The following is a 144,179-nucleotide window of genomic DNA, read 5'->3' as shown; positions in this document are numbered from 1 at the left end:
CATTTCACAGTGATTAAACCTGGCTGGTTTGTATGCTCAGAAGCCAGTTAATTGCATCCCGCTCAGAAGCCAGTTAATTGCATCCCACTTCAATCATGCCATCGTTGAGAAAGTTTGTTAGCCTAAGGAGCGTGTTGGTTGCAGTCAGCAACAGTGATCCAGAGAGATATTCTCCAGTGAACCCACTTCATTGTGCCAAGTGGTTCTGGCAACCAGTTAGTGTGGGAAAAGAGGGTTATGTTACACACCACAGAATGTTCATGAACATCATCAGTATGGCCTAGGTGCTATGGGGTGGGCAAGCATTATGCACACTGGCCAAACACCACTGCATATCCTCGCGCAAGGTACCGTTATAGCACAGCGGTACTGCAGAGAGGTTCTTCTGGATCATGTCCTTCTGTTTAGATGCATGGTAGGTCCCGACTTTCTGTTTATGGATGACAATGCCCACCACAAAGGACTATTGAGGTGTCAGAAACAGTGGAAAGTGGAGATATTGAAAACACATCTCCCCAAACCATGCAAGAACTCAAAACCATCTTGAGAGAGGAGTGGAACAATATACCCCAAGTAGTCCTTAACAGTTTAGTACCCAACACGAATTACGGATGCAAATTGTCCAGTAGTGCCTGAGGAGGGCATATTCCTTATTGAAAGTCTGATGTCGACCTTCATGCTGAGATTCTTACCTGTGCAAACATGAATATTATTTGAGTCTGTTATCCTGCTTTCCCATGTGTTGAAATCTGTACTATTTTTTGTTATAAATATACCACTCCATCTCTACTACGTATATAATGCATTTCATTTTGTCCATCATTGCCTGTGACTACTCCTGTCCAACATTATCTCTGTTCCATTACAATTGTATTGTAAGGCAGTGTACACTTGCCTCTGTGTGATCCTAACAAGAGTAGCCATTTTCATTTTACTGCCATCAAAGTAATGAACAGTGTTTCCCTAGTAATTTGTACACAGCATTTTGTCTGCTAAGTACCTGTCACGAGTACTAAACTGTTGGGGTTCTTATTTTTATTTTTTAAATAGAAAATTCAAATTGGTTTTACAGCACCGTTCGAATGTATGTAATCCAGCTGTTTTCTGACATGCTATGACTATAAATTATATGTTCAAAACAAGCATTTTTGAGAGATCATTCTTTGTGCTCACCCAGAAAAAAAGCAAAAATTTATGAACATCTTGAATTAAACCAAAAATGTCCCAGCAGCTAAGTGGTTGAACCAGAAGCATAAATATTGACATATCCTTAATGACGTACTTTGTCACTACTGCCGGCTTTTTTTTTTATTAAAAAAAACTGCACTTCATACACTCACCACTGTTAAAGTGTTAGTTTAGTCTAGATAAGAGAAATAGAGACATGAAAAAATTAGTTTACTTCCACAGTTGATGTTACAAGCTTATTAGAAGTAAGCTCAGTGAATTACTGTAGACTGCGTAAAATGTAAATTTGAAAGAAAGCTCAGGTGCTACAGTTTCACTTCATGCCCTCTATCACTGTTGTCAATCTTTACAATCTACAGTATGTGCTGTATTTGGTGCAAAGTAAATACATGAGTAGTGCATGTAGTTATTGCAAATGTATCATGTCAGATTTGAACATAAAAGTCTTTAAAATGTGCTATTGCAAAACCCTAGTTCTATTTGCATGTAACATCTCTGTCATAGCACATCACCTGCATGAAAAGTATATTTTCAGCACTTCACAAAATGTTTTTACCCCTACCTGCACTCCCGTCACTGAAGGGCCACTCTTCCTCACCACACATCCAGTAGGTGAGCTCATTTATGTGTGCTACTGTGGTGTGGTGGCTTCGCTGGTTATTGGGTGACGTAACAAGTTGTCAGTGAATAAGAGTTCACTCGCCGGAAATGTGCGACATTTCCTCGATTATGACCAAGCATATTCTTTGAGACTCAGTATTTGAATTTAAAAGGATGAAGATTGTTACTGTTGCTGAATACAGTACATCGGAAATACAAGCACAAAGATGAGACTGAGTTATAAGTGGCACAATGGAGGGTGTTGACTGGGCCCCTTAGTCACATATTGGCTCAGTCCAGAACACTTCACATCAACTGTCTTGTTGTTCTATCACTACTGCAACCTAGCAGTAGTTGTATCATAGCTGTGCGGTGAAGCTAAATGTTGCAAGTTGTGCTGGCAACACGATTGTGGATTACATCAGAATTACCTCTCTCACATCTACCCTCTCCACAATGGCCTAAAATATTCCCTTAATACCACCACCACCTCTGGTACAAACCATCTGTCTTTTGAGCCACTTATAACTTGTTCAGTCACATCACTTGTCAAAGGGAAGAAAACAGAGCAAAGTCAAGCGAGATATCAAATAAGAACAAAAAACTGAAGTAAACCTTACTAGGAAGAAATGTAAAATTGGGGAATTTTTAACATTGATCTTTATGTGTTTTCACAGGGGCTACGGATTTATGGTGTAGAATCGCGAAAAACGTAAAATTGGAGAATGTAAAATTGAAGTTTCACTGTATTACATTGATCACTACTGGCTAGCAATGGCCATTCAGTTCTCTGACTACAACCATAAAACTGTGATCTTAATGTAATTGAACTAGCTTGATGTCAACTGAAGCATTATGTAGGAACATACCAATGTGACATGTCACCCAAAAAACTGCAGGAACTTGTTCAGATAGGAATTCAAACAAATATGACCAGTCATATTTCTGTTGTCAAAAAGTCAAGTTAGAAGACTCTTATAGGTAAAGAGGTGGAATCATGGAAGATACGGTATATTAATGTGACATTAGTTAACACAAACATTACAGTGATAGTGGATGTATTGGTGATTTCCTTGATGCATTCAGACCTCTGTAAGCAAAATAAGTAGACATATGTTTGTAATTCAGACTGTAATAGTGGCACCAGTCAACATACCAAGCAGCCCCATCCCATTAAGGCTTGAGAAAAATGATATGAGCCCTACTGTTCTCGGATACATTGCTCTTTCTTATGGCAATACATAAACACCATATTATTGCTGAATAATTTACATGAAAAAAAATTCAGCATGTAATATTATCTGCTGTAACATATATTGGTTAAAAAAGTATCATTTATTGTAAAATCATATACACAAAATTCTATTTATAACAATTTATACCTACAAGAAGTTTTTTATCCCTTCTCATATAATGAAGATTAGTGTTATTTTTTATTAACATGTAACAAATTAATGGGAAGGTAAACACATCAAAAAAGATCCTTCATAATTAAGCATTTCGTATCCTGATATTCTGTCCATTTTAAACAAGATCTTTACCAATAATATTGTTCAGTACGCTACAAAATACAAGACTCCCAAAATACTGTTGCTAGTCCATCACAATTATTTATTTCCTTTTCTTTGCTGCATATTGTGTGTGTGTGTGTGTGTGTGTGTGTGTGTGTTTTCCTTGTGGTGCAGGGACAGGGAATGGAATATTTACGTAAATGAGCGTACAAAGGTACCAATAACGGTTAAAGTTCACTCTGTCCGTAACAGTTTTGAAAATTCAAACTAATAACAGTGTTTCCAGAATGAGATTTTCACTCTTCAGCGGAGTGTGCGCTGATATGAAACTTCCTGGCAGATTAAAACTGTGTGCCCGACCGAGACTCGAACTCGGGACCTTTGCCCGCGAAAGGCAAAGGTCCCGAGTTCGAGTCTCGGTCGGGCACACAGTTTTAGTCTGCCAGGAAGTTTTAATAACAGTGTTGTCTGTTTCATTGTTATTTCTTAATAAACAATACTAAGAAGTCATGTTTGTTATTCATAACAAAGTGAAACTACAAACCTTCTGCAGTCTAAGTTCTATGATGTCTTGAGACAGCCATCGCTCTGATCTACGCTCTAACTCCATCATTCCTCCAACAATTAGACCACTCCTTTTGTATAATGTCCCTTCAAGTGTCACAGCCTGAAATTATAATAATTTTGGTCAGTGTCAGATTACTTCTCCCGTCTTATTAACTAGATGCTACCAATACATGAAAGACACTGATTTATACAGTACACTAGGAAATAAACAAAACTTCTAATAAATATGAAGACACAATGAATCAATAGTTCCCAGTGAACATAGCTACCATTTTTTCAGACCAGAAGCATAACATCTGACAGCCTAAAATGTGAGGAACAACTCTGATACCAAAAGAAGCAAAAAAACTTAAAAATAAAAATAATATGCACTGGAGCAAACAAACAAAAAAGAATGTGTAGGGATGACAGCAAGAACAGTAAGGAGAGAAAACTATTATATGAACTGACTATTATAACTATTGTGCAAACTAATAAAAGTAACAATTAAAACAGGACATTAAATTCAGGAAGATAAAACAAAAGATGGGAGAGGAGCTGCTGATTGTATGAGCCAGGTGGAGAGTCAAAACTGGTACATTATTGGCGTACATAAAGTTCTGGAAGTATAGACCCAAATAATCTGATGTGTATAATGAAAGGAGCCAGCAGCATGCATGCTGTGATATGTTCAGACTCCAATTAAATGTATTGTGAATGATACTTGAAACAACTAATATCCTAAAGTGAACTACTTCTATTCAAGAATCTTTGAGCATATCTGTGAAGTACTTTCAGTGAGTGACATGTCACCTCCTTTTATCGTTACTTATAGATGGCATGCATTTTTGCAAAACAGATCTGGTAGACAATCATCTACAGCTGTCAGAAAAAAATCCTTTCCTGTGGCCACTGTCCCAGCCATACCGCCTCGAAACAAAGAAAAACAGACTATGTGCACTACTGGAAAACTATTTATCATAGCACATTAAGGCACAAGCTTTTTTTCAACCTTGAATTGTGTCATTAAACTGTGCCGAGTATCATCAAAATCAATCAACACAGTTACTACAGAACTGTTTAGACACAACTTGGAGGATGATCACCACTAACTGTACGTATCTGCAAAGTACACAAGTGTGCAGCATCAGTTTGGTTGCTGTATATGTCAAAACTCATAAATGGTATCTTCCAGCAGAGTCTAGGACATGACTTCTCTATAGGAAACTGTTCATTCACTGCCAATATGTTGGTGAATTTTACTGCAATTTGAATCTTTGTAAATATACTATCGTAGGTCACAAAATAGTGAAGCACTAACAAATCATGAAAAATAGTTCCTTAAGAAGGGGTGCAGCCTTGTCCTTTGTGTTAATGTAGTATTTCAACATAAACTTGAGTAACGAACAACAGGCACTCTGGTACTTATAGGCACTCTGGTACTTATAAACTACTCGGTTGAACTTAGAAGAATTTTAAGAATTTGTACTTCTTGCCCCAAGTTTCACCAGATTGTAGCTCGCAATGCAATTAGGTTAAATGCAACTTTCACAGTGGAAGTAGTCTACTTGGAACAAATTTTCATTAATATAGGCATTCATCAAAGTAAAACACAACTTGATAGCAACCAACAACCTTTAAACACTGCAAGACATTATGGGGTTGCTGGCATTTGTGTTCATTTCATTCTGAGGGTCCCATATATTGTGCAACCCTTACCTCAACTTTTTTCAAAAATGGACTTTGTTCAAATGGTCACCAAGTTTCAAACAGATCTACACAAACTTCAGCAACCCCTCTGTCGTGTCTCCTCCTTGGCTCACTACAAGTGAATAAAGCCATTTTTCCTGGCAGTCAAGACATACAGTATGACAGTACCATCATCCTAATGAGGCAAAACATATGGTACCAAAAATCCAATTACTTTTACTTAGTAGAGCCATCAAGTAGCAGAACAAAACAACTGCAAAACTGAAAAGGAGGTATCAGATATTACGTAAGTCACAAAATGTTCCGTACCTCTCTTGAGACCTGTTCACATTTGGTAATGGACCACAATATCTTATGGCCCTTATGGACCACCACTAAGAAAACCAGAGACAAGGCAACGGTCTGAGGTGTTTTTTTACGAAGTGATACATGAACACATTCACTTTCACACCACCAGTTAGTATTTAAATGGATGTGACTTCTCTCCTGTCAATGGACTCACCCTCGAATGTAAGTCAGCAGTAAATTGATGTATGTGTCTTAACGCTGTGAAGTGTTTTCCAACTGCAACATCAGAAGCGATGTATATCCCATGTCTGAATACTTCTCTCTACAAAGAATGGATTATTCTCTGCAAGACAGTTGGCTAAACCAAAAACATCCATTGTGTCAACAACTCTCATCTTGTTGAGTAAGAAATGAGATAACTGCAAAATAGTTCTTTCCCACTCCAAGCGCACTAACATCTTATACTAGCTACACAAATTCTCTGACACATGAAAAGCACAAAAATATAATTTGGTGCCACATTTAATGACCAAACATTAAAAAATAGTACACATCCACTGCATGAAAAAGAAGTTATAACCAACAGCTTTTCAAATTGTAGTTCAGCACATCACATCATGAATGTGGTACCACATTCATATCAAATTCAGGAAGTCATTCTTGTGTACCAGTGGCTGATATACTTCAAAATTGCACTTACATTGTTAACATAACATCCATTTCAGCAGAAGCAATGGTGACTGACTATAGGTGCTTCCTTGGTAGTACTTATAGAAGTTTAATGTTCACCTGACAGCAGTTTAATGTTCACATACAATGTGTTTCTGAACTTCTCTCAGTGCAACAGGATCATTTATTACATTTTAACATTGTTGCACTCCCAGCAAAATGGAGATGTCAAATAACTTTTCTGCAGTTTCAATCATGAAATGTATAAGATGATAACAGTTATGATATTAACATTGTTTTTCAGCACCCTACTCACAACATTAGTCAATGGTGACAATTGGAAGAAATTTTTTGCAGCCACCAGCACTGAAATGTCACTAAACTTTCTCTGCCCATCAATTGTGGACATGGCCCATCTGCTCACAGTGGATTATCAGCCAGTGTCTGTAGCCTGGACACAACAATTTTACAGCCATAGTGTTGGATACCTGACACTGTGGTTTACCAAAATGAGGTGACAGCAGATAAAGCAGTATGTAACTCTGCCACCAAATGGAAATTTCATGGGCACTTGACTGCTGTCCAGTCAGCTGCTGCAGTAGTTTTCAAACTGGCTAGCGACCTGCTCCTACTTTCACAGCCAGAAGCAAATGCCAGTGTCATATTACGGTGACAATCTGCGACCTCCAGAAAGCATAGACAGGAAAGGCCTCATCTCAGTGCCATTCCACCTCTGCAGAAAATTCATCAGTGTTCAGACATAAATGGGTTCACGCTGCTTCTCCCAGAACAAGAACCAACAACTACAGAAAGGCTGAGGCACTACGACTCCCATCGGGGGAGTGCACTCAGCACAAGCTACCTGTGCCATCTAGTGGTGCATAGGGTGGACTTAATGATGCAAAGAACAATGAACTGGTATGCGTTCCTCTTCAGTACTGAATAAACATGCCATATTGGGTTCACTATGACTTCATTCTTGTCTGACTTCATTCTTGTCTCAGCTACATCAACTGTTAATTGCCTATTGCAGTTAACATGGACATTTCTCAAGTGATTGCATTATCAACAGAAACTGTGTAATGAAGATTTTTTTTAAATATATAAAAACATGCCTGTTTATGATTTCACCACACAGTTATTCATCTTCTGACACATTTTTAGTTTAGCATTTGATATAAAATAAAGAACCAGCCACCCACTGACAAAAATACGTGTGCACATATGCTGAGAAAGAACAACCTATTGGACAACGAAAATTAACTAACTACAATTTGCTTTCCCTCGAACACTCAACAAAGGTAAGTATCTTATAGTATTATTGATTTTGAATAAAGACTGCACTGGGAGTGGCAGATATCAGTTGAAATCAACTGACTTTTTCTAACTGGTGAATGACAACATGCAAAATGCATCACATTCATTGATGGTATTTTATTAGTAAGCAAACAAAAAATCATTTTTCTATAACCTGGTAGAGGAAAAAGAATAACTGAATGCTTACATCACATCTGTTGTTTTCATTATAAGCAATACTTTGGGCCACACCGTCACTGGTGCACACCACCACATTCCCTGTTACTGTCACAATAGCTTTCCTCAGATTCTGATTGAAACACAGTAAATCAAGCAACACTGTAGCATAACCATCTCTGTAAAATACAAATAGACAGTTACTACACATTACAACATTATGGACCAGTACAGGAATCTTCATGGTACAACTTCTCTCTGCACATGCAATACAAATCCAGAAAGACAAGGGTGACTTTCTCAGATTTCATAAATAATAATTTAGTTTATTCAGAAGGTTTGGACTATTGATTATGGCAATGGGAGATCAAAAACAAGCAGTGCGAACTGAACACACATTTATGTAGCATCCATGTAAGACTGCAATAAGGTGTGTTTCATATTTTATAAATCTACCAATAAAGAGGAACCATCCCCAGCTTCGAGTCGTGTTAATTCCACACTCATACCATATACAAATAATATTGCTTACACAAAATTAACACAAAAACGACTGGGGAAGAAAATAACATACCCATTAGAATTCTGCTATTTCTATGACTGCCAACCTTTTATGGAGAAAATAAGGGATTGAAGAGGAAGGCTACAGAATATACATTTCAAACAGAGTTTTAAAAAGAATAGTACTATTAGGAATATATTTAAAATATGCAAGCCTGTTTTATTTTAAATTATTGCTTGTATTTATTTACAGACTTTGCTTCTGTTTGCAAAGATTTATTCATAAAGAATTCTCTACAATTAAAATTAAAATTCACTGCTACTTGCAGTTCCCCTTTTATAAGTTCCATGGTACATTTGTTGCATATCTCTGTCCCTTTATGGTTCATAGAGAAAAAATTCTTTCTGTTTCAGCACTTGAACCAGGAATGCTTAATACAAACCCAACTACTTTCATTAAATTGGGAACCTAAACATTATACCGGCTCTCAAGGAACAGAAAACATTAACCCACCTCCTGTTTTGCATTGCCTTCTCTGGAAATGGTTTGCTTCAAAATATCCTTTGCATTGCAAAATTCACAATTCACAAAATCTTCATCTACATCGTCTATCTGAAATGAGTCAAGTACTTCTTGAAGATGCTTAAATTGTATCTCAGACACAGGAGCATCAAAGACTCTACTGGCATCAGCAATTGATCTTCAAATTTGAAATTACTGACCCTTTATATTTACAATGAAATCAAACACTGGAATATCTAGGTAGAAATATCAACAATGTAAGCAAAGACAAATTGCTACTTGCCACACAGAAGACAAGTCAAGTTGCAAACAGGAACAATTAAAAAGACGCTTACATAAAGCTTTCAGCTACAGCCTTCATCAGTAAAAGAGAGACTCACACCATTCACATAAACATGCAAGCATACTTCACACATACATGACCACCAACTCCAGCATCTCAGGCCGGAATGCAAGCAGCAATCTGGAAATGGTGGGAAAGGAGAAGGGATAGTAGTGTATGGGTGGGGAGAGAGACGAACACTGTCTGGGGGAGTGTGCTGGGACCAGACTGCCAACAGGCGCAGCGTCAGGAGGGGAAAAAAGGAGAAAAAAAGGAGAGGAGTAGGTAAAGATGGATAGATGCGCTGGCAGATGATTGCAAATAAAAAGGGTGCAGATTGAGAATGGGGAGCAGACGACAGGACAAAAGGGGTGGAAACTGTTGGGTAGAGGGTGCGGGGACAGTATGTTACTGTAGGTCGTGGTCGGGATAATTATGGGGGGAGATAATGTGCTGTAAGCATAACTCCCATCTGCGCAGTTAAGAAAAGCTGGTTACAATGGCACATAACACACCGTAAGATTATCTTCTAATTTTGGAAGAAGTGAACGTACTAAAAACTTTATTTGTGCCACTACCGAAATATCTATCACTTACTCTTTGCTCAGTTTTGCTAATCACAGAGCATTGGCTGTCTCGAAAGTTTCCCTTATACTGATACTTGGGTGCTCTCAAAACTGAACAACCTAAAACAACTGCACCGACATCAGATATGCACAGTTAACACTCTTTAAGTGTCTTCAGAATCATTTAAAATGTCTTTAGAGCTTTGAGACAATCATCAAAACTTCTCATGAAACTTTTAATGGATTCCCAATTTGTAATGATTATGTGAACAGCTCATGTTAAATAAAGCTGTCTAGCTGGTACATGTTGGAGAATTTCACTCCATTTTCATCTAAAATTTAAAAAAAAAAGATTTTAAAACTTCCCTTTGCTTTGCAGAAACAGAGAAGAGACCATACAATTTTAAGACCAATTTTTCGAGATTAATATCTAGGGTACCACTTGCATGTTTCATCGCATTCTGCAAAATACGATATGAATAGCTGGGCTTGAAGATTTGTTTGTAAAGATCATTTAAGGCATTATCGGCACAAAATGCAATACAATTGTTATGCCAAACTGCAGAATTCCAAGGAACGTTTACACAAACTGTGGGTAGCCATCCCTGTTCCACTGCTCTCTTCTATAAAATCCAGAAGTTTATTTTAAATTTCGTTTTCAGAGTCAAAAATCTCAAAACAATCAGAAACACCTTCTTCTTTTTATGGTTTGAGGCATAACCTGCTTTACAGAAGAATCCCCTTGACTTCCTGGGATTGTTTAAAATCGTAACACTTTTTGTAATACTTTTTGGAGCTAAAACTTTTTTAACTACTGCTTTAGCTTTTGTGCCCCTGCAGTGCAATACTAGAATCACTGAATTCATCCTTTTCACTTTAACATTGCAGTCCAAGCTATTGTAAATGAGGTAATGTGTCACTGTGTGATACACAAATATCAATTCTACTGCAACGGCTCTGCTTAATCCACTTATAGTTAAGCCACCTTAGCAAAAAAGTAGCTGGAAATCTTGGAAGATTCCTTTACGTATTTCTCCTTGTTTGAATGACCTAACAAAATTAAAAATATTTATTACTAAATTTATGTTTGCATGATTTAAAATTGCACCAAACAAAACAAAATAATGGTACTATAAAATTAATTATAGTTTACCTGTAGTTTTTGAATGCTTAAAGCAGTACTGCTGCCATGTGCCACACTAAAATCCCATTTGCAGGTAGAACAGAAGGCTTTGAAACTATTAGCAATAAATTACAAACTCTGAATCCGAGCAGAAAAATGCTCGCATCCTCTAGCTTGGTGTAGTTTGGTGATTCCTCAAGTTTCTGGCTCACCAGCCAGCTGAGCAGATTTGTAACGTAAGCACTGTTGCTGTTTTACTTGTTCATCACAAGATCAGACATTGTGAGGAAAAATATGTGGCATGTCAAGGGAGATAAATTATTTTAACTACTATTGCAAACGTTAGAAAAATATGAGATGAATTTGAAATAATATGGGAAATGGGATTTCCCAGGAAATACGGCTTAGGTGGCAACCCTAGTTACCTCACTTTCTGTTCTAAGTAATAATACATTGTGAGAGATCACCACTTTTTAATTGTTTTTTTTTTTTCTCAGTGAGTTATTTGCTTTTGACATCCTTGTCTTCTATTTGGACTATTTTACAATTTTACAAACTTGTATTCAACGCAGTACTTATCACTTCTTTGTCATCATTTTTACATCAATCCTCAACGTGCAATTAAACATTGCTACTTGACATTAAATTTCCTCTGTGTGTATCTAATAAATATATCAACGTTCAATTAAACTCTGCTACTTTACATTAAATTTCCTCTGTGTGTATCTAATAAATATATCTACCTTACATAAAGTTCATGAACACTTTCTACTTCAACTAAATCACTTTATACACATGAGATATACACAATATCAAAGTGCTGACAGACATAAATAATAGTGCAAACATTATACCAGAATGTTTTGAGGCTGTTCCAACACTGTCCCAATGGACAAGGACACTCCTGGGCACCCCTCAGCTTGCTTGCGGTCAGGCCCAGGTAGTGTAGGCCACCCACCATGCTGCACAATCACATGTGTTCTTAATATGCACCAGACACTTCGTCGCGCCTGCCTGCAGGTGTACAGTTATGTAGGCTACAGCCTGGCTGGCAGGCTGCGCGTCAGCTGTTTCCCTTCCCCTGCCCACCTGCTGCCTGTGTGCGATGTCTACTTAATGTGGCGTCAAACCCTTGCAGTGCTGGCATTCAAGGGGCATGGGAGTCCAGGCTCCAACATCTTCTTTTGCTGGCGGTTAGTTCACAATTTAGTCATGGTATTTACCTCTGGATATGGCAAGGTGCAGGCACTGTCTACTGCCACTTTGTGAAATTGTGGCGAGATTCTGTCTATAAGGTCTCCTGCATGACATTGCATGAAACACGAAAATACTCATCCACAGCAGAAATCACCAGCTATGTAGAAGACATTAATACCACATATACTGATCATCATTTTTTTATTCAGAAACTCACTAAAAACGTAAAACGAGTCAAACAATGCATGAGGCAGAGAATAACTAACACTTTCACACAGTGTATTTAAACCTGGTTTACTGGTCATTAATTTCCACAATCTCATATGCCATCAATGAATGAAAATATACAAAATATGCTGCCTTACTGACTTCCATATTCCCAAAGTTGGCAGTTATTCTTATGAGAAAAGTTGTAGACTTAAACATTTTTGCAGGTCTGCTGTACAGTTTTTCCACCTTAAGTTTTCATCAGTATGCACACCTAAGAACTTAGAATCTTCTACACTGTTTCCTATTTTTTTGTTGGTTTACTAAGTTAAAAGGAGGTGCGATATTTTTGACAGAACAAAACTGGATGAACTGTGTTTCTTCAAAGTTTGGAGTTAATCCATTTATGCATAACCATTCAGAAACTTTCACAAAAACAACATTTACTATTTTCTCTGTTGATACTGTATTCCTTGGATTCACAACAATGCTTGTATCTGCAAACAAGACTAATACTGCCTCTCGATTTAAATAAAATGGCAGATCATCAGCATAAAGCAGAACAGTAGTGGGCCAATAAAAAAAAACTGTCAGGCTCCCTTTGGAATTCTTCTCTATGCAGATGATGTGGCATTCCTCTTTGTATTACTCAAACAGCCTAGGGTAACTTTCTGCATTCTGTTTCTTAAACACGAACTAAACCAGGCATTTGCTTAACTACGTATTACATAAAAACTTTACTTCTCTAGTACAATATTACGACTGACACAGTCAAATGCCTTTGAAAAGTGACAGATGATCCCGATCGGTGATGTTTTATCATTTAAAGATTTCATTAAGTGCTCAGTAAATGTTAAAGAGCTGTCTCGAAATCCAAGCTATGACTGGCTACGTGTTCCATTATTACACAGGTTACTTTCGCAAAAATTCTAGAAAAACTATGTAAGGATTGACACACGGTGGTAATTCTTCATTCACATCTGTGGAGTTGTCCTTTGTATATAGGAGCCTAACAATGACACATTTCAATCTTTCTAGGAATACATCCTCTGTTAAAATGCACTACATAACTTACTAGGAACATTACATTACATATTATAGGGCAAGTGTCTTACTGGAGATATTATCCACCCCACATGCACTTTTACTTTTTAGAATGGAGAGTTCTCTCCTTCTTGTAGCGATCTTCCTACTCATTTCGGAGGGATCTTGCCTTCCACCAGACTTTTCTAGTGAAATGACTACTATTACGAAGTAACAGATGCTGATACATTCACAAACAGGGTTTATTACCCCAATTCAAACTGGCTTAACTTCCAATTGATTATAAACTCACACAATTTTTAACATGAACACACTCCCCTTATCATTCTTGTCAAACTTGGTTATGTTTTATACATCGATCTTCTTAGTTACCAGTCCTACAAACATGGAATTTCACCACGGATGGAGCTCCATGGAATGCCATGCTCCTCAGCGACTCAGAGCCCTTACCTGCTCTGATGTCACGAGCAGCCGTCCAACATTCCTGAAATACCTCTTACATAAATCACAACGTAAATCCAAACAGAACCTCATTTTCTTTTACCTGTAACAATTATTACTTATACCTGGTTTTCCACCAATTCAACCCCTGGCTCTATATACATATTTCCGTGAACACCAACACGCACGATCTCGCTATCTCAATTCAGTAGTAAGGGTGCCTATCACAGACTCCCCCACTGGCCACCCACACATTTGCACCCTCACATGAGTAATTTCAGATGGAGATGTGAGATTAATTTTTATTTCAGTGTACTGTTTGTTTCCTCTTTTGAACTATTCGCAACAACTTTCTCATCTATTTTTAAAAAGTAAGTATTAAAAAATCTACTAAACATGAAATGTTTTTCACAATGCTCCCAGTCTCTTTAATGGAAATAAAGTTATCTTCCATGGGCCTTTTCCCTGTCTCTCTCTTAACAATATTCAATATTGATTTGGTTTTATTGTATGAGCTGTCAATTTCAATTTCAGACAAGATGTGCACACTCCTGGATATTTTTACAACTTTTCTTAATATTTTATCGTCGTGTTTGCAATAAGAAAGTACTTTTGGGTTATTATTTGTTCTGGCTATTTTGTACATACTCTTTTTTTTTGTTGCGGAGGTACTCTGATACCTTTAGTGATCTAAGGTTTCTTAAATGACATGTCATTATTGCACTGATCTTTTTAGGAAAATTACTGTCAAAAAAGGCTACAAACTCATTAAAAAAATATACTGAGTTTACTGCTTTATTCGAGTGTTTTCCAGCTGTACATGTAGCTATGTTGTATAAAGTGACTGACTGTGCATCATGATCTGACAATCTGCTTACCACCAGATAGCATCTGCCTCTTTAATTTCTGCTTGTGGGAAGAACACATTGACTATCAGGATGCCACAAGCTTGGGCAATTATGGTAGGGAAATTTATGACTTATACTGAATTCTGCGTGGTTCAAAGCACCTCCAGATTGCTTTACCTGTCACATTCCTTTAAGAAACTTACATTAAAATCTCCGCAAGTTAATGATCACTGCCTTCCATCTGACATAGCACAATAATTCATCACAATTTTTCATGAAAATTTCCCAGTTACCCAGTGGAGACCTATATACTGTAACACACACAAATAATACATTTCTCAATAATAACTCACTAGGATCCCCTACATCCTGATCTATAGAAAATTTACTTATTTCTTTGTTTTGACATTTATGTCCCTTTTCTGTGATTGTGAAACTCCTCTTTTATCTATGCTGAATCTACATGAATATGCAACTAACTTATAACCACTTACATTCAGATTTTCCATTCCTGTGCATATACTTATGGTGTTCAGAGAGTCAAATGACATTAATTTCTTTTCAACTGCTAATATCTTACAAGCAAATTAACAATGCATTAACTTTATATTTTATATATATAAATAACTTTATATGTGTCTACTTTATATTTCTGTTGCAGCAAGTTGATTTCACTTCTTCTTGCATTATGATACGATAAATTGGGGCCTCTGTCAGTTTAATTTCCTTTAATGCTGTCTGTTTTGTTTGACATAGTGTTGGTGTCTCACCTGACAACAATAACCACAGGGATTTGCCTTTGTGTGCTGATGACCCTCCGCCTCGCCTGCCTCAAGTTTTCTATAAATAGATATGCTAATTTGTCATTATCCTTCCTATTCAAGTGTGGGCAATAAGAAGTCTATCCCCATCTTCCTGTAGTGACTGCTGGAACAGCATCCATAAGAGATTTTGCATCTATCTGAAGTAGCCCTCTCAGTTCCATATTTAATTGCTTTACAGCGAAATTACCTCAGGCCTGGTCATGGTGCTGCAGAACCTCCACAAAACCCACATTTGTGTGTCTAGTAGCTGGCCCTATTAGTTCAGATCACCCATAACACTACATTTTTCGTTTTTTACCCAAGGTGTTTCCAGCTTCCCCAAATATGAACCCCTAATCTTCTTTCTTAAAATCCTCACACATTTGTTTTCTGTTACCTTCCAAGGACTAGCTCTTGGTGTCACAAAACTATTTGAAATTTAGGTTGAAATATGGTACTTGTCAGATTATTATAAGTGACAGATTTTGCTCTGTCTATTTCTTATTTTTATAAAGATTAATGTATGGTACAACAATGATGGCACTTTCTTGGGTAAAATATTCCAGGGGTAAAATAGTCTCCCATTCAGCTCTCCAGATGGGGACTACTTAGGAGGATGTTGTCATCAGGAGAAACAAAACTGGTTTTCTACGAATCGGAGTGAGGAACATTCGATACCTTACACAGGTGGGAAAATCAGGAAATTTAAAAAGGGAAATGGATAGGTGAAAATTAGATATAGTGGTAATTAGTGAAGTTTGGTGGCACGAGGAACAGGACTTCTGGTACAGTTAATACAGGGTTATAAATATAAAATCAAATAGGGGCAGTGCAGGAGTAGGTTTAATAACAAATAAGAAAATAGGAATGTGGGTAAGCTACTATGATCAGCACAGTGAACACAGTATTGTAGCCAAGACAGGGATGAAGCCAACACCCATCACAGTGGCACAAGTCTATGTGCAAACTAGCTCCACAGAAGATGAAGAGATTGAAGAAATGTATGATGAGGTAAAAGAAATTATTTGGATACCGGTAATTAGGGGATGAAAATTTAATAGTAATGGAGGACTATAATTCAATAGTAGGAAAAGGACGAGAAGCAGAAATAGAAGGTGAATATGGGCTGGGGGAAAGCAATGAAAGAGGGAGTCACCTGGAGCAGAGCATGATTTAATCATAGCTAATACTTGGTTTAAGAATCATGAAAGAAGGTTGTATACGTGGAAGAGGCCTGGAGACACCAGAAGGTTTCAGACTGATTGTGTATTGGTAAGGTAAAGATTTTGGAACCAGATTTTAAATTGTAAGACATTTCCAGGGCCAGGTGTGGACTCTTGACCACAATTTATTGGTTATGAACTGTAGATTAAAACTGAAGAAATTGCAAAAAGGTAGGAAATTAAGGAAATGGGACCTGGATAAGCTGAAAGAACGAAAGGTTGTTGAGAGTTTCAGAGGGAGCATTAGGCAATTACTGACAAGAACAGGGGAAAGGAATACAGTGGAATATCAAAGCATAGCTTTCAGAAATGAAATAGTGAAAGCAGGAGAGTATCAAATTGGTAAAAAGACATGATCTGGTAGAAATCCTTGGATAATACAGGTGATATTGAACTTAACTGATGAAAGCAGAAAGTTTAAAAATGCAGTAAATGAAGCAGGCAAAACAGAGTACCAATGTCTAAAGAATGAGACTGACAGGAAATAAAAAATGGCTATACAAGAATGGCCAGAGGACAAATGTAAAGATGAAGCATATAGGTGGAAGGACATCTATACAAGGGAGATGTACTTGATGGCACAATTCCAATTCCAAAGAGAGTAGGTGCTGACAGGTGAGAATATTACAAACTATCAGTGTAACAAGTCCTGGTTGCAAAATACCAACTCGTATTCTTTACAGAAGAATTGAAAAACTGGTACAGACCAACACTGGAAAAAATCAATTTGGTTTATACAGAAATGTAGGAACACGTAGGCAATACCGACCCTATGATTTCTCAAAGAAGATAGCTTAAGGAAAGGTAAGCCTATGTTCATAGCATTTGCATAATTAGAGAAAGCTTTCGACAATGCTGGCTCGAATATTGCCTTCGAAATTTTGAAGATAGCAGGGGTATAATACAGAGAGAGAAATGCTAATTACAACTCATACAAAACCAAAGAGCAGCAGTAAAAGTCAAGGGGAAGCAGTGGTTGAGAAGGAAGTGAGTCAGGGCAATGTTATTCAATCTGTACATTGAGCAGGCAGTAAAGGAAACAAAGAAAAATTTGGAGTAGGAATTAAAGTACAGAGAGAAAAAATAAAAACTTTGAGGTTTGTCAATGGCATTGTAATTCTCTCAGAGACAGCAAAGAACTTGGAAGAGCAGTTGAACAGAATGGATAGTCTTGGAATGAGGATACAACATAAACATCAACAAAAGCAAAATGAGGATAACAGAGTGTAGTCAAATTAAATCAGGTGTTGTTGTTGTTGTTGTTGTTGTTGTGGTCTTAAGTCCAGAGACTGATTTGATGCAGCTCTCCATGCTTCTCTATCCTGTGCAAGCTGTTCATGTCCCAGTACCTACTGCAACCTACATCCTTCTGAATCTGCTTAGTGTATTCATCTCTTGGTCTCCCTGTAGTGGAACAGACCCCTCCTCACTGACGCAAATGACGAAAAAGGAAAATGTTTATTATTTTTTTTTTATTCAACTGAAATTACACAATTAATTATTTAAATTATCATTTTTGTAAATTAATATTAAAATAAATAAATAAATTTTCTTGTAAACACGCTCTTTGGTCGGAAGCAGTGAAGACAAGGCATTGCTATCTCTGACCAAAGAGGTGCGGTAGTAGCGTTGATAGACGTCCACCAGTCGAGAGCGGCAGAGTTGCAATTAAGATACTGTGATAACACGTAGAGCAGTTCATAGGAATAGTGCAAGTGACTCATGTATTCTTGTAAATGATATAGACCAGTTTGAAGATACGATAATATCAGATTTCATTGCAACTCAATTTCGTATGGTCATAAATAAGTACAAGCAATAAATGAATATGAAAAACAGCAAGATCAAGAGTTAGAAAAAATCATTTCCATACCTACCTACTTCAAGAATCGGAGGGAGAAAATCAACAGAGACAATAGCCTGACCAGCAGCTATCAAGAGAAAATGAAGATCTACACAGCCTACTGTAAAATTAGGTAAAAAGGGATTCTAAAAGCAAATTCACTCTGTTGGCTCTCAAAAATTATCCAAGGTTGTTATTACTGTAGTAAATTGACCCATATTGTCCAATACGGTCGTGAAAAGTTACATTCTCAATACTGCATTAAAAACACTTTCTTTTGGCGACTTAGAAAACTTTAATAGAAATTTGTTCACATAGAAATAAATGTTCTTTTGGCAATTTTAGTTCGGATCGAAAATCAGGGGTAGTATCATTTACGAGTTCCTATCCCCCTAACCTTTAAAAAATAAACTACCTACCAAAAAACCAAATTTACTACAGAATTGGCTACCTTTTGACAGGACACGAATATGAGAATGTGTAAAATTTTATAAAAATTGTAGACTTAAAGAAAGTATTTATTGATTCTATCTTTGTCATTGTTAACATAACGTCAATTTCTGTTACATGTAACAACTTCAAAATTGAGTGCAACGTTTCTGGGTGAGCAATGCACATAATATAAAAGGAAAATTCGTAATATATTAAAAAAGGAGACGGAAAAAACGGTGAAAGAAGTACATAAGTGCATTCTTATCAGCAAACAATCAGAAGACACCAATGGTGAGTGATAAAATGCAAATTCATACTGCTTCTTTATGCAAGCCGTAACATCTTGTAGTTCATACTTTGCCGCCTCTATCTATCGCTTACGCTGCTATTGTGTGGTTGGAGAATGCGTGTGACGTAAGCCGAATTGTCAAAGAGCATTGTCTTTACGTACCCAGTGTTAGAGCACGCTTGGCGGAATACGCGAGTGCAGTGAAGTTTTGTAACACCTACATCAACATTTTTGACAAATTTTAAAGTGAAAAACATCATTTGTAGTGCAAAATTTGTGTATTCGTAAAAAATCTTAACATCAATAATGTCGCAATTGTCAAGTAACGATTCGGAAGCCATGTTGCGCACTACAGGTGACGTCACAGGCCACGTCAACGAACGTGTTGCTATGGACACAGCTGACCTACATGTAAACAACATGACAGACGCGACAGCCAATATTACTGATTTGGACATACAAAGTACGGAAGTGTGTAGTGTTGACAAAGATACGCAACAGATTAACACAGCTTCGGACACGTTAAGTTCTGGTAGTAGCCGTAATGGGCTTGGCCCAGAAACTTACAAAAGTCCCAGCACAATAAGGAAAATAATTTACATACTGAACAGAGATCAAACACAAACACAAATTTCGAGTGCATGTGAATTGCAGAACACACAACCTGTAACTTCACAACCCGACACAACACATTCTGCACAGCAATTAGGCGATGTAGCAGGAAATGGAGCGTTTGCGGCCTTGCTCACTTTCCTAGGAGACAGACTCGCACAGATCACACAAAAGATAGACAAATCGAGCAAGAAAACTAGGTATGACTTAACACAGAAAATGGATGAAACAAATAGGGACCTAACACGGTTAAATCAGAAGGTAGAAGAATCAAAGAGGGATATAACGCAGCAGATAAGAGGGGTAAAAGACGAAGTACAGAGCCTCACAGTGCAGTTAAAACACCTCACTGTGGAGCATAATGAATTTAAGAACCAATTAGGTACACTACATCAACAACAAGAACAATTACAGTCATCACAGAACAAACTGATTACTGACGTAGGAAACATGAAAACTTAAGTAAACAGTACACAGGAGAATTACGGAAACATTCCAACAGAGGTTACAAAACTGTCAGATCGAATAGGATCACCAGAATTAGAGCAAAAACAGATCAAGGAAGATCTAAGCTTAGTAAAGGAAAGTCTAGAAGACACTACAATGGCGCAAAAGGTGGTGCATGAATACGGCACATGCCTTACAGGTTTCGAAAGACATCTAGCTGAAAAGAAGACAGAAATAGTTGACAGAGTGACGAAACGGGTTAAGACTGCCCTAGAGCAAACCAAACAAACATCTGTAGAGACAAACACACAAACAGAAACACATAGAACCGTCACTACTGACACTGCTATAAGCAAACCACCAAGCATTGAATTTGGTAATGAAAAGAGTATTGTACGAGTACAAGATCAGGTACAGCAACGGTATACACCACAAGCGAAATATAGAACTTCACCAGCTGTTAGCTGTTTACACAACATGCCGTCAAGTAGCAATTATACACCGCATTGCTCATGTAGTCATTCATCAACACCACATGCAACTTTCATAGACAAAAGGTTACTGAAGTACAGGCAGTTCCAGGTATTTTCTGCGGACAATAAAAAAGTTCACCCTGTTGTCTTCCTCAAATCATTCAAAAACATTTTGCCACAGTATTGGAGTGAGGAGCAGAAAATACAGTATGTCATTGGGGACATTCAAGGAGAAGCTGCCCTATGGGCGAATGAAATTGCAGAATACTGCCACACCTATTCAGATTTCGAAAATGCATTCCTAGGCAAATTTTGGTCCCAGGGAATTCAGGAACGATTGCGGAAAGAGGTATTCCACCCTGAACCATTCAATCCAAAAAGCGACGGATTACGTAAATATTTCGAAAAATATCTAAATAAAACTCGATATTGGGATAAAGCCATATCTTATGTTGATGTTTTGGAAATTCTTAAAAAGAAGTTACCAATCTTGATCAGACAAAGACTTGCCACAGTACCGGCAGATAATGTTGACTATTTTCTATCAGTACTGGACACCTTTGACCTGATTCACGAGGACGGTCAAAGGCAGAACAGCAACAACAGCAATAACAGTAACCACAACGGCAATAACCGTAACGGTAATTACAATCACAATAATAATAATACACCCAGCGGGCAAACATAACAACCCGCCGGGGCAGAATGGTCAAACATATGGAAACAAACCGTGGAACCGCAGGGAAAACAGATACAATCCTGGGTATCAAAACGGCAGAAATAGGAACGGGGGCAGATTTCAGCCAAATCCACATTGGCAAAATAATAACACACAGAACAATAACAGAAACAACAACACTTTCGGAAGAAACAGGCGAGCCACATATCCAGCAATTGGCAATGCGTGGCAGGCGCAAACGCCAAGTGTAAATATTATTGAATTGAATGACAACAACATAGCCAGTACACCCGTACTAGCTAATGGCAGCGTTGCCAGCACTGTGGAAAACAGCACGCGACACTGCTCACCCACAGCAGTAGTCAACAGCGGAGTAGGGGGCAATAACACGAAAACAACAAACCTTATCAGATATGACATGGACACGGAGATGTGGGAAGATTTGTGTTTTGACGGAACAATTTCTACACATCGACAAGAATATGAGGTACAAGCGTTGATTGAAGGGACACTAGGAGGCGTACCTGTGAAAATTGTTATGGGCACAGGCGCATCCGTGAATGTAATGTCAACCAGCTTGTTCGAACAGATTAACAAGACAACAGTATTGCCTACCTTTCCAGTGCAGAATTGCAAAATATTAAGTGCTATGGGGAATAAGTCAAAGGGAGTTGAAATACAGACACTAGCACCTGTTACACTGGCGAACACAGAAATAAAATGCTCATTTTTAGTAGTTGAAAAGCTCACAGTAAACTGTATCCTAGGAACAGAATTTTTCAGACAACACCAAGTTACACTGGACATAGCCATAGGTAAATGCACATTTCAGTTTGAGGGAAAGGTATTTTCTGTGGACATGATAAGAACACCTGCAATGCATAGTAGATATTGTCATTTGGTTAATCTCGAGCTAACACTACCAAAAATTCTATTTACAAATCAACAGCAACACTATCCTGGGGGTGACACAGAACATGTGAGTACACAAGAAATTATAGAGAAGTTACATGAGTGCAACAGCTTAACACCTGAGCAACAACGTGAACTTTGTGATGTACTGTGTACACATAAACAAGTACGAGGGCGGTTCAGAAAGTAACCTCCGATTGGTCACAGTGCGGGTTGTGGGGGGAGTAGCGACGCCATCTGTGCGTTCACGCACTCAACAGGTCAGTCGGCATCAAGCCGTAGTCGAGTGAACGTCGTACCTGCGCTAGTTTAGTTTTTGTGGCAGTTTGAAATGTGTGCTGCAATAGAAAACCCCGCCAAATGTGAAGTGCGTGCTGTCATAAGGTTTTTTACAGCCAAAGGATATTCTGCAGCAGCTATTCATCGTGAGCTTTGTGCCGTGTACGGACCAAGAGTTATGAGTGAAGGAGTTGTCCGTGAATGGGTACGTTTATTTAAAAGTGGACGAGAAAACGTTCATGATGAAGAGAGGGGTGGTAGACCATCATTGGTGACTGACGAACTCGTTCCGACAGTTGATGCAAAAGTTCGTGAAAATCGACGTTTCTCAATGTCGGAGTTGTCTACTGGTTTTCCACAGATTTCTAAGACTCTCTTGTACGAGATAGTGACAGCAAGATTGGGTTACCGTAAGTTCTGTGCACGATGGGTGCCCAAAATTCTTACCGACCACCACAAAACTCAAAGAATGGCCTCTGCATTAGACTTTCTGTCACGTTATGAGGATGAAAGAGAACCATTGTTAAACAGAATCGTGACCAGTGACGAAACCTGGATTAAGTACGTGAACCCTGAGACAAAAGAACAATCAAAGATGTGGGCACATTCAAATTCGCCTACCAAACCAAGAAAAGCCTCGCAAGATTTTTCTGCCAGAAAACTGATGGCAACGGTGTTTTGGGATGCCAAAGGGGTGTTGTTGGTTGAATTCATGGAACGTGGTACGACCATTAATCAAGACGTGTACTGTGAAACAATAAAAAAGTTATGACGGGCTATACAGAACAAACGCCGTGGTATGCTGACTTCCGGTATCGTTTTTTTGCACGATAACGCCCGTCCTCACTCTGCTCGCAGAACTTGAGTCCTTCAAGTGGGACGTTATCAACCATCCACCTTACAGCCCAGACCTGGCGCCAAGTGATTATCACCTCTTCATGCATTTGAAGAAATGGCTCGGGTCACAGCGGTTTGATGACGACGAAAAGCTCAAAGATGCAGTCACAGGCTGGCTCCAGGCACAAGCGGGTGATTTTTATGCAGAAGGAATTTCAAAGCTTGTGAAGAGATACGATAAGTGCCTCAATCGCTATGGAGACTATGTAGAAAAATAGTGCAAAGATGTAGTTGTAAGATGTAAATATTAAAATATTTTTATTTAACTTGGTGTATTTTTTTAAATCAACCGGAGGTTACTTTCTGAACGGACCAGGAGTAGTGAAGGATTACGTGTACAGAATGGATGTTAAACCACATGAAACATTTTGCCATTCTTCTTACGCTATACCATGGGCCAAGAGGGAGGCAGTAAACAAAGAGATAGAACGAATGCTGAAATGGAAAATTATAGAGCCATCTCAGTCACCTTACTGCAGTCCCCTCTTGCCAGTTACCAAATCTGATGGTACAGTAAGACTTGTTTTGGATGCTAGAGCCATCAATAAAATTATTATCCCGGTAAGAACAAAACCAGGTAAGTTGGACGAGCAACTACTAATGCTTTATGGTGTAAAATTTCTATCAACTATCGATCTGAAAGCATCGTACTGGCAAATAGTAATGCATGTAGATAGCCGTAAATACACAGCATTTGTATGTGATGGGAGAAGCTATCAATTTTGTGTGGTACCTTTTGGCCTGAATGTCAGCGCAAGAGTATTTATAGCAGCCTTGGATCAAGTACTTGGCCCTGAATTATGTAGTTGTGTAACAGTATATGTAGACGATTTACTCATTGCTACAGCCACTTGGAGAGAACATTTAGATTTACTAAACAAAGTGTTAAAAAAATTTGCAGAGTATGGAGCTACTGTAAATCTTAAAAAGTCAAAATTTGCCAGGCAGAAAGTGAAATTTTTGGGCCACATCATTTCTGAGGAAGGAATAAGACCAGACACAAGTAAAATCGATGCAATCAGGAATTGTCCTACTCCTCAAACAAAGAAACAGCTTAAGGCATTTCTAGGATTAGCATCATTCTTTAGGAAGTTAATGCCACACCAAATTTTAAATAGTGAAGCTCTGTTAAACCTATTGAGAAAAAACAACACATGGATTTGGACACAGGAATGTCAGAAAGATTTTGATGCTATCAAACAAGCTTTAGTAAATGCAGACTTATTACATCACCCAGATATGACACAGGATTTCTGTTTAGCCACTGATGCAAGTTTTCAAGGCCTTGGTGCTACCTTGTTTCAGATACGTTTAGTGGACAACACGCCGAACTGTATGTATTATAAGCTTTGCTAGCAGGACATTAACTGAATGTGAAAGGTCATACTCAGTCACTGAATTAGAAGCATGATGTATGATGTTGTATGGACAATCAGGAAATTTAGATACTATCTGTGGGGTAATCACACTAAAGTCTTTTGTGACCACCAAGCTTTATCATTTCTATTGACATGCAGACTACTACATGCCAGGTTACCTCTTTGGTGTCTTTACCTGCAAGAATTTCAATTCCAAATAGTCCATATGGATGGAAAGCAAAACGTTATAGCTGATGCTTTGTCGAGGTTACCTCAAAATTTAACAGAATTTACAGAATGTACAGAACAGACAACAGACTTTTGAATCCTATTAATGTATGATGGTACTTACAGACCATATTATCTAAAACTTTGCAAAAATATGAAATTCCTGCAAGAGAAAGACCCACGATGGAAGTCAGTAAAAGAACAACTAATTAAGGGAGAGAACAACAAGATCTCTACACACTACAGTTTATCTGAAGGAGTTTTGTTTTATAGGCGTACACCCACTTCAAGGCATTGGTGTGTATGCCTACCTGAAGACTCTGTGGAGAACTTTATACAATACACTCATCGGGTTTGGGGGCACTATGGTGTTTCCAAATGCATGAGTAAGATATCCACTCATTGCTACTTTCCAAACATGAGTAGGCGCATTCAACAAGTACTTAGATATTGCACCATTTGTCAAAAGGTAACACGACAACAAGGACACAAGAACAGAGTAACATCCTATAATACCAGAGAGGCCTTTATCAATAGTAGCTTTAGATGCTGCAGGACCCTTACCCACATCAAAAGGAGGAACTAAATATGTGATTGCATTATGTGATGTATACACAAAATATTTGAAATTGTTTGCCACAAAAACTGTTACCTCACAACCCATCATTAAGAGAATCAAAGAAGGTTACATTACATGAGTGGGCAAACCACAGGCAATTCTTACTGATAACGCAACAACTTTCACGAGCCACAGATGGAAGAGTTTTATGACAGAACAAGACATAAGACACATACTCATTTCACGATTTCACCCAGAAGCAAATCCGGTGGAACGGGTATTCAAAGAATGGAACAGGTTCATCAGAACATACATCCCACATAAACAGACTAAATGGTTAGAATACCTTACACCATTCGAAGAAATTTTTAACAGTCTACCACACACATCTACAGGCTATACACCAGCTGAACTAATGTTTTCTCAACAGGAAAGAAATGAATGGATCAACCCTTTACCTAAGTTAACCAATCATGAAGTTACTTTGGAAGAAAAGATCAGAGAAGCACTGGTACACTGAAACAGGGTCAAAATAGAAAGAGAGCATTTGACAAAAGACATAGAAACAGAACAGAATACGAGGTAGGAGAGGACGTACTACTTAGGACAGACCCTAAGTCCACCAAGGTTAAGAAACTGAACAAAAATGGCAGATGCTTTATGCTGGTCCATTTAAAATTAGTAAAATTACATACCCTGGAGCATACTTGCTAAGCTACCCAAAAACTGGGAAAATAAAGGGATTATATCCACATAAAGATTTAAGGAAGTATTTAAGACACACAGAACCCAGTATGAGAGAGAAAGAATAATCTGATTTGGAAGCTATGACAATACCAGGTAAAAGACATGTGTAAATAGTAAACTTTACTTTAGGCAATAAGTTACATTTAAGTAAGAAAGTAGACTAAGTAAGGTATTGTAGAGAACAGGAGGAATAGTGGAGTGCTAGAGACACACACTACATGTTCTAAACACTTCATGTACATAACAAGTCAAGGTTAGACAATAAGTTCACACTATGTACAGCCAAAAATAGGAATAAGGAAAGCTATGTACAAAAGATGGATGACAAATTACAAGAGAAAGGAAAACCCACCACCATAACACTAAAGCTATAGCTATGAACATGATGTACAATATTTACAAAACCCACCTTAATTCTGTGTAAAAGGCAGACAGTAAGAGAAGGGAAAACACTTAACACTGAAAACAAATGTCATCTCAAGCTAACATTATACACAAACACTTGCAAGTAAAGCCTAGGCAAACTGAAACGATATTAAGCACAGATTACAGTAAATGAGAGGAAAAAGCAGGAACTATATAGTATACACTACTTTTCTTTCAGATGGAAGTGCCAAGCAAGTAAGGAACAATATAAAGACACGATAAATGCATATGGAAAGCACAAAAGGTAACATAAGTTGAAGTGTGAGCAAAAGGTAGTATTCTGAAAGCTGAATAACAAGGAGGAATATTTTGTTGTAAGGAAAACTTATGTCATACACATGGTAACTGTCAGGGAGAGATATGACTTGGATTTTTGTGAGAATTTTGTATGTGAGTGAACACTGAGGTAATCCTACAGGGAGCCTTAACTTAGTTTTAAGTATTAGAGGAAGGAGGAATTTACAGAGGGACCAGAGGATAAAGCCTGGCCCACATTAATGATGGTAGTATTGAGGAAAAGGAGGTGTTGGTACCCAATGAGAGGGCCACACAAATATTGTAGATTTAAGGTGAATGAGTGTGTAATGAGAATAGAATATGTATGAGAGTATGAAGCCATAGTGAACCTCTGACATGATCTAGAAACCATGTATGTTATGATAATAAGCAATGGAAAGTGTAAAGAATTTTCCAGCAGAAAAGCACAGAATACACCACAAATAACCACACTTATGTTGAGAATAGCTCAAATTTGAAGCCAACTCAGTAGGGACCACCTCAAGGCACAAAATAACACAAGAAGCAATATGCATTTTTGCAACATTTCTTAAGTGTATACACACAGTTATCTGTAGTTGAGAAAACAACAAATTAACATTCTGTAGCCTAGCTAACATCATAAGATAAGCTACATGAAACCTAAAGAACCACTAATATCTGAATAAGATTATTGCTCTTACTGTAAACTAGAAACTAACCTATGAAGTTAATAAGCAAACAATACCGCAGGAATGCTAAGAGAATGTATGACATATCTGCATTTCACAGGAAGAATATGCAAAAGCAATATTTAAGCAATATTAAGCTACAAATCCTTTTACACCCAAAACTACATACATGTACACACACACATTATAGTGGGAAGCACACATGAAGGACTTGTACATACCCATAGCAGAGAATATGACATGATTTTTGAAACATGCAATGGATAGCCATGCACAGCATGAAGCTCTGAAAATATACCTACTTAAATATTGTTTGTTAAGAGTGTACATTAATATATTAATAGAAGAAACATGGAGAGTAAAATTAAGGTAAGTTTCAAGCTTGTAACACGAAAAAATGTTGATACACAAACAACGATTAAAGTAAAACGCAGACCTCAGATATGCTGAGAGACGAATTTTGCACTAAGTTGACACAACTTGTAGAAATCACTGGTGTACAAGTGAGAAACAAAGAGTAAATGTGGAGTGAATGTAAATATTTATGGTTAAAAGTTCTTCTTTGTAGGTATTGTAGATTGGTAGTTTTTAGCATATTTCTTCACCTTCTACTTGTAGTGAAAAATAACATGACTTGCAGTAAGAAGTGGTGAAGACCCTTGTGAATAGCGAAGTAGCAATTGAACCTTGAGAATGGAACTTATGTACAACAGGAGTTCACCCTAAAAGAGAGAAAATATGAAAGAAAAATCAAAGGTTGAAAAAGTTCAGCTCTTCAGGATAAGATATTTAAATTTCATGTTAAAAATGCATGTGTAAACAAATCTATGTAACATGTATGTATTTAGTATTAAGGATAACTGATGCCACAAAAGGATAATGACAAAAGAATGAAGGATTTTTCATGTAAAACAAAAGTATATATGAACTGGAATTTCAGTTTTGCATATTTTCATGACAATGTATGTCATTAAAAAATGTTGGCATGGAAGAAGACAAAGTGAGCCTTGTGACAAGAGAAATGGAAAAAAACATATGTGAAAGGAAAAAGTCTTTAAGTGATTGTGAAAAATCATACCTCTCAAGGGAGGAAAGTGAAGAAAAAGGCGTGTGAGTGTTAGTGCTTGTGTTACGTACCTGTGAGGTGATACTGCGGGCTGGAAGTTCGCGCTTCGACCCTGGAGCACACCAAGGGGCGTCGTAGCGGGTACTTTGGGTACAGGCGCAACCAACGCGACTTCTAGTAGCATTTACCACCAGGAATCCAGCATTTTCACAGCCTCCACGTGAAGGGACAACGCGGTCATGCGCGAGGACAGGAACGACAGTGTGGGATAAGACAATGCGTGCCTTAGACGCACAAGCCAAACAATGGTCCCACGGAACAAAAGCCTGCTTACCACCAACCGTAAGGGAAACAATGGAAATCCAATCCCAACAGGACGAATCTGAGGACTCGCCAACGCGAGCAAAAGAGGTAAAAATGCAATTGTAAAACCAAAAAAATCTTTTTTGTATGTAATATATATATGTGTATATATGTATGAATTTATGTAACAAAAATTTTTTGTAGTAGTTAAGAATATCACCTAGTATAGCACTTCTTCAATTAGATTTAGAGCAGAGCTGAATTTTTTCTTAGAGATCTATATAGATATATGTAAAAGTGTAAAAGGTACTGTTCACTATCCGCATGAACCAAGGAAAGTGACCTCATGCATCAGTGAACAGTAGGGGGCGGTGTAGTGGAACAGACCCCTCCCCACTGACGCAAATGACGAAAAAGGAAGATGTTTATTTTTTTTTATTCAAATGAAATTATGCAATTAATTATTTAAATTATCATTTTTGTAAATTAATATTAAAATAAATAAATAAATTTTCTTGTAAACGCGCTCTTTGGTCGGAAGCAGCGAAGACAAGGCATTGCTATCTCTGACCAAAGAGGTGCGGTAGCGTTGATAGACGTCCGCCAGTCGAGAGCGGCAGCAGTTGCAATTAAGATCTCTTACTGTGATAACATGTAGAGCAGTTCATAGGAACAGTGCAAGTGACTCATGTATTCTTGTAAATGATACAGACCAGTTTGAAGATTCCATAATATCAGATTTCATTGCAACTCAATTTCGTATGGTCGTAAATAAGTACAAGCAATAAATGAATATGAAAAACAGTAAGATCAAGAGTTAGAAAAAAATCATTTCCATACCTACCTACTTCAAGAATCAGAGGGAGGAAATCAACAGAGACAATAGCCTGACCAGCAGCTATCAAGAGAAAATGAAGATCTACACAGCCTACTGTAAAATTAGGTAAAAAGGGATTCTAAAAGCAAATTCACTCTGTTGGCTCTCAAAAATTATCCAAGGTTGTTATTTCTGTAGTAAATTGACCCATAATGTCTGATACGGTCGTGAAATGTTACATTCTCAATACTGCATTAAAAACACTTTCTTTTGGCGACTTAGAAAACTTTAATAGAAATTTGTTCACATAGAAATAAATTTTCTTTTGGTAATTTTACTTTGGATCGAAAATCAAGGGTAGTCTCATTCACGAGTTCCTATCCCCCTAAACTTTAAAAAATAAACTACCTACCAAAAAAACAAATTTACTACATCCCTTTATAATTTTCACCCTCCAAGCTGCCCTCCGATACTAAATCAGTGATCCCTTGATGCCTAAGAACATGTCCTACCAACCAATCCCTTCTTCTAGTCAAGTTGTGCCACAAATCTCTGTTCTCCCCAATTCTATTCAGTACCTTGGCATTAATTTTGTGATCTACCCATCCTATCTTCAGCATTCTTCTGTAGCACCACATTTCAAAAGCTTCTATTCTCTTCTTGTCCAAACTATTTATTATCCATGTTTCACTTCCATACATGGCTACACTCCATACAAATACTTAGATTTCTCTTCTTCAGAAACGCTTTCCTTGCCATTGCCAGTCTACTCTTTATATCCTTTCTACTTCGACCATCATCATTTATTTTGCTCCCCAAATAGCAAAATTCATTTACTACTTTAAGTGTCTCATTTCCTAACATAATTCCCTCAGCATCACTTGATTTAATTTGACTACATTCCATTTCCTCATTTTGCTTTTGTTGCTGTTCATCTTATATCCTCCTTTCAAGACACTGTCCATTCCATTCAACTGCTTTTCCAGGTCCTTCGCTGTCTCTGACAGGTGATGCTGAGGGAAACAGATTAGTAAATGAGACACATAAAGCAAAAATGTGGGCTGGCGATGGCAAGCAAAGGGTTTCTGAAGAAGAGAAATTTGTTAACATAAAGTATTGATTTAAGTGTCAGGAAGTCTTTTCTGAAAGTATCTGTATAGTGTGTTGCCGTGTATGGAAGTGAAACACGAACGATTAACAGTCAGATAGGAAGATAATATAAGTTTCTGAAATGTGGTGCTACAGAGGAATGCTGAAGATTAGATGGGTAGATCATGTAAGTAATGAGGACGTACTGAACAGAATAGGGGACAAGAGGAATTTGTGGCACAACTTGACTGGAAGAATGGATCGGTTGGTAGGACACATTCTGAGGCATCAAGGGATCACCAGTTTAGTATTGGAGGTCAGCGTGGAGGGTAAAAATCATAGAGAGAGACCATGAGATGAATATGCTAAGCAGATTCAGAAGGATGTAGGTTGCAGTAGTTATTCTGAGATGAAGAAGTGTGCACAGGATAGAGTAGCATGAAGAGCTGTATCAAATCAATCTTTGGGAGGAAGACCACAGCAACAACAACTGTAAAGCATGAAGTGAAATACTATTATCAACAACATGAAAACACTAGTTATAATATTATAATAGCAGCATCAACAATAATAGTAGCTGAAGCAGTTACTTTTATTTTCTTTAGTACAATAATCGTTCAGCCAATAAACTGCACTGTATCAAAATAATAGGTATGATAAAGTCAAATAATGGAAAGTCCATGTTGGAATACCAACATTTACAAAAAGGACAGACTGCTACTCACCGTAAAGATGACAAGCTGAGTTGCAAACAGGCACAATAAAAAGACTGTTATACACCAAGCTTTTGGCCAAAACCTTCTTCAGAAAAGAAAGGAAAACACACACACATCCACACAAGCTGGCACACTCATGCACATATGACCGCTACCTCTGTCCACTGCAGTCAGACTGCAACTGTTGTGCGGACTGAAGGCAGCAATCAGGAGTTTGGCAGGGAAGGAAGAAGGATAGCAGGATATAGGCTGGGTGGAGAGAAGAGTGCTGTCTGACAGTGCATGCAGGGACCAGAGAAGACTGCTACAGAAGGCTTGGGTAGTGCCGAGTGGCTGGATATGGGGAAGGGAAGGGAAGGAGATCTGGGACTAGAAAAGGAGAGGAGCAAAGAGGTGAAAAGACTAGATGTGGGAACACCAGGTTATTGTACATCCAGCCCAGGATAATTTCAGAAGCAGAGAATACATTATAAGCATAACTCCCAACAGTGTAGTTAGAAAAGCTAGTGGTGGAGGGAAGGATCTAAATGGCCCGGGTTGCGCAGAACCCATTAAAATCAATCATGTTACGTTCAGCTTCATGGTGCCACAGAGTGGTCCACTTTTCTCTGGGCCTCTGTTTGGGGGAAGCCATTCGTCCTGTAAGCAGCTAGTTTGTAGACATACCAATACAAAAATATTGTGCCATGATTGCACTGGTATATGACTTGGCTACTTTCACATGTGGCCCAGCCTCTGTTGGGGTAAAAACCTGTGACAGGACTGGAACAGGAAGTGCTGAATGGGTGGATTGGGCAGGTCTTGCAGCTGGGTCTTCCACAGTGATATTGATGTCTGTGGCAAGGTGTTGGGTTGGGAATGGCATAGTGATGGACTAGGATGTTATGGAGGTTCAATGTGGTTCAGCTATTCCAATCTGGGGTGGCGATATTGGATGACTAAGGCTGTACTCCTTTGTAGCTGGTTTTTGGATGTGGTGGGAAGACCGGGGGTGTATGGGGATATAGCACGGAAAATCTGTTTTCGGACATGGTCTGGGGGCTAATGCTGTCTATGAAGGCCTTTGTGACACCTTCAGCATACTGGGCAAGTGAGTTCGTTCGTCACTGCAGATTGGAGACAGTGTATCTTCAGTGACAAGAACTCCTTTTGTCCAGTATGCTGAAGATCTCACAAAAGCCTTCACAGACCAACATTATACCCCAGACCTAGTCTACAAACAGGTTTCCCATGCCATATCCAAACATGCCAAGTCCCGCAACCAACCCCAAGAACCAGAGACGAATGAGCACCCCCTTTTGTCACCCAATACCACCACGGACTGGAACACCTGAACAACATCCTAACCTAGATCCTTCCCACCCCTCCTAAAGTGGTGTTCCATCACAATCCAACCTCCACAACATCTAATCCATCCCTACTCCATTACCAATCCCAGCCCCTTGCCACTGGCATCATATCCCTGTAGAAGACCTAGGTGCAAGCCTGCTCAATCCATCACATCAGCACTTCCTATTACAGTCCTGTCACAGGCTTGTCCTACCCCATCAGAGGTCGGGTCACCTGTGAAAGCAGCAATGTCATATACCAGCTCTCTGCAACCACTGCACAACTTTTTATATTGGTATGACTAGCAACCAACTGTCTACCAGGATGAATGACCATGCCAAGATCAAACCGGACCCCTCTGAACATAACATGCTTGATTTTAATGGCTGCTTCACAATCTGAGCCCTCTGGAGCATCTCCTCCACCACCACCTTCTCTGCACTGCGCGGATGGGAGTTATCCTTGCAACATATTCTCCATTCACAGAATTATTCCGGCCTCAACCTACAATAACCTACAGTCCCCACACCTCCATCCAAGAGTTTCTGCACCCTCTGTTCTGTAACCTCCTCTCAATTCAAGTCCCCTCAACGTCATTGCACTCGCTCTCCACCAAGCACCCACTAGTCTTCTCTCCTCTCTCCTCTTCTCTCCTCCACTGTTCGTTCCCTCCAACCTCTCCCCCCCCCCCCCCTCTCCCCCAACCTTCCAAAGCTGCCGACGACTTGTCCTACCGCCTTTATAGCAGTTCCTGCACACACTGCCAGACAGCACTTATCTCTCCCGCCACTCATACTGCGCTATCCCTTCTCTTTACCTGCCCCACTCCCGACTGCTGCATTCATCCAGTGCAACAGCTGCAATCTAGCAACAGTGGCTGGAGATAGTAGTTATGTATGCATTAAGTGTGCCTGCTTGTGTGAATGTGCTTGTTTTCCTTTCTTTTCTTAAGAAAGTTTAGCTGAAAGCTTAGGGCGTACAATTGTTTCATTATGCCTGTCTGCAACTCAATGTGCCTTCTTTATGGTGAGTTGCAACCTTTCCATTTCAAAATTGTTAATAAATATTTGACAAAGGCAATTTAATAAATAAATTTTATGTAATACAACTAAACTTGTGAAATACCCTGAGTACCTGCCTGATAAAAGGTTTGTTGTGAAGCAAATGATGGTAGTCCTTCGGATCAAGATTATCGAGTGGGAGAAATGTCTCGCGTAAACGCTGTTCTCTGAGGTAACCCACACACTGAATAGCAGTTCTTGCTGTAGCAACAACAATTGCATCCATTTTGTTACCTATGACTCTTGTCACTGCAATTTTATATTCATCATTAATGGGCGAACACAGGTCAACAACTCTCCCATACTGCAAAAACAAGTGGTATACTCAGATCAAAATGGTTACTTGCAGTAACTTTAGTAATTAAACATCCCAATTGTGCAAAAAGCAGATTAAATCAAATTCCACACACAGTAAATGAAAACAGTATGCAATATAAGACAATATACATTAAATCAAGAGATATTTAAAAGTTTCAAAGTGAAAGAAATCAAATACCATTGCATCGCGAAGCAATACCCTATAAAAATTTGTGCAACATCACAACTACAAATAATTCCTCTGGCTGTAAAATAAATGAATTATTAACGCTAATTTGAAAATGAAAAAATCAAATTTCAACAACTTTCAGACTTCAACCAACTTAATACGACTTAAGTTCTCAAGATGTGAAAGTGGTCCTTACATATTTTCAGTTTAATCACACTTTTTTCTTCAGAATTTCTGAAAGGATAAGAAACAAAGGATTTGTTAGACATGAAATAAAGGAAGCACGAGTCCAAAAGAAGATGTACTGCCAGGACACAAAAACATAAAGTTTGGGAATTTTCGGATTAATATCACAATATGTTATATGCTCAAGAGATATATGGCTGATAGCATGAACTTGCTTCACAAGGACACCCACATCTACTCAGCAAATGGGAAAGGAAAGAAGCAAATGGGAAAAGAAAGAACAATTTATTAGGATTAATAGGCTTTTAAAGTTGAACTCAGAGCTACTTTGTAAATTGTCATCAACTTTCAGTCTTAACAAAGAACAGCACTGTACATTTTGACAAAAACATCCTAGTCAGAGCTGTGATGTTGCACTATATAAATTTCAAAATGAATAACTGTATAGCTGCTGGTCCCTTGGGATTTGATGAGAAGAAATCATGGAGGGAAAAAAAGAAGTTCCCTGCACTATAGCTTTCACAGCCACACATTTAAAAAAATCTGAAAGAAATTATCATTTTACAGATGGAGAGGAATACACTTGACTATAGTATGTTAACAGAAAGGCAAATATAGTTTGTCGGCACTGTCACAACCAAAACAGTTACAAATTTGAACAGATGCTGGGCTGCAGATCTAGTTTATGAAAGGGGAATTGTAAGAAATGGAATGGAAGAGTTAGGGGACCGCAATGGGAAAACTAGTAACTAAGATGACAAATGACTCTGAACTATTAGGAATTAAGAACTGCATAAAACAAGGGCAAGATTTTTATTTTTGAAAAATGCCCCCCCCCCCCCCCAGGCGTATAGGAAAAGAGAGAGAAACCAGTGCCCATAACAAGTCTGTGGGGTGAAGGGTTATACTAAGAAGCTCATGTGGTGTGTGCCCTGCAGCAAAGCAAACTGTAGAGCCAGCTGTAGTGGAAATACCTTGGTCCTGTTACTAGTTACAGCCACTCTCCAGTTAAAGTAGAGTATATTCTTACTTTACAGTGCAAGCACAGAAAGTGATAGTGTACAATACTTCCATGGGCAGCCACAGTGGCTTGCTGTTAACATCATTAAATTGGAGGTCCGTGCATACAATTAAGGTGACAGAACTTGTAAGCAAATATTTAAGAGCTAAAGTTAAGCAAGTCGATGGGATGCACATTATACACTCCTGGAAACTGAAATAAGAACACCGTGAATTCATTGCCCCAGGAAGGGGAAACTTTATTGACACATTCCTGGGGTCAGATACATCACATGATCACACTGACAGAACCACAGGCACATAGACACAGGCAACAGAGCATGCACAATGTCGGCACTAGTACTGTGTATATCCACCTTTTGCAGCAATGCAGGCTGCTATTCTCCCATGGAGACGATCGTAGAGATGCTGGATGTAGTCCTGTGGAACGGCTTGCCATGCCATTTCCACCTGGCGCCTCAGTTGGACCAGCGTTCGTGCTGGACGTGCAGACCGCGTGAGACGACGCTTCATCCAGTCCCAAACATGCTCAATGGGGGACAGATCCGGAGATCTTGCTGGCCAGGGTAGTTGACTTACACCTTCTAGAGCACGTTGGGTGGCACGGGATACATGCGGACGTGCATTGTCCTGTTGGAACAGCAAGTTCCCTTGCCGGTCTAGGAATGATAGAACGATGGGTTCGATGACGGGTTGGATGTACCGTGCACTATTCAGTGTCCCCTCGACGATCACCAATGGTGTACGGCCAGTGTAGGAGATCGCTCCCCACACCATGATGCCAGGTGTTGGCCCTGTGTGCCTCGGTCGTATGCAGTCCTGATTGTGGCGCTCACCTGCACGGTGCCAAACACGCATACGACCATCATTGGCACCAAGGCAGAAGCGACTCTCATCGCTGAAGACAACACGTCTCCATTCGTCCCTCCATTCACGCCTGTTGCGACACCACTGGAGGCGGGCTGCACGATGTTGGGGCGTGAGCGGAAGACGGCCTAACGATGTGCGGGACCGTAGCCCAGCTTCATGGAGACGGTTGCGAATGGTCCTCGCCGATACCCGAGGAGCAACAGTGTCCCTAATTTGCTGGGAAGTGGCGGTGCGGTCCCCTACGGCACTGCGTAGGATCCTACGGTCTTGGCGTGCATCCGTGCGTCGCTGCGGTCCGGTCCCAGGTCGACGGGCACGTGCACCTTCCGCCGACCACTGGCGACAACATCGATGTACTGTGGAGACCTCACGCCCCACGTGTTGAGCAATTCGGCAGTACGTCCACCCGGCCTCCCGCATGCCCACTATACGCCCTCGCTCAAAGTCCGTCAACTGCACATACGGTTCACGTCCACACTGTCGCGGCATGCTACCAGTGTTAAAGACTGCGATGGAGCTCCGTATGCCACGGCAAACTGGCTGACACTGACGGCGGCGGTGCACAAATGCTGCGCAGCTAGCGCCATTCGACGGCCAACCCCGGGGTTCCTGGTGTGTCCGCTGTGCCGTGCGTGTGATCATTGCTTGTACAGCCCTCTCGCAGTGTCCGGAGCAAGTATGGTGGGTCTGACACACCGGTGTCAATGTGTTCTTATTTCCATTTCCAGGAGTGTATGACGAGGCACACAATGCAGCGAGTGGAGCAGGATTCAGCTTTGTGCCCCAAAGCAGAAAAAATTAAATGCTCACACTAAATATTTCATCTATGATACAGATAAATGGGTAATTTGGTAGCAATTTTTTTTTTCAATATTATGAATAATGTAAAGAAATACTATCTTTGCAAAAAGTTCAGAGCTTTTGTAACACAGATTTGGATTTCTAGGCTAGCAAAGGCATACGGAAAAATGAAGTACTGGAACTGAAGCATCTTGTGATTTATTTAGACTTACTGCAGCTTAATACATATTACACAGGTGTTAAATTTTGGTTAAGTGACAGTGTATCAAGAGTAATGCCAAACAAAAGTGCCAGTCAATGTTCCATTCCTGCGAATGTAGGCACTGATAGAATTTTTGTTTTGTGTTCACTTCTCCTACATAACTATCAGCAATACCTTCAGACCATCACACAGAAATGGACGGAAAAAATTTAAATAAAGAGCAAAGATAACCCAAACTTTTGGGATTAATTAAGGAAAGCAATCTTTCTCCTTTATTGCATGACCAAAATTTTGTGAGAACACCCCCCCTCCCCCCCCCCCCCCCACACACACACACCCCCTACTACTGTCAAATCATCAAGACCTAAATCCTATCTAATATTTAAAACAATAAGATCCATACTCATAATACTTTAAGCTTCTTGCTTTATAGCTAGAAAAAATAATGACTGATGCTTCTGCTGTTAATAAATAAATGTCATGTGTCACACAACCTGGCAGAAACCTTCAATGTGATGCCACTTCAGCGACCTGCGTATCAATTTGGGTGCTTTTGTGTTCCAGTATCTTTCCACATTTTATCTCACAAATCTGACTGGACCTCCTTCCAGACCATTCCATTAGAGAAAGATTTAAGGTGGTCACTTGGAGTCAAACCCAACCCAAAGGCCTAACCACTAGATCAAGGACTCAGTGTACTTTTGCTGCACTGGTATTATAGAGCCAGAAATGCTGTCTATCACACCAAAAAATGTGTGGTGACTTCTGGAGGAGAAATACTTTGATGGATGAGGAAACTAAAAATATAATAAAATCAGCTAGCAAAGATTCAAACAAGGAGTGGAACAGACAAAGACAGATCAAGGCACAGCCAAGGAAGATAGCAACATTAACTGGGTATGTACTTTCACAGATACTACAAGCAAAGTTTTGCAAGCAGGAAAGGTAATATCTCCTGTACACCCCATTTCCGTTCATGTTTTAAATGGGCACTTCATTCAGCACAGTGTGTGACATCACTCCAATTGTAAGAATACTGTAGTATACAACATTACTACCTTCTCCTCCTCCCCCCCCCCCCTTTCTTGGTCATTACCAGGCAGTATTGCAACCCTGGGCAGGTATTCAGTTCACTTTGGCATGTAATATCAATTCTCTGTCCTTCGGCAAGGCGAGCCACAGAAATGGGCTCCTGCCACTAAAAATAACAGGAAATCCAAGTATGCATGGTATGAAAGAAAGTAATTTAAGACATAATAAAGAAACAAGAAGACATGGGGGAAGGATTGAGGAAAGAAAAAAAAAAAAAAGAAGAAGAACGAAAGCAATGTTCAAAACAAGTAGCATACTCACAGTAATTAATATATCAAACTAATCTACATGAATAAAACTATAATATATAATTATGATGGGAGAGAACAACACAAGAGTTCCTCCACTTATTTCATGTAGTGAACACGTAAAGGTTAAGAATGTTCAAAATTTACGATGTTGATCACACCTGGCTAATACATACCTCTGGCAGGTAATGCTGAAACAAAAGGCTCTGAATATTCAGAAAGATAATCCACTTAGACTGTAAAAAAAACATATTAATTAAGAAGACAAAAGTAATAGCACTCACCACACCAGGAAAAAGTGACTGCAGTTTTCTTATCAAATCTCTCTTATTCTCGTCCTGTTTTCTGAAATTAACATCTAACAGTGCGGCATCAATTACAGCCAGTTTTTTCAGCAATTCCCTTTTTTTAAGCTCTTGAGTCTCCTCAGAAACAGTTTCTCTGAGTTTATTTTTCATAAATCCAATTCTTTCTTCAACTGACCTTCAACATAAAGACAGACGAATAAAACATGAATCGAATAAAACATGAATCAATTTTCAACTGACTGCAGTAAGAAATATCAACACACAGAAATTTTCATTCTGTGAGCATATAAAAAGATTATGAACTAATGTATGCTGCTAATTCTTGCCAGGAATGTAAGTAAACACAGTTTTCTCACAAATGAAATCATTCATTAGTTCTGACTGGTCTGCCACATGCGGGATTAGCTGAGCGGTCTAAGGCGCTGCAGTCATGGACTGTGCAGCTGGTCCTGGCAGAGGTTTGAGTCCTCCCTCGGGCATGGATGTGTTTGTCCTTAGGATAATTTAGGTTAAATAGTGTGTAAGCTTGGGGACTGATGACCTTAGCAGTTGAGTCCCATAAGATTTCAAACACATTTGAACATTTCTGACTGGTCTGCTTTCAGTTGTTCTACTAGTTGCCTCAAGCAGGCAGATGAACCTAATAAAACTACTCTTGGATGCAAAAGTTAACTCCTACAGAGAAAAACAATACAGTCAGAATGTTCTGTCATTATCCATGCTGACTTAATAAGTCATGCTAAAATAGACCCTCACTAATCAGTACATTTGAAACTCATAATCAATGTAGCAGTCTTGCACTGAGCTTCACAATGAGAACTATTGGAGTAGGAGGCACACTTGTGTTAAGCACAATATCCCCTGCATAACACATCTGCAGTTGATGCGTATGTATCAATTAACTACTGCAACAGAGAATCTAAGTAGTTTTTAAAACAAATATTGATGGTAGGGTGTCCAGAGTCAAATGATTTATTTTGCAGAATTTTCATCATGTTACAAAGTAATGAAATCTGGAAATACAGTTAATACCAAAAGATGTACATGTGGCCCATGACAGGCATTCAGTGTTGTTCATGGGCATTCGTCATATTTTCTTTGCATAAAGTAGGTTTGCTAAAGGTAATAATATGTTGGAATATGTACCCAGCATTGTAGGATTGGGAGGTGGCTTCATTTCTCAAATTTACGAAGCATAGATGGCGATTTCAACATATCTTCAGATTCAATATTGAAGATCTACAATGTTTAGATATAAAAAGAAATTGGCATTTTTAAATAATGAAACACAGACAATTTGGGCAGTCTGTATACTGCACGATAATTAGTTCGAGAGAGAATCTAGGTAGTTTTTAAAACAAAATAAAGGTAGGGTGTACACACACCCATCAGCACAATTACTGTTTACTACAAAACGCTTCAGTGATGGAATGGAGAGAATACCACTGGCTTACCTAACATGCATATTAATATGCAATATTGCTGCACAACATTATTTTAATTATGGGTTGCACAATTGGTCTTAGAGTGATGTTGCCCGCCTCTAAGTCGAATTATAGCTGAGGGAATCACTACACATAAAGCCAGATACGAAAGGATAGACACGAATCACATGACGTATGTTAGTATCTCAAACAGATATTCAGTCACAGGAAATGTTATTCTTTATAATCCTGAAGGTGTATGGTGGCAGAATACAAGAGTCTGAAAGGTACCACTTCATCATGCACACTGACTATGTAGGAATTTCTTTACCTGTCATTAGTTGTTCCCATTCAAAGTTGTTGGGAGCTAACAAAAAGAAGTTACATAGAGCTCACATATTTTTGGAATAATTCTATCTTTTCTATCTCTGCCTATGCTCCACTATCTGAGTTGAATACTTTTCTTGCTTTCTCCTTGTTGCGGCAAACTCAGTTCGTTAAATGCACAGTCTTTAAATATGCTCCAATTGCAACTGAATTATAACCATTTAAAACAGTAATTTCTTTGACAAACTACCTAGTGTTTAGTGTCCAACTGTGGCTGGCTGTTAGGTAGACAATAAATGAAACACTTCTACTTCTGCTGATAAGACCATCAATGTAGTTAATATTGCAACAATTGTGCATGATGTCAATTCTTCATTAGAACACAATAGAAACACATATACTGAAATGAAAGTATAATTTCACATGGAAAACATGAGTTTTTGATTTGATGCCAGCACTGACTTATTCAAAATCAACTCAGCAAAAGACTTTAATTATATGACAATCCATAATTTACTCTTTAACTCTGCCTTGCCTTTTCATGTTACATACGATACAAACATTGATGCTGATACTAAAGACTGAGAATAAATAAATCAAACATACTGATATAATACTATGATGAACAGTTCTTGGTGAGATATTAACAACTGAAGGGGTAAAAGAAACAACTTGCTGCATAACTGACACACTGTGCAATTAATGTTAAAAATGGTAAAATACTGGCTACTGAGAATAAATAAATCAAATGTTTCAATATAAATATGGTAATAGATAGCTCTTGGTGGGACATTAAAAATGAAAGGAGTAAAGGAAATGACTCACTGTATAGTTGAGATACTGAGCAAATGATACGCACATAAACAAGACTTAAAACACAGCTTAGCTTCAGACAATATCATTCTTGGGGGATTACTAGCATTTTTAGTCTTGTTTACTATCAACCACTCAACAATTCAACTACACGGTCAATTATTACATTAATCCTTCCAACATTTATTTTAGTCCAAAGCCTTTCTGTTAACATATTGAGATAGAAAATGTAAATGCTTGTGAGACTGATTTTGCAAAACTAAGCATCAAGAGAGAGCAAAAACTTAGAACTCGGCCTTTCTATCAGCCACCAGACACATCTCAAGATTCAACCTCAAATTTTACATAAGTTATCAACACACTAATACAAATTCTTTTCAAATACTGTATAGAATTTGCTCCTGAGTTAGCTTCCTACTGGTGTCCATCTGTTGCAGAACCCTATAACCTACTGGAAGTTCAAACACTTAAGGGATCTCAAACAGAATGATTTAAACATACAAATCAACTCTGACTGCAAATCCACAGATAATGTGAAATCCAATTACATTTTTCTCGTATGACATCTTTCAGGCAATGGATCATGGAAATCGGGTAGATGTAGTGGTTCTTGACTTCTGAAAAGCATTTGACTTTTATTAACAAAAGTATGACCATATGGAGTAGTAAATAAAATTTGTGGATGGGTTGAGGATTTCTTGGTAGGGAAGAGACAGCATGTTATCTTCAATGGAGAGTCACTGACAGAAGTAACTTCAAGCTTACTACAGGGAAAAGTTTTGGAAACCTTGCTGGTTAGTTGTATATTGATGGCCTGGTAAACAATATTAATAACAAGCTCAGACTTTTGCAGCTGATGAATTTACCAATAATTGAGGATTTCTTGGTAGGGAAGAGACAGCATGTTATCTTCAATGGAGAGTCACTGACAGAAGTAACTTGAAGCTTACTACAGGGAAAAGTTTTGGAAACCTTGCTAGTTAGTTGTATATTGATGGCCTGGTAAACAATATTAATAACAAGCTCAGACTTTTGCAGCTGATGAATTTATCAATAATGAAAAAAAGTTGCTTAATCTTTGGGCAGATCTTAATAAGATTTCGAACTGGTGCAAAGATTGATAAATTGCTTTAAACATACAGAAATGTAAAATTGCACAGCTGACAAAATGTACAAATGTAGAATGCTGTAACTACAAACTCAATCCTTCACAAGTGGAGTCAGTCAACTCATATTACCTTGCAGTAACAATTTGTGTGGATATGAACTGAAATGATCACACAGGCTCAGTCACAGGAAGATAAGATGGCAGACTTCAGTTCATTGGCAAGATACTGGAAAAATGAATTAAGCCAACAAAAGACATTGCTTACAAAACACTTGTGTGTTCTATCTTAGAACATTGCTAAAGTATGTGGGACTTATACAAATTGTAACTAACGGGGGATGTTGAATGTATTCAAAAACAGGAACCACAAATACTCACAGACTTGTGTGGTTCACTGGGCAGTGTCACAGAAACAATGAAAAACCGTTGGCAGATTCTTGAAGGTAGATGCTAATTATCCTGCAAAAGTCTTCTTTTAATGTTTCGAGAACAAGTATTAACTGAAGAATAGAGAAATATACTTCAGTCCCCTGTGTATTCTTCCCATAACACTCCAGAGACAAGTTTGGAGTAGTTATGGTGAATACAAAGACATTTACGACATCATTTTTCCTTACATTCCATACACAATTGGAACAAAAAGAAGCTCTAACCTGTAGTAAAATGCTTAGTACCCTCTGCAATGCATTTCAGAGTGGTCTGCTGAGTATGTACGTAGATTTATATTCATACTGTTATGTTTGATTTACTTATTAGCTATGCATTTCCAATAATTAGTTATCCCAACTACTACAACAATGATCAACTGATGTTCAGCAAGTTACTGTTAAATGTACAATTGTTAATGATTACTGAAGGAATACATCCTAAACACTTATTGGAAATACGTTTTATACTTCTGGTCTACAACCTCATATACCATCTCCAAAAAGAAACAAAAATATTACTCATCAAAGTTGCACTCTGAAAAGAATATCAGTATACATCCTGCTTCCTCCCAAAATACAGAAAATAATTTTCCATGTGCAAGAGGCCCTTGATAACAAATAAGTAAGGATATTAGAATATAAAGTTAGAAATAAGTCCCAATGACAATACCAAAGATCTCAGAAAATATCAGAGCTGACGATTATATACTCCCATTATAGTAGATATTTCTTCCTATGCTCCTCATCTGCTTCCCAATATACTTCACCTATAAGTAATGACAGATCCCACCATGGTTTAGAAACAATTTTCAGAAACTGTTGAGGAAGCAGAGACTGCTGCAGTCTTGGTTCAAAAAGAACGCGCAAATGACGACAGGAAGAGGTCGTAGAGATTTGTGTGTCTGTAAAAAGGTCATAAAGCAACTTCCACCATCATACCTTAGCAAAAGACCTTGACGAGAACCAAGAAAAATTCTGGTCCTACGTAAAATTGTCATGAGGGCTGAATGCTTTTACCCAGTCACTTGTTGACCATTCTAGTAAGTCAATAAAAGACAGCAAACAGGAAGCTGACAAATTTCATGTTAAAGGAATCATTCACACAACAGGTTCGTACTAACATAACACTGTCTGACTGCCTCACAAACTCCTCTATGAAGGATAGAGTGATAGGCATCCCTAGTGTAGACAAGTAACTCAAAGAATTGAAAATAAGTAAGTTGTAAGGCCTGGATGAAATCCCAATTCGGTTACACGGAGGGTACTCTACAGCATTAACCTCTTACTTAGTTTGCATTCATCATGATCCTCACTAAGTGCAAAGTCCCAAGAGACTTGAAAAAAAAGAGCATGTGACTCCTATATATAAGAAGGGTAAAAAGAACGGACATGCAAAATTACAGACCAAAACCCGTAACAGTGATTTGATGCATAATTCTTGAACATATTCTGAGTCTGAATATAACAAATTTCCTTGAAAAGGAAAAACTTCTGTCCACAAATAGATAGGATTTCGAAAGCATTGCTCAAGCGAAACTCAGCTTGCCCTTTACTCATATGATATCTTGCAAACCATGGATGAGGGTCAACAGGCAGATCCCATTCTTTTCTTTTCTTTTCTTTTCTTTATGTGAAATGAATGAGCTATAAACAAAAGACACTGCCAAAGGTGGATTAAGGAGTTGTTTTATGGCAAGGAAAATGTTTTGATACATTGTTAAACAAAGTAAGAAATACGCTCTTCAATTTATTAATTCAAGTATCTTCACTCTTTTGTTTTGGGAGGTGAAAACATATGGACGTATGCTTGGATCATTCACACCAGCATTGTTGAAAGTGTGTATTTTAACCAATCATTAAAAGTATTTTAAAAAGGTATTAGAAAAAAACACTTATTCACATGGTTATAAGTTCAAATCCTATCTGTTCATCATTTTACTCATCGCCGAGATCCTGCATCAAGAGGTTAAGTGCAGACAAAAATAATCCACACTGTATATGGAGGGAGTGTTCCTGCCTAATCACAATGGAATTAATGTGAAGGTAATGAGTCAGACTTGGTAGGCACTTACTGAACTTGGTTTACTTATACTAAAAATATTGTGCTTCGTGTGACAGGTCGACAATTTCAATGGTTGTGGTGATTATTTGGTACCACACACTACTGGAAGCAGCAGTACATAATGCAAATTATGTTTATTGAGCCTGATTTTAATGACATTAAAGGGCTGTTGATAATGATATCTGTTAAAGGTCACCCAAGATTGTGCACAGATTCATAACTTACCTTCAATTGTTTTAACTATTCGTTCCAATCAATTTTTCCAATCATTCAAGCAACTATTAATCCATTACCATTTCCACATCTCTACTAAATATGCAAGTGGCCTGAAGACTTCTTAATAGATCACAGTATGTTGTCCTCAAGAGTGAGTGTTCATCAGGGACAGGGGTATTGTCAGGAGTGCCCCAGGAAAGTGAATGGGCCACTCTTATTCTAGATATACATAAATAATCTGATGTGCAGGATGAGCAGCAATCATCGTCACTGAACTGCTGCCTTGTGCTGAGACAGGATAGTGTAACTGTTAAGTGACTATAGGAGGATACAAGATGACTTACACAAAATTTCTAGTTGATGTGATGTATGGCAGCTTGCTTTAAATTTAGAAGCATGTAAGTTAATGCAGAGGAGTAGGAAATATAATCACATAATGTTGGAATACGTCATCAGCGATGTGCTTGAGACAGTTCATCAATTAAATACCTAGACGCAATTTTTCAAAGTAATATGAAACAGAATAAACATGTGAGAATGATGATAGAAGTAGAGACAATGGTACCTTGGGAGAATTTTAGGAAAGTTTAGCTCATCTGTTCAGGACATCCTGTACAGAACATTAGTGTGACCAACCCTTAAGTGCTATTCGAGTGTTTGAAATCCCCACCCATCAGATTAAGTGTGGCAATATGGAGTGGGGCAGGGAATAGGGAGGGATAGCAGGGTTCAAGTGGGGCATGGGGGGAGAGAAGAGAACAGTCTGGCAGAGCATGGAGGGACTAGATAGAGGCATGAGAAGATTGCCCAGTGCACCAACAGGAGGCTGTGTGGCTGGGGCAGGAAGGTGGGGGTAGACTGGAATAGGGAAGGAGCAGGGAACGGAAAAGATGGTTGGGTTTGCTGGCAGAGGATGGCACGCATGAGGATGAGGGGACGTGAATAGGGAGGTGGAAACTGTAGCGTGGAGGGTGTAGGGACAGTAGGTTACCACAGGTGCAGCAGCCATTGAAATCAAGCTTGTTACGTTCAGCTGCAACTTGTGCAACCAGGTGCTCCACTTTGCTCTTGGCCATAGTTTGGCAGTGGCCACTCATCCTGATGGATAGCTAGCTGGTAATCATACCAATACAAAAAGCTGAGCAATGATAGCAGCAGAGCTAGTACACGACATGGCTGTTTTCACAGGTGGCCCGGCCCCTGATTGGTTAAGCAAAGCCTGTGACAGGACTGGAACATAAAGTGCAACTGGGTCTTCCAGAGGGATATGATTCCTGTGGCAAGGGGTTGGGATTGGGACTGACCTAGGGATAGGCTAGGATGATGAGGATGTTTGGTGGGCCACAGAACTTGTGTGTGTAAGGGGTTCTTGCTTGCTTTTGTGTGTGTGTGTGTGTGTGTGTGTGTGTGTGTGTGTGTGTGTGTGTGTTCTTTTCTGGAGAAAGCCTTGGCCAAAAGCTATATATGTAATAGTCTTAGTCTTTTTGTTGTGCCCATCAGCTACTGGACTTGTCATCTTGTAGTGTCACAGGCTGTTTTGTAGGAAATAGTGTATCACAGTCAAGGTTTAACATGGATAGAGTAATCCATGGAAGATGTATGTCTGGGGAATGGTATGGGTGTTAAAACCATTGCCACTTGCTATGATTTGGGGCTGCTTACTCCGTGTTGCTGCCACACCACAGATGAGTGCTGCAGACGACAATGTGTGACTGGCTTCTTCTCTGTTCAGGGATTTCAAAAGGTGTTCATATAGCACTCACATGATGATCATTCACACAGAGAACATTATCTGCTATCGCAATTGCAATATTAATCTACCACATGGTAGTACAACCTCCAGACCAGATGAGAGGAAATGCGGATCCCAGCAAACAGTGAGTAACTACTTATTTACATAAAAAAAGGCAATGTGATTTGTTTGACAATCTAAAAATAACAAAACTGTATCATTATAGATTCCACTGAAGATGCCTTAGAGTAAGAAAAGGGTGAAATGTGTCAGGGAAAATAATTTAAGTTGCAGCAAGAAATGGCAGTTTTATTTACGAAACAAGTATTTCTGTGCTTGCTGTGGAGGATGGCTGTGCAAACAATCTTGGCTGTTTTAAGTCTAATCTCTCATTTCTTTCCACTCTTCTGTTGTTACAGAAACCTACTAATCTGATGTATACCAAAAATAAATATTCTTTTGGTGATTTTCAGTAATGGCGAGCAACAAAATGTGGAAAACAGACAATATTCTGTAAAGTAATAGTCAACTAAAGAAAACATAATGTAATAATCATCATTTGCAAACTATTTAATAATAGAGCAGTTCCTGCTGCCCACATCATCTATTTATTTATTTCGCATTCCACTGATCCAGGTACCGAGAAAATCGCAAGGATATGGAATGTGTCAAATTGTACATATTTTGGGTATAACTTACATAAATACTATAAAAGATACAATGTAAATAAGATGACAAATAAGGAACATATATCCAGTTGACAGGATATTGTGGTACACTGAGGCAGGATCAGATAAAGGCTAATTTACATACAATAAAAAATACAATGTAGATAAGACATCAAATAAAGAACTTACATCCAATTAACAGAATATTCAGTTACACTTAGGAAGGATTCGCAATGTACAGAGGAAGCAAATGTAAGCTAAAAAGTACAATAAATGCATACATGAATACAGTAAACCAAATTATTATATAGCTATGATAGGTTAACAGTATTTGCAAAACAACTGTAAATTTAGTGGTGGTATTTATTTTCTCTCATAAATTCAATGACCATATAAAAATATTTCTCTATTGGGTACTCTTTCTGGATCTGTTTGAATTTTGGTAATTGTTTATGTAGACATTTGATGTGTGGTAACTGTGCATTAAACAGCTTAAAGCTGGAGTAATAAGCTCCTTTTTGTACCAGATTTTGACTTTTCAATTCAATGTGTAGACTATTTTTGGTTCTTGTGTTGTAGCCACGAGGTTCGCTGTTGATTTTTAATAGAGAAAAGTACAGATGAAGGTCAACAAAGAAAAAACACACTGCGAGGAGTTGACAAGGATCCCCATCTTTCACAAGTTTCTGCAAGACTGTCTATGATGGACACCACTCTTTATTCTGATAGAATAAAGGATATAATGGCATAATATATTATTGAATGAAAATAGGCAAAGTAGAAAGACTTAAATGTTACCCACTTCAGTCACAGAAGCAGTAATTCATAGTGCATATATTGTTGAGCTAAGTCTTTTATAGAGATGAAGGATGTGAGTAGACGAATTACATCTGCTGTCTATGTACATATCCAGGAATTTTGTATCCTAAATTTTTATATTGGTTAATTCTACACTTTGTGCTAATTTCTTCAAGATATATTTGTGGCATGTGGATCCTGTGTTGAGTGAGAGACCATTTGCAGAAAACCAATTTATTCAGAGAAAACTTTGTTTGTAGTTTGTCCAAGGCTGTTGCCAAATAATTCATCAACGAAAATTGATGTATAATCTGTAATAATAGTACAATTACTTTTTGTATTAGGACAAAGAAGATGGGCATTAATGAAAATAAGAAATAGCAGCAGACCTAAAACTGACCTTCAGGGCACACCACAACTTAGGGTACCCCACTCCAATGAGGAAGGTTCTCTGGAAAAGCCAGTCAGGATTAAGGTCTGCTTTCAGTCCTTTAGGTGTGACTGATGCCACAGACCAACAGTACCACTTAAACCAGGATATTCTGTCTTTTTCAAAAGAATTAGCTGGTTTGCACAATCAAAGGCATTCTAGTTTCCTATACTTGATTGTTAAAGGAGAATATCGCTTGTTCAGTACAAAAAGCAGCAGAAAACCCATATTGACTATTGCTGAAGATATTGTGGAAGCTGAGATGGTTGACGATCAATCTGTGTACAAGTTTTTCAAGATTTTTTGATAAGATAGTTAAAAGATAATTTGGACAAAGGTTTCCCTACGGTCAGTTTTAGTCTATCAGGGACAACTCCTTCTTGTGAAGAGGCAGTGAATTTATTGCATAAGACTGGACTTGTACATTTATAACAACATTCCAATACTTCGGTAGAAATATTGTCCACACCAACAGACTTTTTAATTTTTTAATGACTTGATTGGTCTTTCAATATCATTTAATGTAACCAGAGGTAAGGATATCTATGGGATTCTGTTGCAGATAGCTTTCTGCAGAAGAGCCACTGCTTCATCCACAGATCCTTTACAGCCTGCCTTGTCTGCTGTTGACACAAAATGTTCATTCAATATTTCTGCAACTATTTTGGTTTCATTATAATATTGTTACCGTCTTTAATTTCCATCTGTGTCCTGTTCCCTGTTCTTCTGCCAGTTTCTCTCTTTATAACATTCCAAATTGCTTTTGTTTTCTGATGTCTCAATTTTGGTTTTTATGTACATACTCTTTGATTTATTTATAACCTTCTTTAGAATGCTACAGTAAAGTTTGTAGAGTTGCTGTTTCTTTGGGTAGTTACACATTTTGAGAGAACTCTACAGCATCCTTTTTGTTCTGAAGGATGTTTTTATTCCTGCAGTGAGCCACATTTTCTTTGTCAGTGGCTACACGATTGCTTCTAATTATTTTTTTAAGAATGCTGGCTTCAAAGTGAGACATAAATTTGTTTAAAATATATTATACTTATTATTCACATCTGTTTCATTGAAAACTGGACTCCAGTCTACCTCCTGGAGGCCGCAGTTGAAATTTTTAAGGGACTCATCATTTATTATCCTACAGGACTTCCAAAAATGGTCAGACCTGTTGCACAGATTGACGTCAGTGAATGTAAGTAATTGACCATCACGATCAGAAAGGCCATTAACAGTTGGACATACACTAGTATTGTTGATTCTTGATTTATCTACAAATACATTGTCAATCAGAGTTTGACAGTTATTAGTAATCCTAGTTTATTAGTAAGCCTAGTCAGAAAATGTACTACTGTCATCAAGTTAATAGACTCTACTAGATGTTCTACACCTACTTTACTGTTGCTCTCATTTGCTCTCATTTAATAAATTGATATTAAAATTGGCTACAATTATTAAATTCTTGTACTTTGAAGACAGCTGGGATAAAAGAGACTCTAGATGCCACATGAACACATTCATGTTCCCTGCTGGAGCCCTGTAAAGTGCTAACACTACAACTGGCAAGTCATGTGTAACAGGCCCCATCTCTGCTCCACATGTTTCAATATCTTGTTCTATGCAGTGACTCTTTCAATTTAATGCTCAGTAAGATACAGGGCGACAATTATTGAACTATATGAAATAAAATCGTCATAACTTCTGAACGCTTTGTGTTAGGACGTTCAAACTGCACAGCTGGCTGCGGGGCATGATGGGATTTACTATGCATATGTGCATGCGCCTTGCTGTTGTCGGCCATTTGCATGTGAAAATGTCATGGTACAGTGTGCCTGAATGTATAGCGCTTGTGAAGGCTTACTATGTGAGCAATAACAGCCCAACTGCAGCTCAAAGGAAGTTTGCGACCAAGATCGAGCTGAAGACAACTGGTCCTAGCATGCTAACAATAAAGAATTTGATTTGCAAGCTTGAGAGAACGGGTAGTGTTCTTGATGACAGTGTTGGCAATGTCAGTCATCCAAGAAAGTGAAAACACCTGAAAACATCGAGTAGAGGTGTGCTGTGTTTCAAAACAGCCCCAGGAAGTCGATCAGACGAGCTACACAACGGATGGGAATCAACCGGAAGACATAGCAACAAATTATCGTTGCAAACCTATATCTCTTCCCATACATAATTCAAACCCATCAGCCATTAAAGCCCCAGGGCCAAGGAACAGCGGTTGTGTTTCACCAACACTACTGTCCACAGAATTGACGAACAGGACTTTGACGTGAATACGGTTTAGTTTAACAGCAAAGCTCACTTTCATTTGGATGGGTTTGTCAATAAGCAAAATTGGCACATTTGGATGCCTGACAATCTGCATTTCACAATCGAGAAGTCTCTTCACCCTCAACGGGTGACTGTGTGGTGTGCAATGTCCAGTCATGGAACAATCGGTGCAATATTCTTTGATGGCACGGTGACTACCGAAAGGTACTTGAAGGTTTTGGAAGATGATTTCATCCCCAAAAAGACCCTGATTTCGACAAGATGTGACTCACGTGAGACGGAGCTCGACCCCATCGAAGCAGGAGAGCGTTTGATGTCCTGGCGGAGCACATCATGGACTGGATTCTGGCTCTGGGGTACCCAGAGGCCACTGGCATGGGCCTCGATTGGCCACTATATTCTCCAGATCTGAACACATGTGATTCCTTTTTGTGGGGCTTTATTAAAGATAAGATGTACAGCAATAACCCCAAAACCATTTCTGAGCTGAAAATGGCCATTCAGGAGATCATCGATAGCATAAATGTTCTGACACTTCAGTGTGTCATGCAGAATTTCACTATTTGGTTGCGCCACACCATCACAAATGGTGGCAGGCATATCAAACATGTCATAACCTAAATCTGAATATTTGCAGTGACATTTACATATTTAATAAAGTGTGTGCACACCATAGTTTGTAACTAATTTACGTTTTTTTCTTTCGTATAGTCAATAATTGTCACCTTGCATGTCATTTTTTAGGTAAATTACGAACCATCTTCTTCCAATATAGATACAGAGTAATGTGTTGCTATACAGTAACCACTCACCTGCAACATTTCAGCATGTCTCATACGAAATTCACTAAAATATAGTATATCAACATCTTTAATTCCTGAGGATCCTCTAAGAAAAGAGAAATTTCATTTGCTTTACTTGTATGTCCTCTCATATTCCAGTTAAAAACTGTCATTGTTTTATTTGCTGAAACTACGTACCTCTGCATAAAAAAGTATCTGAGGGTTTTGAAATAACTATTTCTTCTTGTTACATTTCTCACTGTTGGCAGCAGGACATATAGGAAGCTGCCAGACAGTTTTATTTCTTGAAAGATGAACTTTAATTATATCACTTGTGTGATCACACACAAACAGTTTCCCTTTATAGTTCAAGTGCATTCCGTGTTTGGTGAACAGATTTCGATGCATCTTACTTATGTCTAGTACTTCCCATTTATCGTATTCTGAACACAGTTTCTTTATTTTAATGTTTGTCCTCTAAACTTCTTTGTTTACACATGAGCTGTTAATCAAATCACGCCTATGAGACACTGTGGCAACCATCGTGTTTCTAGAGTTATTAAAATCTAGAAATTTACAAAAGTTTTTACACAAACCTCTACTTCAGTTTTAACCACATGATTCAATCCCATTATACAAACAATAAAGTCACTAACTTGTGTTATTTTTGTCTGAAAATTAGTGTCTACAACACGTCTGGTTCCCGCTCCAGGTTTCACTACACCAATCACTGTTTTGTCACGATTTTTCTCTTGGAGTGCCCACTCAGTACTAACTGCAATGTTCTTCTTATTTCTCATGGATGACTATATTCGGCAGTATTCATTCATATATTAAACAAATTTTATGAGACTGGTACACTTCACAGTACTCACAATTGCAGTTAAAAATGCAGGTGAAATATAAGCCATTCTTGAGTTGGGACTAGCTACAGTTATTGGTAAGAATTATGGAGCTACAACACTAGGGATGTTATTCCAGCATAGAAAGAGCTCCTCCACATTATCCTTGCCATAACACATCTCATGAATTTAACAATCCAAAATATGGCCGCGAAGTTGAAAGTGTATAATGTGCCTCCACGAAAAAACGTAAATTTCGGTAGTAAAAGGAAAACGTGTGCAACTTGTAAGACTGAAATACAGAAGCTGAACGAACGGATATCCAGTCTACAGTTTACAATAGATGCTCAAAAGGTGGAAATAAGTAAACTACAATCTGAAAAACGTGAGACGCTAATGAAGAAAGAAGACTCAGTCTCAGGAAAATGGAAGAGAATCACTCAAGGAAGTTGTACTCATAAGGTAAAAGATGTGAAAGACAGTGAAAATTTAGTGCAAAAAAACTCTTTTGAAGTGCTTTATGCTGTGGATTCAGTGAACACGTCGGAAAGGATTGAAAAATTGAAAAACAAAGTAGGCAAACCGTTGCTCGTTGTTAGTAGGTCAAACAGTGAAAATACTGCGTCAGGAGATATTCTAAAAACTCCGAAAATAAGTGCGCCCACCTACACTACCACAGACTTCAATGCAACAAAGGAAACTACGTCAAAAAGTTATCTCCAGCGAAACTGCAAACTGAAGAATATTTAGAACACGTGTGGCAAAAAAACAACACTAGTCAGGTGAGAAGAAGAATCTTAAATCCTCCAGTTACAAAAAGTGCGAAACACAAAACAATCTGTGTGTTAGGTGATAGCCACGGCCGTGAAATTTCCGCAGTGTTGATGAGAACATGTAGTTTCAAGGCATCTGGTTTCATAAAGCCAGGGGCTCCATTGAGTGAAATAATGGACCTAACAACATCAACTGTCGTAGCTAGTTTGAATAAAGACGATTTCGCCGTGTTAATAGGAGGATCAAATGACGTCTATAGAAACGAGACACACAAGGTGATTACAGAAATGAGGAAATGTTCAAATAATTTAACCCACACAAATGTATTCATTGTGAATATCCCGCATCGTCATGATTTACCACCCTGATTGTGTGTGAACTGCGAAATAAATGTTGCAAACGAGTGTATCACTGAAATATGCACTAACTTTAAGAATGTCGATATTGTAGACATAAACAGATTGAATCGAAGGTTCCATACAGTCCATGGACTTCATTTAAATACGCCAGGAAAGAAATTACTAGCCGAAAAAATATGTACTCGCATTTCGAAGAAGAGTGAAGAAAAAAGTATAAGTGACAAACAAACGGAGATTAAGTGTTTTAGACGAGTTCCAAGCTGTGCCATCGGCCAAACGCGAATTACCAAGTGGTTCAAACCGATTAGGCAAAAAAACAATCAATCAAGTCGTCAGCGAAACGAAAATTACGAAATGGTTTAAACCGAAGAGGACAGATGTGGATGAAGCAAAACTTATACAAGCTCCAGAAGTTAACCCACCTGCTGATTGCCACCAGCGAACAGAAGCCACACACAAGAAACATACAGAAATTTTTTTAGGGTAAGTGCTGTAATAGAAATGCCATTAGATAAAGAATCAGAAACCATTTCAACTAAAGTTACTAAGTACCCAGATTTTGCTATACTACACCATAACGTTCAGTCACTCACAAATTAAATTTCCATGTTGGAAGCACTACTCGAGTATGCACTAAACATAGATATAATTTGCATTACTGAACATTGGCTACGAAATGACAAAGTAAAATTATCCTCAATCTCAGGATATAGATTAGCAAGTCATTTTTGCCGAGAGTTTTCCAAACATGGTGGCTCTGCTATCTTTGTGAAAGAACAAATAAAGTTCTGTGATGTCAGTAAAAGTTATATTGACTCAATTGAAAAAGACTTTGAGCTTTCCATTACCAAACTGCCAGAGCTTAATTTCATAGTTATTAACATATACAGAGCACCAAGTGGAAACCTGTCAGTCTTCATGAATAAACTAGAGGTTCTGTTGAACAAGATCAGTACACTAAATATGAAGATAGTACTTTGTGGGGATTTCAATATTGATTTTTCAAAAGACAGCAGCAGCAGAGATGCTTTGATAAATATGACTAACACATTCAATATGATCCCCACAATACACTGTCCAACAAGATTAACAGAATGCACAAATTCCATTATTGACCAAATATTCATCTCAGAAACAACTTACAGATTCACAAGCAGAGTACTGAGTGTGAGTTATAGTGGTCATGAGGCACAGCTCCTGTGTATAGAAATGCCAACAAGTATTATCAGTTCCGGAAAAGTAGTTGAGAAAATAACCTTTTCTGAAGATAACATTAGAATTTTTAATCTCTTACTGGCGAAGGAAAACTGGGAAAGCATCGCCACTCAGAACAATGTTGATAGCATGTACATGAGTTTTCAGAGCATCTTTGTTCACTATTTTAATGTAGCATTTCCAAAAGTAGTAAAAACAGTAAAACCTAACAATAATAAGCAATGGGTAACTAAAGGCATAAAAATTTTCAGTGAGAGAAACAGATTTCTGCAGTACTCTTGTAAGAAATATAGAGTAAACCAAGAATTCGCAGATTATTCAAAAGCCTACAAAAGAATCTATGGTAGAGTAGTCAAAGAGGCAAAAATTATGTGGAATGACAATTTGATAAGAAACTCATCTAACAAAATGAGATCCACATGGACAGTTATAAAGAAAGAAACTGGTAGTTCAGCGCCAAAGAAAAAGACTGTATCATTAACACTAGAAGGCTCAAAAGTCACAGACCCAAATTCAGTTGTGGAAAAATTCAATGAATACTTCACCTCACTAGCTGAAGACCTTATTCAAGTACACTGTCAAGGACCAGTCCCAAGTTTCTCCAGCAAGTCAGTGACCTTCAATACTTCTATGTATGTGTATGAAACAAACCCCAATGAAATTATAAGTAAAATTAAAGCATTAAGCAATAAAATGTCAAGTGGTCTTGATGAAGTACCTGATTTCATATTAAAAGCATGTGCTCACCACATAGCAAACCCGTTGGCAAAAATTTTCAACCTCTCTTTAAAAACTGGTGTATTCCCAGATATTTTTAAAATAGCAAAAGTTTCACCATTGCTAAAAAAAGGTTCTTCTGAAAAAATATCAAACTACCAACCCGTTTCACAGTTAAGTTCCTTCTCAAAAATTCTAGAAAAACTCTTCTATGACAGGCTTTTAAGTTTCATGAATAAATATGCACCTCCTACAGTACAACAACATGGTTTTAGAAAGTCTAAATCTACACAGACAGCAATTTTCGAATTCTTAGACTGCATTTTAAAATCCCTTGATCAACATAAATTAACTGCAGGTATTTTTCTAGATCTATCAAAACCCTTCGATGTCCTGGACCATAACGTTCTGCTCGAAAAATTAGAAAGACAAGGAGTAAGAGGTTTAGCACATAGCTGGTTGTGTTCATACCTAAAAAACCGCAGGCAGAAAGTATCACTTCAGTATGAATTCAACAAAATGAATAAAACAAGAAACAACTTCTTTCTTATTACCAATAAAATATGGTGTACCACAGGCCTCAATCCTAGGTCCACTACTCTTCTTGATTTATGTGGATGACTTCGTTGAATATACACTCCTGGAAATTGAAATAAGAACACCGTGAATTCATTGTCCCAGGAAGGGGAAACTTTATTGACACATTCCTGGGGTCAGATACATCACATGATCACACTGACAGAACCACAGGCACATAGACACAGGCAACAGAGCATGCACAATGTCGGCACTAGTACAGTGTATATCCACCTTTCGCAGCAATGCAGGCTGCTATTCTCCCATGGAGACGATCGTAGAGATGCTGGATGTAGTCCTGTGGAACGGCTTGCCATGCCATTTCCACCTGGCGCCTCAGTTGGACCAGCGTTCGTGCTGGACGTGCAGACCGCGTGAGACGACGCTTCATCCAGTCCCAAACATGCTCAATGGGGGACAGATCCGGAGATCTTGCTGGCCAGGGTAGTTGACTTACACCTTCTAGAGCACGTTGGGTGGCACGGGATACATGCGGACGTGCATTGTCCTGTTGGAACAGCAAGTTCCCTTGCCGGTCTAGGAATGGTAGAACGATGGGTTCGATGACGGTTTGGATGTACCGTGCACTATTCAGTGTCCCCTCGACGATCACCAGTGGTGTACGGCCAGTGTAGGAGATCGCTCCCCACACCATGATGCCGGGTGTTGGCCCTGTGTGCCTCGGTCGTATGCAGTCCTGATTGTGGCGCTCACCTGCACGGCGCCAAACACGCATACGACCATCATTGGCACCAAGTCAGAAGCGACTCTCATCGCTGAAGACGACACGTCTCCATTCGTCCCTCCATTCACGCCTGTCGCGACACCACTGGAGGCGGGCTGCACGATGTTGGGGCGTGAGCAGAAGACGGCCTAACGGTGTGCGGGACCGTAGCCCAGCTTCATGGAGACGGTTGCGAATGGTCCTCGCCGATACCCCAGGAGCAACAGTGTCCCTAATTTGCTGGGAAGTGGCGGTGCAGTCCCCTACGGCACTGCGTAGGATCCTACGGTCTTAGCGTGCATCCGTGCGTCGCTGCGGTCCGGTCCTAGGTCGACGGGCACGTGCACCTTCCGCCGACCACTGGCGACAACATCGATGTACTGTGGAGACCTCACGCCCCACGTGTTGAGCAATTCGGCGGTACGTCCACCCGGCCTCCCGCATGCCCACTATACGCCCTCGCTCAAAGTCCGTCAACTGCACATACGGTTCACGTCCACGCTGTCGCGGCATGCTACCAGTGTTAAAGACTGCGATGGAGCTCCGTATGCCACGGCAAACTGGCTGACACTGACAGCGGCGGTGCACAAATGCTGCGCAGCTAGCGCCATTCGACGGCCAACACCGCGGTTCCTGGTGTGTCCGCTGTGCCGTGCGTGTGATCATTGCTTGTACAGCCCTCTCGCAGTGTCCGGAGCAAGTATGGTGGGTCTGACACACCGGTGTCAATGTGTTCTTTTTTCCATTTCCAGGAGTGTATGAGTCCCACAAAAACTATCCTGTTTGCCGATGACACCAGCGTATTGCTCACTGGATCCAGTCCAGAAACTTTGTGGTCCACAGCAGAAAGTTCTATGAAAAGACTCTCTGAGTGGTTCACAAAAAACAAACTCATTATATATACCGAAAAAACTGTGTGTGTCGATTTTCATTTAATTCCTTCAACTATTCAAATGTCTATTCAAGCCCAATTAAAAAATGATCCCCTAGAAAATGTAAGTGTCACAAAATTCTTGGGTCTTTGGGTTCAGCAAGACAAAGTGGGACACACATATAAATAACTTGTGTAGAAAACTATCTTCTGTGTGCTATGGCCTAAGAATTTTAAAGGCTACAACAAGCAAAACAACAGTACTGCAGGCATACTATGCACAGTTCCACTCACTAATCCAATATGGGATCATTTTCTGGGGATACTCAACTCACAGTGTAAAGGTTTTTAGAATGCAAAAAAGAGCTTTAAGAATAATTTGTGGCCTTAAAAAGATGGAGTCCTGTAAATCCCATTTTACTGAGCTTGGTGTTGTAAATGTTCCAAGTTTATTCATTTATGAAACTATCTTGTTCACTAGGGACTACCTCCTGAAAACAGGCAAACTGCTACATAACAAAAGTGTACACAACTAAGTACCAGAAGGGAATCAAATATACATAAAAAATATCACAGAACAACCACCTATCAGAGGAGCATAATTAACATTGGTGTAATACTACACAATAAGATACCAGAGGAAATAAAAAATACTACTCATCCAATATTTAAAGCTAAACTAAAGGCATTTCTAATAAAGCACTGTTTCTATTCTGTCAGAGAATTTATGAATAAGTAACAAAATTAATTTTAGTAGGTACCTAATTTTAATTGCTAATACTATGTATTATTGTAACTTATCTTTGACCTGTCCAATATCAATTGTACAATTTGTGCTATATGATAAAACTGGACCAATAAAAAATCAAATCAAATCAAAGCTTCAAACAACACATTCAACAAGCACCAAGGCTACTGAATTTTAACGTATTTGATTTTTATCTCTGGGTATGGCAAAAATGAAACTTACAAGGGAGAAAGCAATTACAAGAAAATAAATAGATGATTGCAATATAAACAGAGCTAACCTGAAAAAATACAGAAAGAACTCCTCAAACAGCTACACGTAATTTTCAGAAAAGTGCTAAATAATATACTTACACCAGTGGTAGATTTTTAGATAAATTAACTTAATATGACAGAAATTACACTCAACATTCTAACAGCTGTACTTCTACACTCAGTAAAACAGGACATGGATTTGTATGAACATATTAACTCAAAATTTTCCATACTATTTCCTATAACACACACTATATGCATACTTGCTTCAACCAATCCTACACAATGAAGGCTTCAGTAATTTAAACCTTACCATAAATGTTCACTGAATTGTTGATGTCTATCCTCTAACTGTTTGCTTCGTAACACACATTCTTGAAGTTTCTTTTTTTCACGGTAAGAACTGCTGACTTCATCATCAGTTATCTTTTGATCTCTCGCTTGTTCATCCTCCAAGCTTCTCAACTTTGAAAAGTATTCTGCAGCTTGCACTTCCACTAAAGACTTAAGCCTGCAATATTCTTGTACCTGTGAAGATCATGTTCACTTGCTGTTACTAATTATTTTCTCAGAAGAATTGTTTGCTAAGATACATATAAATTTAATACAATACTGGACAAAGAATTTACAAAAGTATAAGAAAAGTATTGCAGCAAAACTTTTGAAAGAGTGGACCAAAGGTACGAGCAGATGTTACAAAAAGAAAATCAAAAGTAGGGAGGAAGAAGCAGCTGCTTGCAAAGTACCTGCCCCAAGCCTTCTACTACTGTTGTACAACATGTAGTGTTCCCATATAAAAATGGATAAGGTTCTTTTTTGTACAGCGTAGTGGAAGCTTATACTGTACTTTATAACTGGAATGACTGTGTGGTGAATGGCAGCACCCAGAAACAACATAAATTCCCACATTTCTCTCTTTCAAACAGTTTAATATCAATATTAAGATTTATATTTATAAGTATTTTGTTGCTGGTTTTCTACTCATGGCTCATGGCACTATCGATAACTTTTAGCTGGCGTCTCACCAGGGGGCGCAGATTACTCCCTTGTGTGGTTATCGCTTCCTCACTTAGTCTTCAAAAGTGGTTGTGAGAGTTGCGTCTAGGGGAAGATGCCTGCGAAGAGCACGGTGCCGGCAGTCAGGAATTTTAGCACACCGTGGAGCTAGGGCGCCAACAGCAGTGCTTCAAGCGACACACACATTCCGTGGAACAGCACAGCATCTTTTCCAGGTCATTTTTCACTCTTCTTCACAAGGACTGGGAAAAAGGGAAGGTCTGGTTCGCATATGTTGTGTGCAACTACTAGTTCAACTCTATGCACTGATTTCAGCTCTGCAAGCTCAGATGTTCGTATTTACATTTCATGCACTCGTTGTTACTTGACTCTGCGATTTTGTGAAGAGTGTATTGCCCTTCCGGGTCTGTGCGATTTTGAAGTAACTTGTCTTAATCTGCTGGCCAGAGTTCTCTCTCAAAAAAATTTTACCTTGGTTACTGTTGTTATGGTTATATACTGTGTCCAGTTGTCACGAAATGTGTATCTCTATGTGTTATTACTATCAGATGATATTTGTAAACAAAAAGCTGTAAAACTCGTATCCATTTGGGATAGACAGTAGTGCAAAAGATACAGACTGGTGCTGTTTGTAGTGTTACAGAATATTACCTGTAACACCAATGGCTTGCTGTCAGAGCAACGCCAAATGAATCTTTACAAGTTTGTTTTAGTGTATGTTATTAATTATATGTCAAGATATTAATAGAATTTGTGTGTCTTCTGTTTCATGTTGAGTGTACAAGTTCATGACAATAATGCGCTTTCCTGCAGATGCTTTTTGATTTCTCAGACATGACAGCAGTAGAATGTCTCAATAGGTGCTTTTAAACACTTCAACATATAAGAACTACTGCCTACATGAAATAAACGTGTAAAATTAAGAATTGGGATTTCTTAATAATTCACTCTATATGTAAACAAAAAGGACGTATGGGATGCAGTATTATTAATGAAAATGAAATGTCGTATGGCTAGGGCCTCCCGTTGGATAGGCAGGTCACCTGGTGCAGGTCTTTTTAGTTGACACCACTTCGGTGACTTACGCTTTGATGGGGATGCGATGATGATGGAGGATGATGATGATGAAGACAACACAACACACAGTCCCTGAGCTGAGAAACACTCCAACCCAGCTGGGCATCGAACTCAGGCCCATAGCGTGACATTCCGTCACACTGACCACTCAGCTATCTAAGACGGACAATATTATTAATAATAAACATATAATGGTAGGCTAGAACTGAATACAATGTGATTTATTGTGCAAAATAATAACATGCACACAAAATAAAATCTTCAACAGCAAAGTAAAATAACTGATGTAAACCTTTTCATCTGTCAGGTGATGAAGATCAGCTTCAGATGGTGTCCGCTCTTCTAGTTCTTGTAACTCTCTCATTAATTCATTAATAGCATCTTGTAAAGCACTAACTTGATACTGACATTTCTCATCTACATTTCTTGCTCTTTTCAGTTGTTTTCTGTTGTCACTGATTTTATCTTTCAACACTTCCAAATTCATTCTTACTTTGTCAATCTTAGAATGTAAATCTTTATATTCATTTTCCTGAAATGGCAATGAACATAATTACACAATGAATATTAATTCACACAATGTTAATTTCCATCAAATGTACTCCTTAACTTCAAATCAGTTATTATGGTTGTTTTCCTTTTATGGCTTGCACCATCTGAAAGTTCTAACATGAATTCATGCAACCATGAAAACAATGTTTCATCCAAAAAAGGTAGTTTGTCTTTTCATAAAACAATTGGAGGAACATTTTAACATAATTAATAATTAGGACACTTAACTTTCTACACAACAATCTTGTGTGTCCTAAAACTTAGGCTACCATGTTGCTAACATTGTAAAGAATTTCAGGTACTAAAATTCTATTGAACTTTTTCTCTTGTTGCCAATATCTGCTGTAATGTTGTTTGAATACATTATTTCACAGCAAGAAGTTGGCTGCACACAAAAGTTGGTACCATGACCTATCTGTATGAGTCAGACATCTGAGCCCAACACTATATTAAGTACCACACAGTAATATATTTCTCAAGGTAAAGTCTGCGGGGAACAAACATTTTCTGAACAGCCAGGAGCAAAAAAGATAGAACCATTTGTCCTCAATACCCTAATGCAGACATATATGCAATGGGGTTACCTTCCAATCTGTGCACAAATGACAGGTAAACATAAACAAAAAGCCACTTGTTCATTTGGTTTCTTCTGAAGCATAAATAAGCTTGCCCACTTTGTCTCATCGTATTCATGTTACAAAATTATATTTCTAGAAGTACAATGTTCTGTAAGAGTGAAATGGCTGCTTTTACAGGTGGCTAGGACTCTGATGAGATAGTATAAGCACACGACAGGACTGGAATAGGAAGTGCTGGTTGGATGGATTGGGCAGGTCCTGCACCAGGGTCTTCCGCAAGGATATCATCCCTATGTCAAGATGTTGGGTTGGGAGTGGCATAGGGATAGCCTAGGGTGTTGTGCAGGTTGGGTGGGCTACAGAAAACCACTTTAGGAGGGGTGGAAAGGATCTGGGTAGGATGTCCCTAATTTCAGGGCATGATAATGGATAATCCAAGCTCTGATGAAGGATGTAGTTCAGTTGATCCAGTCTGAGGTGGTACTGGGTGACTATGGATGTGCTCCTTTACAGCTAGTTCTTGAAGGTTGGAATATTGTTGTATGTGTGGATATGGCACAAAAACTCTGTTTGCTGACTAGGTCTGGGACATAGTGTTTGTCTATGAAGGTCTTTGTGAGACCTTCAGCATATTGGGCAAGAGAGTTCCCTTCACTGCAGATACAGAGTTGCCGGATTGCTAGGCAGTATGGGAGGGATTTTATAGTGTGAAAGGAATGACAGCTGCCGAAATGAAGGTACTGTTGATGGTTGGTCGGTTTACTGTGAACAGAGGTGTGGATGGAGCCATTAGAGAGGAGGAGGTCAATGTCCAAGATCGTGGCATGCTGGCTTGTGGAGGACCAATTGAAGTGAATGGGAGAGAAGGTGTTGAGGTTGTGAAGAAGTGAGTATAAGATGTCCTGGCCCTGGATCCATATCATGAAGATAACATCAATGAAAATGAACCAGACCAGAGGTTTGGGGTTTTGGTTTTGCAAAGCTAAGAAAGTTTCCTCTAGATGTCCCATGAACAGGTTGGCATAGAAGGGTGCCTTGCAGATACCCATGGCTGCTGAAGACCCAGGTGCAAGACCTACCCAACCCATCTGCCCAGCACCCAACCCATCTGCCCAGCACTTCCTATTGCAGTCCTATAATGGGGTAATCCGACCCCTTCATATGCCATGCCAACTGTGAAAGCAGCCATATTACATACAAACTGAGCTGCAATCATTGTTCAGCTTTTTATATTGGTATGACTACAGGAGAAGAGCAGGATGACCCAATCTGTGGCACAACATGCTTGATTTTCATGGCTGCTTCACAACCTGGGCCATCTGGATCCTCACCTCCATCACCACCTTTTCTGGAATGCACAGATGGGAGTTATCCTTACAACACATGCTCCACTCTCAAAGTCATCCTAGCCCCTATCTACAGTAACTATTGTTCCCACACCTCCACCCAACTGTTTCTGCCCCCGTGTCCTGTCACCTCCTCACAATTCATCTCCCCTTACCTTCATTGTGCACTGCTCCCTATCCACAGTAACCTACTGTACCCACACCATCCAACTGTTTCTGCCCTCTGTGTCCAGTCACCTATTCACAATTCGTCTCCCCTTACCCTCATTGTGCACTATTCTTTGCCACCACATTCACCAGTCTTTTCCCTTTCTCTGCTCCTCTCCATTCTGCTGCCTATTTTCCCCTTCTCTCACTCTCTCACAGTGTCCCGACACTGCACCTGCCAGCCCTGTCCTGCCACCTCTAGTTCCTGCATGCTACGCCACATAGCACTTTTTCCTCTTCCCCCACCCATACCCTGCTACCCCTCCATCTATCTTCCCCACCCCGCTCCCAACTGTTTCTTCCTTTCAACACAGTTCTGTTGTAATCCGGCCACAGTGGCCAGAGGTAGCGGTCATTTGTGTGTAAGGTGTGCCTGTTTTTGGGGTTGTGTGTGCATTTTTCTTTTCTGAAGAAGGCTTTGGCTGGAAGCTTATACATAACTGTCTTTTCATCATGTCTATCTGCAGCTCAACTTGTCATCTTCATGGTAAGTAGAAATCTATTTTTTCATAATATTTCTAATATGCCAACCTGGACTTCCTGTTCTTTTCAGTTAATAATAGCAAACACTTTGGTCAAAGATCCCAAGAAGAGGAAGTATAAACATGAAAAGGCCCAGTGACATGGGAAGATACCACCTGGAGTACTTCATGGTCGGACAGAGATTCGGAAATCAGTTATTGGATATTAAGTCATATATTCAGGTGCAGATATAGACTTCAATCACAATTTAGTAATGATGAAGGGTAGACTGAAGATTCTAGAGCATCATCCAGAAGAATCAAAGTGGAAAGAAGTAGGATGCTGAAGTACTGAGGGATGATGATCTGAAGTTCTCTAATGCTGCAGATACTATGATGATGAATACCACTGTAACCAATTCAGTTCAAAAGAAACAGACAACTCTAAAAAGAGCAATAACAGAAGTTGGGTAGACAAACATAAGTAACTGCAAAGAAATCTTCGGAAACAGAAGCAAAAACTTTAAATGAGTGACAAACTAAGTGCAAAAATAGTCAGAGAAAGAAGAAATATAGCAGTATATGTCATTTAGGGATGAAATAAACAGGAAGTGCACAGAATTCAAGGCAAAATGGCTGCAGGAAAAATGTGAAGAAATTGGAAACGAACTAGTTCTCAGAAGGACTGATTCAGAACATAGAAAAATCTAAACATCTTTCAGTGAAATTAAAAGCCAGGGTGACAACATTAAGAGCACAATGGGAACTCAACTGTTACAGTGGAGCAAGCAGACTACGTAGAGAGAGTACACTGAATGTCTCTAGAAGTGGGAAAAACTCGTCTGATGATGATGGGATAAAAGCAGAAATGAGTGTCAAGATGGAAAACATAGGGGATCCAGTTTAGTGTCAGAGTTTAACAGACATTTACAAGACCTGCCATCAAATAAGACAGAAGGGATAGATTCCTTCTTAATTTCTAAAATCACTGTAAGGGATTGCAATGAAATAACTATTAAACATGTTACGTATCCCAAGAAATACCAATTTAATGTTACTATTATTTATTTTACTACCAGTATTCATTAGATTACTGCAGTCACCCATGTGTAAGTTGCATTTGTGTGTGTGTGTGTGTGTGTGTGTGTGTGTGTGTGGCCTTTTCATAATATTGTTAAGCTATCCATTTGTATGTTATATGTATTATATATGATTATATATAATCATCCCATGTCCGAAAGAACAGACACCACACAGAATCCTCAGCTGTCATACATTATATGTAAATTAAAGGTGGTGAGCGGAAGAAACGAAAGGAAAGAGGGGGGATCATTGCAGTCAGCTACATTGGGACATTACGTGGAACCAGCAGTGATGAGTGAAAATGTGTACCAGACCAGGATTTGAAACCAGGTTCTCCTGCTTAGCAGGAAGGTGCACCATCCAGGATACAGTGTTATCACAACTGCATGGACTATGTCAGCACACCTCATGGCCAATCCACACTCCCTTGAATCCACAATCTTCAGTGTGGTTGCACACATAAGTCAAACCTCCCGTGGGAATCTCAGAGAGAGAACATGGAAGAAATGGAAAGTGGTTGCGGGTAGGTGGTGCTCGATGGGAGTGTGGATCGGCCATGAGGCGTGCTGCGATAGACCATGCATTTGCGATACAGCTGTATCTTGGATGGCGCAATGGTTACTGCATCTGCCTAGTAAGCAGGAGATCCCAGGTTCGAATCCCAGTTCGGTGCACATTTTCACTCATCATCATTGATTTCGCGTAATGTCCCAATGCAGCTGACAGCAATGATCCCCTCCCTTTCCTTTCCTTTCTTCCTCTTTCCACTTTCAGTTTACATACAATATACCTTTGTCTTTCCCACTTCTGTCAGTTGTAGCCAAAAACACCCACTGAAACTGAATAACGACTAGTTCCTTCAGTTTGTCCAGATCCCAACTTCTTAATTTTCCATCTTTCTGGAAGTTATTCTGTTTTAATCTGGAGTTCATAACCAACAAATAATAATCATCTGCCTTTGCAAATGGTTAGTAGTTTATAATTTGGTTTCAAAATCTGAATTGTGTGAGTGCATTATCATCATGATTTTCAGAAACAGTACTTTCCTCTTCATAGCTAACCTGGTTTATAGGAATGCTTTGTGCTCTCACTGGACCAGTAGAGCCACCCTAAACATTTATTATGTGGCTCACATATATTTCATGAAAGACACTTGGATTTAGAAACAAAACATGAACCACTGTTGCATTAGATGAATCTCATCCCATGCGGTAAGTCTCCCCCGACTCGTGGTTCTGGTGACTTTCCTGATATCCACCCCTTTTCCTAGACCTCTCCAGTCCTTTATCTACCCAATTAAATTGTTTTGTCAAAAACTGATTGTTTTCATTGTTTTTAATAAAGGATCATCATCTTGGTCACACACATGAGTGATGAGGAGTTGTCTGCTTTGACAAATAACACTGAAGAAGTTGAATCTGAAGATGTGATTGTGATACAAACAGACTACAGCAGGGAGCTCAGATGAATCAGATGGCAGCAATGAAGATTCTGGTGAATCTTCATGTGCACATAGCAATGTAAAAGGTAAGAAATAAGATGTTTCTGAGATCTTATATTCTGGTTTATTGATGAATTTGTTTTCAAATATATTCAAAACTTCACTGAAACTGAGGCACTAATAGCATTAAGAGGCGACAAATGGTCATTACCATTAGAAGAGCTTTGTATTGCTTGCTATTCTGTATGGTAGAGGGACCACTGAATCCAGAAGAATATGTGGATCTGCTCTGGTAAGAGAACTGAGGAATACAATATTACAAGTCTGTGGTGTCAGCAACCATCTCAGGAAATCATGAGATTCCTCAGTTTTAGTTTAGGGTCAACATGGTCAGAGCAATTAAAAATGAAAGTCTGCCCTTATGTCATACACATGGAAGAGAGTCATAGAAAGCTGAGAATGCATCTGCATTACTGGTCCATATATTTGGGTCAATGAGCAATCATTCCCTTCCAAGTGTAAATGTCAGTTCACTCATTTTATGTCTTAAAGGCCTAACAACTATAGACAGAAAATCTGGATAGCTGCCAATGAAGATATCAAGTATACATTAAATGCTTTCCCATATCTTGGTAATGATGAAAGTCATCCTGGTGGTGTACATCTAGTGACTTCGTAGTGAAGAAACTTACAGGGACATACCCAAATAAAAGAAGCTTTTTTATGTGTGACAAGTAGTTCATCTTTCACTACTATGAGATCTGAAAACAAACTGAACAAGCTTATTTGGTGCAATAAACAAAATTAGATGCGAAGTTCCTGAGTGCATGAAAAAAAATTCGCAAGAACATGTACAAGACTGCAGCTTTCAATAATGATGATATAATCCTCTGACTGTACCAAGAAAAGCAAGGAAAGATTGAAAATTTCTCAGTTTGTTGCATACACTGTAAAATTTCTCAGTTTGTAACATACAAGCGTATAAATTGGAAGCAACTCAAAGCTAAAGCCTGACACAATGACATGTTACAATGAAACTTCATAGGGGTAAATGATTTTGATCATATGGCCTGCAAATACTCAGTGAAAGCTGGGAGAAAAAGGTGGACTGTTCATGCTTTTTATAATACTCTAGATATAGCAGATATCAATGATTTGTTAATCTATAGGGAAGCAATAAGTATCTAAACAACAAAGCAAGATTTCCTTCTCAAACTAACAGAAGAGGTTGCCAAGGATTGTAAAGAAACTGAGTAAGCTTTAACTATGCACACTGAATTGTCAGGCATTGGTGGAAGTCACCTATCAGGTGTGAAAATCATGCAAAGAAGGAAAACATCAATTTCAATGTGTTTTATGTGACAAACAAGGCTGCTACAAATACAGGGTGATTCAAAAAGAATACCACAACTTTAAAAATGTGTATTTAATGAAAGAAACATAATATAACCTTCTGTTATACATCATTACAAAGAGTATTTAAAAAGGTTTTTTTTTTCACTCAAAAACAAGTTCAGAGATGTTCAATATGGCCCCCTCCAGATACTCGAGCAATATCAACCCGATATTCCAACTCGTTCCACACTCTCTGTAGCATATCAGGCGTAACAGTTTGGATAGCTGCTGTTATTTCTCGTTTCAAATCATCAATGGTGGCTGGGAGAGGTGGCCGAAACACCATATCCTTAACATACCCCCATAAGAAAAAATCGCAGGGGGTAAGATCAGGGCTTCTTGGAGGCCAGTGATGAAGCGCTCTGTCACGGGCTGCCTGGCGGCCGATCGATCGCCTCAGGTAGTTGACGTTCAGGTAGTTAAGGACAGATAAGTGCCAATGTGGTGGCGCTCCATCCTGCTGAAATATGAATTGTTGTGCTTCTTGTTCGAGCTGAGGGAACAGCCAATTCTCTAACATCTCCAGATACTGTAGTCCAGTTACAGTAGCACCTTCAAAGAAAAAGGGACCAAAAACTTTATTGGCTGAAATGGCACAGAAAACTTTCACCTTAGGCGAGTCACGTTCATACTGAGTTGTTTCCCGCGGATTCTCAGTGCCCCATATACAGACATTGTGACGGTTGACTTTCCCGTTAGTGTGGAAAGTTGCTTCATCACTAAACACAATCTTTGAAACGAAAGATTCATCTGTTTCCATTTGAGCAAGGATAAAATCACAGAAATCGATTCTTTTAATCTTATCAGCTGCAGACAGTGCTTGAACCAATTTCAGACGATAAGGTTTCATAACTAACCTTTTTCGTAGGACTCTCCATACAGTTGATTGTGGAATTTGCAGCTCTCTGCTAGCTCTGCGAGTCGATTTTCCTGGGCTGCGAACAAATGCTTGCTGGATGCGTGCTACATTTTCATCACTCGTTCTCGGCCGTCCAGAACTTTTCCCTTTGCACAAACACCCATCCTCTGTAAACTGTTTATACCAACGTTTAATACATCACCTATCAGGAGGTTTAACACCATACTTCATTCGAAATGCACGCTGAACAACTGTCGTCGATTCACTTCTGCCGTACTCAATAACACAAAAAGTTTTCTGTTGAGCGGTCGCCATCTTAGCATCAACTGACGCTGACGCCTAGTCAACAGCGCCTCAAGCGAACAAATGTACAACTAAATGAAACTTTATAGCTCCCTTAATTCGCCGACAGATAGTGCTTAGCTCTGCCTTTTGTCGTTGCAGAGTTTTAAATTCCTAAAGTTGTGGTATTCTTTTTGAATCACCCTGTATATTGTTACAGAGTCCTATATTTGTGCAAATTGTAAAGCTCAGCCTATAGATTACAATAATCTGTACGTATCTAACAGTAACACATTTACTTACACAGATGGTAAAGTTTGTATAAAATGTATCAAAGTGTAGACCTGGCTATGGAAATGTATCGATTTTGTCTTACTTTTTCTTGTTTACTAGCAAAAATATTATTTTGTACTGAAAACTTTTGACTTAGTTGCATTTTTATAAAAATACATAATTGATTCATGATATTACAAACTATTTTCAAGTATTTGCATAATTAAGTTGATTTGGACAAAAACTACAAAAATATTCAATGTTTGGAATTAAAACAAACTAACAGACAATTAGAGCGACTATTTGCTACAGGAAAACTCATCATTAAAATAAAAAATGACTAAAAACCTACTGTAAATGTATTGACGAGAGGTGGGACGTTCAAAAAATCTGGCGGTTCTAGTGTTAAACCTCACCCGGATATTTGACATAATACTAAGACTTAGCAGACATAGTGGGGAGGTCAGTGAATGTGGTGATTTCATTATTGATTTCATCTAGGATAGTACTGATAAAGGGAAGGATGCCTAGCTCCATACCAACAACAGAAAGATACAGTGCAACAGTGATTCGTAATTTATTTTGAAATGCAACTGTTTTTTGTGAAACGTGTGTCGCCCCATAACAAATGGTTTGGCTGACTGTGATGGTCAAATGGCAACACTGAAGCATCCCTATCAATAGGATTTAGCATCCCCATCATTAAGTCAGAAGCATTGCTTTCAAAAAATCATACGTGTAGACTCTGCCATGCTATCCAGAATGAATTTACTGGACAGAAAATGGTAAGAAGTTTATCAAGAGCGCAAAGTTAATGAGAAATTTAACGATTTCCTTAACATATTCATCCAACACTATAATCCAGTTCTGTTTACACTGGGTCAAGGACAATTACAGTGGAAGCTGAGAGTTTGAGTGCTTAAGATCTGCGATCAAGGTCACAAGACTTCAAGAACACAAAAAGAAAGTAGTAGTTAAGAGAAGAGAGAGGCAGGGTAAGAGAGGAATTTGGAAACAGAATTACAGTTCGGGGAAAAATAAATTTAAAAAAAAATCTTTGAGGTTTGCCAGCAACACTTTACTTTCATCAGAGATGGCAAAGTACTTGGAAGAGGAAATGAATGGAATGTATAGTGCCTGGAAAAGGGGGTATAAGATGAACTTCAACTAAAGCAAAACTAGGGTAATAGAATGTCAATGAGTTAAATCAGGTTAAGCTGAGGGAATTTGATTAGGATATAAGACACCACAATTAAGCCAAAGAAGAGACTCACATTATTGAGATAACTGTTTCTGAAAAGAAGAAATATTTTAATGTTTAAATTTAAAAGTTAGGAAGTGTAGTAACCAAAACCAACTGCGGGAACACCTTGGGCTGCAGATCGGAGCCGCCAGGCAGGGAAGCCGCCGGCAAAGGAGCACGCGCCACCAGGTGAACACAGGACGAGTCGGGCGACAGACCAACAACAACTGACAACAACCGACCACAACCGACTATGACTGACACAACAAAGAAGAGATAAACAACGGAGGCTTGTGGAAACCACAACACCAAACACCAACATTAAATCCACTCAGAAACAGAGCCAGGCAAATGTCAACAACGAGCAACGACCAGAACGCAGTACCGCCGAGATAGAAACGAAATCCAGAGCGAGTACCAGACTGACTGGACTAGGGCAGAGCAGGTCCCTATATATGAAACCGGAGGGAGCGGCTATTGGCCGCTGTCTGCACATTGCGTAGTGGTGGTGCCCTCGCTGGGCGGAATAGCCGCCGCGGAGGCGGAGCCCTCTATGGGCTGACCACGTCCATTTGTTCTGGTGCGTGTTCGACTCCCGCAGCGGAAGGTACTAGATCCCTCCCCCCCGGAATTGGTGCATAGGGGCGGAAATGCCCCAGACGATGCCGAGGCGGGCGGAACAAGGGCACGGGTTGTGAGACGTCCGGAAGGACCACTGGGGGAGTGGAGGGCAGACTGTCTGCGGCATCCATCAAGGTGTCACCAGAGGGCAGGGGGTCAGAGGGCGTCTCTATACCCCGGCGAGGCGGACGGGGTGTCTGCAGAGTCGGCGAGGAGATGGAGGTTGAAGGGAAGGGCTCCACCTCGAGGGACGTGTCCACACCAGGAAGCAGGGAAGACGGTGGGGGAGGAATCAAGGCAGGGGCCCGAGGGCGGAGTTGGTTATGGTGGCGACGCTCGAGCCCTCTGTGTGTCTGTACGGTCATCACTCACCGCCCATGAGCCGCCGCCACCGTAGCGGGCGTCCATGCATGTGTGCTGCCATAGGAGCAGGCCCACACGGCCATGCCCAGGGCGTAGCGCCGGGAGGGGCGAGAGCGGGGCCTAGAAGGGGATGGTGTCAGGAGGTGGAGGAGGGTCCGAGGTTGTTGCCCGTGAAGGAGTTCGGCAGGACTATGACCAGCCACCGGCGTAGTGCAGTAGATGCTGAGAAACAAGGTGAGGGCCGAGTTGGTGGCCGACGGCTCCACTGATTTCATCAGCTGCTGTTTGAAAGTGCGGACCAGGCGTTCCACCATGCCATTGAATGAAGGATGGAAGGGGGGAGAGCGAATTTGTTTGATACCGTTAGCGGAGCAGAAGGTCTGAAACGAGGACGCCGTGAGTTGGGGCCTGTTATCTGTGACCAACGTCTGAAGAAGGCCTTCAATGGCCGCCAACACCTGGGCCAAGGCAGTGAGGGTGGCGTCAGTGGTGGTGGACGCCATGCGGATCACATATGAGTATGTGGAATAGGCATCAATCATGAGGAGCCACATGGAGCCTAAGAAGGGGCCTGCAAAATCGAGATGGATCCGGTCCCAGGGTTGGCTGGGTGTTGGCCAGGGCGCGAAAGATCGTGGAGGACTAGCCTGATGACACGCACACACTGTGCAACCACGGACCAGGTGCTCAATGTCTCCATCGATCCCTTGCCAATAGACATGTCGTCGAGTCAACGTCTTCATGCGAGACATCCCCCAGTGTCCGCGGTGCAATAAGTGCAGGACGCGATGGCGTAAGTCCGGAGAGATGACCACCTGATGGGCGTCCGAGTCCGTGGACAACAGGAGGACATCCTCCATCACCGAAAGTCTGTGTGAGATGTGACGCACGGGCTGAAGTCAGTTTTCAAACGTCGGGTGAGGTAGGGAGGCCAACCATGGGTCACATAGCGGAGGACTTGCCGCAGAATGGGGTCCCTGCATGTGGAAGCGGCAATTTGCATATCTGCCAGAGGAAAACCATCGAGAGTCTCTCGGTGGGCAGAGTCGATGTGGAAGCACAGGACTTCCTGCTGGTCGAACGCCGGATCGGGTCCTGCTGGGAGACTTGACAAGGCATCTGCATTAGTGTGTTGGCTGGTGGGCTTATAGCGGATGGTGTAAGTGTAATTACACAAGAACAACGCCCAGTGCTGAAGACGCTGAGCCGTCCATTCTGGGAGGTGCGAATGGGGCCCAAAAAAAGACACTAAGGGCTCGTGATCCGTGAGGAGGGCGAACTGCACCCCAAACAGGTAAATGTGAAATTTCTGAGCTGCAAAAATAATGGCAAGAGCCTCCTTTTGGATCTGAGAGTAATTCCTTTGCACAGGGGTTAACGTCTTAGATGCATATGCCACAGGTTGTTCCGACCCATCCTCATTCCTGTGTGTCAGGACTGCCCCAATCCCGTACACTGAGGCATCGGCTGCCACCACCAAGGGACGATCCGGAGAGAAAGGCGTAAGGCAAGGGGCAGATTTAAGCATCATCTTCAGGCGGGTGAAAGCCTGATCGCAGGCTGAAGTCCATGTGTAAGGTACCCCTTTGCGACGCAGGCGATTTAGGGGATGCGCGACGTGGGCGGCTTGGGGTAAGAACTTTAAGTAATAAGTGACTTTCCCCAAAAATACGTGGAGTTCGGATAGGTTTTGTGGACGTGGAAGGGCATCGATGACTGCGACATTGCCGTCCGAAGGGCGAATGCCGTCTTTACTGAGCCAATGTCCTAAGTACTCCACTTCCGGTTGAAAAAAACTGCACTTCTCCAGCCGACAACATAAACCCGCAGCCTGCAGTGCGTGAAATAAGGTACTGAGGTTGCCCAGATGTTCCTGACGCGTGCGCCCCGTGACTAAGATATCATCGAGGTAATTGACACAAGCCGCTATTGGTTGCGTAAGTTGCTCGAGATACCGCAGGAAAATAGCAGGGGCAGAGGAAATGCCAAACAGAAGACACTTGTATTTATAGAGACCGAAAGGCGTGTTGATGACGACGATGGCATGCGATTCCGCATCCAACGGCAATTGGTGATAGGCTTCTGCCAGATCAATCTTAGAAAAGTACTCGCCACCTGCCAGTTTAGCGAGAAGGTCTTCCTGTCGAGGAATGGGATAAGTTTCGACCAAAGACTGAGCGTTGACCGTAGCCCCAAAATCCCCACAAAGGCGAAGCGATTCATTGGGTTTCTTGATGACCACTAAGGGCATTGCCCAGGCACTCGATTGTACTGGCTCGATAACCTCCGCAGACTGGAGCCGATCGAGTTCCTGCTTGACGGCCACACGCAAAGCTACCGGAATAGGCCGAGCCCGACAAAAGCGAGGCCGTGCGTTCGGCAGTAAAGTGATGTGTGCCTGGAAATCGGAAGCACAGCCCAGGTCTACCGAAAACAGGGAGCAAAAGCACGCGCACATGTCGTCTAGGTCCTGAAATGGAACCGTAGTTGAAACGAACTGCACTTTGTCTTGAATGGAAAAGCCAAACCGTGTAAACGCTTCTAGTTCAAAAATGTCACAAATAGGGTAAGGGGCCGGGGATCGTTTTTGTAGATGGCCATAACAGAAAACTGCCCACTGAGAGGGATGGAACCGTCGCCGTGGGCGACCAACCTCTGAGAGGGTGGGGACAATTCTGGAGACCCGAGACGTGCATACGTCATCAGATTGACCAAAGAAACTGTGGCCCCCGTATTGACCTGGAAACGGACGTCCTCGTTAAAGATGCGTAGGGTGAGGAATAAATTTTGAGCCAATGTGTCGGTCCGAGGGGCGACTGCGTGTAAAGCATGGACGGCTTCCTGTTGGCCTGCAGGGGCGGGGCGGGACGTTGGTGGGTGGGAGGGGGTGTGGGGGGGGGGGGGGGGCGGGGGGATCGAGCGGCTACGACAGACTGATCGAAGGTGGCCTTCTTTCTCACAGAGTGAAAAGGTCTTCCAGTGATGGGGACAGCCAGCTCGAGTGTGGGCCGATAAGCACTGGGGGCACGACGGGAGGGGGGCACGCGGCCGACATTGAGGGACGACCGGCGGTTCGGACACCATCGAGACGTCCGACAATGAGGAATCTCAACGGCGGTGTCCTCTGGAGACTGCGCGCCGTCGACGGCGGGTAGGAGTGGATCAGGAAGTGGACTCTACCGCTGCCACCTGGGGCCGTGCCATGAGACGTTTGTTCGCCACCTGAGCAATTTCGAAGGAATTGGCAATACGCAGAATGTCTTCCAACGAGGGGTTGTCCAACTTTAACACCGCAGTGCGGACCTCTCGATCGGGCGCCAGTTGAATGACCACATCCCGAATTAACGAATCTGCATATGACGCCTTGCACTGCTGATTGGTGCACATGAAGTTGCATTTGCGGCCGAGGCCTTGCAAATCCGTCACCCAGGAACGGTAGGACTGACCCGGCTGCTTGTGGGATTGATGGAATTCCAAGCGAGATGCAACCTCATGGTATCGCTGGGAATAATAGTTAGTTAGCAACACACAGATCTCGTGAAAGGAGAGAGCCACGGGGTCGGCCAACGGTTCCAACTTGCGGAGCAAGAAAAACGTGTCCGGTGAGGCCCAAGACAAGAATAATGACCGCTGCAGAGAGTCATCCAACACCTGAAAGGCCGTGAAATGTTGCTTCAGACGATGCAGGTACGTTACCCAATCCTCTTTTGCGTCGTTGAACGGTGGGGACGAAGGCAGACGTGGGAACGTGTCTGAAAGCGGGGCACTTGGGAGAAAAGGTGGGAGGGAATCCCACTTATTGACCCTGTCCGAGAGCAACTGCAGTGACGTCTGTTAAGACCTCCAACTGCTACTGCTGCTGTCGTATGAGCTGTTGCTGTTGCTCTAAGAGAGCGAGCAATTTCTCTACCATACTCCTATGTTCCGTTTACCTTGTCGCCAATGTAGTAACCAAAACCAACTGCGGGAACGCCTTGGGCTGCAGATCAGAGCCGCCGGGCGAGGAAGCTGCCGGCAGTGGAGCACGCACCACCGGGTAAACACAGGACGAGTCGGGCGACAGACCAACGACAACTGACAACAACCGACCACGACCGACTATGACCGACACAACAAGGAAGAGATAAACAATGGAGGCTTGTGGAAACCACAACACCAAACACCAACAGTAAATCCACTCAGAACCAGAGCCAGGCAAATGTCAACAACGAGCAACGACCAGAACGCAGTACCGCCGAGATAGAAACGAAATCCAGAGCGAGTACTAGACTGACTGGATTAGGGCAGAGCGGGTCCCTATATACGAAACCGGAGGGAGCGGCTATTGGCCACTGTCTGCACGTGGCGTAACGGTGGTGCCCTCGCTGCGCGAGAGCCGCTGCATGGAATAGCCTCTATGGGCTGACCACGTCCATTTGTTCTGGCGCATGTTCGACTTCCGCGGCGGAAGGTACTTGAGGAAGTCTCTTCAGAAAATAAATTTGTCCAAAGTGTAGCCTTACACAGAAGTGCGATGCGGATTAAAAAGGGGAAAAAATAAGCTTTTGAAATGTTCCACAGAAGAGTGCTTAAGATTACTCGGATAGATCGAATAATTAACAAGGAAGTTCTGAATTGAAGTGGGGAAGAAAGGAAGTCATGTCACAATATGAATGAAAGTGGAGATCGGTGAGTAGGATACATCCTGAAATATCGTGGAATCATCAGTTTGGTAATGGAGGGTAGTGTGAAGAGTTAAAATTGTAGAAATACGCCAAAGCTCAAATACAGTAAACAGGCTCAGAAGGATTTAGGTTGCATAAGTTATCCAGAGATGAAAAGAACTGTGCAAGATATACTAGCATGGAGAGTGGTATCAAACCACTCTCCAAACTGAAGACCACAACAACAACAAAAACAACAATAATAATGATGAGTGAATGTGAAAGTCCTGAAAGAATGAAATATCCAGTAATAATACCTATTTGTAAAAGTAGATATAAGAAAGTGACCAGTAATTATAATCTAATCCGATGAGCCAAAACACAATGACCACTGCCCACTGCAGGACTGGTGATGTGGGTACATGATGTGCTAAGGAAAGTATTTAAGTGGAGCAGTCAAGGTTGGAAACTTACCCGCTCTAAGGCAGATCCGATAACAGAGTACCACATGGTGCAGGCACAAGTGTTTCAGAACACACAGTTCACTGCACCTATATGAACACAGTGTATCACAACTGACAACTCTTACGCATTTACTTGATGACCTAATTGCATCATCATTAACAATTGCAGTAGGCACAGGATCATTGGATCAATGGAAACTTGTCACCTGGTCAGGTGAATCATTTTTCTTGTTACACCAAATCAAGTCATCCAGCAGAAAGGACGCTCAAAATGCGCATAACACCACAGACTCAGGCTGGTGGGGTAGTGTTATGCTATGGGTGACATTTGCCTGCAGTTGCTAAGTGGTTTGAGGAGCATGATAGTGAACTCACATTATGCCTTGGTCACCAAATTCGCCTGATGTGAAACTGTTGCAATTCATTTGGGACATCATCGGGCACCCATCTTCACACCCTCAGACAATCGACCAGCAATTTATGGATATTAAGTGTCCTGTGCATAAACATCTGGTGCCACATACTTGTCAAATACATGCAGTACAGATCACTGCTGTATTGTGTTCCAAAGGCGACCAGCACACTTTTAAGCAGGTGATCACAAACCCAAACTCAGTTTTGGTAGAATTCATTGTCATATATTAGAATAATCTTGACAAGGCCTTTGATATGTAGTTCATAAATTGTTGATGATAGAGAATACGACTAAATTTGGAGTGGGTAAACATTAAGTATGCTGTTCTCCAAAGTTTGGTACTTGGCCCTCTCTTATCCTTGACTAGACAATATTATTTACCAAAGGCACATTCCAATCCCAAAGAAAGCAGGTGTTGACAGATGTGAGAATTACCGAACAATCAGTTTAATAAGCCACAGCTGCAAAATACTAACGCGAATTCTTTACAGACAAATGGAAAAACTAGTAGAAGCCGACCTCGGGGAAGATCAGTTTGGATTCCGTAGAAATACTGGAACACGTGAGGCAATACTGACCTTACGACTTATCTTAGAAGAAAGATTAAGGAAAGGCAAACCTACGTTTCTAGCATTTGTAGACTTAGAGAAAGCTTTTGACAATGTTGACTGGAATACTCTCTTTCAAATTCTAAAGGTGGCAGGGGTAAAATACAGGGAGCGAAAGGCTATTTACAATTTGTACAGAAACCAGATGGCAGTTATAACAGTCGAGGGACATGAAAGGGAAGCAGTGGTTGGGAAGGGAGTGAGACAGGGTTGTAGCCTCTCCCCGATGTTATTCAATCTGTATATTGAGCAAGTAGTAAAGGAAACAAAAGAAAAATTCGGAGTAGGTATTAAAATCCATGGAGAAGAAATAAAAACTTTGAGGTTCGCCGATGACATTGTAATTCTGTCAGAGACAGCAAAGGACTTGGAAGAGCAGTTGAACGGAATGGATGGTGTCTTGAAAGGAGGATATAAGATGAACATCAACAAAGGCAAAACGAGGATAATGGAATGTAGTCGAATTAAGTCGGGTGATGTTGAGGGTATTAGATTAGGAAATGAGACACTTAAAGTATTAAAGGAGTTTTGCTATTTGGGGAGCAAAATAACTGATGATGGTCGAAGTAGAGAGGATATAAAATGTAGACTGACAATGGCAAGGAAAGCGTTTCTGAAGAAGAGAAATTTGTTAACATCGAGTATAGATTTAAGTGTGAGGAAGTCATTTCTGAAAGTATTTGTATGGAGTGTAGCCATGTATGGAAGTGAAACATGGACGGTAAATAGTTTGGACAAGAAGAGAATAGAAGCTTTCGAAATGTGGTGCTACAGAAGAATGCTGAAGATTAGATGGGTAGATCACATAACTAATGAGGAGGTACTGAATAGGATTGGGGAGAAGAGGAGTTTGTGGCACAACTTGACCAGAAGAAGGGATCGGTTGGTAGGACATGTTCTGAGGCATCAAGGGATCACCAATTTAGTATTGGAGGGCAGCGTGGAGGGTAAAAATCGTAGGGGGAGACCAAGAGATGAATACACTAAGCAGATTCAGAAGGATGTAGGTTGCAGTAGGTACTGGGAGATGAAGAAGCTTGCACAGGATAGAATAGCATGGAGAGCTGCATCAAACCAGTCTCAGGACTGAAGACCACAACAACAACAACACCACATGCAAACATTAAGTTTGTTGGCGACTCAACACCTCCTGTTTATGGTGAGTAGCAAGCTGTCCTTCCTATACCATCGTACTATATCATGTAAATATTGACTGTAGTGTATAAGAATTTACTCTTATTAGTTGGCACAAGTTTTCATATTGCTTGTAAACAACGGTAAGTGCAAAATATTTGAGATGTAGTAGGAAAGTTTACTTCTTGGATGCAATGCAGTTTACTAATACTAATACTACTACTATTATTATTACTATTAAATAAATAATTTGATAATTTGTGTTGTTGCCAATAAGACGTGTGAATTTAATTCATTACCAAATTAACTTCACATTCTCTTCCAATAGCTTATGAACACTGAAGCAATTAGATAATTTACTACATCCCTAAGTAATCTCTCTTCAAACACTGATAAATCATCATCATTTAGTATTCATGTGGCATAAATTGTCATCACAGTTACTCATGAGTTATCACATATTGCACATGTTCAACATGGCAGTATCATATTTTTTGCTATGAGAAATTCAAAATTTATTTGCTGAACTAAATGAACATATCTGAAACATACCTAAAACATGATAGACTGTGTGAAACAATTGCTGGCATCAGTAATAATCCAAAGGTTGTACAGAAAGTGATTTTGAAAATAAGTTTAACCGTAAATTAATTCATGTATGCATAACTTCATGGAGCAATTACTGCTAAAAGTTGTGGAAAATTTACAATCACCATTTGAAGATAAGGGTTTATGTAGTTATACTGGGCTGCTACAATGCTTGATGAATGTATGATTGGATTCTGAGAAAACCAGAGAGGTATATTCATTGTTATTACGTTGATTAGGGCAATTGAGAATTATGGCATCAGTAATTACTGGTGAATTATCAAGTAAGTGGTTAATTTAGGAATCAATGAAATGTTAGTTTGTTTCAACAAAAAATTACACATTTGGCACTGGCAATTAGTAAGCAAAACAATAAACCGTGAAGTCAAATTCAATTGTGAAGCATAAATTTCCAAGTTCATTGAAAGCTGTAAATTACAGAAAAATAATCATATGATTCATGAGTGTTGAAAGAAGAAAAAACTAGATAAATTTTTAAATTCTGAGAATGCTGTGAAAACAAAAATTCATTGAAGGTTCTTACTGCATCTGCATCTTCATGTCATGGTGATAGCTCATATGTACATTTCAGATGTACGCTGTAAGGGTACCATAATCGATACCATTATTAAAGATTGATATTAGCAGCTCCTTTCCAGTGGTTACAATATCAATGATGTTGTAGAAGATTCTGAAAGTTGCAGTTATGCACCTATGGTCAAGAAATACTTCGTGAACTGCATGTGCTTTCAGGATGTTGAAGAGTTACACATTTGGCACTGGCAATTAGTAAGCAAAACAATAAACCGTGAAGTCAAATTCAATTGTGAAGCATAAATTTCCAAGTTCATTGAAAGCTGTAAATTACAGAAAAATAATCATACTACTCAAGGCACAGTCAGTGGTTACTGATCAAGGGCAAACCACCAGCTGCAGCCCAGAACTACAGAAAAAGTTTAATATTGACTATAATCAATTTTAAAGTAACAAGGAGAAATAATTTTGTAAAGCTGTGAATAACTGGAAGTTTTGGGCAGTATGAAGCTCATGGAGTAATATGTGTGTATGATTGACGTAAGTAGCATATGACAAACAAATATCTTAATAGGCATCTATTTGTAAACAGCAGATAAATCTTGAACAATTTTAGGTGAAGTAATCAAATAATTGAAACATTCTTAATGCAAACTTGATGAAAGAGACTGACGTATGTGGCTAAACAGTATGAGTGGTGTGGGACTTCCACAGACTGGTGAGGGCCCACATACATGCTACAAGTGAAATAATAAACTATGTTTAATTTGAATGACTTTCATTATTTCAGAACAATCATTACAGTTCCTTATACATCTATGTTGCAATGCACAGATTGGTTTAGGCACACGGATCAATTCAACAGAAACCTGCATACCCAATGCAACCATCCTCTTCCACTTTTCTGCCTGCCACAAACTTTAGTGAACACATTTATGTTATCCAAAACAATATATAAGAATGGGGGGGGGCGGGGGCGGTGGGGAGGGGGGGGGGGGGGGAGGGTCTACAATGCAACACAATGAATAAAAGAGATCTGGTCAGCAATTACGAACTGACAACATTTACAAAAGGTACAACAGCCGATAATACTACTCAAGGCAATCGCAAAGGACAATGTTCATCATGAAGTTACTGATAACAATAGGAATGAATGCTGATGTTGCATTCAACACAGGTCTATAAGGGTGTATACATCACACAAAAGTGCCAGTAACATTTTTAATAATGACATAAATGTCTGATCCTCTAATGGTCGTTCTCAAAGAGTTGATTTTTAAATGAGAGTCAAACGCTCTGTGATTTAAGAAATTCATCGTACATTCTCACACATAGCTCATCTTGCGTAAAAGGAAATTCACTTTGAAAGTCAACTGCCACAGAGCATCAAATAACAGGCATCACCACACTTGCGCAGCTATGATGACACAGAAAGCCCATATGTTCATAGGTGTAAAACATTAAAAGATCTTACATTGTGTCATAAAAGAAACAATACATCAGAGGATACTCCAAGAGCATCAGAATTTTGTAAACCACACTAAAATGCGTAATTCGGGTTAAAGTGCACATTCTTATGTCCAGATCCAGATGTAAATTTTCTTGGCATACAATTACTGTATTATCTCATGTTTGTTTCTTTATTATGGCATAATGACATATGTGCTACAAGATGAAAACGTGCATTTGAAATGCAGCGAACAGTTGAAACAAAACAATAGTGTGGAATTAAACAATTTGTTTCAAATAAATGGACTGCCTCTCCGGAAGAGATTAACAAAAGCCTAATTTCTTTAGCAAACCGACAAAAATAACTTCATTGTTCTGCAAGACGATTAATGCTTGACTGTCAAAAACATGGAAATAAATTAAAATCTGAAACTAATAACTTATTTTAGCCTTCCATAATTATGTGAATGTATTTTAATTCACTTCATAGCTCCTGGCTACTGAAATCCATTTTGTTTTCATTTGACGTGAGAACAATAAACGAAGAGGAAATAGCAAAATCACTAAACGTAAACACGCATCACGTGGAGACTACCCACCTCTGCACTACAACTTTGGCTGATCTGTGTTTCAGTCCACGATATTTCCAAACTAGGGCAATACTAGATAGTGCCGCCACCCCCCCCCCCCCCCCCCCCTCCAGTGTTTGAGGTAGCACACCAAAAATTAAATCGACTTTTCAAAAAATGTTCATTTTGTAGTGCACATCTTTCTGAAGAGTCTGATACATAAAACATATGTCTTCAAGGAAATATAAGACATGTTATTTGGTCTTAACAGTGCCAAAGTGCAGTGCCAAGCCTCTTCACACAGCATTCTTCTATCGCACGTCACTGTATCTCGCTCTGTCGAATTCAAACATGTATATTTTGTAATGGATGCATTTAACTAGATTCAGGACAGTGGAAATTAAGATGTCCTGTGGTGCCTCTCCTGCTCCCAGTCGGCTGGTTTGACATCCTGCCCCTCTTTTTTTTAAAAAAAAAAAAAAAAAAAAAAAAAACCCTCACAATTAATACTTGATGGGACTATTTGTAACCAGGAGAACAAGAACTCTTCAGAAAATTTGTGCTCTTTATTGACTATTAGCTAACAACTCACTGTTTTGTGTGACACAAAATTAAATATACATTATATAAAACCATTAAAGACAAGAGACATGCAAGATAGTACACATTCCTTCAATCCTTTTAAGTCCTAGCATTTTTTCCTCTCTAATCTTGCTATGGCTTTACATGGTGTGCTTTCCTTTCTGCGAAAGACTCTATTACTTCATCAAAGTTTGTCAAACGTTCTGCTACATGAAAAAATGAAATGTCATTGTCTAATACTGAAAAAGCTACTAATACAAACAGTACCCAAGACTGGTGTGGTTTCTCGAGTTGATCATGTGTATTTTGTCACTGTCTGCAAGATAAAATGAAATAGGCCTGTCTAATACTGCAGTAACTGTAATACACACCAAATAAACAAGACTGTTTTGGAACAAATGGTCAGTTTTATGGCACAATAGAATATATTTCACGAAGTACCAATATCAAATGCCTATTCGGCCTACTACAAGCAAAAAGCTTTATGTTATGAAATAGTTTCACATTTCATTCATACGTTCCAGTTTCTCAAGCATGAGATCGAAAAGTAGTAGTACGAAATTTTTATATAAATTTGGAATCGTCATATTCTTCCATAATTTTTGTGATGTCCCCATTTCTTCTCCTTCCTCATTCTTACAAAAAATCTTGTCATCGCTAATTCTGTAACTATGGCTCCCAGTGTCAAAACTTATTCTCTGGTTAACTTCACTAAGACTGCCTCAATCACCGATTTAGTTATCCCTTGTTTATTCACTGGTTAGGCATTATAATGTGTTCGTACAATGCATTTTCCACGCTACTCCCAGAACAGAACTTAAGCGCCTAATAGCCGGGCACTGCACAGCTGGCCCTTACTAGTGTAGCAGTCTGGCCAAAAACTTTCTGTCAAAATTTCATTTTCTTGGATACACCGAGAGGATAACATGTAATCTTCCTTACCCCTTATTACTGTTAGAGGTGTATTTCCACTCTGGTAGTCTGAATCTATGGCTTTCACTATTAATTATAACAATGCTTATCATTCGCAAACTCAGTCAACCACATAAACAAACAGGGATTGGTATTCACCCGTTCAGCTTTATTTCGCTCCGCTCATATTGCCCCATCCCCTTTTTGTCTGCAGGAAAAGTTTATTTCTAGATGCAAAGGGGTTTATCCTTGCAGAGACATCACATACAGTATGCACACATTCAATAATCAACTTATGATTCATTCAGAAATCAACTTAGAATGTGTTTAAAAATGTTCAAAACCAACAGGGACGCGTTTCAAAATCATACGAATAATCGATAGATCAACGTGTGCTGGATGCTAGGTGCTTCATGAAACAAGGTTCTTCCCTCAAGAATTTGAATTTGCCCCCCCCCCCCCCCTCCCCTGAAATAGCCACCAGGGGCAGATACCCCAGTTTACCCCCACCCTCTAGACCCGGGCCTGTTGCACATGCATGAATCTGGCAGCTTGGGTGCACCAGTAAAATTTTTACGGGTAGCATCTGGCTGCTTGCTGCTACTGCTTATACAGCTAACAGCCACATTTCTGTAGCCAGAAGTGGGAGAAGTTACTACTCAAATGCGACTCAACTGCGCATGCGCATGAGCCCGCTTGCAACTGCTCAAACAAATCTAATGTAAACAATTGTGACGTCACACTCATCGGAGGAAATGTGTTGTTTTGAAGCATTGCGTAGTCTTCCTAAAGTCTTTGACACATTTTGCTGTTGGCAGACACTTGAATGAGAACTGTGTTTTGTTGTGGGTATATGGCGCATTCCCATTGCAACTTAAGTTTTATTTTTTTAATTTTTTTTCCCCCTTCCTCAGTCATGTTTTATTGCTGCAGTATTATTATGCAATACCGGTATACAGAAATATTCTTTGTTAGAATATTGGTTTTTAACAGCCAAAATTACAAAAATCTAACTGAAAACTAAACCAATGAAAAAGTCTCCTGGCATTCTGAAAAATTCCAAGGTTTTTCCCAATTTTCTCCCGGATGAAAAAATTCCTGCATTTTTCCTGGATCTCCCATTGTCCCAGGTCATATACACCCTACCTCGGATATAACTTGCTGTCTGCCAGTGAAATGACAAGACGGGAATTGTGTGTCTTGTTTTATGATGTAGAGCGTTGTGTATTCAGCGAGAATGATGCAATTGTCTCTGGAACCACAATAGCTACTGCAACTAAAGTGGATGGAATGTATCAAACAGATGAAGTTCGTCATGTACACAAGAATGTTTACTAAAGGGAAAAATGGTTAATGGACTGAATTGCTTGAACATTGATTTAGATCTATGTATTTCTTGGATAAAAAGAAAACAGTCTTGACAAATTTTACCAAAAGAAAAAATGAGAAGTAAAACAAAAGATCTATTTGATACAGTACATTTTGATATTTGTAGACCAATGAACATGGCTTTGTGGGAAGTAGCACGTTACATCAATTTCTATGGATGAAATGACAAGACACGTCATTTGACGAAGTGCTAAAATCAACTAAATAAGTCTGCCAATTCTTACACTGAGTCCAAAGCATGAGAAGAAATTGAAACTTCAAAAAATTAAAATACTTCAAACAAATAGTGGAACAGAATTTGTCAATCAGCATATGAAGATATTCTAAAAGGCAAACAGAATTCAACATGAAACAACAACTCTTTATACTCCAGAACCAAATGGAGTGGTGAATGCCTGAATCAGTTGATCAGTGAAAAGACGAAATTGATGCTGAGAGATACAAGAATATGCCTGAATCATTTACAAATTATTGGATATCATTAATTTGTACATCTGCTGAAAGAAAAATGAACAAAGTTAGAAGACAAATTCAAAAAGTCATCTTTATTAGAAATTGTTAAGGGTCTAAAGTGTACCACCCAATTTAATTCAAATTCACCAAAGACAACCATTAAGGCCCATGATGTACTATTGATTATCAATTCAAATGCAACTGTAAGAACATCATGAAGGGTAACACAAAATATAATAATCTTACAGGCAGAACTCAACCGATAACAGTAACTAACATATGTGAAAGAGCAGCAGGACCTGATGACAGAAATGCACTGTATGTTGAATCAGCACAAACTGACACTGAACAGACAGTGAATCGCAAGATTATTAGGGATACTTACGAACCACATAATACAGATCACACGCAGCCAGAAATTAATAAATTACCATGTTCAATAAATGTGAACCCCAAAATGATGTGAACCCCAAATATTTTAATGATGACTTTATTTGTTTTGCTACCATTTCTGAGTGAAATTCATACAAAGAATCAATGAAATGTGACGACTGTGAAAAATGGAAGAAAGAATTAAATGATGAATATTACCTTTTACTTGAAAAACATACTTAATAATGTGACTGATTAACTGCCAGGCAGCAAGGTAATCAATTCAAAATGGATATTCAAAGTCAAAGATTCAAAATGGGTATTCAAAGTAAAAAAAAAAAAAAAAAAAAAAAAAAAAAAAAAAAAAAAAAAAAAAAAAAAAAAAAAACAGTAGACGGTGAAACTGAATGTTATAAGGCTTCTTTTGTCACCAGTGTTATTACCAGATGCCAAGAGTGTACTTTGATGAAACATTCCAGCCTGTTATCCATCATTCTTCACTTTGTATCCTATTAGCTACAGCAGCTGAATGTTCAAACAGTGTCTCTGTGTGGTGATCATGATGGAGTTTATATTTATCACATCAAAGGTTACATGAAGGAGGTTCAAGAGATGAAGGTGTGCAAACTGAAGAAGGCAATTTTGGGTCCAACATAGGCTTCATACGTTTGGTCTCAAAAATTACATATAATATTGTGTAAAATGATGCATTTATTAAAGAAATGAGAAACAAAATGATGTATTCTGACCATTTATGTAGATAACTTGATCATCTTTGCAAATAGAAATAATAAGTGGAGGGAATAAGTGAAGTATCAATTAATTAATTAAAGGTAAGATATCTTAGTGAACTCAGCTGGTGTCTTGGCATGAGAATAAAATAAGACAGAAAAAAGCCACGATTATCATGAATAAAAGAAAATATACAATGAACATAGTCAAGGAAATTTGATACAGAAGATTGCAATCCAGTTGAACATCGACTTGAACTTGGCTTGAGGCTACAAAAATGTGAAGAAAACTTGACAGATGATAAGACCTTCTGTTACAGCACATTCCCGATCACTTAATCATTGGTTCATTCCTACATTCAGATCAAAGTACAAGACCAGGCAGTGTATAAGCTGAGGGGTTTGTAAGGCAATTCAAATCCAATTATATTGAAAAATCCACTGAAAAGCAGTCAAACAAATTACGAGATACATCAAAGGAACAGTCAGTGTAAGACTGACTTTCCAAAAGAGTGGAACACAAAATTTAGGGTTTCTGTAATGCCAATTATTCTTCAGATCTCAATCAAGAGTTATATTTTTAGGGAAATGTTGTGTCTCAGACAGGCACACCAAAAGGCTCCTGAACAAATGAGGCTTTGGCCAAAATACCTTCTTCTAAAGTAGGCAACACATACATATTCACGGAAGCATAACTGATCTCCTGTATGGAGAGTGCAGCTACACTCCTGGAAATGGAAAAAAGAACACATTGACACCGGTGTGTCAGACCCACCATACTTGCTCCGGACACTGCGAGAGGGCTGTACAAGCAATGATCACATGCACGGCACAGCGGACACATCAGGAACCGCGGTGTTGGCCGTCGAATGGCGCTAGCTGCGCAGCATTTGTGCACCGCCGCCGTCAGTGTCAGCCAGTTTGCCGTGGCATACGGAGCTCCATCACAGTCTTTAACACTGGTAGCATGCCGCGACAGCGTGGACGTGAACCGTATGTGCAGTTGACGGACTTTGAGCGAGGGCGTATAGTGGGCATGCGGGAGGCCGGGTGGACGTACCGCCGAATTGCTCAACACGTGGGGCGTGAGGTCTCCACAGTACATCGATGTTGTCGCCAGTGGTTGGCGGAAGGTGCACGTGCCCGTCGACCAGGGACCGGACCGCAGCGACGCACGGATGCACGCCAAGACCGTAGGATCCTACGCAGTGCCGTAGGGGACCGCACCGCGACTTCCCAGCAAATTAGGGACACTGTTGCTCCTGGGGTATCGACGAGGACCATTCGCAACCGTCTCCATGAAGCTGGGCTACGGTCCCGCACACCGTTAGGCCGTCTACCGCTCACGCCCCAACATCGTGCAGCCCGCCTCCAGTGGTGTCGCGACAGGCGTGAATGGAGGGACGAATGGAGACGTGTCGTCTTCAGCGATGAGAGTCGCTTCTGCCTTGGTGCCAATGATGGTCGTATGCATGTTTGGCGCCGTGCAGGTGAGCGCCACAATCAGGACTGCATACGACCGAGGCACACAGGGCCAACACCCGGCATCATGGTGTGGGGAGCGATCTCCTACACTGGCCGTACACCACTGGTGATCGTTGAGGGGACACTGAATAGTGCACGGTACATCCAAACCGTCATTGAACCCATCGTTCTACCATTCCTAGACCGGCAAGGGAACTTGCTGTTCCAACAGGACAATGCACGTCCGCATGTATCCCGTGCAACCCAACGTGCTCTAGAAGGTGTAAGTCAACTACCCTGGCCAGCAAGATCTCCGGATCTGTCCCCCATTGAGCATGTTTGGGACTGGATGAAGCGTCGTCTCACGCGGTCTGCACGTCCAGCACGAACGCTGGTCCAACTGAGGCGCCAGGTGGAAATGGCATGGCAAGCCGTTCCACAGGACTACATCCAGCATCTCTACGATCGTCTCCATGGGAGAATAGCAGCCTGCATTGCTGCGAAAGGTGGATATACACTGTACTAGTGCCGACATTGTGCATGCTCTGTTGCCTGTGTCTATGTGCCTGTGGTTCTGTCAGTGTGATCATGTGATGTATCTGACCCCAGGAATGTGTCAATAAAGTTTCCCCTTCCTGGGACAATGAATTCACAGTGTTCTTATTTCAATTTCCAGGAGTGTATTTATGCAAACATCAAATATTTCGAAATTCAGTTATTTAAACAAGCAACATTGAATATTCCAAACATTTCAAACATAAGATATTTCAAGAACTTTCCCAAAATGATACATTTTAAATAACAAAAAATCCTGGTGGTTGGGCTTAAACTGGTGACCCAAAGCCTGTGAGCCAGCAATGCTAACCACTTTACCACAATGCATGCACCACTGCTCATGACAATACTCTATTGAAAAGACAGACTGGAGTCAGTACCCAATACCTCTTCTCCTTCTTCCTTGCCTTTTCCCACTTCTCCATGGGATCTGCTTTCTTGTATGGGTTTAGGAGATGTTAGTGACAGCTGTTGGCCAGAAACCTTCTGATGTCACTGCCACTGCCTATAACATGTCACTGCAGCTTCTGTTCTTTATTCTTTCCTTGGGGTCTAAAAACGTAAAACTTTTAAGCGGTGCACTTGATACGTCCATCTTTTCCATCACAGAATTGCAAGATGCAATGTAATTCTTTTAGTTTTCTTTAGAGACCACACACCTTGTCATGTTCTTCCAGTTCACTAAGCTCTTCAGTTACTTGCCCACAAGCAACTAGTTGCTCAAGAGGAAGCAGAGTATCCTATGGAAAGAGTTCATCACGAAGAACTCGAGAAATAGTCTCAATTTTTCTCAAAGCAGAAACTTCACAATAGCATTGTAGGATTTGGACTGAACAATAGCAGAATTCTTTTTCAGATGTGTGTGCTTAAGAAAGTAATATTGAATACCACCCCATTCAAAAATCCTGTTGGCTGAAGGTTCTAAGTAAGCCACCTCACAGTTACATGCCTCAAAAACTTGTGATGCGGAATGTTAAACTTAGGTTTAATTCTACCCAACAAACTGGCCAACCATCAAAACAACAGTAAATACTGACCAGAAATTCAGATGCTTCTTCACAAAAAAACTCCAAAGCCTTTACATAAGCATTATGCAGTGTATGAATGTTGCAACTTCTGATGTTTGTAAGTTGTCTGCCCCAATTTTTCTGGACCTAATATCAGTATTGTTGGCAAATGTACCAAACTTGAAGGCTGTGTCTGATCTTAAAGTTCTGAAAGTAGCTGATATGATCCACATTTAATTTCAAAGTTACATTTGTATTTTGTTGAAACTGAATGGTTAAAAATTAAATGGAAACTTTTTGTCACAGAATTAACAGAGCAAGAACACATACTGCAAAATAGTTTTCAGTAACATTGTTCCCCATGCAGAGACTTTACTTTTCAAATGATCTGCCTTTTCAAGTTATCACTATGGAATTTGCATTTTCCCATTTCAAAATGTTTATTCTCAAAATTGTAAAGAGTATTACAGCAGTAGTTTTGTTGTTACAGTAGAATTAGAATCGGGAATAAAAATGGAAGCAACTGTAATACAGGAATACGCAATTTGAATAAGGAGTGGGGATAATGATTTCAGAAGCCCTTCAGGTTAGAGTTTCTCTCTTTTATCATTGGAGCATTCCAAAACGATAAATGAACATGACTACAGATACTTGAAAAAAAGCGGTAAATAACTTATTTTCTTCCTAAAATAGCAAAAGAGATTGAAAAAGGTGACAAAAACGTAAAAAGCTTACAAACAGTGACAACACAAAACAAAGGTGACTAAAGGTGAAACCGTGACTCACTCTTCACCTTCTTATCTTCATGAAGTTACATTAAATACTTACCTTCAATTGTTCCTCGTTCCGCAGCTCTATCAAATTTTCTGACAGGATCTGATGTTCATACTTCAATTTTCTTAATTCTTCAACGTCATTTGTATCTTCTTGTTCCAATCTGCTAAGCTGCTGAACTTTAAGATCTTGTTGGCTTATAAGTATGTTTTTATTCTTGCAGTTATAATACAACTTAAGTAACATTAATTTCAGTTTTTTCTCCTTCTGAAAAAAGCAAGCAGAGATTGAACAGGGTTGTTTTAAAAATATGCAAAAAATTGTAAGATAAGAACGAACGTTTCCAAATTCTGTGAGGAAAATAAATAAAAATAAGCTTCAGTATATCTAAGTTCCTTGAAAAAGAGCCATAATGAGAGAGAGTTCCTAAATTTGTATCACTGTTTTTACAAAATAATATATAATACGGAGAATAAACACTAAGTAGTCTGGAGTGCCACAAAATAACAGGCGAGAAGAGACAAACAGAAGCACCGTAACATGGCATTTCTCACGGAAGTATTACAGGCCCTCTGCTGTACCTAATCTACAGAAACGGTTCAGGAGATGATCTGAGCAGCCCTCTTAGGTTGTTTGCTGATGGATGCTGTCATTAACTGTCTAATAAAGTCATTAGAAGATCAATACCAATTACAAAATGACTTAGAAATGATTCTGTATGGTGCGAAAAGTGGCAACTGATTCTAAATATGGAAAAGTGCAAGGTCATTCTGTTATAACGTCAAGTTGAACACACATATTCAGAACGACACAACACATATAAGTCACAGAGTAAGTTGGCAAGCAAGACATGTGCACACGTTAACATTCGAATGAGCACTGAGTCCCAGTCTAGCGGCTGCTGCTCGGCTGGCTGCTTAGGTGGCGCAGCTGCTGCATGGCTGGCAGACAGCGCCGCATGTAGAGGGCGCGCGTAATTGCGCGGCGGCGCTTTGAATGATTGGCGAGTCACAACACTTTTCCCCCCTTTGAAATTGTTGCACTGGTCTTGATGGTGGTGTCCTGGAGATGGCTAACGTCCATAGGCGTTGTTTGACTCGCCGTAAAGTCTCGAGGAGGAGGCTTCCCGTATGGATGGAAGTGTCCCCAATGATAACAGGTCGAGATGACAGGAGACGTAGGGGTTGAATTTGCTGGGGCCCCCTGCACCAATCTGCCCGTTGCGGCAAGTCCAGTTGATATAACAGGAGACATGGGCGATGTGTCGGCGTCCGTTGGAGGAGGAGGCGAGTAGATTTGCTCTGACAGAGGATGGTCATCCGGTTCCTGCATGGCCACGTCTCCTGGTGGCGTCTGTTCTTGCACTGGCATCGCGATGACGGTGAGAGGGCTGCGTTGTGAGTATTGAGAGATGCCAAGATCCCGAATGTCAGGTAGGGCCAAAAGTGGTGTAACGGCATTCGGAACAGGCGTTGCTGGCACACGAGGCCAAAGCTGGTCCGAATGACGCACTGCAACACCCGTGTCCGTCTGGATTTCATACAGGCGTCCGCCACGGTGTCTTGAGATGCGGCCCGGGCTCCATTTTGGCCGCCTGCCATATCCCCGTACCCAGACGAGGTCGTCGGCAGTGAACCGGCCAAGTGAAGGCACCCGTGGCCGTGAGGTGGAAGGCCGCAGAAGATGAAGTAGCGTGCGGGGCTGTCGGCCATGTAAGAGCTCAGCCGGGCTGTGGTCGCCCATGGGGGTGAAACGGTAAGACGCCAGAAACTGGAGAAGCGCATCATCAGCAGCAGAAGAAGTCAGAAGTTTCCGCATCTGAGCCTTAAATGTGCGGACCAGTCGTTCAGCCTCACCGTTGGATTGTGGATGGAATGGTGGGGCCGTGACATGCATAACGCCGTGACGAGCACAAAAATCTGCAAATTCGGAAGAGGCAAATTGTGGACCATTATCAGTAACAAGAGTAGAGGGGAGGCCTTCCAAAGAAAAAATGCGGGCGAGAGCACTGGTGGTTGCCGCGGTGATAGACGACGTGCAACGGACAATGAAAGGAAAGTTAGAGTAGGTGTCAATTAAGAGTAGCCAATAAGTACCTAAAAAGGGTCCCGCAAAGCCAGCATGAATGTGCTCCCAGGGCTTCTCAGGCGAAGGCCACGGTGACAAAGATGACTTCAGGGCAGCGGCCTGTGACGCACAAGGGCCGCAGGCAGCGACCATGTGTGCTATTTCAGAGTCGATGCCAGGCCAGTACATATGACGGCGCGCCAGAGATTTTGTGCGAGACACACCCCAGTGCCCTTGGTGAAGGAGGCGCAAGACCGAAGCACGCAAAGACGCAGGTACCACAACACGCGGCGAAGCATTGTCAGTGGAGAGGAGGATAACACCATCCCTAGCTGTGAGGCGGTAGTGCAAAGTGTAGCAGGTCCGCAACGGATCAGAAGTCTTAGCGGACGGGCGATCTGGCCAACCGTTCAGAATACAGCGTAAAACCCGGGAGAGGGTAGGATCAGAACCTGTAGCAGTTGCCAGCCTGTCCCCAGTGATGGGGAACCCATCCACAACCCGTTGCTCGGCAACATCCAGGTGGAAACACAAAAGTTCGTCCCTATCGAATGCCTGATCAGGACCCATGGGAGGGCAAGACAGAGCATCAGTATTTGCATGTTGAGCCGTTGGCCGGAAATGAATCTCATAATTGAAACGAGACAAGTAAAGAGCCCAACGCTGGAGGCGGTGTGCAGCCTTGTCAGGAAGTGACGTCGATGGATGAAACAAGGAAACAAGTGGTTTGTGATCCGTAACAAGATGAAATTTTGAGCCATAGAGAAAAACACCAAACTTATGAAGAACATAAATAATGGCCAAAGCTTCTTTCTCAATTTGAGAATACTTTTGTTGGGCATCCATGAGCATTTTGGAGGCTTAAGCAATGGGTTGTTCCGAACCGTCAGAAAAACGGTGCGCAAGGACTGCACCGACCCCGTATTGAGAGGCGTCTGTGGCAAGAACAAGATGTTGGCCAGGTCGATAAGTAGCCAGGCACGGGGCCTGTTTCAGCATAGTCTTCAATTTCTGGAAAGCCGCTTCGCATGATGCGGACCAGTGAAAAAGCACGTTTTTATTCAACAGGCGATGCAACGGCTGAGCCACCGAAGCCGCAGACGGTAAAAACTTGTGATAGTATGCTATTTTCCCCAAGAAGGCCTGCACTTCCTTAACAGATGTAGGGCGAGGAAGGGCATCGATCGCAGTAACAGTTTGCTGAAGTGGACAAATACCATTCCGAGAGAGTTGAAACCCCAAGTACGTGAGAGATGCCTGAAAAAATTGTGATTTCTGAAGATTACACTTTAGACCGGCAGTCTGTAAGACATGAAAAAATGTGTGGAGATTTTGAAGATGTTCTTCAGTGGTGGAGCCAGTGACAACAATGTCGTCCATGTAATTGATACATCCAGGGACAGGGAGCAATAATTGTTCGAAGAAGCGCTGAAAGAGAGCAGGGGTGCTAGCAACCCCGAATGGAAAGCGTTGGTACTGATAGAGGCCGAAAGGCATGTTAAAGACCAGAAACGGCCGGGAAGCAGCGTCGAGAGGAAGTTGATGATAAGCTTCTGACAGGTCAATTTTAGAAAAATACTGGCCTCCAGCAAGTTTAGTGAACAGTTCTTCAGGACGGGGCATAGGGTAAGTGTTGATGAGGCACTGAGCATTTACAGTGGCTCTGAAATCGCCACAGAGACGAATATCACCATTTGGCTTAGCAACGACAACAGCAGGAGAGGACCACTCACTGGAAGTGACAGGAAGCAAGATCCCTGAAGTAGTGAGACGATCCAACTCCCATTTTACCCGATCACGAAGGACCACAGGAATGGGCCGAGCCCAAAAACGTTAGGCCGAGCAGTGGGTTTGAGCATGATATGAGCTTCAAAGTCATTTGCATGGTCTAACCCAGGAGAAAAAAGGGACAAAAATGTCGTCGATAAGGAATCTAGTTGAGCATAAGGAATAGCATCAGAGACAATATTGACAGAGTCATCTATGGAGAACCCAAAAACGCGAAAGGCATCGAAACCAAAAAGATTTTCTGCATTGCTCTGGTCGACCACAAATATGGGAAAAATGCGAACAACGGATTTGTAAGATACCTCAGCATTAAACTGTCCCAAGAGAGAAATCTTCTGTTTATTGTACGCCCGTAATTGCCGAGTGACAGGTGACAGGAGTGGAGAACCCAACAGAAGATACATCTGAGAATTAATTATAGTGGCAGCAGAACCGGTATCCACTTAAATGCGAACATCTCGACCAAGGATTTGGACAGTGAGGAATAACTTCCCTGAAAGGGAAGAAGTGCAATTGACAGACAACACAGAATCAGAATCAGCGTCATGTTCATGAACATCATGTATGCGGTCGGATCTGCAAACGGAAGATACACGACCTTTCTTTTTGCAATTGTGACACACAGCCCAACGTTGGGGACAATCCTCGCGTGAATGTTTCGTAAAACACCGTGGACACGAAGGAAGTTGCCGGGGGTTTTGCTGCAGTTTCTTAGCGCGTTGTTTACGGCTAGGCCGAGGCTGCGTGTGGGAGTGCACTGCGGCCACGTCGGCCGGCGGGGACGCGCCGCACGCGTCGTCAACAGCGCACAGAGGTTGTATTTCCCCAACATCATTCCACGCCTCTATTTGCGCCCCAGCGGCGCGAGAAATTTCAAAAGACTGCGCAATGGAAACAACTTCATATAGAGTCGGATTTGCCAACTGAAGGGCACGTTGCCGAACTTCTTTGTCGGGCACTGACCGGATAATAGCATCCCGTACCATGGAATCAGCATAGGATTCTTTGTGAACGTCAGTAACAAATTGACACTTTCGACTGAGGCCGTGAAGTTCAGCAGCCCCAGAGCGATAGGATTGATGAGGCTGTTTTTGACAACGATAAAAGGCAACACGAGAGGCTACCACATGTGTTTGCTTTTGAAACTAGACAGACAGAAGTGAGCACATTTCAACAAAGGACAAAGATGCAGGATCCTTCAAAGGAGCCAATTGCGACAACAACCAATACATTTGAGGTGAAATCCAGGAAAGGAACAGAGACTTACATGGTTGTTCATCCGTGACATGAAATGCCAAGAAGTGCTGTCGATGACATTTCTCATAATCAGACCAGTCTTCCGCCGTCTCGTCGTAAGGAGGAAAAGGAGGTATAGCCAACGACGAGAAATGCCCCGCATTTGACGCCGCGACGAAATCGCGAATCGCCGCCGTTAGAAGCGTTTGCTGTTCAAGGAGACTTTGCATTAGTTGCTCGATAGTAGCCATGGAAACCTGTGGTCAACGGTGAAATGGAAAAATCCCATCCTCGTCGCCAATTGTTATAACGTCAAGTTTAACACATATATCCAGAACGACACAACAAATATAAGTCACAGAGTAAGTTGACAAGCAAGACGTGCACACGTTAACATTCGAATGAGCACTGAGTCCCAGTCTAGCGGCCGCTGCTCGGCTGGCCGCTTAGGTGGCGCAGCTGCTGCACGGCTGGCAGACAGCGCCGCACGTAGAGGACACGCGTAATTGCGCAGCGGCGCTTTGAATGATCGGCGACTCACAACACATTCACATGAACATTAAAAGGAATCCATTAAATTTCAGTTACATAATAAATCACACAAATCTAATGACTGTAAATTCAACTAAATACCTAGGAATTACAAACACCTTAAATTGGAACAAGTTCATACATAATCTTGAGGTGAAGACAAGGCAAAAAATGCACTTTATTGGCAGACACTTAGAAGATGCAACTGCTCTGCTAAAGATCTTGTCTCCCCTTTTCTGGAGTATTGCTGCACAGTATGGGATCTGCATCGGATAGGACTAATGGAGAATATTGAAAAAGTTCAAAAATGGGCAGCTCATTTTCTATTGTTGCAAAATAGGGGAAAGAGTATCATGCTCTTCATGAAATCTCACTCATCAACTTTTTTCTCTGAATGTGAAAATATTTCATTGACATCAAACTACATGGATGGAAATTATCATCATAATAACACAAGAGAAATCAGAGCTCATGTAGAAAGATTTAAGTGTTCATTTATTCCACACACTGTTGTGGAACAGCGGAAATATAGTCTGAAGGTGGTTCGATGAACCCTTTGCCTGGCACTTAAATGTGACTCGAAAGTTGCTGTTTAGATGTAGATGAGAATATGCAGATGAAGGGTGACAATAAACTAACAATTCATCCACACAATACAGTAAGCTATGTCAGAGCTGTTTTTCAGCAGGCCTCGATGGAGCATCAAACTGAGTGTTGAAACAATGCATACAGAGCACATATGCTGCCTTAACAAACATAATAATTGAGTTAGTCCACATCATGGAAACTGTCCTATGACTAGATTGTGAGAAAGCTGGAATAAACCCTTGCGATGACTAATGAGTGGACTCACACAAACTGTTCCCAAAAACTGTATCACAAAATTTGAAGGAATGAACGGCTATTTTAGAACTTGTTGATAGTGAAGCAAAAGATTTTTGTGCATTTCTTAAAAAATATGGATGAAGTAATGGGGGTGGGGGGAAGAGAAGAATAAGATGATGAGGAAAAGACCATATGGCATTATTGGGGTAGTCCTTTCTATTTGAAGCCACTTGGGCCACTTGTGTATTGATGATGATAACATGAAAAGATTAGGACAACCCAAACACCCAGTCCCCAAGTGGAGAAAATCTCTGTCCCAGCCAGGAGGCAAACCTAGGACCCCATGGTCTACAGCCAACATTCTATGCACAGGATCACAAAATGTGGTTGAATATAAGAACACTTCAAGAAATTGAATATTCAAACAGAAAATCAACTAGTAAATACTAGAACAGTATCTGAAACAGGAAGTCAACTAGTAAATACTAGAACAGAATCTGAATTGATAATGGCTCAGATTCTGTTGCACAAATTGTCACAGTTTTGTGAATCCGAGGAATTTGGCATGAAGGAACACCTCAGCAAAATGGTATAGCTGAACATCTCGACAGAACATTAATGGATACCATTAGGTAACAGTGGCTAGGAAGCAGTTTAGCAAAGATTTCTTGGACTGATTTGATGTACGCTGCAGTATACATAATAAATCATGTTAAAAATAGCCACAGAAATGAAAAAAATGCCTTATGGGTTGTGGACAGGTAGGAAGCCAAAGTTGACAAGTAATAAGATGTGAAGTTTTCATTCACGTACCCAGACAAAGATGTTGTCCTAAATTATCCACAAGGACAGAAAAAGGCAATTTATGGATGCCATAGATATACAATCTGGATGCCAGAAACAAAACAGTTTGTAAATTCTAGACAGTATACTTGAAATATTTTTGTATGGCAAATGCTCAACTATAAACAGAGAACAGAAAGAGTTTATTGAATTTTTCGATAAAAGAACATAACCATTTCCATTTACCAAGGATGAAATCCAAAGTGAAAAAGAATATTTGAGCACTGAAAATGAATTTTATGGTTTCTCAGATCAGGGGTAAAATTTGGAACAATTGCCTTTATTAATTGAAGATAGTCAAGAACTTGCGTAACACATTGAAACTTCACAAAAATTATGCAGGCCAAGAAAGAATATAAGGAAGAATATGTCATCCAATGACACTTCGTTCCAAAGGGAAACTTTATACTGAAGAAATACCAGCAGCATTGTGCGAGGAAGGAACAAGAAAACACCTGCATGGTGTGATAATCAAGCAGTAATTGCACACTCCAAGAATAATATCGATAAATCAACAATAAAACATACAGCATGAAACAGCACTTCATCAGAAAATAAATAATGGGTGGAACAACTGACTTCTAATACATTTTGACCGATAAAAATTAAGCATAGTTGTTAACAAAGCCACTGAATCAGAACATTCGTGAATGTCATTATAAGAAACATCACAAAAAGAGATTAATTTGAATTACAGTTTAATTTGAGATATCATTTCGGGTAAATGAATGACAAGAGTTAAAAGTTAATCAAGGGATATTTCTTTCATTTGTTCCATTTTTTGTAATTGGATTATCTTCGACATTGCTGCTGTTTAGAAAGGCAATGGAGAGTGAAGAAGTCTTCGTTTTTGTAGAAAGTATAGTTATTTTGTCTCTTTTAATGGCTTACACCATTTTTCTTTAAATAAACATTAATGTGTGTAATACAACTGTTTACTGTACTCCAACAAAATATTTAAGTCGCCAGTCCGGATCGAATCCCAATTCGATTTTATGGAGAGTATTGTTTAATATCTGACTCGCATTTGGAAGGACAACGATTCAAATCTGGGTCCAGCCATCGAAATTTAGGCTTTCTGGGATTTATCTAAATTGATCCAAATAAATACTGAGATGGTTCTTTTCAAAGGGCACCACCAATTTCCCTCCCCATCCTTGACTGTTCTGTATTTGCCCCTTGCCTAGCTTGAACTTACTTTGAATCTGTCACCCAGAGCAAAGTACCAGATGACTGGAAAACCGCGAAGGTGACTGAAATATCTAAGGAAGGGAAAAATAATGGATCTGCAAAATTACAGACCAATATTTATTACATCGGTTTGCTGCAGGATTTTTGAGTGTATTCTAAATTCGAATCTAATACATTTCCTTGCACGATATCCTATAAACCATGAATTAAAGGCAACACAAGGACTCCACATTCCCACATTCCTGGAAAGTATTTGATACAGTGTCTCACTGCAGATTGTTAACGGAAGCCTAAGCATACAGAATAGATTCCTAGTGCTTTTGAACTTCTTAAGCAACAGAACTAAGTACATTTTCCTGGATGGTGTGTGTTTATCAGAAACAATCCACGGAAATATGATAGGATCACCCCTGTAACTGTTCATGTTTCTCAGTGATCTGTTGGCATCTTGAGGTGCTGCATGTTCCACTGGATATCTGTACAATATTTAGACAACATGACTCGTTGTCTCCACACCAAAGTGTCACACAGCATGGAAATATTGTACACTGACGACACAAATATCAGACAGAACAGATGACACCTCAGGACTGCCCTCGTTCACTATATACAAGGGGAGTTCAATAAGTAGTGCAACACTTTCTTTCTAGGCTGCTTTCAGTTGAAAAAGTGCAGATTTTGTGGTGGGTCATCATGGAATATTCCCACTTCAACCCCTACAGTTTCATAAAGTTCCAACAGGTGGTGGCGCTATATGTGGCCTTCGAAATGACATCTGTAACAAGTGTGTTTCAAACACAGACATGTACGAGGTGCATTCAAGTTCTAAGGCCTCAGATTTTTTTTCTCCGGACTGGAAAGAGATAGAAACATGCGCATTGTTTTAAAATGAGGCCGCGTTCATTGTCAATACGTCCCAGAGATGGCAGCACCGTATGGCAGATGGAATTTTGCCGCCAGCGGCGAGAATGAGAACTGTTTTCAATACTTAAAATGGCGACGTTTTCCTTACTTGAACAGCGTGCAATCATTCGTTTTCTGAATTTGCGTGGTGTGAAACCAATTGAAATTCATCGACAGTTGAAGGAGACATGTGGTGATGGAGTTATGGATGTATCGAAAGTGCGTTCGTGGGTGCGACAGTTTAATGAAGGCTGAACATCGTGTGACAACAAACCGAAACAACCTCGGGCTCGATGGTCTGACGACATGATCGAGAAAGTGGAGAGAATTGTTTTGGGGGATCGCCGAATGACTGTTGAACAGATCGCCTCCAGAGTTGGCATTTCTGTGGGTTCTGTGTATACAATCCTGCATGACGACCTTAAAATACGAAAAGTGTCATCCAGGTGGGTGCCACGAATGCTGACGGACGACCACATGGCTGCCCGTGTGGCATGTTGCCAAGCAATGTTGACGCGCAATGACAGCATGAATGGGACTTTCTTTTCGTCGGTTGTGACAATGGATGAGACGTGGATGCCAGTTTTCAATCCAGAAACAAAGCGCCAGTCAGCTCAATGGAAGCACAAAGATTCACCGCCACCAAAAAAATTTCGGGTAACCGCCAGTGCTGGAAAAATGATGGTGTCCATGTTCTGGGACAGCGAGGGCGTAATCCTTACCCATTGCGTTCCAAAGGGCACTACGGTAACAGGTGCATCCTATGAAAATGTTTTGAAGAACAAATTCCTTCCTGCACTTCAACAAAAACGTCCGGGAAGGGCTGCACGTGTGCTGTTTCACCAAGACAACGCACCCGCACATCGAGCTAACGTTACGCAACAGTTTCTTCGTGATAACAACTTTGAAGTGATTCCACATGCTCCCTACTCACCTGACCTGGCTCCTAGTGGCTTTTGGCTTTTTCCGTGGCCACACATTCACCAGCCGTGCTGCTATTGCCTCAGCGATTTTCCAGTGGTCAAAACAGACTCCTAAAGATGCCTTCGCCAGTGCCATGGAATCATGGCGTCAGCGTCGTGAAAAATGTGTACAACTGCAGGGCGATTACGTCGAGAAGTAACGCCAGTTTCATCGATTTCGGGTGAGTAGTTAATTAGAAAAAAAATCGGAGGCCTTAGAACTTGAATGCACCTCGTAATTGAGTTTCTTTTGATGGTAAGCCAGAGATATTTACAGGCACTTGCAGAATGTCTATGGAGACCTGGAAGTGAACAAAATCACAGTGAGTCACTAGGCAAACTGTGCTGTCGTCATTGCAACAAGCTTACACAAACCCATCCGATCTCCTGCTTGCTGGCCGGCTGCACACAGTTGTGACTCCTGCAATGTTGGAACATACGGACACTCTCATTTGAGGTGATCAACAGATCACAATCGAACACCTCGCTGCTCAGCCGGATGTCTCTTTTAGTAATGCTTACGCTCTCACCCACCAAAGATGTGTGCCCACTGGGTTCCTCGCCCACTGGTTTCCTCACCACCTAACAGATGACCATAAAGAGCAATGAAGGGCCATCTGTGTTGAATTGCTTGTACATTACAAAGCTTATTGTGACTGAACTGGAAACAAAATGGCAATCCATGGAGAAGCGCCACACCACCTCTCCTCCCAAAAAAAAGTTCGAAGCCACACACCGTAAGTTGGTAAAATTATGGCAACAGTCTTCTGGGACTCTGAAGAGGTTATTCTATGTGATGTTCTCCCTCACGGTGCTACATTCATCGCCACAAAAATTCCAACAAACCTCTCCCTGTAAATAGTCTTCATGGGTTTGCTGCCGGAACACTATTTATAACAAATCTGTCGGGAAAGCTTGAGAATCACAAACCTCGCCCTCTTAATGACAATGCAAGGACTTACACAAGTCTGCACACCTAAGAGGAACTCACAAAATAGCACTGGAGTGATCCTCCTTATCCACCCTACCACTGGGATCTTATACCTTCCAACTTCCATTTGTTTGGCCCAATGAAGGATGCACTCCATGGGAAACAGTATGTGGATGATGGGGAGGTTATTGATGCAGCAAGATGTTGGCTCCATGGTAGAGTGGTACTATATAGGCATACCTTCCCAGTAAGGTCGTGTAAGGCCATCATATTCGAGGGAGATTATGTTGAAAAATAGTGTTTTGTAGCGAAAGAAGAGGGGAATAATATGGTGCATTGGAATCATGAATAAAACCAACCTGCTTTCAGCAAACAAATATTTTGCCTTAATTACTCAACACCCCTTGTATGTACACATGTTGACAAATAGGGTGAGTAGCAATCTGTGACTGTTTGCTGATGATGCTAAGATGTACAGAAAAGTATCGTCATTGACTGTCTGTAGGAGGGTAATGTAGGAAAATTTAAGTTAATGGAGATCAGTAGGAAAAACAATCCTGTAACGTTCGAATACAGTATTTGAGGTGTGAAGCTTGACATGGTTATACTGATTAAATATCTAGGTGTAACGTTGCTAAGCAATGTGAAATAGAATGACCACATAATGTCAGTATTAAGGAAGGCATATGGTCAACTTATGTTTAATGAATGAATTCTAGGACAGTGTAGCTCATCCACGAAAGACATCACTTACAGAACACTAATGCAACCTATTCTTCAGTGCTTCAAGTGTTTGAAATCTCCAGGAGGTCAGATTACAGGATGAACAGAAACAAATTAGAGGTGTGCTGCTAGATTTGATATTGGTAGATTCAATCAACAAACAAGTATTACAGAAATGCTTTGTAAACTCAAATTGGAATCCCTGGAGGGAAGAAGACAACCTTCTTTTTGTGAAACACTATTAAGAAAATTTAGAGAGATGGTATTTTAAGCTGACTGCAGAATGGTTCTACTGGAATAAACTAACATTTCACGTAACGACCATGAAGGTACCATAAGAGAAAATGGGTTCATACATAGGCATACTGACAGTCATTTTTCCCTCGCACTATTTGCAAGTGACACAGGAAAGGGAATGACTAGTACTCTGTCATGCATTGTGCAGTGGTTTGCTAAATACGTAAGAAGATGTAGATGCAATCAGCATTTTATATCCCCTCTACTTGGTGCCATCATCAGTTATTTTGCTGTCCAATTAGCAAAACTAATCTACTGCTTCTAGTGCCCCATTTCCTAATCTAATTGATTCAGAATCACTTGATTTAGTTTGCCCTACATTCCATTCATTAGCTTTGCTTTACTTTTGTTGATGATCACCATATAATCTTGTTTCAAGACACTGTCTACTATGTTCATCTAATCTTCCATTTTTGTTCCTTCTCCCTGTAGTTCAATTCATTTTCCAAAATTCCTCTCATTTCTTTGAGTGTTTGTATACAATAAACTAAGCATTATCCTGCAGATTTTTACATTTTGCAAGAACCCAAACTGGCCTTCAATTCTGCCAGTTTTTCCATTCTTCTGTGCATAATTCAGATCGGTATTTTGCAACCTAGACTTATTACAGTGATAGTTCAATAGTATTCACATCTGTCTTCTTTCTAATTGAAATTATTACATTCGTCTTGCAGGCTGAGGGTACTTCACCTGCCTCACATATCTTTGACACCAGGTAGAATATTTATGTCATGGCTGACGGGCTCGCCCAAGAAACTCCGTAATGCTGAGGATATGTCGTCTAGAGCTGGGGCCTTATTTCTAATTAGGTCTTTCAATGTTCTGTCAAATACTTCTCAAAGTTATCTCCCATCTCATTTTCATTTACTTTATTCTATTTTGTGTTCAACTTCTATTTTTTCCTCTCTTCCTTTTCCAACTATTGAATCCAAGTCCCCCATTAAATTTTGGACTCCAGTAACTATCTAAATAATTTATGTATTTCATCACACAATCTTTCAATCTCTTCAACATCTGTGTAACTCATTGACCTGTACTACTGTGGCACGTATTGGCGTGATGTCTGTATATCAGTCGAAATTCAGACATTCCATAGAATAGAAACATTTCTATGGTCATCCATCCGACTACTGGAAATGCCTGTCTTATAGGGGTGAGATATAAAATAGTGTGCATCAAATAGATGATGAAATATCAGTTCCTGATAAGGTAGAACAAAATTATAATGTGGCAGTAACATCTCTCTCTGTTTATAAGGCATCTGCAAATATTTATTTAGAGCCAATAGCGAATGTCACAGCGTTCAGCAGTAAAAAAATGAAGCCTCTGTTTTGGAGTGACTTGTGTACAGTGGGAGCCATTACTGAATGGGTTTACTAGTATAAAAATTTGATTTTGATTTTTCACTTGATGTTCATCAGTGCCTTCTGCCTGACAGTAAGTTGCAGTGTCTCAGTCACGGATAGAACCACCCTGAAACTCACATGTTGAACCATCAGCAGCTAAACTCACGTGTTGCTGATGAGGTAACGCTACCGACCTGCGCGTCTAACGATCTGACCGACCAATAGGCCATTCAGTCCCGGCGGCTTCTCTAGGCCTGCCTGTTTATGGCATTAAACTTTCATGCATATAAAAATATGTTTTATTTATGGGTGCCTACAGCTTTCTCCTCCTGGTCAATCCAGACGCATTAACACTTGACTGAGGGCCATGCCATACACTACCAATGACGATGACTTTTATTTAACCCGAATCGATAGTGATGAGTATGATGGGCTTGAGAGGTGAAAGTGTAATAGCACTCTCTTTCCCAAGCCATCCAATTTAATGATAAGAATGTGACTACCAAAAGAAATTTCAGTGTGGCATGGAACCTTATCTTGAGTGGACAAAGCACACTTGATCCAAAAAGAATCGATTAACTGTAATTACAGAAACAGGAAATAATTTAGAGACAATTTTGTTCCTGCCATATCTCTAATTTCTTAGATGGAAAAGTTCACAAACGTACATTTCAATCAATAAAGCAGATAATGTTATACACAAAAAAAGCAATGTGATTTTCAATTACCATCATTACAAAAGATGTAGTTACATAGTTTCTCTGTGAAACTCCAAATTGTTTCCAAAGTTTCATTATTGCATAAAGCAAGCTATATTCGCCTATGGATTACAATGATGTTGCAATTAAACACTATCATCAAGGAATATATGTCTACAGCATAGCTAAATTCATCAGACTGTAGTTCCATCAGTGGCGGGTGTATGTCAGGAGCAACAACAGCCTGAAAACACACAAATCTACTACTAAAATGGTTGCAACAGCAGTGTGGCGAGCACCCACCCTCGACATGGTACCTTGTTTGATCTCAGCCTGCCCACTTCGAACATTCATACTTGAGTAAGCCATGCCCAAGCTTGTTGGTCTCAAGACAGTATGAGCAAGAAATCTGCCCTATTTGCAGACCTCTACACCAAACTTCACTAATTGCCACAATACATAACTTCAACATATCAATTTCACTTTTGAAACTCTCTAATCTGCCTACCCAATTAAAGATTCTAACAATCCATGCACAATGCCATTCCACACTTGGCCTTGCACAGAATGCCAGATTTGTTTCTCCTAATGATATCATACTCTTCAAAGTCCCTACCTGGAGATCCAAAGAGCCGGAGTTGGGAGAGGGGGATGTTTAACTTAAGAGAATACCATCATTAAGCCATACAGCAGAGCTGCGTCTCCTTGGGAAATATAATGGCTGAAGTTTTCCCCTCAATTTCATCCATTCACAATACCAGAAAGTAAGGGCATGTTGGCTAACGTTACAAGGTTGTAGCAGACAATGTCATACTTTTGGATCTACAACTATTAAAAATGCTGCTGCCCCTGTTAAGAAATCACAGGTTAGTTGGTCTCTCTGCCGATACCCCTTCATTATGGTCAGTCTACACAACAGGTATATGTATTACTGACACAAAAAAGGCACATCATCTCAGCAAAGCTCACAGTTCAATGACCATGCTGATAGTGAAACTTCTGTTTCCAATCAACTTGAGCATGTAAATATTGTGTATATTACTAAAACAAGATCAGATTTGTTCCATTATTATATGTGGCTATGCTCTAATACATATAAAGTCTCAATCAAGAAGGCCCTGTCGTCCATCTTGAGCTAGCTGATGAGAAAACTGTAGCTCCAAAGATAATAATTTGCTGTCCATATTTCTCTCATAATGTACTGTAAAAAATTTCTAATGATCTTTAAAATCCTGTAAGAAAATTACTCCCAGAAAACAGTTATGGTGCTCCAAGGTAATGTTCAAACATTAAATAAGATTAAAAAATCTACTGAATCTCATAACTATGTGTAGTCTAAAAGATGTGGCCTCGCCCATCCAGGATGTAAAAACAACTGAATCATTCTAGACCAGATTTTCATTCCAAGCACCTTCTACTCCTTAAATCCTATGAATACTGGTTATAATGGCCTTAGTACCAAAATCACTGGCCTATACAATATTCACTTACAATGAAAGAGTAAAAATATGACTTGGGTGAAAAACTACTATAGAGCAAACATAAAAAGTGTAAACAATCTTTTAACAGGAGAAAAAGTGACTGAAGTACTCTGCAAAATACTTCATATCAAATATATGAAAAGCATTTGCACTATCTCACCCACTCCTAGATATATACATAAAATAATACACTAAGCATCTCAAGGAATTTGTTTATGAACCCAAGTACGTGGATCATGATGTTTTTGTAACAGCCTCACAAGACAAAGATACAACGATTCATTTTCATCTGCTCCAATATTTAATATACTTCGAATTTATATCCAACTCCTCATTGTGATCTGGAATAAGTTTTCCTCTCCAGTTTTTCTAATGTTGTCAGTCAATAATGGATACAATGTTACAACACTGCACTGTGCCACCATCAGAAAACACCTAAGATCTATTGCAAGCTGTCTTGTAACAAGCCTAGCTATTTTTCCCTTTGGTGTGGCAGAGTCTTTGATCACATCAGCTATCATGGTATTTTCACAGATTCCCATATTGTGTATCATGAGCCAAATCCATAGGGGATGTATTGCCACTGACAGTTGCATGACTGCTGGCACTTGATTAAGTCAACAAAACTGCACTTTGAATGATGACTGGTAGTAAACATGTTGGATTACTTCTTAACTGTGTTAAACAAATACTAAGGTATTTGAGAATGAAAGTGTTCCAAATACTACAAATTATGACTCATTCTCCTTCTCATCTCTTTCCTTGATCTTTACAATAATATCTACTCCGTAAGCTATTGTACATAATATCTACTCCGTAAGCTATTGTACATCGTATTGGAGAGGGCACTACCACTTCTTAAATCAACTACTGGACTGTCTCCTAGAAGCCTTTAAAGAGGTAAGGTCAAAGCCATATGCATTAAGGTGGGGATAAGAAAAAAACCTACAGAGTATAAACTTGTTTTCATCAGTCTTGCCTAAGATAGTGGAAACTGTTGTGAAAGACAAAATACTGAATGATATATAAATGAGCCACAGTACGGGTTCAGAATGCGTCAAACCAACCAGCACGGTGATTTTTTTGCCGCCATGTATGACACACATTACACTTTAGTCCCCACTAACATCAGCTCTGTAGTTCCTCTGTTACTTTAACATGAATTTTTGTATAGATTTTTCCTCCATCTATCTGTGACATTTCACAACCTTCACAATCCTTCTCAAGAATTGTGCAGTAAACAGCTTGTCATGTGACAATGAAAGTACAATAGCCATGTATTCTTCACACAAAAATGCCAATTGTAGAGGGTGTTAGTGGTGCAAGTGCAGATGTTTCTACTGATGACTGAGGACAGTATACTGAACATTACATCAGTTTTTACTTCATTTGCAGACTAATAATTACAGCTGTTACAAGTAGTATGTTTTCAGGTAGATTAGTACTTCCAAGTACTAGTTGCAAAAGCCAGCCATTAATGTTTATTTTTCACTGGGCAGCATGTCAGGTATTGAAGAGCAGATGTGTGGATGCAAAATGATAGTCTATGTCGACAGGCATAGTCCACTTCCTAGCAAAGTTACGACCACGCAGAAAACATCACTTAGTGAATTATGTAATGTGTCTGTGGGAAGACTGTTGCACGGAGAGAAAAAACTACCACTCACTTTGAAATGGGTACATACTTAGATACCAATCATCACAATATCTGCACCTACACCCATAAAATCCTGTATATCTCAGTTCTGCCATTGTAATGTTCAGCAACAGAATTTCAGTTCCTCTCAGACTAAACAGGTATAATCATAACAGCCAGCTACAATCATTAACTTGTTCATAAATGTTACTATCTATCATCTGTATTCACATGCGGCACTGCCTTCTAACAAAGATATTGTACAAACATTTGCACTCTTGCCAGAAACAACAGATATTGCAATTTACAGTTCATAAAACAGGTATTGTCTTGACTGCCAACTCATTATGACAAATAATCATGAAAGAATTGTGGAACTCTGCAAGCATCTTGCATAAGCAAGATTAGCCTTTGTGTTAAACATAAATTCTTTCACTTGCAGTTCACAAATGTAACAGCAAACAGTTGTGCTGACACCATACACTTCATCCTATTAGGTCTATTAGGTGATGTGTTATACATGCATAGCTTACCAATGCAAGCTGGATCTCTTCAAGCTCTGCAGCATCATCTAATTTGCTCTTCAAATTTTTAAGTTCTGAATCAACAATTTTCTTCTGGGCTCGCAAGGAGCTTAATGTTTCCAAAGTGTCTTGTAACTGATTATTCAAGTTGTCATATTCCTCCTTGAATGACACAGACCTGTATAATGTGCACAAGAAAATTTGGATGAGAAATCTTACAAAAGATTGTATAATCCTTGACAAAGATATACACTCCAAAATTACTATGTAAAGTTCTTTGTTCCAAAAATAGAATCAATCTGCTTCCTTCTCAGACAAGAACATGTATGAAGATATTCTGCTATCCACAAAACAAAATAAATATTCAGATTATATACAGACACAGATTTAGGAGAAATCATTAAGCCTGATGCAGGGGAAAACGAAAGCCATCAGAGTAAGATTAAGGAAGATGTACTAAGAGCATTTTACTTAAGAAAAGATGCTTATGATAAAGAAATCATTGTCTAGGAATGCAAAAATGTATAACTGCAAGACAGCAATTCAGCCAGAATGCACAAATTCATCACAAGGACTAATTTTAGGATGATTAAAAGAAAATGAAGAAACCAGGATAAAGGAAAGATGGATTTTGAGGACAGTATTAGGAAATAAAACACTTTCCAGAACATTTACTACGTAACAACTTATCTCATCCAATCTGAATAATAGGTGTTCTTTGGGTGAAAATCAGGGAGGAAGCAGATGTAGAAAAGGGAGTGACAACGATTAATGCCAGGACCATCTTAGGCTAGAAGAATATACTGGAGCGACTCCAAAGCCATTGTTCATAAAAACTGGAAGAAAGAGGCAGGAAAGGGCTTGGGTGGTCTCTCTCTCTCTCTCTCTCTCTCTCTCTCTCTCTCTCTCTCTGTGTGTGTGTGTGTGTGTGTGTGTGTGTGTGTGTGTGTGTGTGTGTGTGTGTGTGTGTGTGAGATTGTGGGGGGGGAATGAGAGGGAGGAGCAAGAAGCTAATGGTATAAGTTGCAAACCAGTCACTGAAGCAACCCATGTTGTGTGTGTGTGTGTGCGCGCGCGCGCGCGCGCAGAGGGGGGGGGGGGGGGGGGGCAGGGGGCAGATGTAAATCGGTTACTGAAGTTATCCTTGTTGTGCTGAGTAACTGGTTGGTGTTTGGTTTGAACAATCGCTTGTGAATGAGACCCATCATGCATCAACACCATTCAAAATATGCATGGCTTTTCGTGTGACACATTCTCCAATCCATGAAGGGGCGTGACCAAACTGGGCGAGGGCAAGTTGACCACAAAGTGCCAGAACATGCTGCTGAGTACAATATGATCAACTTTAATAGTTGCTTTATTACCTGTTCCATCTACACCTAGAAATGAGGTAAATAATTTCTTGTTTGAAAATATGGACCAAAAATAAAATTTGAGCTATGTAGTGGCTTGGTGACCACTGCCATTATCAAATGTAATTTAATAACACTTCCTGCTAGCAATGACATCAAACTCATGAGATGCAATTTAATAACACTTTTTCATACCTCTTAATATCAATGAAAGTTAGTTGTAAATGAGGGCATATTGAATAACAGGACGAGATATGAGTAATAAGGACATTTTCAAGCTGTTGATATTGCTATGTGTTTGGTTATTACAACAGTATTTGAGATGATATGTAAATCAATGATACTATGAATAACCAAGAAATTGTATGACAACAATGTGTAGGCCTCCACCTATGGTAATTTCTTAACGCAATCAGCTCAGTAAATCGAGTCCAATCCTTGAATGTCAAAGACCATATTATTTCAAAAATTGAGGTTTCAGTAGATAAATGTCCATTTATCAAGTAAGACACCACTTATCAATGATTTCTGGTCTCTTATGAAACACTGATGTCAGTTATGAATGGCTATATGGATGGAGTGAAAGTGACTGTTTAGTTCTCTGCAATATCCATATATGTTCTGTTATTACTGTACATGTACTCGTTGGACAGGGAAAGGTGATCACAATAGCATATTATTTTCTTGTAATATGGCTCCACAGCACCTATAAATTCTTTGAAAGACATCATATTGCTTTTATTTGTTACTGTTTTTTTTTATTTCACTACCACAGTTTTGGTATTTGTGCCTTTTCAATAATTTAAAGAACATAATACAACATACTGAGAACAACATAGTATGGGATTAACAGTACATACAACCAATTTTGCAGTTTGCTGACATTCATATACTCACAAGATACTTGACATGCTGGTTGGTTTTGTTTTGGGGCTGGTGTGCCTCACAATTGTCCCTAATTTGTTCTTCATACGGAATCTGATTCACACATTAGTTTTACAAAAATTATAGGCTCTTCTACATGATGTATCACCACAATAAGGTAAAGCAATGCATTTCATTTTGTCTGGTTCTTCTTCTACGGTTAAAGTTATTTCTTCATCCACACTCTCGCTTTTGTTCTGTAACTTTGTAATACACCTTTTGTATATAGCCATTATATGTTGATATCCGTTTTTTGTACACATAACTCTTCAATAATTTCATTCTATTCTAAACGGAGGTTAATTACTATTTGGTCATGGAGTGAAAATATGATTTCTTGTGTACTGCTAGGTGGCACAAAGTGTTGTGGATTACGTTGTCAGTGCAGTTTGGCGTCCAAAATATTCCGACTTTCTGGGTGCTATCATCCTTCTTTATCATCAAATCTAAAAACTTAATGGCCTGGTGATTTTCTAGTTCCACAGCAAAAACAGTATATGGACGTACACTGTCAAATTGTGAAAGCATACTTTTGATTCAGCTATCGTGCCATTTAAGAGAACAGGAGTATTGTCTACATACCTTGTATAACATAAAATCTTGGTAGATGCATTAGTACATTTTCCAAAGAACTGGTTCTCTATATGGTCTACAAAAATATTTGGCAATATGCTGGCAATACAACGGCCAATGCCAACACCATGAAGCCAGATGAATTGTAGTAAATCGATAATTCCATCAGTGTCAGCTAGTCCCAATTTTTTTGGGTATGGTCTCTTTAGGGTTCCTTACCTAAGTCGAAAGAAGGCCCCGGGAGGAGACAACATTCCATTAGAACTACTGACAGCCTTGGGAGAGCCAGGCCTAACAAAACTCCACCATCTAGTGAGCAAGATGTATGAGACAGGCGAAATACCCTCAGACTTCAAGAAGAATATAATAATTCCAATCCCAAAGAAAGCAAGTGTTGACAGATGTGAAAATTACCGAACTGTCAGTTTAATAAGCCACGGCTGCAAAATACTAACACGAATTCTTTAAAGACGAATGAAAAAACTGGTAGAGGCCGACCTCGGGGAAGATCAGTTTGGATTCCGTAGAAATGTTGGAACACGTGAGGCAATAATGACCCTACGACTTATCTTAGAAAATAGATTAGGGAAAGGAAAATGTACGTTTCTAGCATTTGTAGACTTAGAGAAAGCTTTTGACAATGTTGACTGGAATACTCACTTTCAAATTCTGAAGGTGGCAGGGGTAAAATACAGGGAGCAAAGGGCTATTTACAATTTGTACAGAAACTAGATGGCAGTTATAAGAGTCGAAGGGCATGAAAGGGAAGCAGTGGTTGGGAAGTGAGTGAGACAGGGTTGTAGCCTATCCCCAATATTATTCAATCTTTATATTGAGCAAGCAGTGAAGGAAACAAAAGAAAAAGTATTTGTATGGAGTGTAGCCATGTATGGAAGTGAAACACGGATGATAAATAGTTTGGACAAAAAGAGAATAGAAGCTTTCGAAATGTGGTGCTACAGAAGAATGCTGAAGAGTAGATGGGTAGATCACATAAGTAATGAAGAGGTATTGAATAGAATTGGGGAGGAGTTTGTGGCACAACTTGACTAGAAGAAGGGATCGGTTGGTAGGACATGTTCTGAGGCATCAAGGGTTCACCAATTTAGTATTGGAGGACAGCGTGGAGGGTAGAAATTGTAGAGGGAGACCAAGAGATGAGTACACTAACCAGATTCAGAAGGATGTAGGTTGCAGTAGGTACTGGGAGATGAAGAAGCTCACACAGGATAGAGTAGCATGGAGAGCTGCATCAAACCAGTCTCAGGACTGAAGACCACAACAACAACAAACATTGATAGCTGTTATACCTGTAAGTTGTCAAGATCTTGCTGGCTCTGCAGTAATTTAAAAAAAAAAGTGTAGTTACAGAAAGAATCCCTGATACTCAATGAAATTCCCTGATATTTCCATGACATTTCCTGTGTACCTGAAATTCTCTGATGATCACCTATATTCCTTGTTTTCCCAGTCTGTGGCCACCCTAAGTATCATTTGTTGAAAAGTGGTTCTGGTAATTTATTCAAATTTAACAATACTGTATGTACCTCATAATTGTGACTCCAGATGTATACAACACAAAAGAGACACAAAACGTTTCAAAAGCTGACACAGTGTTATAGTGGGCACCCGCTTATTAAGGCTTTGGAAAAGTACAGTGTGTACAATAAATTAATCCTCAATTATTTCACAGAGATATTAATTAAGTAGGTCAGATTAAGTAGGCTGAATAGTATAGGGCCTGGATAGTCATGAGGCAGATACTCTAGTCTCTACTGTACAGTGTAACCTCGCATAGCAAGCCAAATTCATTCCAGACTCTTTCTCATAGTGCAAAACACTCGTTAAGTGAAACAATTTACCCCATATAAATTAATATAAAATACAATAAAGCATTCCGTGTAGAAAAAGTACTAAAAGTTTTCTTATCCGTGCCATTTATTCAAAGGAAATTATATATACAGTATTATGTACTTTATTATTCATGATACGTAACTAATTCTTCTTTACTAGGTATCTACCTATAGTCTTTTGTTCTGCCGACACTTCAACACAAATGCAACAGCATTAGCGTACAATAAATTTGTAGTATGTGTAGCCACTGCTTTATTGGGGTAATGATTTTCAATGTACGATGCAACCGATTCCCATGCTTTCAGCATTTCTTTCATTGCGCCAGATGATTGCTGTTCCGCCTCCTCCTCCTCCTCCTACTACTACTACTACTACTACTACAGGTTCCACAAGTACGGAATAAAATGTCTCAATGTCACGTTCGACAACACACTCCGGGCTAAGCTTCTTCTGAGCAAAAGTGAGTGTTCTCTTGGTAACCCTTCCCACACCTTTTTGATCATCTTGATGCAGGCAATGGCGTTCAAGTGATGTTTCCAAAACTCTCTCAGCATGAGATTGGTAGCTTCAATCAGCTCAAAGCAATGTTTGAAGAGTGCTGTTGTGTAGAGCTTCTTAAATTTAGAAATAATCTTCTGGTAACTGGAGTAACAGAATGGTGTTGGGAGGCAGAAATTGGATCTTGATTACTTAAAATTCTTCAAGGAAGCAGTCTTGTACACATTTTTAAATACCTTTGATGTGCAGCAACATGTACACTGCATATTTGAATTCCACCAAACACCGCATCTTACTTTCCGAAACTTTGGAATTGAGACTGTGATGTGCTTTTTTAAGACAGTCATAGCTCATGTCATGTGATCTCGCCAGCTGATGGCAGCATAGGACACGTGATGTAGTAAGCCAATAGCAAGATCACTTTTCAGTAGCGCGAAACACACACATAAGAAAAGTTAATGGTTTAAATTAATATAAATAGTATTCACATAATATTGGTCTCTAAGTTTAATAAGCTGGAACAGAAGCTAAGCTTCCACGTATACTGTTGATCTTTTTTGCGCGTGTTACACTTCAAGATACATCACACAAATGTGCCAGTAAAATTTTTAACAACGACGTAAATGTCTAATCTTCTGGGCTCGAAATTCTTCTAAATGGTCGTCCTCAAAGAGTTGATTTTTAAATGAGGGTCAAACGCTTTGTGATTTAAGAAATTCATTTTACATTCTCGCACATAGTTCATCTTGTGAAATATGCTTTGAATGTAACGCTTTTCAAATCACCATTCGCAATAATTTCCCGTGACTTGTTAGAAATCGGTTCATTTCAGCAGTTGCAAGAGAGCACCAGGTAACAGGCGTCACCGTGCTTGCGTAGGTACGACGACGCAGGAAGCCCCATATGTTCGTACATGTAAAACATTAAAAGATCTTACATATGTCATAAGAGAAACAGGACATCAGACGATACCTTAAGAGCATTGGAATTTCGTGAACCATATTAAAACGCAGAATTCGGCTTAAAATGCACATCCATGTGTAAATTTTCTTGGAGTACCAGTACTGTATTATCTCATGTTTGGTTCTTTATTATGGCATAACGCCATTGGTGCACTTGAAATGCAGCGAACAGTTGAAACTAGTCAATAGTGTGAAATTAAACACTTCGTTTCAAATAAATTGACCGCCTCAGCAGAAAAGATTAATTTTAAGCCAAATCTCTTTAGCAAACCAGCTAAAATAACTTCCTTGTTCTGTAAGGTGATTAATGCTTGACTGTCAGAAAGGTGGAAATAAAATCTGAAACTAATAACATATTTTAGCCTTCCGTAATTATGCGAACATATTTTAATTCATTTAATAGCTCCCGTCCACAAAAATCTGTTTTGTTATCATTTAACATGAGAACAATAAACAAAGAGGAAACAACAAAATCAATGAACGTAAACACTGGTCACGTGGAGACTCCCCACCTCAACTCAGACTGTTCTGTGCATCAGCCCCAGATTTACTATATTTCCGAACCGGGGCAATATTAAGAAGCGGTGCCCACCCACACTTCTATAACCAGAAGTGGGAGAAGGTATTAGTCATACATAACTCAACTGCGCATGCTCAAAAGAGTACCGCAACAGCTCAAACAAATCCAATTTAAACAGTTGTCACGTCACGCTCATCGGAGGCAATTTGTTGTTATAAAGCATTGCATAGTCTTCCTTAAGCCCTTGACACACTTTGCTGTTGGCAGACATGTATGAGCACTGTTTTGTTGTTGTATATGGCGCATTTACTTTGCAACTTAAGTTTTATTTGCGTTTTCTCATTCATGTTTTGTTGCTGCAGTATTATTCTGCAGTAGTGTGATACAGTAATATCCTTTGTTAGACTACTGGTTCTCACCAGTCAAAATCAGAAAAATTTAACTGAAAACTAAAACAATGAAAAATTCCCGGAATTCTAGAGAATTCCCGGGTTTTCCCGGTTTTCTCCCAGATGAAAAAATTCCCGGGTATTTCCTGGATCTCCCGGTTGTCCTAGGTTGTATACACCCTGGCATAACTTGTAGTCTGTGAAAAAACAATGAAAATTGGTCTTTTTTAGCGTGTGTTACTCTTTACGATATATCAAACACAAACAAGACAGTAAAATTTTACGTAATGGCATAAATGGCTGGTATTTTGGCCCCAAAATTTTTCTAAGTGGCTGGTCCTCAGTGTTAAGTTTTGAATGAGAGTCTAACGCTGTGTAATTTAAGAAATTCATCGCACATTCTCACAAGTAACATAATTCATCTAGCATAAAAGGAAACTTAAGTTTTAAGTAACGCTTCTCAAACCAAGTCGCAATATTTTCCCACGGTGTGTTAGAAATGTAAACAGTTGTGACATCACATTCATCAAGAGCAGTTTCTTGTACTACACAGTCTTCATCACGCTCATCGAAACGAGGTTCATCAGAAAGACGCATCGAAAGCAATTTGTTGTCACAAAATACTGCATACTCTTTAACACATTCTGCTGTCAGCAGAAGCTTGTGTGTGCACTGTGTTTTGTTGTTGTAAATAGAGCATTTTCTTTGCACCTGACATTTTATTTTGGTGTTATTCTCTAATTTATGTTTTATTGCTGCACTATTACTCTGAAGTAACGAGCTAAAGTAAAATTCTTTGTTAGAGTATCAGTTCTTACCAGTCAAAATTACAATAATTTAACTGAAAATTAAAATTCCTGGAATTCTAAAAAATTCCCGCATTTTTCCTGGATTCCTCCCGAATGAAAAAATTCCCAGGTTTTTCCCGAATTTCCCTGTTGTCCCAGGGCCTGCACACCCTGTTATATAATTATGCATGGATTCAAACCAATTCTAGAATCATTTTTCCACTCTGATGTTTGTACCTAAAAAATCATGATTTTGGAAGGATTCAATAGCTTCTCGAGGAGAGGAAAACTTTTTGTTTGACACAACAGAACATACGGCAGGCTCCAGGCAATAAATTGGGTTAATAAATAAATAAATATATGACATGTGACATTAATTTCATGTTTTTATCTTTCAAATAATCAATTATTTGACATGTTATGTGATATCTAACATTGTCATCATGAATAATGATGCGACACTACCAGTTGTTTTTCCTGAATTCATCAACAACAAACTGTTGTGTACCATTCAGCATTAACTACTCTTCAGTTTCCTGAAGCAATGGTAGCAACATCTCCAGGGTAATCAAAGAAAGAAGCAACTATTTTCTTGTTTTTTTACTCTTCAGTTTCCTGAAGCAATGGTAGCAACATCACCAGGGTAATCAAAGAAAGAAGCAACTATTTTCTTGTTAGTGATTCATAAATGAACCACTTTTGTTGGTTTTGGTTCACCTTGGAACAGCAAAATAATTGACCAATGCTCAGTTTCCGTTTGTATGAAGTATCCAAGTTTCGTCTCCCATTACAACACTGTGTAAGGATTTTGCATTTCCTTGCTACAGTTTTTTTGGGTATATCTTTGCTTCATTTGAAATGAGCCTGAAAAGATCTTTTATGCAGCAAAATGTTCATGCAAAATCAATGTACTGCAGTCTTCAACATGCCTAAGAATGCCTTTACCTCACATAAATCACAGACCAATCCTTCTCAATCATGCTGTGCAATGACAACCAATTTTGGTCAACCTTCAGGAAATTCACCACTGTTCGAAGCACAATCATGATGAAATTCTGCATGATCATGATGAACATGTTTCTTGAAGTTTTCCCAGCAAATAGAAAATTCTATCATCTTTTAGGCATGCAACTGGGACACAAAATAATTTTCTTCCAGGTATACAGCTGAAAGATGATGGAACATACTTGTAAATAGTCTTTTCTGAACATGACTGATTATCAAAAATAAACAAAGCTATCTGATGAATTGTTGTTAAGTTGCACCTTTAAAAAAATTGTAAAAAATCATCCACCGAAAACATTAATTCAAAATTTCCATTTCTTCATAACAGTTTCTTTAATCACTCACTGTAAACAAGTTTCTTTAATCACTCACTGTAAACAAACTACTAGGCCAATTTCTCATCTCCAATTATATTAACAATAACAAACAACAAATGTTAAAGCAATAGTAATTTAATCTCTCAACAGCACCATCTACTGGTCATTTGTAAAAACTTGAAAATGTAACCCTTATAATTCTTCCAGTATACTGAACATTCTCTCTATACATCTTGTATGCCAATTGCGAGAGCTCAAAAGATATTTAGTTTAAGCAGACAGTAAGTAAAACCTTGTGGCTGCTACTTCAGAAAATATGTAGAGGACGAGTTCAAACCATAACATCAGAAAACTGAAGTATAACAGTATGAATTGTATCCTCAATATTATGCAGCAAATTTGAAACTGGTTTACCAGAACCTGTCAAGGTGCTAAGGTATGTATGAGTGCCTGTAGTTTGTTTCCATGTGTTTAATTTGGACATAAACAACAGTGTCAAAACGCCACTGCAAGTCCAAAACTGTAATGAAAATAGTAATACCTACTTACCCACTAATCGCTTCCAATAAAGATGTATGTTCTTTTGGCTTTTTTGTGGCAAAATCTTGACTTGCACCTTGGAATATGAAAAAATATTCACTTATTCCAAGATCTTTCAACTGAGACAGATATTCTTCTTTTGTTACATCCTGAAAATATCACATAATTTTTTGTTGTAATCAAAATTTTACAAATTCTGAATTTTTTTAACTTGCAGTATTTGTCAAGTGATGAGGAAAAAAAAGCTGCAGCAGTGGAAGAAATAAACTAAATTCCTAATGGAGGAAACTTAAATTTAGATGTCAGTTGCTTCTAATAGCACCTTTGCATCAGGAGAGTTTACTTGAGCAAAATGGGCAGTTCAACAAGACTAGTTCCCCATTCTATTAGACTGTATAGTAATAGTGTTAAATGTTTGGGACTCAAACTCGACAACCATCTCCCGAAAGAAGTAGAAAGTGTTCAAGAATCAACAAACTTTAAAAACCTTAAGAGCACTCCTAAGAGCATTGCTTTTACAGCATACAAGACTTTCTTGAGTGTGATCTATCATAAATTAAATTATATATTTTTATTACATTTCAAAATCAAACTGTTTCATTACAAATAACCTATTGTCCATTAATGAACTTTTGCTGTTTGATTATAATCAGCACTATTATTTGAACTTATTCTCACTCTGGTATTATGATGAATACATATGTAATACATCTTCAGTGAGATGTAATTTATAAGAAACGCAGTGCTATGTCTATAAATGTTCTCATATCATCTGCTTGACTTGTTCCATATCTTGTTGTACATTTGTGCACTGAATGATTGGGCAGATCAATAAATATTCAAATACAAATGCAAGTACCTATATTTTCAGAGAAGAGGATGATTCACACACAAAAACTATTAAATTAGGGATTGAATCACTTGTACTTAGCTGTCCTATATTTTGGAACAATTAGTTCCTTATATGACAATAGTGCTGTTATTTGACTATGTATTTTTGGGCATGTCTGTACAATGTCTCATCATCAAAACATTACAGTTCATACTGGTATAGTTAAAACATAAGAACAAAGCATAAACAGGGGTACAATTAACACTGCACAGCAGATACCCTTTAACATTTTGTGCAGTACTGATGTCACCTAACACAGTACCATGCAATGAGCAAAACATGTTTTATGCATACCATGGAAGGCAGTTGTTTTATCAAATTTTACTTCTGTATCGTCATCAGGCAAAACATCTTACCATCTCTGACAGGATGCTGATTTAGTTAAAAGCACGCCAGGCTTGCCGCACAGATGCTTAACTGATTTAGTTAAAAGCACGCCAGGCATGCCGCACAGATGCTTAAACTTAGCCAATTACTGTCATAGCAATTCATGGCATACACTAACAAGGCAAAACACTAACCACTGCACACCATGAGATTGAATACCATCTAGTCGCATTTTGGGCATGTGACACAGAAGCAGAAATATATAAGCAGAACAGGGATTAATAGGAATCATTATATTGATGATACGAGCCAAAAATGAGGAAATCTACTGATATGTGCAACTTGGAGAAAGGGCAGATTGCTATGGCCAAACATCTTGGAAAAGGTGAAGCTGGTTAGCTGTTTGCACGCTACTGTCACATCTGTGGAAAGTGGTTGAAGGATAGTGAAACCAAAGCATGGGAAAGGTGTTGGTGGTCTATGCCTCATCACAAAATATGGAGGTTGGAGACTTGCTCACTCTGTAAAGCAGGACAGGCACTGACGTGTGGCAGTTCTGATGACAGTGTATGCAATATTGGTGCAGGTACAAGTGTTACAGAGTGCTGTGTTCAGCGCACATTCTTGAACATGGGGCTCCACAGCAGACAGCCCCTATGTGTTCCCACATTGACCCAACAAAAAAATCATTATTACTGCAGTGTTTTGGCTAATCAGTTTATAAAATACTAGAACAATTGTGTGTCAAACCAGTCTGTTTGAGTTTCCATGCAAACATCTGCACCGCATCTCCATGCTAACATCTGTTGTGTCTTCCTTGAACTTTAATACCTTGCTAGTGTGCACTGCAAGTAGATAATTTAAAAATAATAGAAAGTTTGGAGAACCTGCACTTTATAACAGCTGAACTATAGTTGTTCTTAAAAATACTGTATTTGTTTTCAATACATGCAACCTGATTTCTGTCTCACAGATATAGTTGCAGCCAGACTTTTAGTTATTCTTTTCATGGCAGATGTTGTTAAGTAGCAGTTTCTAAAACCACGCCATGCTTTTCACAATTATTTACTTTTGAAAGAATGCTTTCTAATATCACTGCAATAATTTCTTCAGCCACTTTCTTTGGGCTGCTTTAAATCTACGCACCGGGACAGGTTGGAGTTGAACGTACTGGACTGGCCCATGCCTAGCTGGCACAAGCCACCACCATCCAGCGTCTTCACATTCCATAACAGATCAAGAGAAAGGGAGGAAATCCAATTCACGATTTTCACGTTGTAAAAACTGTTGACGGTATATAAAACTGCACCACATGGGTTTTTTAACTTATTTTTGCTTAAAGGATTTACTTTCCCTGCAAAAGAAGAAAACATCTACTTTTTATTATGCACGACTTTTAGTTCCATTAATGTTTCTCAATCGATTTTGAAGAAAGTATGCATTTAAAGCATCTGATTTTTGTACATGTGGCAATGCTGCATCTCAGCTTTTCAACAAACCATTTACCTTTTCGTAATTAATAACAGTCATTGTGAAATGATACTGTTTGTCAAGTGTGTTCACTTAATTTACAAATCTAGTAAAAAGTAAAAAAGATTTTTGAAATGGTAGTGACAGTGGTATCTGCCTCCTTTCACAGGTAAAGGTGAGTTACTGTGTGCTGTCAATTCCACGATCGCACGGCTATGGAGCATGCGTGAGTTTTGATTAGTGTCAAACACTGCAGGACATAAAAACAAATTACTAGAGATCAATAAAGGCCTAGTATCGGACCATCATGTGATTTTAATCATCCATGTTCAGAAAGCTCCAAATGCAAACAAATTCCTCCTCTGCAATGGGTTAATTACACTCGACAGTCATCTCCTATGGTTTTACAATAGGCCACACTTTACTTTATAAAAGCCAAGCAATTGTTTGAAGCATGCGCACAAATTAAGCTGTACGGCACATTTTGACATTTTGTAGGATTGTGTAGAGTAATGTATACGATAGCTTGAATCGCTTGCTGTAGTAGTTGACCTGTTTAAAATTAACTTCTGGTAATGGACAGGATATTTAGCGGAAAAAACTTTGTGATGCTGGATTGGTAGAAAAGGTAGGTCCTGCAAAACAGATTCCAATGCAGGTGAGTAGAAAAACGCTGTATTGGAGTTTGTAAAAAGGCATTTGTGTTCCAAACAGCGGCGTATGTGCCCTGTGGAGTACATGGCTCTAGTGGCATACATTATGTGCATCTTCTGAAAGTAATTACAGCAAAAGTAGGTAACATGAATAAAATTAACTACAGTTCCATCATTACCATCAACAAAAAAATATAATATCAGAGTGTATACATGGACAAGGAAAAAAAAATCCCGGATTTTTCCCGGATTTCTCGGTTGAAAATACACTTTCTCCCAGGTGGAAATATATTTTTCCCCATGTTATGTGAGAGTATACTTTTCCTCGGCACTGTAAAACTTATCAGCCTTCTGAATGTTTATGGTTTTATATGCCGAAGTAGAATTTCTCATCAGCACTTTAGAAAACGAAACTCAGGGAAGGGAGGGGAGGGGAGGGGAGGGGGGGGGAGGGAGGAACACGTTTTGGAAAGATCTTTGATGTGATGTGCAGCAGCAACATGTACGCTGCATATTTTCGTGTTACGAAGATATAAATTCGAATTCCACCAAACACCGCATGTTACTTTCCAAGGCATCAAAATCGAGATTGTGACGCGCTTTTGTAAGACAGTCATAGCTCATGTCATGTGATCTCGCTAGCTGATGACAGCATAGGACACGTGATGTAGTCAGCCAATAGCATGATCACTCTTAAGTAGCGCAAACACACAAATAAGAAAAGTTGATGGTTTAAATTAATATACATAGTATTGCTACAAGAAAAACAGAGGTTTCACATATAATCATAGTCTCGAAGATTAATAAGCTGCAAGAGAAGCTAAGCTCCCACATATAATGTTTATATTTTTTGCGCGCATTACACTTTCACACAAATGTGCCAGTAAAATTTTTACTAACGACGTAAATGTCTGATCTTTTGGTCGCCCTCAGAGGTTTTTAATTGAGAGTCAAATGCTCTGTGATTTAAGAAATTCATCGTACATTCTCACATATAGTTCATCTTGTGTAAAAGGAAATTTACTTTGAAAGTAACGCTTTTCAAACCACCATCCGCAATGTTTTCCCGTGACCTGTTAGAAACTGATTTTTTCAGCAGTTGTCAGATAGTGCCAGATAACAGGCACCACCACTCTTGCGCAGCTACAATGACACAGGAAGCCCGTATGTTAGTGCGTGTAAAACATTAAAAGATCTTGCACTATGTCACAAAAGAAACAAGACATCAGAGGACACGTCAAGTTTATCGGAATTTCATGAACTACACTAAAATGCATAATTGGGCTTAAAGTGCACTTTCGTACGTCCAGATTTGGATGTAAATTTTCTTGAGTACCAGTACTGTATCATCTCATGTTTGGTTCTTTATTATGGCATAATGCCATGCGAGCTAGAAGATGGAAAATGTGCACTTGAAATGCAGCGAACAGTTGAAACTAGCCAACAGTGTGAATTTAAACACTTCGTTTCAAATAAATTGACTGCCTCAGCACAAAATATTAATAAAAGCCAAATATCTTTAGCAAAGCGACAAAAATAACTTCATTGTTCTGCAAGGTGATTAATGCTTGACTGTCAGAAAGGTGGAAATAAAACCTGAAAATAATAACATATTTTAGCCTTCCGTAATTATGCGAACGTATTTTAATTCATTTGATAGCTCCCAGCCACAGATATCCGTTTTGTTTTCATTTGATGTGAGAGGAATAAATGAAGAGGAAACTGCAAGATCACTAAATGTAAACACAGGTCACGTGAAGACTACCCACCTCCCCACCACAACTCAGACTGCTCTGTGCATCAACCCCGGATCTACGATATTTTCGAACCAGGGCAATACTAGATAGTGGCACCCAGCCACACATCTGTAGCCAGAAGCGGGAGAAGGTACTACCTATACGCGACTCAACTGTGCATGCACAAGAGCCCGCCCGCGACTGCTCAAACGAATCTAATGTCGACAGCTGTCACATCTTGTTCATCAGAGGAAACTTGTGGTTATGAATCATTGCATAGTCATTCTAAAGCCTTTGACACACTTTGCTGTTGGCAGATGCTTGTATGAGCACTATGTTTTGTTGTTGTATATGGCGGATTTCCTTTGCAGCTTAAGTTCTATTTTCATTTTTTCTTCCTCTTGTTAATGTTTTGTTGCTGCAGTATTATCCTGCAGACACGGGATACAGTAATATCCTTTGTTGGACTATTTGTTCTTACCAGTCAAAATCACAAAAATTTAGCTGAAAACTAAAACAATGAAACATTCCCAGAATTGTAAAAAATTCCTGGGTTTTTCCCGGTTTTCTCCCAGATGAAACAATTCCCAGGCTTTTCCCGGTTGTCCTAGGTCGTATACACCCTGAATATACACCCTGAACACTGCTATATTATTAAAAGAGAAAGTAAAATACAATAATTCAGTTGAATATTAGGTAGTAATATTGACTGGATGATTCAGGATCATGTATGCAATGCAGAAGCTTGTTCAAAAGAAGGATGCGAGGACTTAAACCTGGAAATGAAGTTAAAGCTGTATGGAGAATATAATGCCTTGATACATGATGAGCAGTACATTTACTTGATAACTCCATGGAAATAGGTATGCCAGCCAGATGAAAGGAAGGTAAGACAGACGATACTTAAGGGGAACAAGTTACTTCCAAATACAAAGTCCAGTCAAAAGAAGTGTATCAAAAAAATGTTGCTCGACATATTCTGCATCACCCAGCAACAAATACAGAATCTTCAACGTATATTGGAAGATGGAATGACCACTCCTAAAGATGGTCAAGGAAAGCATTTCAATAGGCCACATGCCACATCAAATGATGACAGGGCTCTGATTCGAGAACACATTTCAATTTCCCAAGGCAGATGAGCCATTACAGCAGGAATAAATGCTCAAAAGAAAGTCTGTACCCCGGTCTCAACCTATGTCGAATGTATCGATTGTTTATGATCTCAGCTTTAGATGAAATAGAAATGCAGAACATTGAACTAGAGAGGTAGTCGCACCATGCAAAAACAGACCAAGCACACGAACTTGAAAGTCAGTAGCATCATGCAAAAGTAGACCAAGCATACAAAGTTCTAAAAAAATGACATGGAATTGGCAAAAAGGAACAAGAATATATATGTTATATGTGCTGATTTACAATAGGTTTTACTTTGTCCTCCATTGACACATTCCACAGTATTCTGCCGAAGACAGCTGTCGTTTTACAATTTCACACTTAATGACATTGGCACTGAAAACAACACAGTAAAGTTGTGGGATGAACCCACTGAAAGGAGAGGTTCAGCCAAAATAGTTTCAAGTCTGCTTAAATTTGTGATGCTTGAAAACGGTATGGAACACAAACTGATTGGACAGTCTGACCGCTGTGTTGGACATAACGATAAATGAAGAGTTTTTGAGCTTTATTTCTGTCTGGTCAACCGTAAGTACTTTACAGATGTGACAGGATCTTTATAATGACTGAGAAAAAAAGGAAGTGTCAAAAGCTATGGTTCCTTTAGAATGGAAGCATGTCATTGCTTAGCCCTTTGTCGATCTTTGAAAACTGCCCATTCAGGAATGGTGATGAAAGGTAGCTGTGAACATGAAGCAAATAAATTTCAATTGTCTTCTAGTATTCAGTTGCTCTACAATGAGGCACTGAAACTTCATAAGGTTAAGAAAAGCAATCTATTGGACATGACAAAATATACAGAGCCAAAATACAGGCATTTTTACTAAAACTGGCAGTGTGACAACTGAGTTTAATGTACCCCATTTGTGTCTCAACTTGACAGCAAATTCATGTTCTGTTACCTTTTTAAGACCAAAGTAATAAGTTTACAATAGATATCAATTTGTATCTTGTTATAATTTTCTTACTTACAACTTTTGGGTTCTACACACCCTTATCATTACAGCAGAGTACAGAGTGATATGGAATAATGCTGTATATCCGTATCTATACAGTGTGTTTCCATTTTAATACTTATTTTCAAAAAAATTATATTTAGCACAATTTTGAAAAGCACAACCAAGTATTTTCAACAGACAACACATATCTGTTATTACATTATTATTTTTCAATAATTCTCTGGAATTAAAAGTTTTTCTTGATTTCTTAAAAATTTCAAAATATGCCATACAGCATTATTCACGCACATGCTTCATTTGTTGTCACAAGACACAACAGGAAGCAACCAGCATTGCTATATTCAATAATGTCTAACTGTGCTTGCATCGAAGGTATTTTGTCCTTTTTGAGTTCCAAAATTCTTCCAATATTTTCCTACAATTAGCAGAATGTTACATTGCAACAATAAACGAATCTAAGATGAGACTTTGCTGTGGTTGGAGTATCATAAAAGCTTGAGACATTGTACTTCATTGCTTGCTTTCTAGCTGGAGATGAAAAAAAGCAAATGTCAAAAAATAGAATTACATTCACAGATGTTTCATAGTTGACAAACGCTCAACATGTTCCTTTTTGAAATTTTCACTTTCGTATTTCTGTGAGAGCATAGTATCTAGCACAAGTTGCAAATAATTACATGCTTCAGATCGACCCTATCTCCACTTTCAAATAATTATGGGTAGCTCTTAGGAATAACATTTCTTTTAAGAAATTCATAGATGAAACCAAGTGCAAGTGGAACTGTGTTGCAATGAACTTTTCCCTAAACTGCCTTATCTCACCCAAACAAATTTTTAAATTCTCGTCTATGTTTCTAAGGAGATTCCATTTCAATTTTTCCATTTTACCAGAAAGAAGAAAAGAAGATTGTTGTTTTAACATGCTGTCAACATCGACATCATTAGAGGTAGTTAACAAAGAATAATGGGCAGGTTCCGTGTATTGTCAAACGCAGTTGGGCAGGTCAACAAATTACTATAAATCAATGCAGATGTGTATCATTGTTCCCTCACCCCTGCCGCTTGATGGGTTGAACTGCACTGGCAAAGGAGTCTTCACTCTCTGACAACTGCCATGCAAGCTCATAGATAACACATGTGCAGCCAACAGTTGTTCACCGCAAGCCTGTCTATGCTTTCATATACAAAAGTGGTAGTCAAAGTGGTCCATGCGACCCACTAGCAGCCGATACAGCTTTCACGGGGGGCAATAGCTGGTAAGGGTTATAAAACATTTTCATAAGGTTTTCATAAAATTTTGACACAAACAGTATTTGGTAAGTAGTTATTATTAAACACTTTAACTTGCGGTAACTCAATTTTATACAGTAAAGTTATTTCTCTGCTTTATAAACCACCATTACTGTGGAACTGGTGGGTCGTTAGAAAATTTTACTACTAATAGGGATACACAAGTGGGCAGTAAATAAAAAAATTATCCATGACATAGAACAATGACTTCATTATTTTATCAGTATTGCTTTGACAGTGCTGTGACTCATTAAGCTTAGAAGCATTGAAAAAATAAGAGGTTATGGACTCATCCCATAATTAGCAACAGACATTTAGGAGAGTTTTCTTCTTTACTTGAAGAACTAAAAAGCTTTCCTGAAGAATTTATTCATATTACAGTATGTGCTGCAGAACATTCGGGACAAAATTTTGAACAGAACACTAATTTTATACGAATATAACAGCAGAAGAAAAATTGTGTGCCATGGTAAGGTAAATTACAGCACAACATTGTTTTGAAGAAGAACTTTGAACAGAACTCACTGCCCCCAATTCATTATAGTCAAGCTCTCATATTTTAAGTTTCACAAATATTTACCTCTGAAGAGGAAAGGAGTATATTGGATCCTTGAGACACATCACAAAGTAACCAGTATCGTCATCTTTGGTAATGTCTTACTGTGTCTTTATCAAAGGTATTTTGTCCCCAAATATTACAAACTAATGATTTATCAGGATGTATATTACAGTCAACATCAACATTTTAATGAAGCTCATTTTAACTTTTACAGTGCACTATAATTGTACGCACTAGCTTCTTTGATACTGCATACTTTGAAGTAGCTCTTTGAAACCTTTCTTTCTTTTTTTCTTTTTTGCTTTCTTTCTTTCTTTCTTTCTTTCTACTTTAAGTGTCTCATTTCCTAATGTAATTCCCACAGCATCACCTGATTTAATTTGACTACATTCCATTATCTTCATTTTCCTTTTGTTGATATTTGTAACATACAGTTGTCTATCACAAGACTGAGTTACACTTAGCTGACCTTGTGGAGGTTAGAGGTGAGTTACAAGTTACAAAGAGCACAGATATGTTTGCATGCCAAAATTTGAAAATTTTTAAAGTTGCTGAGGCAGGTAGAGTGAGACAGCTGGCACCCCAACTATTAAGTCAGGGCCTTTTAAACAGGAGCATATTTGCCTTTTTGTGCTCCAAAAGTAGTATTTTTATGAAGGTAAATTTTCTAATCAACATTCTGTAAACTCAATATATACTGACTGGTTTTATGGCTAAGTAACTTTGTCTCAAATGGTCCCATGGAACCTGGTAAAAATTAATAGTAGAATGATATGAACACTGTCTGCAGTGCCTTTCTGGAGTAACATATGGACACATTTTGTTACTCACTTTTATATTTTTCTTCTTCTACCTAAAAAGGACTTGACTTAGGCCTACTAGCTCCTGTTCCATTATCCTTTTGTTCCACCTTAGATAGCTTGCTCCCTTACCTCAGTATCATTCTTTATTTCTTCACCCATTCTCACTGCTAGTCGTTACTACTATTCATTAATGTGTAAAATGGTGTATCTTAACTTTTCTTGTTTCTGTGGCATTTTTGCATCTACCCATGTTTGTTCCCATGTCTCACTAACTTGTCTTTTGCTGAGTACATTAACTCTCTCTTGCCATTTGTTCGGATCTCATCCACTACTCTATCGCTGTAAATTGGTCTCACCCTTCCACTCCCACCTGCCCATTCTCACTCACTCATTCAGGCCGTCTCTCTCTCTCTCTCTCTCTCTCTCTCTCTCTTAACTGCCACTGTTCCCTGCTTCACAGTCACAGTCTCCTTCATTCTGTCCTACTGCTATTGTTTCGTCTGTCTGTGTCTCCCACTTGCTCTCTCTTACTGTTGCTATCACATTCATTCCTTCCCATTTCTGATGTCTCTTCTCACTGTCACTACCTCTCTCTCCCTCACTGCCATTGTCATAGACTGTCTCTCATTATTACTGGCTACCAATCACTTCCACTTTCTCCTTCTCTTTACTCCTGTCCTACTATCACTGTCTGCTTCACTCTTTTCCTAACACTGTTCTGTCATTGTCAACTATACTTCACTGGGACTCTATCCTTCTCTTTCTATAACACTGCCATTGTCTCCTTCCATCTTTCTATAACACAACCACTGTCTGCTACTTGCAGTATTTATTACCTTTCCATCTTTCCCACTGCCACTGTCTCCTTCTGTCTCAAGATAGAAAGGCACAAATATGTTTGTATGCCAAAATTTTTGGGAACATTTTTTTGTTGCTGAGGAAGGTAGAAAGAGACAGCTGATACCCCACCTTTCACTCACAGTCTTTTAAACAGTAGCATATTCAACTTTTTGTGCTCCAAGAGGAGCATTTTTCCATGATGTCACTCATACGAAAAGAACTTTATGAGTCAGTAAAATTTTGATGCTTTATTTATGTGCAACTGAAATAATTCAAAACTAATTTTTGATGTCAGGCCAGATTTAACGTACACAAAAATTTTGCTAGTGCTTCAGTACTATAACATGGAGTTCTCAGAACCCTTCAATGATAACAGAGGCACTTTACGGCATATTTCTCAGCGCTCTATCACTTTATAAACTACATTTTGGCCTCACACTGGACTTTACATGTGTATTTTAAGCGTACAAGCAAGATAACTTCAAATGTCTGTACCTCAGAAACGGGCAATGATATCAAGGCAATTGTCAAGGTGGAGTGTTGGGTAGGGACACTACGACTGTAGTGTGTGGACATATAAGGTGAGAATGTGGGTCTCACGGAGAGGGGGGGGGGGGGGCGCATGCGTGAGATAGTCCCTGCAGTCATGCTATCCTCTGTGCCCTCGGTGGCTCAGATGGATAGAGCGTCTGCCGTGTAAGCAGGAGATCCCGGGTTCGAGTCCCGGTCGAGGCACACATTTTCACCTGTCCCTGTTGATATATATCAATGTTCGTTAGCAGCTGAAGGTATTAATATATAAAAATTGTCAAGGTTGCTCAAGATCATGATCTTGGGAATTTATTGTAAAAATTACAACTGTCTGCTGTGTGTAGCCACCTTGGAATCTGCAACTTTGCTTTGGTACCCCAAAACCATGTTCTTGGGGTCTTTTTTGATAATGGATAAAGATTTTAGAAAATGGGAAGATGGAAGTTCTAGATATATATGTCTAGAAAATACAAAATTAAAATTTGAGCATTTTACGTGCATATTTTACATGCACATATATGGTAACTTTGCACCTCTGTATCTCAGAAACAGATAAAGATATCAAGAAAATTTTCAAGGTTGTTCAAGATCAGTATCTTAGAAATATATTGTAAAAAATTTAGCCTTTTTCTGTGCATAGCCTTCTTGGAACCTTTGGCTTGGTTTTGATATGAACCAAAAAGAAAAGAAAACTTTTTGGGGGGTTTTCTACGGCACAGCCCATGAACATACAGTGCCTCCACGAGTCCCTTACGGCCCACTGCTGACCACATCAAATGCAAAAAGAACCACATGATTTTCTCCATTTTCCTAACCAGAAGGAGGTGTGTAATATTCATACTTTGACTCCGTACTGTAGGATAGTGACACTAAGAGTATCCTCATGTTGGGTATATAAATGGTTGCTTGCCAAGGGCTATCCAAAACACGTGATCCTACATTCCTATCATGTACAGAACCCGAAGTATGAGCCCACAAAGAATCCCGCTTTTATGTGTAACGTTTTGGAATGTATGAGATACCACATGCTGTCATGGATATCGATGAACAAAAAAATTAAAGATTCAATAAAACACACAAAGAATTCTTAGATAGTATATGAATAAGTAACCCATTACAGATGAAAGTTCTGACCTATTGCAAAAATCTCCTATACAGAATAGGAAACCTTTCTACTTAGATATGAATACTTAAGGTTTATCACTCAACTTTTTTCAGTTTGCTGGAAAAGAAATGCAAATGAAACTTGCTAATGAGTACAGAGAGTACACTCGCCCTTATAAAAAAAATTTAGTGGCTCTCTTTCTGACACTGACAGTATAGAAATGTAGGCTGCAACATAATCAGGTAATTTTTCAAATGGCTGGAAGTGTGCCTGTGGAGATGGTGATACTTAGGTGCCTATTCATGGGTGGGTGCTACATGATAATACAATTTCTGGAAATGACTCAGCAGCTGATAAGATGAATGCAGAACGTCTACATCTACATCCATACTCTGCAAACCACAGTGAAGCGCATGGCAGAGGGTACGTCCCAATTCACTAGTTACTAGGGTTTCTTCCCATTCCATTCACATAAGGAACGCATAAAGAATGATTGTCTGAATGCCTCTATGGGTGCTGTAATAATTCTAATCTTGCCCTCACGATCACTGTATGAGTGATATGTAGGGGGTTGTAGTATATTCCTAGCGTTATCATTTAAAGCTGGTTCTTCAAACTTTGTTAGTAGACTTTCTCAAGATATTTCATGCCTACCCTCAAGAGCCTGACAGTTTAGTTTCTTCAGCCTCACTGTAACACTCTCCCATGGGTCATATAAACCTCTGACCATTCGTGTTGCCTTTCTCTGTACACTTACATATCGCCTGTTAGACCTATTTGGTACGGGTCCCACACACTTGAGCAATATTCTACATTGGGTCACACAAGTGATATGTAAGCAATCTCCTTTACAGACTGACTGCACTTCTCCAGTATTCTGGCACTAAACCGAAGACTACAACCAACTTTAGCCACAACTGAGCCTGTGTGGCCATTCCATTTCATATCCCTACAAAGTGTTATGCCCAGATATTTGTAGGGGTTGGGCAATTCCAACTGTGACTCGCTGATATTACAGCCATAGGTTACTATGTTGGTCCCCCCCTCCCCCCCCCCCCCCCCCCCCAGACAGTACTTCATTATAGGCAACTGCATCATCTGCAAGTCGTCTGATGTTACTATTAATATTGTCTGCACAGTCATTAATACACTTAATAACAGCAATGGTCCCAATACACTTCCCTGGGGCACACCCTAAGTTACTTCTACATCTGATGATGACTCTCCATCCAAGGTAACACGCTGTGTCCTCTCTACCAAAAAGTCCTCAATTCTGTCACATATTTCACTTGGTACCCCATATGATTGAACTTTTGACAATAAGAATAGCTGTGGTACTGAGTCAAATGCTATTTGGAAAACAAGAAATACTGCATCTACATGACTACATTGATGCACAGCTTTTAGTACGTTACGTGAGAAAAGTGCAAGTTGGGTTTCACATGATTGATGCTTTCGGACACCATGCTGGTTGGCATGGAGGAGGCCACGTCTGTTCAAGATACCTCATTATTTATGAGCTCACTTTATGTTCTAAGATTCCACAACAAATCGATGTCAAATATATTGGATGGTAGTTTTGTGGATCACTTCTACTACCCTTCTTGTTGAAGGGTATTACCTGCGCTTTCTTCAAACTACTGGGCACAGTTTTTTGTTTACGGGATCTATGATAAATTATAGCATCGGGCCATGAAGCTTTGCTGAATTTTACAGTTTTCAGCTGTTTCTCAATACTGCTGCCACTAATACTGATTTCACTCAACTTTTCAGTGGTACGAGGATTAAATTGGGGCAATACTCCTGCTTTTTTTTCTTTTGTATAGGAACATATGAAAACGGAATTAAGCTTTTCAGTTTTTGCTTTGCTTCCCTCAATTTCAGTTCCTGTCTCATTCACTAGAGACTGGACATTAACTTTGGTGCCATTAACAGCCTTTAAATATGGTCATAATTTGTTTGGGTTTTGTGAAAGATCATATTACAATATTCTGCTATGATAGTCACTAAACGCTTCATGTATTGCCCTCTTGACAGCCAAATGTGTTTCATTCTGTGTTTGTCTGTCTCTAGTCCAATGCTTTGTGTTACACTATTATGCAGTAGTCTCTGTTTCTTTAGAAATTTCTTTGCAGTGCCTCTATGGCAACTATTCTTTTAAATTTGAGCCATAGTTCCTCTACATGCTACGGCCCTGTGCTGAAAATTCAAGTTCCTCACTGAGATGTGACACTACTCATTTTTTATCTAGATTACTGAACATATGTATCTTCCTGCTTGTTTCAGTTGCCCTTTGTACTTTGATAATCATTGTTGCTGCAAACGCGTCATGATCTCTGATAACCCAAGAGGTCAGGTCTATTTGTTGCCATTAGATACAATATATTTCCATCATGAGTGAGGTTCTGAACTATCTTTTCAACGTAGTTTTCAGAAGGCATTTAGTAATGCTTCCCAGTATGTCTCATTCGCCCATCACTAACAAATTTGTAATCTTCCCAATTAAAAGTGGGATGATTGGAGTCTCCGTCAATGATTACAGTAAAATGGGGAAATTACATACAAGCAAAATGAGGTTTCTCTAAAGTTTTTAGTTACATCAGAAGGAGATGAAGCTGGTAATCAATAGGAGGATCCAATTACCATTTTATGTTCACCCCTGATACTGAGTCTTGCCCAAACAATCTCACATGCAACTTCAGTTTCTATCTCGGTGGATTCAGTTTCTAATCAACTGCAACAAATACACTAACTCCATTTCGCATTAGCCTACCTTTTGATACATATTTAAATTTTCCGCAAAATTGCCACTGCTATCAACTTCAGGTTTTGAACCAGCTTTTGTATCCAGTACTATGTGAGCTTCACTGCTTTTCAGGACTGCTTCAAACTCTGGCACCTTGTTGCGAATGATTTGGCAGTTAATCTCCGTGTTTCTTGCAGCTATCAGTCTGGACTGGATGGCGAGTCGTTTAATCTAAAGAAACCCTTGTGTGCACCCCACACATAGATACATGGATTGCAGCCCCCGATGTGTAGTGCAATGGGGAAAAGGCTCAAAATGAAATTTCAGATATCAACAGAGATCTCACATATTTCAGAAGTAAAAGCTATTGTTACAGGAATCCCATATTGGTTATTTGTGGTGCAGTTTTTCCCGGAAATGTACTCACACATCACAAAAGTCTTTCTTCTTGATGTTTTTGGGTGCCAAATGTTTATCATACAAGTTAGTAAAAACTAAAATGCTAGGTGGTGGCAGATTTAATTTCCCACTGTCTCAGCTACTTTGCAATGCTTTCATAAACTCACTGTTGCAGGATGTTATGACTCTTTCTACCCTTTAGTGGAGTAGAGTCATCTAATGCAATCTGTAGCCAGATATATTCAAATTATTTTGAAGAGCCTCTATGGAGAAATTGTTGTACATGGCATTGGTAATGACTGGCACATACAGGAACAGGTCTTTTGCTCCTCTCTGTAATTACAAAATCAGTATCACATCATGTTGTGACTCGCTGATCTTTCAAAGTGCCGCTGCGCAGTTACGCGCGTCCTCTACGTGCGGCGCTGTCTGCCAGCGACGCAGCAGCCACGCCACCTAAGCGGCCAGCCAGCCAGCGGCCGCTAGACTTGGACTCAGTGCTGATTTGACTGTTACCGTGTACACGTCTTACTTTGTCTACTTGATCTGTGACTTACATGTATTGTGTCATCTCTGAAATATATGTGTTCAACTTGACGTTATAACACATCACAAGAAGTTATACCAGATAATGAAGAATTTCTGGACTAGGGCAGTAAATATTTATGAATGAACAGATTCTGGAACAATTAAATCATTTGTCTGTTGTTGCCCAAAATAATGCAACTGTCAGACTAGATTATTAGATGCAGAACCTCGCCACCATTCAGCGAATTGAAATCAATATGAACATACTTCCGAATGCATGAAGATAATATCTCTGCTGAACCTCTCTCGGCAAAGCTTTCATGCCAAAAAATACACGAAAGCTGTATTGGTAACAGTATTACGTATTGTCAGATTGCAACTTATGTGCCACTATTAATAAAATACAGAAGAATAATTCAACTGTGAACAAATGAGAACCTGATGAATACTGATGCACAAAGTCGCAATACTACCCATTGTTTTGCTTTTTCCAGTATCTGAAGTAAGCATTTTCAATGTTGCTTCAGCGTTGTGCTTTGTGTTTCAGCTTTCACTTCAGCAAAATTTTCACTAACCATCGTCTTAACAAATTTGCCACAATGAACATGCATCTGATCTCGGCACACCAAATTTTAATTTATAACCACTTTTGAAAAATCTCTCTGTACAAATTTTCGTTGATATTACTTCAAGATACTTTTCCTGGCGTGGGGCATACAGTTTCTACAAGCTCAAGGCTTTCTCTATCACAATTCGGCATTCTGTGAGGCCATTTGAAATGCTTTCCTCTTTTTTTTCTTTGAGGGGTAATTTGCTGTTTAATTTGTCAATCAAAATTTGCACTCCGTGAGACATCTTGTAACAAATGATACCTTACCAATTTCTACAGGCGAATGATACATAAGTGAGCAATGGCAATGAGACACCCTTTTTTTGTTGTTTGTCTTCACATCTACTACCTCAACGCTCTTGAATGCCAAGGATTGAGTCTGCTAGTCATTATCGTTCACTCTTTGAAAGAGCCGTGCCTTATCATTTGTTGATAAATCTCAACATGAAAACTGACAGTGGCCATAAAAAGAAACAAATTCCATTCCTAATATTTTGAAGATCTCAGAAAATTTTTTTATACTGATGATTATGTCTGAATGAAAATCATATGAAAAAGTACAAATTATGTTTAATAAAAGATTCTACTTTTGACTGTTACACTAGCTACCACACAAATCTGCAAGTGTATAACAAATACAACTTCATGGACACGAAAATTAGAAGAAAATATTTTTTATTGTGAGTAGCAGTTACATTACTCCACTAACCCAATCAGGTGGCATGTTTCCAGGAACAGGGTCACTTCTGATTGTAATATAAGTACACACAACACCCCTCGGTAACTTGAGTTTAATGTCCTTCCAGTTACAAATGTTAAATTTACATGTCCTTTCTTTATTCAAGTGATTTTGCACTCCCATCATTAGCATAACATTCGATGCATCACCCATAATGTCTACACTTTCAATGTTTTCTGTCGCAACAAAGACTTTTGTGTTTCATCAATGGTACCAAAATAATGCAGCACATAAGCAGTTTAACTTACAGCATCACATACAAAACTGTCCCAACTCCAACTAAGTTTCAACAAAATGTTGATTACAACATCGTTCCAGCAAATGAGTCAAATCATGCCACTCATTTGAATGAAACTGCAGAAGTACGACTCTCCACAAAAATTTCGGTCTATAATCTAAATAAGCTATTCTTTCCTTTCACATCATATTTTTCATTATTTTTTTCACACCCAATGCAGAAACATTTTTTAGAACAATGTATTGCAAAACATTCTTCTCAAACTCTCAAGGATGAAGATCTAGTTCAAAATGATTTTATTACTGAGCTCTTAGATCAACATTATTACAACAAACAATCTTCCAAAATGACACCCTGTTATCTACTTTTATATCTTGAGGTAACATACCTGCTGGTCTATCATATATTTAGATACATTTCCTGTGAGTCTTCTTGTTAAATATATCTCCACTGCATCACTTAATTCCAGTACAATTGTCACTGCGGTGCTGGACAAAGAATAAATGCAGTTAAGTGATACAAATATAGTAGAAAGGAACATGTAAGAAAAGAACTACTGCAATAAATAGTAAACTCTATCCAGAATTTCTCCTTAGCTCAGGTATGGCACTGATACTCTATGATAGGTTTGCTATCATCTGGACTGGAAAGGCTACAGTACTTCATGTGTACACCGAAGCAGTTATGACTTCAGATACATTTAAACTACATCAAATAAACCTTTTGACTTTCACTTAACATGTAAGATCGCAATTAAGGCCTTCAGAAAATTTCCACCGTTAAGTAATAACAATATTTCTACGTGTGTCACATTCTGTTGCAAAAATTCATTGAACAGAGGCCTAATTACATTTTGCTTTGTGTACCTAAATTATTCTGTCATTGCAGAAAAACTTAAGCTGTTTCTAAGGTATTTCATTCTAATTTAAGTATGTGTAATAGGCATAGAGTATTTTTTTAGCAATTGGACACTACTAAAATATGTGGGCTATCACTGCTAGAGATAGCCTGAAACATCCAACCAAATTGCCACATGCCAACCACTCTTTTATGAGTGCCCACATGGACACCATTCGGCTGCCTGCATAAGGCCACTTGCTCCCATTTTTTTTACTGGATTTTGATGGACAAGCTGATTTTGGTACATCTGGTGCTAATCACCTGTGTTCTCTCAGAGTCCACTGACACTCATCGCTCACTTGTTCCTTCCAGATACCAAGCACAGTTCGCTATGACCCAAGAGAGGCTATCTGAAGACTACCTAAGCACCTTGTTCTGGAGGTGACGCTGTTAAGCCCTCATTTTCCTACACTATGGACATAAACAAAGAAAAAACTGTCATTTATATACCACAATCTGTTTCTACCATCATACTAAAACTGTGCGCCAGACAGGACACTAACCTGGGTCTTTTGCCTTTCAAATGCAACTGCTCTACCAACAGAGCTACCCAAGTGCACCTCACAACCTGTCCTCAAAGCTTTACACACCTCATCTTCTACCTTACAAACTTGACAGTTCTCCCGCAAAACTTGTAGGAAACTCCTGGAAGGGAGGATATTGCAGAGATATAGCTTAGCCACAGCCCGGAGTATGCTTCGAGAATGAATTTTCATTCTCCTGTGAAACTTCTGTGAAGATGTGGTGCTGGCAGATGTAAAGCTGTGAGATTAGATATTGAATAGGCTATTTTCCTATGTTAAAATTCTGTGAAGATGTGGTGCTGGCACATGTAAAGCTGTGAGGTCGGACCATGAGTAGGCCATTTTCCTATGTTAAAATCATGATTCGGATTGCTGTTCTGACTGATTATAACATCTAAATAGCATTTACAGTAAATAATCTCACAAAAATTTGTTATTTTTATGTATTATGACTCAAAGCACGACAAAATTATTCTTAGCAAAACTTGCGCTAATTTCCTGTGTAAAAGGCACTCAGACAGGATACTGTCCCCTCAGGCGTTCTGTAGCACAATGGATAGTGCATTTGACTGCAGTGGAAGAAGTCAAGTGTTCGAATCCTGGGAGGGTATTATAGTTTTACGTGAAATACAAAAATAGCGTTAGCAAGAACTGATTGTAGCAGTTGTTTTGATTGTGGGATGTATTATATATAGCAAACAATTCACTTTTTTGGAAAGCTTTATTAGTAGTGAAGATATCACCATAAATTCACAATATAATGACTTGCAGGACTACGAGGCTACATGGAGAGATATAAAGCTTGTACAACATGCAGCTGACACAAACGTAAGGGCTGTGATGTTTGCGAGTGTAAATTAACATTAACATCTGAAGCAGTCTTACTTCATATTTATGTATGATGATGAAACTGCAAAAGTTTAAACATGAAGGATCCCAGCTAGACAGTCGAAGTTACACAAACATTATTTCTAACCAAGTAAAAAGTGAGTGGTCACATTAACTAGAAAATATCTTTTTGAATGTGTCATGTATGAACAGTAATTGCAAATGTAAGTGCATGTAAACAGCAAGGAAAACACAATAATAGTCTGTTTCTGATCAGTGTGGTGAAGTTTTGTAATTGTGATTTGGTTTTCATACGAGAGGACTTTCGAGTCGTTTTACAAATAAGTTAAAATGTTCTTTCGAGGTAGATTTGAGCCAGCGATTTATGGACACCATCTTATGATATTTGATGATTTACCATTCTAACAACTGAGCTACTGAATAACTGGGGTATAGTTAGGTGAAAAGATAATTTTCACAAGGAGTTTAATTTAGTTGAATAACGCTATCCTTTGTTATAACAGTGGGACAGCATATCTCGGAGACAAGTTAATGTTAACTTCACAGTGCAAGACATTTTTAATTAACTTTGTGAACTTGGGCATCGCCATGGGTGCAATTTGCTGCACAATGCAACCACATTTTACATATCTTTCATTCATTCTCGTAACACTCAAAAACAACTTTTCAGGAGTTTTTGTAGATTTATTTTTACAGTATGGTACTGCACACCATTTGTAAGCCATCTCCTCAGATTTAAATTCCAAAACAAGACATCACTGTGAATTAGCATTATGACAGTGGGAACAGCAAGCAAGCCAGAGACGTCAAAGGCATTAAATGACTTGAGTGGAGCATTTTAGCAGGTATGCAAATGGTCTGAATTTCAGTTCCGTTTTTAAAGAATAATAGTGAAATTCAAGACGAAAAAAAGCATTTTAGGAGTATAATTAATCATTTAAGACAATTTCCAGAAAACAGTCAAATGCCCTATTTTGCTCAGATAGCTCAGTTAGTGGAGCACTTGTCCATGAAAGGTAGAAGTCTCTGGTTCAAGTCTCAGTCCAGCACACAGTTTTAATCTGCTGGGAAGTTTCATAACAATGCAAACTCCACTGCAGAGTGAACATTCATTCAGCTTCTGCCAGGTTCGCTAACTGCAATCATATATAGCACCATTTGAGGTTTCTACCCAAACACAGTTCTGTGAAACCTAATTGAGACTGCAAGGTGAAAGTATTCATTTACCTAATCTTTCACAAGTTAGCACACAGATTACACACTAATTATTAATGCAAAGCCGAGAACATTTTGTTAGAAGTAAAAACTTTTGGGTATCTCTCTAAACATAAACATTTATTAGGCATGGTACTTCAGTGTTACACTCCAACATCAATATCCAGCATTCTTCATAACATCCACTGGCAAACACTGATCTCACATTTTGCTACTTGCACTTTGTATCATAGGGATGCTAGTTGCTTATGTCTGTAGCAAATTCTAAATGGAAGAAAATCCAAGTGAGATTCTGTTTTACTAAAAAAGATTGCTACCGAAACAGTCATCATTATAATCAACCCCAATTTGAAGTTTTGAAATGCAGCTACACAGTGGATGAAAAATTTGACATGTTATCTTTTGAACAAAAATTCTATGAATTTGTGGTGAACTAATGCCAAACAAACCTCCTGTAAACTGTATTCAGGTAGGTGCAATAGTAATGAAACAAAACACTTCAGTAAGTAACACCAAGATGTCAAATGGAGTTTAAAATTATACATCTGGTACTAGTTTAAAATTATACAGCTGGTGCTCTAAATTATGTTTTCTATCGCAGTAATGGGATATAAATTAATTATAAAAATAACTGGCCTCTTTTTATCAGTAAACATATTGTTATGTGTTGTCAACATTTCTGCTAGTAAAGTAACATCTATAATGCAGACTGTAAAGTAAGCAGCCAAGTGTTACATTTTTTCTCTGTAGTAATTCATGCACATATCTGACATAAAAATATACTTGCAATAACTTTCACATAAATAATAATAAAGCTGCCATTGATCCAAATACAGGTTTGAACATCACAACTTTACTAATCATGGCCCTATTCAAGATGGTGTCCCCTTGTGTTCCTCTGTTTTGTGAACTGATTTGTCACCTAGTTATAGGGGGCCCTCCAGTTTACCATGGAATTTGAACCATGATGATACTTGGTATTTTTCACATTCACAAATCACTGCCAGAGGACACAGAAACAACAAGCGATAGAAAAAATCCTAGGGCCATAAATGGACCAACACCTGAATATTTGGATTTGTAGTTTAGCTTATGCCCATTGAGATGCCGACCCACACAACCACCCAGATGAAAATATACAACCACTTTTTAGAATAACAGTGACTGACTAATACAAATGTTTCTCACATTTATTTAGCAAATATTTATGAACAAAGATATGGGTTTTGCCACACACAAAATATCTGTGCAGAAATGCACATAAGTGACACACATCTACTATTCACTAAATATATACTCTACATACAATATACAACAAAATGTAACTACCCTGTGACTGAAAGAAAATTTCAATTATGTTGTTTACACAACATTAAGTTTGTGTCTTGAATTCAATGTTAATTGCTATCTTTTTTGGATTTTATAAAATGCACACTGAATACCATTTAAATACTCTTTACATGCAAAATTACTTTTCTTCATAAGATACATCTTAAGACTTTTTCTAAGTCTTTGAATTTCCCACAGTTCTTTAATATACATGGTCAATTTACCATACAGTTTTATTTCTTAGTATCCTATATCATTTGGAGTTCTACAGTTAATGTATCCTTCCTAGGTGTAAATACTCACAGAGGCTCGTGTTGGGTTTATGAATAAAGCTGAAAGTGGGATTTAAAAACAAAAATAAAGAGAGAGACAGAACTTCTCCTCCAGGCCCTGCAGATCTAGGGATATCAACCAACCACCATATCACCTTCTGCCACATGGTGTCATGTAGATGTGGTATGGAGTGGTACGTGGTCAGCACATCACTCTCCAGGTCACGTTGCTGAACAGAGCCGATACTACTCACTCAAGTAGCTTCTCAATTGGTATCACGAAACAGTTCCCCCTCCCCCTCCCCCCCCCCTCCCTCCGTACCAGTTCTCCCATCAAGGAACAATCCTTGGCAGTACCAGAAATCAAAACCAGGTCCTCCACATGGACGTCATTTAAGCTTACCACTAAGCTACAGATATTGTCTGAAATGGCATAGCGACGGATAATTTTTCTGATGAAACTAATGTTGGAAAAATATCTTGATTGGAGACTGTCGAGATCCATATCTCCATAAGTCACTCAAAGTAATGAGCCGATTTATTCTTGTTTGCTGAGAGCCTTCTCCTGTTCTATGTTCAGTATGATTGAGTAATAAAACAAAAAAATAAAAATAAAACTGGTTATTCCAGAGTACTTACTACTAGTACTACTACTATTATTATTATTATTCTTTCTCTTCTCAGACGTTATGTCTGGTCAAAAATAGAAAGTGAGGCGGACCTTGATCAAGCGTGACTTCCTTTTAACTGTACGGTATATGTTACATTGCATTTAGGAACTTTCGCGTGATTGAACATGTATCAATAATTACAGATTTCTGTAGTTGTATATATAAGTTTGGATGTAGCTGTATTGCGTTGATGTACTGGTGGATATTGTGTGGTATGACTCCTGTAGTTGATAGTATAATTGGTACAATGTCTACTTTATCCTGATGCCACATGTCCTTGACTTCCTCAGCCAGTTGGATGTATTTTTCAATTTTTTCTCCTATTTTCTTTTGTATATTTGTTGTATTTTGTATGGATATTCTGATTAGTTGTGTTAATTTCTTCTTTTTATTGGTGAGTATGATGTCAGGTTTGTTATGTGGTGTTGTTTTATCTGTTATAATGGTTCTATTCCAGTATAATTTGTATTCATCATTCTCCAGTACATTTTGTGGTGCATACCTGTATGTGGGAACGTGTTGTTTTATTAGTTTATGTTGTATGGCAAGTTGTTGGTGTATTATTTTTGCTGCATTGTCATATCTTCTGGGGTATTCTGTATTTGCTAGTATTGTACATCCGCTTGTGATGTGATCTACTGTTTCTACTTGTTGTTTGCAAAGTCTGCATTTATCTGTTGTAGTATTGGGGTCTTTAATAATATGCTTGCTGTAATATCTGGTGTTTATTGTTTGATCCTGTATTGCAATCATGAATCCTTCCATCTCACTGTATATATTGCCTTTTCTTAGCCATGTGTTGGATGCGTCTTGATCGATGTGTGGCTGTGTTAGATGATACGGGTGCTTGCCATGTAGTGTTTTCTTTTTCCAATTTACTTTCTTCGTATCTGTTGATGTTATGTGATCTAAAGGGTTGTAGAAGTGGTTATGAAATTGCAGTGGTGTAGCCGATGTATTTATATGAGTGATTGCTTTGTGTTTTGCTAGTTTCTGCTCGTTCTAGAAAGAATTTTCTTAAATTGTCTACCTGTCCATAATGCAGGTTTTTTATGTCGATAAATCCCCTTCCTCCTTCCTTCCTGCTTAATGTGAATCTTTCTGTTGCTGAACGTATGTGATGTATTCTATATTTGTGGCATTGTGATCGTGTAAGTGTATTGAGTGCTTCTAGGTCTGTGTTACTCCATTTCACTACTCCAAATGAGTAGGTCAATATTGGTATAGCATAGGTATTTACAGCTTTTGTCTTGTTTCTTGCTGTCAATTCTGTTTTCAGTATTTTTGTTAGCCTTTGTCTATATTTTTCTTTTAGTTCTTCTTTAATATTTGTATTATCTATTCCTATTTTTTGTCTGTATCCTAGATATTTATAGGCATCTGTTTTTACCATTGCTTCTATGCAGTCGCTGTGGTTATCCAATATGTAATCTTCTTGTTTAGTGAGTTTTCCCTTGACTATGCTATTTTTCTTACATTTGTCTGTTCCAAAAGCCATATTTATATGATTGCTGAATCCTTCTGTTATCTTTAGTAATTGGTTGAGCTGTTGATTTGTTGCTGCCAGTAGTTTTAGATCATCCATGTATAGCAAATGTGTGATTTTGTGTGGGTATGTTCCAGTAATATTGTATCCATAATTTGTATTATTTAGCATGTTGGATAGCGGGTTCAAAGCAAGGCAGAACCAGAAAGGACTTAATGAGTCTCCTTGGTATATACCACGCTTAATCTGTATTGGCTGTGATGTGATGATATTTGAATTTGTTTGGATATTAAGTGTGGTTTTCCAATTTTTCATTACTATGTTTAGGAACTGTATCAATTTAGGCTCTACATTGTATATTTCCAATATTTGTAGTAACCATGAGTGGGGTACACTATCAAAACCTTTTTGGTAATCAATGTATGCATATTGTAGCGACCTTTGTTTAGTTTTAGCTCGATACGTCACCTCTGCATCTATTATCAGTTGCTCTTTACATCCTCGTGCTCCTTTGCAACAGCCTTTTTGTTCTTCATTTATAA

At 39.3% G+C, this 144,179-nt stretch overlaps 1 protein-coding gene and 1 non-coding gene across 2 annotated transcripts; one reads left to right on the top strand and one right to left on the bottom strand.

Moving 5' to 3' along the window:
- Positions 1-28,519: 28,519 nt before the first annotated feature.
- LOC124613374 (structural maintenance of chromosomes protein 1A-like) lies at positions 28,520-128,814 on the bottom strand. Its single transcript, XM_047142075.1, has 10 exons — positions 128,785-128,814; positions 118,800-118,939; positions 109,078-109,246; positions 91,141-91,353; positions 62,032-62,271; positions 59,959-60,173; positions 39,483-39,681; positions 39,375-39,434; positions 34,366-34,596; positions 28,520-28,633 (listed from the first exon to the last, which is right to left on the bottom strand). Exons 1-10 carry the CDS (start codon positions 128,812-128,814, stop codon positions 28,520-28,522), a joined length of 1,611 nt encoding a protein of 536 aa, XP_046998031.1.
- A 1,341-nt stretch (positions 128,815-130,155) lies between these two features.
- Positions 130,156-130,230, top strand: Trnat-ugu. Its single transcript has one exon. It is a non-coding gene; the product is annotated as a tRNA-Thr (tRNA).
- Positions 130,231-144,179: the final 13,949 nt, after the last annotated feature.

Source organism: Schistocerca americana, chromosome 4 (assembly GCF_021461395.2).
Source record: "Schistocerca americana isolate TAMUIC-IGC-003095 chromosome 4, iqSchAmer2.1, whole genome shotgun sequence".
NCBI classification, from domain to species: domain Eukaryota; kingdom Metazoa; phylum Arthropoda; class Insecta; order Orthoptera; family Acrididae; genus Schistocerca; species Schistocerca americana.
Note: the sequence above shows the minus strand (reverse complement) of the source record. Positions and strands in the feature narration are given on the sequence as shown.

Coding starts and splice junctions, on each gene's coding strand:
- LOC124613374 (XM_047142075.1), bottom strand. CDS start 128,814: ATGGGTGAAGAAATAAAGAATGATACTGAG. Junction 60,174..62,031: donor ATCACCTGACAGATGAAAAG/GTTTACATCAGT, acceptor TGATCTTCACAG/GTACAAGAATATTGCAGGCT. Junction 34,597..39,374: donor TTCAGCATTACCTGCCAGAG/GTATGTATTAGC, acceptor TTGTTTTTGCAG/TATGGGAGAGTTGTTGACCT.